We start from the raw sequence: 144,179 nt of genomic DNA on the forward strand, positions 1-144,179 counted from the left end.
TAAGGATTTTTTTTTGAATTTTTTCCTAAATATAATTAAATATTATAAAATTTCTTAATAGAGATAAATTAGATCTGATGCATTATCTACCTTTTAAGCTCAATATATAAACTCTTATTTGAGGACATATTAGAAAAATATAAATCTATTAATTTCTTATTCGTGTTTGAAACTCCGTACCAAAGAGACCCTAAATTTGGGGGTGTTTGGTTAGATTCTTAGGAAACTAAATATGATAATCTAAGTTACCCATGTTTCATAAAGAATTTCAAAAAATAATCTCGAGAATGTGATTTTTACGAGATTTTGTTTTGTAAGCAAAATTTAAGCAAGAATATAATCCAAAAATACCATCCAGAAGATGGTATTCTTGGATTTCTCAAAAAATGAAAATTTTATTATATTTCTAGCGATATTTGCAATCAACTAAGCTTAACATCAACAAAATTGAAGCAATATTTTTAGTAATATTTTGGTCAATCAAATAATTTTTTTATAATATTCCTAAAAAAGTAAATTTCCTATTATATTCTTCAAAATCATAATTATCGGATCAAATTTTTTTCTTCTTCCACCAAACACACCCTGAAGTAAAGTGTAGACAAGTTCTGGCAGTAGTGCCATACATAGGGAAATATTTAATATGGTCCAGGACCACTGAATATTTTGGTACTCCTTCTCACATTATTAATTTTTTCTTTTCCTTTTTATCCCTGTTATTTTCTCTCTTTTCCGATTTTACCCTTCTATTTACACTAAGAGACTACCTAAAAAATGGTGATCTCAGTTCACTCTAAATAATCTCCATACATAGATGACCACAATCCATAACCCAATGATTTTAGTAGACATCCTCTTGTATCGAAGAAGACAACCTTTTTTTTTTTTTAATACAGAAGAAGACAACTTATACACGCTCTTTATTAAAGAAAAAATATACTTCAAAATACACCTATCTGCCTGCACTATCATTGGATATATCAGGTGGACGCGATTTAAAATATACAACTTGCAAGCCAAGGTATATGTGCCAAAAATCAATATACATCATTACTTTATCTGAGAATCACCTAATAAAACCCCATCTTCATATGATCATAAAGTCTAAAGTAGGAATAATATGAATTATCAAGTTAAACAAGTTAAAAACTAGGGTTTTGATATAAAAATCATGAACATTATTAATTATGAATTAAATAAAATATATTTGCTAGTTTTGAAGAGATTTGATGATAAATGGAGTCAAAGATGAAGATTGGATAAATAAAGATCAAAACTAGAAGATATGAGAATTTATCTAAAGAAAATTAAAATTATAAGTTGTTGAAGAGGAGGCTTAAGCCCCCATTTTGAGGCTTAAGCCCCCTGAAATTCCAGAAAATCCAATCAAAAGAGCAATTATCCACTGTTTGAGGGCGCTTAAGCCCCCAATTTTGGGCTTAAGCGCGCTGCAAGAAGAAAGTTCTGATTCGAAGAGCGCGCTTAAGCGTGTCACGTTAAAATCCCATGCAAATATCAGCAGGCTTAAGCACGAAGATTCAGGCTTAAGCGCTCCGAAAGACCCAACTTAGGCCCACTTGAAGTATCCACCTAGGGCACGAATTATTTGCCCTTAAAAACACATTTGGGGTCAGAATTAATCAATTTTTCACATTCTAAGAGAGTTCTTAGTACTTGGAGGTAGACGGAACGTGGAGGATTCATTGGTTCGTTTTCGTGAGCGGCGAAGACGGATCAAAATCAAGCTTTTACTGGAGATATTGAAGATTCACCAATCAACTATGGAGTTTGGGGAAGCTTTTCTATTTTCTTTCGTTCTTGATCTTGCTATGTCCGGCTAATTCTTTAAGTAGTCAGGGTTAGATGGAATTTAATCAATTTATTATGTTTTGAACAATTCGCTATGTTAATTTTCCTTTTTATCGTGAATGAAATTATAATAACCCTAATTATATGACTTTTAAATTAGAGGGTTATAATGATGACCTTATAGTCATAAATGGAATGAGCATAAAATTATAAGAATTTTGATACCCATATTGAGGTATTATGCACAGATGAATTTTCATTTGTCAAATTTGACTGCTGACGTAATAACAGTTAGTAGAATAGCTCCAAGTTAGAAAATTATAGTTAGAGAGCTAATCTAATGATATAAACATCATGAATGAGGTTAGGATATGATTTGGTGAAGATTGATACCCATATTGGGGTATTTTTGAAAAGTCACTTCTGCCGGGTATTTTGTACTGCTGTAGCAGCATCCGGTAGAATCCCGGAACAGGAAAAAGATAAGAAAATAGAAATAAAGACCAATATATGCCTAACAAGTCATAATTAGACCAAAAATGTTAAAGTTAAGAAGATTATGAAATCCGGGTACAGTTAAAAACACCGGTAAAGACTACAGTGCAACTAAACAACTGTTAGTGGATCTGTGACCTACTAATCAAATTTTTAAGTTATGAACATGATAATTAGACAAAATTAATGTTAAGTACTTAAAGTTAGGGTCTTGAGAGTTTTCGGGTAAAAATTTGACGACGGATCAGTTAAAAATTACACCGGGTCTCACTAAAGGACGAATATCACTTAAGTGACATGGCACCCCTCATTAGGGCACCCTCCTCTCCTTCCCTTCCATTTCTGATCAGCAGCCCCTTCACCTCCTTCTCTCTCTAAGTTTCAAATTTTGAAAACTCTCTCATTTCTCTCTAAGATTTCTTCACCTAAATCTCTCTAAACCACCAAACTTCCTTCACAAAGATTGTTCCCCTCACTCTCCTCTTCACAACCATACCATTTTCATGGTGTGAATCAAAAATTTCGTGTCCCTTATCATCCCAAACAGCCATGGTTTTGTGGAGAGCAAAGGCTATGGAGTTGTGTTCTTGAGCTCTCTTGAAGAATCACACTTGCTTGCTTGTTTCCTTTGATTTTTGGGTAAGTGTTCTTAAATTTTTTTCATGAAAAATATCATCTTTTCTTCTTATGTTCTTGAGCCTAACTCATGAGCATGTTCATGAAGGTGTGTGCTTGCCTAAAGGTGTGTTCTTGGTGGAAAAAGGTGGAGACTTGAACTAAAGGAGAAACCTTGAAGATGTAAGCTCCCACTTGGGAAATATGAACCAAAAAGCCTCCCTTTTCTTGTTGAGTGCCTTGGTTTTGATATGTTCATGAGGAGAATGTTGTTTAAAATTTCGTAATGTCATGGTTTGATGATGATTCTTAAGTGTGTGTGTGTGTTTGGAACCATGGAATGATGGATTGGATGACTAAAGGTGCCACCTTTGGACCTTTGAGTGATGTTCATGTAAAAAGATGAATATGAACTCAAAAATGGACCATGAACATTTCAGCCATATCATGTAAGGATAGGGTTTGATGACAAAAAAATGTTATTAAGTTGTTAAGTGTGGAAAAATGATTAGAAAGATTAACTAGGTGGGTTAACTCTAAGTAAAACTCTCTAATCATGATTAATAATGGCTAAAAATCCTAATTAATATAGCTAATCAAATCTGCCCCATAAAGTACATAAGGGTTTAGTTATGTTAAAATTAAGGAGATGATGAATTAGGTGATTAATTAAGGGTAGAGATTAATTAACAAAAGTAATCAAGGATTTAACTCTAAAATTGGACTAAAGTAAGGTTTAGGTACACTAATTAAATAATTAGTAAAACTTAAGTATCATGACATAATGGGACTAAGGATATTTCATAATGTGACTTAATAATAGAAAAATCCAAGAATTAATGTGAATTAGGATTTATAATCAAAAGTAATTAAGGTTTGTTAAGTAAACACATTTAAGGCTAAGTAACCAGTTTTTAGGCAAAATTGGGGAGAGCATATCTTCCTCCACAGAGATCATATAGGGATGTGCCTTATATCAAATTGACGATTGAGATGTTATCTACGTGGTGTCAAAATTTGGTATCAATTGAAGATATATTCCATTCTGTATGTTCGTTTGAGTGAGGACTGCACAGGGAGGCATGTGCAGGGGCGCTGTACATGGCTGACACTTCCATGAATTTTTTCTCCCTCAATTATTACTCAAATTAGGCTCATAATATGTCTAATTAAAGATAAAGGTGTCTAGTTGTCTACATAAAAATTTTAGAGCAAATTATTTAGTATAATTTTCATAATCGCAGAAATGGTAAAGGATGTTTAGGGCCCTGTTCGGAGTTGGCAAACAGCTTTGTTTGTCCCACTTCAAACGGTGATAACCGGAGCTAGGAAACTTCAAATGAAGCATATGATACCTTTTTGGAAAGGTAATTGAGTCTAGATTAACATTCTAAAAGATGAGAATTTTATAACAAGTGAGTCACGCCCAGTAACTAGAAAACAGAAGCATGTACAGTTATGGAAAAACCGTAAAAGTGATATTTAAGCTAAGTGGGCTTATGGGAACCCTTAGTAACTTATAATAATCATAAATATGACTTGGATGAGTTGAAAATAATCTAAGTGAGCCTTGCATGTGATTCTAAGCTATGTAAGTAATTGAAGATTAAAGTGGCTTGTAATAATGCACTAAAATATGTAATAAGTTATAATTGGTCTAGGCTTGTAATGGGCATATTATTGGCATATGAGTATGAAAAGTGGAATCATTAAATGATTAAGTCGTGGATATGACTTGATTAATTAATATGTAATTAATGATGTGAATGGTTCCTACTCTAGGTGTGCCTAGAGAACCGTGCACTTGAGGATTTTGTTGGAGCATACGTATTATATTGGAGTGTGGGCTTGTGCTAAGCTCCCTAAGGTAAGCTCCTAGTTCTAGTTGACTCCTCTCTCTTGTGGCCCCACCATGATGGTGGGCATTATGGTTATATTGTATGAAAGTATATGGTATGATGTATATGTGCATTCATTCACATTCATATAGATGTTATATGATCTTGATGTTATGATGATGCACTGATGATATATGTTATGAGGATCCTGGCCAGTGATCATGGTATGTAGGCTGCCTATGACTTGACTCTGGGAGCTATTTCATATTGAGGTTGTGTTGACTGTCTATGGCTTGACCCTGGAAGTCACACATGTGTAACCGTCTATGGCTTTGACCCTAGGGTTACACAAGGATGATATGATGATGCTATGTTTATGCTGTATGTCTGTATTATATGCTTTATATCTGACTTGTTATGCAGGAAGTGGGCTCAGGGGTTAGAGGATCCTCTATGAACCTTGAGCTTACTGAGATGTTATCTTACCCCGTTTGGGGACATCATTTCAGGTACCCAGAGTAGTGGTGATGCTTCTAGGGGCAAGGCCCCCGCATTGGAGTAGTTGATGATGCAGCTGATGATTTTATATTATGTTTAGATTTGATGTTGGCATGTAGACTTGTTAACATGCTTAATTATTTTATGGAGATTATTGTATGTATTTATTTAGGCTCATGATAGTATTCTTAGAGCCATGGATTATTTACTGATACTTTTATACTTCGAATTAATATAGACTTGATGCATGTATTCAGTTAATTTGGGCATGGAGCCTTATTAGTTGTATTGACCCATTAAGGGGATTGCAGTCCGTGTGGGACTTGCAAGCTATCTGTTTAAATTGTTGTATTAATTAGGTTATCTGTATGTGTAGAATCATGTTTCTAGTTATCCGAAATACAGCCGTTATGCTGTCCGTGAGACTCCGTCAGGAATGACACTTGATGTCATATCTTGATGGTCAATGGCCACTAATACTGGCTCATGGGATTAATTAGTAGATGTATATTTAGATTTACGCTTTCGCAGTATCTGACGTGAACGTTTTTAGAAATGTTTTTATGAAATGTTTTGGAAAAAGTTTACTCGTATTTTTATAAGATGCTTTATTCCTTTTCAAATAAAGTCTTCCGCTGTGAATGTTAAATATCATGTATGTTAACAACCGGAGTACTACGGGGTGTTACAGAAATTATCCGTTTTTAATGCTTTATATGAGCTTGAATCTTATATATTGATCTTAGGTAAATGCATGACAATAGGAATGTTGGTGCGTGATCCATATCTGATAATTTCATTGTAAACTTTATGATTCTAGGGATAGACATAGGGTTTGCGTAATCTTTATGATTCTTGAATTTAATGCTTACTTTCTTTGGGAATAACCGGGAAACTAGGGTTCTTGCAAGATTGTAAAGGTTTAGGATAACAAGGGATTGAGCCCTAATTACATAAGAAGGAATTGATTAGATTAATATTAAGAACGATTAACGTAAAGAAGGAACTCAAACGTAATAGAGAGATTGAAGGAAATCGAAACCCTAGCTATACGTTTCTTTTACATTAGTTAATTCAAATCTTTAATTTCTTGCTTTTAATTCTTCCAATTAATTAGTTAATATTTTAAATTTCAAATTCAAATCTTGTTCTAAATTCAATTTTGATTGTCCAACTTAAGCTGAGATAGTGAATTAGTGTTTGATATATAATCTTCGTGGAAACGATCTCTTACTCGAACACTTTATTACTTGTACGACCGGTGTACTTGCCGTGAGGTCTTATCAGGAGTGCATACGGTTCTACACAAACAAAAAGATGTCAGATAAAATATGCTTAATCCAATGTATTTTGTATTAAAATTCCCCATTGCACTCATTCTCTCTAAAATATTATCGTTATTAAATCTTAAAAAAAATAATTTGTTTTTATAATGAAAAAGAGAGTATTTACTCTTAAATCTAAGTTGGTTGATATAGAATATAATTTGTTTTAACAAGGGTAATAGTTTTTTTATGCCGTAGGAAAAAATTATTATCTCCAACATATTCATTTGTGCAAATAGGGTCCTTCAGGAACAAGAAAAAATGAGACCGACTTTGAATTTGTGTGTGTAGAAGATAATTTCTTTTTTATATAACATGAGAATAAAATTCTTTAACAAAATACTGAATTGAATCTATCTATTCAAATCATGTCAAAAAATAACATTAATAAAAATATAATTAAATAATTTTTATTTTCATATATTTTAAAAGTATATTATGTCAAATTCGATGTATATTAATAACGTATTGATTAATTTTAAATTAATGAAATATGCATAAATATGATTTGTACCATAAGAAATGGGAATTGAGATAAAATTATTCAGTAAAATTACTTTTGAATAGTGTAAGAATAAATTTGACTTGCACTGGTGTAAACCAACTAATCCCTTATAATTAATATTCTCATATTATGATAAACTTTAAATTAAACCAACAATATTACACCCTTAATGGGTCACACTTTGAAGACATATTCATTGTCTTAATCTTGCCACGTGTATCCCCAAGCTCTTGTCATCTTTTTAACCTTTTCCTTATCCTTGCTGTAGCCTAGTTGGCGGGCAACTTGTTCTTCGGCTTTCCTCGATAGTAATGCAACTTTTAACATTTTTTTTTTTAAAGTATCTTTTAACATTCTTATTTAGGAGACGATTTTCGATACATCCGATATATTTACGATTTTCGTTCAAAAATTAAGATTTGGATGAAATTATTTTTCTTTTTTTAAGGGCGTTTGGTACAGAGTATTTTGTAGGATTTCAAAAAATTGAATTTTTTTAAATTTTTAATTTTTAGATATTATTGTAAACTGAATGTTTTCATCATATTTTTTAAAAATCGAGATATTTAGATAAATTTTTTTTTTTATATTTTCATCATAGAAAATATCTCATTTTGATTGGCACATTATACTAAATCAGTGGTACGATGAATGTACCTAAAATAAACGCTTATTTAGATCCCAGAAGTTTTATGTTTCTTCAAAAATCAACCGAAAAAAAAACTTGAGAAATTTGATAGATCATCTTTAGATTACCTTTCGCCTTTCGGTGTCTGTAACTTCAAGAACTGCTGATAGAATTGATATATTTTCTTCCGAGCTAATGTAACGTGGCAGAAGTTAAATGAATAGTGCATGTCTCTGCAGGAATTACAATATTCATTAATATACGCCAACAACACACCTTGCATTAAATCAGACTTCTCCGGTAATTGTAGCATGAATTCTTTTAAATGTTTGACATTGCATATATTTATATAAAAGATATACTTATACTACTTTCTCTTTTTTTTTTTAGTAAACTTATACTCATATACTACTTTCTCTTTCTTTGTATTATTCACTTTCTTTTTTTGGAATATTCTTAACTTTTTATTTTTTATTCACTTTTTTTAAACATATTTATTTGATTTCCCCGCACTACGCGAATTAAGATATCAAATGGAATTCTATTCCCAAAGGACAACTTTGCTTTCTCTTCTTTGGCAATAGCCTTTCACACTTATTCAAATGGCTTTCCAACCAAACACAATCATTCACAACAACATGAAATCATATATGGAACAGGTTAAGAGTACTATTATATCCAACAAAATCAGTATCCTTCATATAATATATTCGATGGCTAGGGATTCTCCCTAACCTGTTTAGTTTCGTAACAGCACCCTAGCCAGCTTGGTTTGTTTCTATTTAGTTATGTAAGTATATTAAAAAAAAAAAAACACACACACATATATATATATATATATATAAGGTTTACATTTCTACCGCTGCTGTACGTGCAGCAATCAAATACTTGTTATAGATATACTTGAAAGTATTAAATGCAGGGAATCATAACCATACAAAGGATAAAAACATTAAATGTGGAGAATCATAACCATACACATGTCTTTGCTGTACGTAAAGCGGCTGCAGAAATGATTTTACTATATATATATATATATATATATATATATATATATATATATATATATATAAGAAAAAATGTTTCTGCAGTTAATGCAGATAAGATATCTGCATTTATTCCCAAAACGGCGTCGTTTTGGTATTGAAATCTTAAAAAATTATAAATATAAAGACTATTATAACCCTGAAATAAACTAAAATTACAAAAATATCATGATTTCCGTCCCAAAACGACGTCGTATTGGCTTACTGCAGATAATTTATCTGCAGTAACTGCAGAAAAAGCGAACCCATATAAGAAAAAATGTTTCTGCAGTTAATGCAGATAAGATATCTGCATTTATTCCCAAAACGGCGTCGTTTTGGTATTGAAATCTTAAAAAATTATAAATATAAAGACTATTATAACCCTGAAATAAACTAAAATTACAAAAATATCATGATTTCCGTCCCAAAACGACGTCGTATTGGCTTACTGCAGATAATTTATCTGCAGTAACTGCAGAAAAAGCGAACCCATATATATATATAGGGTTTACATTTCTGCAGCGGCTGTACGTGCAGTAGTCAAATACTTGCCATACATATACATGAAATCATTAAATGCGGGGAATCATAATCATATACCTGACATTGCTGTATGTAAAACGGCTATAGAAATAATTTTACACACACACATATATATATATGATGAATATCACGATAAAAATATCTTACATAAAATTACATATAATTAATAATCTTATAATACAATTCGAGAAAAATTCAGTTATTATTCTAATTCTCACAGTAATATTTTACATCAACTTTAATACAAAAATTATTTTTATCCAAATAAAACCTAAAAATAGGAATTATTATAGTATTATTTTACATATGAATGAAAAGTGGCTCAACTAATATGATAAAAAAAATAGCATCGACAATAAATTTTGGGTTCAATTCTTGCTGATAATATTCATTATAGTTGATCAACTTTGTTTATAAAAACATTCAAATAATTAAGATAAAATGAGAAATTTATTGCAATGTTTATTAATTTATTCTTTTAGATACCGATACCTGAACATAAAAAGAAGTATATAACATGTAGCAGACACCATAAAAATAAAATACATACATGATTATTATTATTTTAAATATATTTTGAGGTGGTTGGGTTAAGTGATACATGATAATTTTGTTACAGAGAAATAAAAAAAATATTATATTTATAAATTTTTTATTTATAAATTATATTATGGATATTCTTAAGTCAATATATTTTTCAGAATACTTAATATAAATATATTATGTATATTCTTAAGTCTATAAATTTTTCAGAATACTTAATATAAATTATAAGAATTTATAAATAAAAAATTTATAAATATAACCTATCAAAAAATAATAGGATATTAACAGCTGGGGGTATCGCAACTTACAGCTATAAAGGTTTGCTTTAACAATTCTTTTCCAACTTTCTGCTAATAGTTCCTCTTCCTACTCCACTTAGTTATTGCATCCAATTCCATATATCACCATCTGCCAAAGCCAAAGTTGACAGATAGACATTTAAAATAATAATTCAGCGCCTGTAGTTTTCCGGGAACATAATTCCATGTAACAAACTGAGCGTATCCGTGTATTCATGCACTCTTTCTCCCCGTCCCAATAATTATATCCGCAATATGACCCTCCTTGTAAATAAAACTTCAATATTACCGTGTTGAGTATTTAGTATAAGGGTTTTATAATTCTTATTCAACATGAGAATTAAAATTTTCCTACACATTTTTCGATTTCCGTACTGACATGAGTCCTACATATAATTTTTTCTATCACATAGATCCCACATGTTTTTTATCTCTACAACATGATAGTTGAATTCTCATTCAATATGAGAAAATCAAACCCCTTAATATAACCATATAATTATAACTATGTATTTTGGAGAATATATAATGATAATATTAAATTTATATTTTTTTTTCTTTTTACGTTAACTGATAAGTTTTTGATTAAAGAAAAAAAATATAACTTTAATATTATAAATGATATGCTCTCTGAATTACATAATTATAATATCATCATGAAATTAAGTGTTCAGTACGACGGTAATACTAAAATTTTATTCTCTCCCTAGGTAGGCCACGAACAAATATATAAGTTATCTATATCAAGGATGCATGGGAATCCAACTGTACTAGGTAGCGCTGCCATTAATTCATATGATATATGAAAGACAAATTACGCTGGCAGATTACGCTAGTCTTTAAATGGCATAGACCATTCTCACCCGCACCAGTTACGTCCAAAACAATAGCACAAGACTGTCATATTGTCACCCTCGTAAAGCATCTTGGTTTTGCATATTTTTTAATTAATGGCCAACAGTGTTAGAAATCGACACATGAATCGAAAACAATAAAGAGAAAAAAAAAAGAGATTTGACATAGTAATTTATTTTATTTATCCAATATAAATTATATCCAACTTGTTTTTTGTATATTTATCTCACTGTTACTTATTACAAGTCACTTAATTTATAAAAAAATATAAATAGAATTTAGAAAATAATAATAATAACTATTCATGGCTCAAACTCAAATTAATAAAAAAAAAATTACAATATGTGAAGTATAAGAGTCGTGCCCAACAAACAGTTCAAGTAAATAACTTTTTTTATTGATGTTATCCTCATTTGACTCGTTATAATGGCCTTAAAAGATAAGCTTGGGTTTGCAACTATGTGTTCGACTCGAGTGTCAAATTAAGATAAGACTCGTGGGGTTGAGAGTCAAACCATGCGCTGCTTCTCCTTACTTACTTGTTCCTATAATTTATAAAATTCTACACGTACTAATTAAGGAGTTTCCAACTTGTGTCCATACTTCATAGAACTCTCATCGATCAACTATAAATAGGAGCTCTTCCTGTTTCTCATTACACGCACTTGGCTATCAACTTTTTCATTAAGAATACATCTATCTTAAAGCTCCCCTTTCCTATACACATGGCTCTCTCTAAGCTTCTAGTTGCTTCCCTTCTTGCATCACTTCTCCTTCTTCATCTTGTAGATGCTTATCAACCGGTATAATTCAATATTCTGCTTCTTCTTAATTTCTATATGTATTAGTCATTAGTCATTCATTACTTACCTGGCACCCGTTCTCTCTTTCTTGTTCTTTATGCATGGTTCACATGAACCGAGTTAGTGTTGATTTCTTTTTCTTTTTTTTCTTTTTTCAAACTAAACATCTATTTAATTAACTAATTTATTACATACTTTTGGGGAACCGCAGGCATTCGCGCCAACTCAGGGTACTGTGCTTCAGCAGATAGGTACTACTAAACTGCAAAGGCAATTTCATATATACAATTATTACATCAATTAATTTTGAATTACGAACATAAAGTATACAATTGCAGATTGCAATGGAGCATGTGCTGCGAGGTGCCGTTTATCATCTCGTCCAAATCTATGCCACAGAGCATGTGGGAGTTGTTGTAGAAGATGCAATTGCGTACCACCAGGCACTGCTGGAAACGAAGATGTGTGTCCCTGCTATGCCAACTTGACTACACATGGTGGTCAACACAAGTGCCCTTAGGCTTGCGCATGACATTGTATTATATTAATACCATTGGTTTGCAGTCAGCATAAAATGTTGGTCAATGTGCTCTGAAGAATAACGTCATCGGAAATAAAGCCCGTTTTCAATACGTGTTGAATAATTGGGTGAAAATTTGGGATGTATATTTTCAAAATTATATATTGTCAAGTTGTGATTCCTTTCTTTTTTTATATTGTATTTACATTGGTTGTACCTCGTATATCACTTATATCAATAAGAATTTCTTATTTAATCATATATATTTTTTATGGGTTCTATTTTTCTTATGGTGCAGGAGATACTTTTCTTCTGCAAAAAAAATAAAATAAAAATAAATAACTTTTGACACAAACACAATGTTCTTATTTTGCGAGTTAACACGATACAAATATGACACGAATAATCTCTAAGAAAACTAATGCTGGCTAATTTCGGGTTGGCTGGTTGACACACGACATGACACAATTATTTTTGGGTCAATTTTTGCAAACCCAAACAGGACGTGGATTTTAAAATGGGTCTACCCAAACATGAAATTTTAATGTCGTGTCAGCATGTTGTGTTAAAAATTGCCACCACCAGATCAAATCAATTTTTCCATTGACATAATTAATGTTCAAATGATACAATCACTGACATTTTGTTCTTCAAAGAATTAGACGAAATTGTGCAATGCTTTTTGAAGTTGTCCATATACCAGCAAATAATTTTTTGTATCAAGCGCTTACCACTAGGGCGAATTATATAGTTGTTAATCAGGGCATAGCTCTTCCTACTTACCCCTACCAGTCAAAGCACCTTGGTTTGATCTGACTCCGACCCCACACTAGGCCTTGCCAAGGCAGGATATTAGCATCTCTATCAATATCCCCACCAACATCTTCCTTTCGCAAAGTGTCATTGAACCCATGACCTCAGTTTTGATACCAAGTGCTGGTTTGAGCGCTTATCACTAAGACAAAAACTATAGCTATTAGTATAGGCGAAACTTTTTATACTTACCCCTACAAGCCTAAGCACCGTGGTTCGATCTAACTCCGACCTCACATTAGGCCTTGCTAAGGCAAGATGTTGACATCTCCAACATAATCATCTTCCTTCTTATCAACTTAAGGAATGTAATATCCACATTTATAATTTTCATTGACACTATTTAATTTTTCAATGCTAAATCTCAAGTGAATAGATGATACATCAAATCCGAAGAAGAAGAAGAAGAAAATTTTTTGAACAAAACAAATGGCTAAAGAAAGAAAGGACAACTTAAAAGGCCTTTCATAGTGCTCAAATTGTGATAATGACACACTTCTTACTTATAATTACAATTCTACTAAGGGTAATTGCCCCATTATTCAACATGGACAATACTAAGCCTATGTAACTTATTAACTAAACTTAAGCTATGATACTAACTTTGTCACGGCCCAAACCCGAGTTATGGCCAGCACACAGACTAAACTTAGACTTATCACTAATTAATCTGGCAAGCCTAATTACAACCCCACTACATTTCATTTTATCAAAAGTCTACATCAAACCTTGCTTGTAGAAAAGATAGAACAACTCTAGATAATAACAGCGAAAAATATATTAAATATCTTGGCTACACGAACAATGTGTCAGGCTCACCAATGACAACCAAAACAGACCCATTTAATCAAACCGAAGGAGTGGAATCAGAAGTTCATTTTTTAACTTTATTTGGCAACATATAAAATTAATAATTAATTCAAATGGTAAATATGAGAAATTCTAAAATCCCAAACCAATTTATATTTGTAACAAAAATCAACATTTTAACAAAATCATATGCCGATGAAATCAAATAACAAGCTTGAAAAGCCACATTTGAAATCAAAATCCTTCACCATGAAACAAACACCACCCGAGAAAACTTATTCAACAATAGCTACACTGGTTTGGTACCTCTGTAACTCCATCTCAAGCCACCTACACCTATGATCAAGGGAAAGATTTTGCTGTCTCACCCACTTGTTAGGTCTATTCACATGAACCTTAAAGCAAGTCATCCCCCTATTATGAATACAAGTGTTTCAAACACAAGGTACATCATCTTTCTCAACTAACTTACACCTGCTTGAACCATTACTGATATGCCCCCAACTTGTTCTATTGAAGAGGCATGAAGGAACTTCTTCATACCAAGATCAAAGGAGTGTCATTGATAATGTCATGCTCTGCCCAAAAAAAAAAGTTCTAATAAGTATATTGCATGATTCCCACCTTACTCTTAATCAGACTTATTCAATTTTTATATGAATTCCTTTTGTTAAATGAGAGGAAAAAGAGAAATGTAAGAACCCGCACCGCTAATTAAGGAAATTAATTAGATAATTATGAGATAATTCCATAATTGACCCTAATAATTATTATGAGGCTCTAATAATTATAGTAAGTGAGTAATAATGCTGAAAGTCGCTTTTCTGACGAAAAGTGCAGATACCGATTCTGCTAGTCGGTATAAATGCGTACTGGCGAAGTATACCAGAAAATTATGAATAAAAATATGATAAATCTTAAAAAAATGAGTAGGTTCAGAATCTAAAGTTTGAGATTAAAATGCTAAGCGTAGCTATTTTCGTTAATACTGTGTGTTTAATTTTAAGTGAGCTATAAATACTCACTTTGGCCCAAAACCCTAGGCCACATTTTATCCTACGTGAGTCACTTGCTGAAGCTCTCAATCAGCCACCCTCTCCTCCTTTCAAACTTGAGTTTTCTCTTTAGAATCTCCCCAAGGTCTCACCTTTCCTTTGATTCTTCCTCTTTGAAGTTGTAAACACTGTCTTGTTGGGCATTGTGAGGGAGTGTGGTGTAGCCTTTTGAGTGTTTGTTGCTGCCTTTGGGTGGTTGAGGGCTAAGTTGTTGAGTCTTGTGGAGGGAGCCTTGTTCTTGTTCTTTGAGGCTTCAAGAAGCCATTTTGATGGTGAAAGGTCAAAGCTTGTTGTTGATTTTCGTAGTCTTGGTGGGACAGAACCTATGTGTTGTGTAGAGGACCCCTTGTGTGCCTCACTTTCAGATTTGTGGTGCATTAGAGGTATACTTGATCATAACTCTTGTCATTTTGATGTTTTAAGCTGGTTTAAGCAATTAAAAATCGTAACTTGAACCATTTGATAAAAGAAATGTGTTTCTGGGTTCATAACATGTTAATAAACATCTGTTTAAGGAGTTCTTGGACTCCATATCGAGTTTGGATCATTGGAGATCGATTTTACCTTTAAAACTCAGTTTTCTGCATTCTGCCGAAGAAGTATTCAAATACTTTTCGGGAAGTATTCAAATACTTTTCTGGGAAAATGCAGTGATCGAATACTTCGCGAGACAGCAGCGACCTAGTTTAGTAAAATTGCGATATCTCGAGCTACAGAGCTCTAAATTGAGTGAGGTTTGGTCCTATGTGAAGCTAACACATAGGGCTACAACCCTGCTGTATGTTTGAAGTGGAGACCCTATTGCTGGAAATTCAGCTTGTTGTAGGAACTTTGCAAAAATCATAACCAGAGTTATACAACTCCGATTGAGGCATACGATATGTCGTTGGAAAGCTTGAGATGTCTAGTTTAACATAGTAAAATCTTAGAGTATTTGGTAAAGATTTGCAATGGTATTTTTAATCTGGTAGTCGAATACTCCTTGTAGGAGTATTGGAATACTTTTCTGAGAAGAAAAGTATTCGGATACCTTTGAAGAAGTATTCGAATACTGGAAAGTATTCGAATACAGTGGGGTTTGATATTCGAATACTGTGGTATTCGGATACTGGAGGGAAAAGTATTCAGATACTTTGTAGTATTCGAATACTTAAATGAAAGTAATCGAATACTTTCTAGAGAGCTGGAGTATTCGAATACTACTCCTCGAGTATACGAATACCTCATGCAGAAACAACATGTAATGATTTAAAATGAGTAAGAAAGACTTAATCACTTAGTGTAATCTGTGCTATGATTATTGATGATTAATTATGGTATGAGCAGATTATGATTGTGCTGTTTGTGGGCCTTGAGCTTGTGTGGACTCTTGGTTTGGATAGCTAGTTTACAAGGTAAGCTTTCGTGTCCTCGGTTTAGCAATGTTGTGGTTCCACCATGTCCCATGGGGGTATGGTTAAATGCTTGCTGTGTTACATGCTTTGGATATTTGAAATGCTGTTGAGCTTTATGTGTAATGGCTTTTAATATGCATGTGTTGTTCCATCTTGACGGTAAGCCTGAGTATGTGGCGTCATACAAGACGGTGATCCGGGGTGGTGCAAGTGGCGTCTTGCACTAGTGTGGGTATTTGGCGTATATAAATCCTGCATTTCTCTAGCCAGTAGAATAGAATTGACACACATGACATGATTATCTGCTGCACTGCATTATTTTAGAACTGATGATGATAAACTGCTTTTGAACTTATATTGTACATGTAAGTGAGCTTGGGGTGGAAGATCCTTGAGGACCCCTTGCCTTACTGAGATTTCTTGTTTAGAGATCTCACCCCACGTTTGGGGAATGCTTATTTCAGGTTCAGGTAGTATGGGGACTGATGCCTCTGGCGGCAAGAGGCCAGAGCTTAGCTGATTATGATATTTATGTTGTATTGCTGACATGACTGGATTTGGATGCTGTTTATGTTTTCCGCTATTTATGATTATGTTGTTGTTGAGACTAATGTTGGGCTTGTTGCCTTATTTGAGTGAGCATGGGGATTGTCCATGACACTTTCTGTTAGTACTTTTAGATTGGAGTTGTATAACCTTCTAGTTGGTCCGGCCTACTTGTGGTAGTCTCGTGATTTCTAGAGACACACTTATATTATCTATGTTATGAGGTATTTCAGTTAGCGGTTTTATTGCAATTACATATAGGCGCTGTTTTATTAATTGATTAATAAGCACGTTGGTAATGATAATGACATCATAATTGGAAAGAAAAAGATATTCCGCATTTTTAATTAAGCGCAGCTTAATACGATAGTATGATAACATTACCGGATATATACGGGGTGTTACAAGAAACATATGAGTAAACCACATGCTTTAGATAAGCAGCGGAGGCACTATAATATAACTAACAAAAGAGGATATACATAAGAATTAGACGATGTGGGACTTTGTTCCATACACTAGGCTACTCTATATACTATATATTCAACATTCCCCCTCAAACTAGAGCATATAAATCATAACCTCCAAACTTGTTACATATGTTAACTATTTGAGGATCCCTCAAAGACTTAATAAATATATATATTAGTTGATCATTTGAGTCGACAAACTATGTAACGATCTCCCCTGATAAGACCTTCTCCCTGATGGAATGACAATCTATCTTAATGTGCTTATTTTTTCATGAAATACTGGATTGAAGGCAATATGCAAGGCAAGTTGATTGTCGCAAATGAGAGTAGCTGCCTCAGTTTGACCAAACTTCAGCTCCTTAAGTAGTAGTTTTAGCCATATAAGTTAGCATGTGGTTGTGGCCATATAACGATACTCAGCTTAAGTACTCAATTTGGCAACCACGCTCTGCTTCTTACTTTTTCAAGAGACTAATTTATCTCCAATAAACACATAGTATCCAAAGGTGGATCTCCTATCAATAGGACAACCTGCCCAATCAGCATATGAGTATCTCACGACTTTAATATGACCTTTGTCCCCATAGAAGAGACCCTTCCCTAGAACTAACTTGATCTACCTGAGAATACGAATTACTGTATTTTAGTGATCTTCACAAGGAGAGTTAATAAAATAACTCACTACACTAATTGCAAATGAAATATCTGGTTTAGTGTCCGTGAGGTAGTTTAGTTTTCCAACTAATCTTCTAGACCTTTCTGGATTGGAAAATGACTCCCCCTGATTTGGTAGAAGCTTGACATTTGGATTCATCGAAGTGTCAATTGGCTTTGCATTCAATAGAGTTGTTTCGAATATTCATAGCATACTTCCTCTAGGATACCACAATGTTATCCTTAGACTAAGTGGTGATAGAATACTGAGTGGTCAGCTTCTCTATGAGTTAAACCAAATTGTTTAATAATAGTGCTATATCTCCCAAACCAAGAATGTGGAGATTATTTGAAACCATATAGAGATTTGCGGAAGCGACCAATCAAACCAGACTCCACATGAGCAACAAACCCTGGAGGTCGCTCCATCTAGAGTTCTTTCGCCATATTTCCAAGTATGAAGCATTTTTAATATTCAACTGATAGAGAGGCCAGTGACGGATAGCAGACATACTCAAAAAAAGGCAAACTGATGTCATTTTCGCAACAGGGAAGAATGTGTCCCCAAAATCCAGACCAAACACTTAAGTGTATCCTTTAGCCACTAGCTGAGACTTGAGACGATCTACCTGACCATCAGGACCAAGTTTGACAGTAAAAACTTATCTACAACCAACAACAGATTTTTCAGAGGGAAGAGAAACCAAATCCAAGGTACCACTGCTCTAAAGCGCACACATTCCATCAAACATAGCTTGTCTCCATCTGGGATCAGATAATGATTCGCCCGTTGTCTTATGAACAAATATAGAGGACAAATAGTATAAGCAAGCAAAATATGATGAAGAAAGACAATGATAACTCATATTTAGGGCTGGCAAAATGGGCTGAACCCGCCGGGCTGCCCCGCCTTGCCTGCCACACGGGGCGGGGTGGGTTGAGTTTTTCAACCCACCAGCCGGCCAAACCCGCCCCGCCAAACCCATCAGCCCGCCGGGTTCGGCCCGCCACGGGAGCGGGCTAGCCCGACAAACCTTTTTTTTTTATATTACCCAAATCAGATAAGATCAAATTATCAAAACATTTTCTTCACACACGCAAACAATCAGGCACCCACTGTCCACTGACCCACATGAAAGCGCTGTACACCAAAAAGTTTTTCTTTGATTCTAGAAGTCTTTGACATTATTTGCTAATTGCTATTGCTTTTTTCCAGCTGGATCACTATTCTTGTTTGACCGAAAAGCACCTCGTTACTTTTGCAAGGATGGTCACCGCTGAATGTAACTAATTTTTTTTTTTTTTTTTGGTATCCAACTAATTTTTATTATTCAAATAGAGTAATGTATTTGAGTTTGATTTTTATTTTGTTCATTATGGTTTCTCATATATACCCTTAGAATTTTTGTTGGACTTTCATATGCAGATTTTGTTATGCTGCAGATTTTTTTTATGAATTTTTTTATATTTTTAGGAATTTTTTATGCGGAATTTTATATATATTTTTTATTTTAGGCGGGTTGGCCCGTAGCCCGTCAGCTCACTCATAAAACGGGACGGGTTGCTCAATTCAGCCCATTTTGTCAAAACGGGTCGGGGCGGGTTGACCCATTTTCAGCGGGCCAGTGGCGGGCCGGGCCGGAGCGGGCCAGCCCATATTGCCAGCCCTGCTCATATTAACCAAGTACCTGGGTGGCGGACAAGAGTTACGAGTACCTTTACGAAGAGCAATGAGTACGTCAACGTTTGAGGGTTGGACCAAAGAATGCATATATTTATATAAAATATGTACTTTACAAACAATACTTTCTCTTTGTTATGTATTATTCACTTCTTAATTTTTTTGGGCATATTCTTTTAATTTTTATTCACTTCTTTAATTCCCATTTCCAATGACAACTTTGCTTTCTCTCCTTTGACCACAGCCTTTCACTTATTCAAATGGCTTTCCAACGAAACATACAACCATTCCCCGTAACATTAAATCATACAGGAAAAAGGTTGATACGGAATCATATTCAACAAAATCAATATCCTGCGCATAATAAACGTTGGCTGATTCTCTTAAACTTGTTTAGCTTCATACCAGCGCAGTATCCAGCTTGGGTTTTACTATTAAGTTATATAAATATAATACATACTTATAAGATCAATATCACATTAAAAATGTTATATAAATGACAAATAGTCATTATTCATATAATATACAATGGGTAGGTTCTACTTATCTCCTTTTTTTCTTACCACCAATATTGTTATTGTTGAATCAAAATCAAATCAATAAATGTCACTTAATGTCATTTTGTAACGGTTGATTTGATTTTGATTCAACAATAATAAGATTGGTGATAAGAAGTTATAAGAAGAAAAGATGATATGTATAACATCCTCTTAATACACTTGTTCTGGTCGGTCCACACAGATCCAATCAATGGGCCGATCATCCAAGGCCCATTAAGGGTCCAGCTCATCAGCACCTTACAAGTGAGCTCATAGACCTCATTGTAGGGGCTCTTCTCCTTATACAACTCACAATCGTATATGCACGATGCAGAGGCAATGCCTCACTGCAATAGCGAGGTCTTGGCTAATGGTTTTCTAGCTCATTCTTTCTCTTTCTCTTATCATTAGGGAATACTCTAATCTATATAAACCCATTTTCTCCCACGGAAAAGGCACCTAACATAACACACTATCATGTGTTGTTGTTCTGTCGGATTTTAGAGCCACCACTGCAGCCTTCTCACACACCTCCCCTATTTGCAGCTTCCTCTGTGACTGTTTATGTGAATCTCTCGAGCTTTGATCTATATCATTGCCTTCTTAAGCACCCATATATACATCAAGATACTATATTCCTTGAGAGATACAGACGTAGCTTTCTTTCAGCTACAGTTGAACACTATTCTGGTCACTAATTTTTTTTATTAGGAGAAATTTAGATCTTATAGTACTATTTTACAAGTCAATAAAATTTGGGAGAACTAATATGATCAAAGAGCATTGATAATAAAAAGTTGAGGATAATTCAGTGTTTATAGAAACATTCAGATAATTAATATAAAAAGGGAAATTTATTCCAGTATTTATTTATTCTTTTAGAAACCGATACTGTAACATAAAAATGAATCTATAACAAGTAGGAAAAACCATTAAAAAAATAGATACATGATGATTTATTTTATTTTATTTTTCGAGTAGATGGGGGTAAGTGATATATGATAATTTTTCAATAGAGAGAAATATTAAGCATGTTACAGCTGGGGTGCCGCAGCATACAGCTGTCAAGGTTGGCTCCAGCAATCCTTTTCTTACTTTCTGCTAATAGTTCCTCTTCCTACTCCTCACATATCACCATCTCCCAAAGCCAAAATTGATGGATATAGACTTAGGAAATTTTTGGCTGTTATAATAATATTCGACACTACTTGTAGTATTCCGTGTACATGAAAAATTCATGCACTCTTTCTCCCCGTTCCCAATAACGCAATATGACCCACCTTGAGTAGGCCGCGAACATATACATATATTATCCGATGCAATGATGCATGGGTATCCCACTGTATTAGGTGGCGCTGCCTTTAGCTCTTTTGATATGATAGACAACTTAGTTACGCCAGCAAATTAATTAAACGAGTCTTTCAACTGGCATAGATAGAGCATTCTTACCCGCACCAGTTACAGCCAAAACAATAGCACAACATATTGTCACACTCGTAAAGTATCTTGTTTTGTTATCAAAAAAAAAAAAAGTATCTTGTTTTGCATAATTTTAATTCATGGCCCACTGTTTGAGGAAATATTTTTTTTATTAACGCTATCCTCAATTGACTCGATATATTAATGGTCTTGAAATATGGGCTAGGGTTGGGAAATTATGTGTTCTGCTAAAAAATTAGTCAAATTAAGATAAGACTAGTGGGGTTGTGACTTGTGAATGAGGGTACCATTGTAATAAAAACAAAGAAAACCATGCGCTGTTTATCCTTAAAATTAAAGACGGCCATATGGATACTTCACCCACCAGCCACCAAGTAATAGCACTTTATCGCCACTGGTTCCCACGATGCTTCCAAGAACCCATTTCAGTTTTCATTACAAAATTTCCCTCCCCAGTGACTAATTAATACCAACTTTTATTTTCAGGTCTCTTCTGCGCATACACCACATCACAATGTCCCACTTACGCATTCCTATACTTTTTAAAAATCCAACCTTACTAAGTAGCTGCCAACTTGTGTCCATGACACTTCATTATAGAGTTCCCATCAACTATAAATATATACGAGTTCTTCCTGTTTCTCATTCCTCACAATTATCAATCAACTTTCCCATTAAGAATACCTATAGCCATGGCTCTCTCTAAGCTTCTAGTTTCTTCCCTTCTTGCATCACTTCTCCTTCTTCATCTTGTTGATGCTTATGATCAACCGGTATAATTCAATATTCTGCTTCTTCTTAATTTCTATATATTTATTTTAGAGATTAGTGATTCGTCACTTACCTGGCACCCGTACTCTGTTTCTTGTTCTTTATGGTTCCCACGAACCAAGTGACTATTAATTTCTTTCTTTTTTAACTAAGCATCTATTTAATTAACTAAATGCAGGCACTAGCACCAACTCAGGGTACTGTTCTTCAGCAGATAGGTACTAAACAGCAAAGACAATTTCATACATACAATTATTACTTCATTTAATTTTGAATTATGAACATAAAGTATAAAATTTCAGATTGCAATGGAGCATGTGCTGCGAGGTGCCGTTTATCATCTCGTCCAAATTTATGCCACAGAGCATGTGGGAGTTGTTGTAGACGCTGCAATTGCGTTCCACCAGGCACTGCTGGCAATGAAGAAATGTGTCCCTGTTATGCCAGTTTGACTACCCGTGATGGTCAACATAAATGCCCTTAGACTTGGAATTCGATACCACCATCTCATGCATGACATTATGTTATAATAATAGCGTTGGTTCTCAATAGCATTACAAGTTGGTCAATGTGCTCGATCTGAAAAATAACGTCATCGAATACAGAGGCCGTTTTCAATGCGTGTTTTGAATCATTGGGTTTTAATTTGGAAGTATATATTTGCAAAATTAACAATCATATTGTCAATTCCCTTCTCGTTTCTATTTCATTTAACTTGGTTGTACTGTTCTATATGATTTATATTAATAAGAATTTTTTATTTGATATCTTTTATTTAAAATATTTAATATTTTACTCTATTTTTTTGTGTAGTTATTTAATATTTTACAGTTGTCGCAATTGAAAAGAGATCAATGATAAATAATCGTTAGAATTAAACACTAAATATCATTATTCAAATTTAAATTAACTTACACTCAATATTGAAATTTGCTTTTAAGAATATATAAATGTTATAAATAGATTTTTTTTTCTTTGCAATTACCAGCGTATCGCAAGTTTTTACATGTAAAACCAGGAAGTCGAATGGACCAAAATTTGCTCTCAACTAACATCCGGGTCATGTATCTTTAAGGAGGAGGAATTCTCAGGCGTTTTTATTAAAATAAATTGTTATCATATATCATTAAATATACATCATTCAAATTTGTAAATTATTTTTTTTTAATAATAAAAGTGAAATGGTATGATTTGATAATATAATTCTGGTAGGAAGAAAAAAAAAGGGATCTAAAACTTTTCCCTTAAAATGAACGGAGTACACGTGACAAAGGAGAGTAGGGAACTTTACTATTTAGTAAGTAATTTTTTAATCAGTGTTATATTTTTTTAATATCCCTTTACCTCTTGAGTAGGGCTGTGCACGAGTCAGGTCGGGTCAGGTTTTTGTCCGACTCGACCCAACTTGGTTTTTATAGGTCAGGTATTTTGACCCGACCCGCTTTAATTTGATCCAAGTTAGGTCTGACCTGGATTGGATTTTGTTAAACTAGTTCAGAACCAGTTTGGATCTGACCTGACTTGGTTTTTGAAGTGAGTCTGACTTGGTTTCTGAACTGGGTCAAATCTGACCTGACCCGTTTTTGACTTGGTTTTCTCACAAAATTTTGTCGAAATTTTTACGTTGCAAAAGACGAAAATTTCGTCACAAAATTATATTTTCGTCGAAATTTTTACAAAAAAAAAAATTTCTATTGAAATTTTGTTTCCGTCAACAGTTTTGACGATAATGATTTCTTCCATCAAATGTTTTAAACGAAAAAAGAATTTTGTCAAAAATTTTGACGGAATGTTTTTTGTTCAAAACTTCGATGGGAATGTGTTCTGACGGAAATTATTTCGAGGGAAATGTTTCATTTGAAACTTTCGACGAAATTTAGATTCTCTAAACAATTTTGACAGAATATTTTTTTCGTCAAAATGTTTTTTTTGTAAAAAAAATTTACGGAATTTTTTTTATAGAAATGTGTTTTGTTGAAAATTTTGATGGAAATTTTTTATCAAAAAACTTGACGAAAAATATTTAGTTGAAAACTTTCGATGGAAATGTGTTTCGCTAAAAACTTCGACGAAATTTTTTTTTGTCAAAAAATTTAACGAAAATTTTTTCGTCGGAAACTTTCGCCAAAATTTGAAATCTGTAAAGAATTTTGATGAATTTTTTTGCCGTCAAAATTTTTTGATGACGAAAATGTTTCCTTCGAAAACTTTAGCCAAAATTTGAAATCTGTAAACGATTTTGATGAAATTTGTTGCCGTCAAAATTTTTTGATGACGAAAATATTTCCGTCGAAAACTTTCGCCGAAATTTGAAATCTGTAAAGAATTTTGATGAAATTTTTTGCCGTCAAAATTTTTTGATGACGAAAATATTTATGTTGAAAACTTTCGCCGAAATTTGAAATCTGTAAAGAATTTTAATGAAATTTTTGATGGAAATGTGTTTCATCGAAATATTCAATGGAAATTGTTTTGAGGAAAATGTTTCATTTGAAACTTTCGACGAAATTTAGATTCTCTAAAGAATTTAGACAAAATATTTTTTCTGTCAAAATTTCTTATCGAAATATTTTTGTCAAAAAATTTTACGAATTTTTTTTACATTTCTGTGTTCCGTTGAAAATTTTGATGGATATATTCTTTATCAAAAAACTTGACGAAAATATTTAGTCGAAATTTTTTGATAGAAATGTGTTTCGCTAAAAATTTCGACGAATTTTTTTTTTGTCAAAAAGTTTAACGAAAATGTTTCCGTCGAAAACTTTCGCCGAAATTTGGAATCTGTAAAGAATTTTGATGAAATTTTTTTCTGTCAAAGAATTTCGATGAAAATGTGTTTCGTCGAAACTTTTTATGAATATATTTTTTTGAGAAATATTTTAACGAAATTTAGGGTGTGTTTGATTGTGTTTTGATTTTTTTGTTCCTAAAACTGTTTTGTAGAATAATTATGGAAACAATTGTTTTCTATGTTTTTTTTTTTATTTTGAAAGTTAAAAACCAAAACAGAAAACAAAAACAACTCAGGCATGTTCTCTAAATTTGATTCTAAAAACAAAAAAACAGTTACAATTTTTAAAACCTTTTTTACAAAACAGGCCTTACCAAACGAGTTTTTTTTGTTTTTTTGTTCTGAAAACTAAAAAACTGTTTTTGAAAACAGTATTCAAACAGAGCCTTAGATTCCGTAAAAAAATTTGACAAAAAAAATATTTCGTCAAATTTTTTTACCGATATGTTTTTAGTCACAAATTTTGATGAAAATATTTTTCGTCAAAATATTTTGCGAAAATTTTTATGAAAATGTTTTCCATAAAAAATTTTGACGTAATTGTTTTACGTTAAAACTTTTCTTTTAATGTAATTGTGATTTTGTTTTTCACATAATGGGTATGGGTAAAGTTTTGGGTCAGTGGGTCAATATTAAAACGAGTCAGGTCTAAAACTGACCCAAATAAAAGTGGGTCAGTATTTAAACCAGTTCAAAAAATATGGGTATTTATGGGTCAGATCAAGGGCAGGGTAAGTGAACCAGTTTTTTTGCACACCCCTACTCTTGAGATAAAATTTAATATCACAATTTTTTTGAAAAAATACCAAAATAAACGCCACAATTAACCTCTGCGATAACTCGATTTCCGGTCGACAAAGCTTGGACGACCAATTGTTGCACTTGTGCAGTGAAAATGTATTGTTGTCTGTTCTTGTCCTTAGTAATGGACTAATTTAAGAGTATGGGAGATGTAAAAGTATGAATTTTTGGGCTTTTTGACCACTGGATGCCTATAATCAATCTACACACGAGGTCGGTGACACCATGCGAGTGGACTTAATCAATCATAAATGTCAGTGTGGTAGGTTCACGACAAGGAGGTATCCCTGCAGCCACGTATTAGCAGTTTGCAAGGCAGCTCGTTTGAACCATTATGATTATGTGGATCCTGTTTTCAAAATTCCAACCATTACTAAAGTATATGCTGCACACTGGTATCCTATTGGCAATGAAATGTTGATTCCATCAGTTTTTGGGCCTACTGTAATGCCGGATGTAAGGTTGGTACGCGCAAAAGGAAGACCAAAGTCTTCAAGAATTCAGAATGAGATGGATTGGGTTGAGTCTCAACCCTCGAGCAGTCAGAGCAGATGTAAGCATTGCAAGCAAGTTGGACATAACATTCGTACATGTCCATCGAGGCTAAGACAAGCATGACCCTTCGTTGTTACGTGTAATCATACATGACTTTGTTTTGTAATGACTATGCTTTTATGTATTGTTTTTCATAGTGAGAGGACATCCACTGTATTGTTGTGTAATGTAATGGTTATGGTAGACATTACCCTTTGCTTCATTTAAGTCTTTTGTTGTATGAAATGTACGGATGATATCAATCCCGCATACACGGGAAGTTAGCTCACCATGCACATAGCCCAGGTTCTGGTAGAATGCTCGCACCATGACCTCTGAGTATGGGCACCTCATCTCCGCAAGCACCAGCAAATGTGTTTGCTGAAGAAGTGGGACTATGTCGAACCGCTCCAAATTGAAGAACGCCGAATCCAGTGATTTCGGCTCACAAATTTTTCAGCTCATGAAAAACTTCACAAACCGCTCGTGTGCACCAGCGTCATCCTCAAATAAGTATCCGAACGGCAGGTCCGGAGCCTGATGCACAGCCTGGGGCTGAGAGGAGGAAGATACATCATGTCGGTGCTTGCTCCTCCCTTCAGTATTCACCGCTCTCTTCTTCCCAGCGCGTCTGTCCTCCATGCAATAACACTGTAAAACAAAATTAAAAAAAAAATTCAATTTCAGAGAATATGGATAAATAGGTTTAGGGTTAAGGTTAGGGTTTTTTATTAGCAACAAATCAGAATGCATTTTGAAAATGAAAATTAACAATACGCAAAGCAATAAATTAAAATGCATACATGATTACATCAAGGTCAGGCCGAATTTTATGATGAATCAGAAATTCAAACGAAAAAAAAATAACAAATCTTGAAATTTCAATCGGTAGAAGGAACCCATACCGTGCGCCAAGGATGATGACAAATTCTTGAGATGATCGATCAAACGTGCTCCCAGAATGGACGAAATCGCACTTCAACAGCTCTCTACCCGGGTACCCTTTGTGGGTTTTCCAAATGGGGGCTGCTGGGGCTTTTAAAAAACCCTATTCGCGAAATCTACCCGGGTACCCCATTTCCTACCCGGGTAAATAATTCAAAACATTTCCAGATTGAAGAACAATACCCGGGTACCCCCTACATACCCGGGTATGGTTGATTTTTTTAAAATATACCCGGGTATGGAGTGGGGTACCCGGGTATGTTTCGTGGTCAACGGTCAAATAGGGGCAGATTGGTGTTATGTTTGTTTGGAGGGTTAATTTTTCGTAATAGTTTCTAATCGAGGGCAATTTGGTAAATAATTATTAATAAAGGGCTACAGTGGTCAAAAAGCCTGAATTTTTGTGTTCAATGAATCATCACTAAGAGAACCAAATAGTGACTCAATCCATAGTGATCAGACTTAACAATGACAACCAAAACTCTAAGAACAAGCATTCAATTAAATAATTTTCAAAAGCAAGCAAGTCCTAAAATCGCGACAAGAGATTTATCATTAAAGCATAAAGAACTGAATCCTTACACATCCCTCACTAGGATTATCAGTCCACTCATCACTCAAGTGTCTAAGGGGTTAGTGTATTACTCAAATCTTCACTTAATTAATACTACTATAGACTTGGTCACGTTCTCACTCTCCACGACCAAATAACATGCACAGAAAATCAAGAGGTTTTTACTCAAAATGTAATGGGACTTAACTAAGAGAAGGATAAAAAAATAAGAAATATAGCTAAAGAACTAGAAAACAGATCAAGCAAGGTATAAGCACAAACACATTTTTCAGCATACAATATCCTTCACCCTTTCTTCCTCCTTTACAGCATGCATATACTTTATTTTTCTATATTTTCTTTTCTTTTTCAACCCCAGGACTTTTCTTTTCTTTTCTTTTTCATTTTCTTTTTCTCTTCTTTTTTTTTAATACTTTTATTTGCACAAAATTTAAAGGGGCAGAACAAAATATTATTATTTTTTATTATTCATTATTTTCAACCTTTGCTTTTGCTCTGCACCTTTTGACCATCTTTCACCCCCAAACTACACAAGTTAGAGTACTTATGCTCAGTTGCTCACACCTTACCATGATAAATCTGCAATCCAATCCTATTTCAGGTAGAGATGTGTGTATGAAGTGGCTAATCAAGACAACAGGTTATTCAGGAAAAAATAGGTCTAGGCTCAAAGAGGCTAAACAAAGGATACCATAATGGGTGGCTAGATGGCCAAATGGCTAAAAACAAGAAACAATGTGTCAATTATATCAATAGTGGATATCATTAACCATCTCAAGGAGAAACAAAGCAAGTTCTAGGGTATTGTCAACAGTGAAGTGCACACCAAAATGAGAATTTTCTATTTAAGCTCGAAACCTTATAGATATGGGTGCATGATTCAGCTAACTATACTCTCTCTTCATAACTCAAAATTGTAATCCTAATGTTCCTGTTGACTCTTAGACCTACTCAATCAGTTCTTATTCATAAAATCAAAACATGAATATAAGTCATCATATTATGAATCAAAATCACTGAGTGACTCCTATCTTAACTCTCCATTGTCACAATCCCAACTCATAACAACAAATCAACCAAAGGGAAAGAAAGAAGAATGCAAAGAAGGGTCGACGAAAACTTTCCTGAAAAATCTGCATTAAGCGCTCAACAGCTCTCATAAACTGCTATTATGTGGTGATGCGCCCCCATCCCCAGATTTAGGAATTTGTTGTCCTCAGCAATAAGTTGAAGCGAACAAAAATTGAAAAGTAAGAACTGTGCATCAATAGAAGGGGCACGTATTAACAATAATAATCAGAAGTAGCATTAGTGTCAAGCCCACTATAGGTTGGTAATATTGTCAGATATACAGTACCATGGAGATCTGAAAATGAAAGCAAAACAAAATAAAAAGGAAAATAAAATAAAAACAAAAGGAACAAAAGATAAAGCTAAACTAGCATCCTCATCAATCACTATAATCTGGGTCCCAATCACTAGAGAGATAAAACAAAGAAAATCATTCCCAAATTTAGCACTCTAACATGATCTAAACTAGAATCAACAACACATCACCTCCTAAAAGTCTCAACAACAAGTGAACAATTCCCAGATTTATCCACAGTTATATCCCAAGTCAGAATTATCAGTCCAATGATCCAAACAAGACTTGCGACCATCAGTAGTTGCAACATAGAAGCTTAACTCAGGCATAATTATCATGTTTAGATATTAAATTACATGAGAAATAACAGAAGATCTGGAAATCCCCAAATTTTCAAGTCAAGAACCCTAGGTTTTTGCATGTTCAATTTCAACCTTAAGGTATGAAACAGGGAAATGAATCAATCAATTAGACATGCCACAAGAGTTCAAACACCCAAATGACTCGAGATTAAGCGATGAGAAAAGAAGAAGGGCCATACATGTGGTTCCTCGTGCAAAAGAGTAGTGATACCAAAGGAGAGAGATGTCATCTAATTGGTAAGATGACCAATGGTGGTACTGCTATGAGGGTGTTGAAGAGTGCCTTAGTGGTGTGTGGGGTGATAATGAGTGAAATGAAATAAAAAGGGGAAGGGGAGGAAATGTGATTCAAGTGAAATCACGTGTTTGCTTGCAAGCTAGCGAGAATATCAAGCAAGCCTCATGATTTTTATATCTCGCTGAGTTACTCGCTATAGCAAGGAAACTCGATGAGCTTAACTGATTTTCCATGCTTTTGGCTAGAATGCTCGTTTAGGCGAGCAAGCCAGCAAGAAAAGGCTGAAAACTTAAAAAAATAGATGAAAATAATTACCTATACCTCAGCCTCTTGCCCTAAATCTATAACCTCTAAAGTGCTTCCTCCACTGTTGAGTGTGTCCTCTCGACAGTGCCTGCAATCCAAATGAGTAACGACCAGTGCTAATAAGACTAGTGATGAGTTCCAGAAAAACAAAAATAGAACAAAATCAAAAATATGAAAGAAAATAAATTCGTAGGGTTGCCTCCTAACAAGTGCTTGTCTAACGTCTCGAGCTTGATGTGGACGGTTGTCATTATTGTGGCTGGTAGCTTGAGCGCAATGATGTCACCATCCCTTTGCTCAAAAAGTATGCTCTGACATAGTGGTGCTCATATGCATATATATGAATGAGGAAGAGTGGCCTCAGGAACTATAAACTTTGCCTTTACATGCTTTCCTTTACTCTTAGATCTTTCCATCTTCACCTTCGGCTTGCATTTCCCATATGAATAATGATCATTCGTGTCTTTTTCCTCAACCTTCTTCTCATCAATAAAGGTCTCCTCTAGCTGAGTTATAGGTGGTGGAGAATCTTTTTCAAAGACTTTAAGGATAACTTTCTCTCTTACCACCTTTAAGATTAACTTACCTTTTGGCACATCGATCAACACTCTTGAGGTCGCTAAGAAGGGTCTCGCAAAGATCATGGGAACAGTAGCATCTTCCTCTATATCCAAGATAACAAAATCCATCGGAATGATGAACTTATCCACCTTGATGAGTATGTCCTCTATTACTCCATAAGGTTGCATGGTGGAGCGGACAGCTAGTTGCAAGATCATCTTGGTTGATGGCGTTGTGATCACATAAAACCTCTGCATCATAGATAACGACATGACATTGATGATGGCGTTGTGATCACATAAAACCTTATCCACTATCATTAAACCAATCATGCAAGAAATATTGAAGCTCCCCGGATCTTTTAATTTCAGAGGCAACTTTTTCTGTGTGATTGCATTGCACTCCTATGTCAAGAATGTGGGTCCTTCGGCTATGAGCTTCTGCTTCTTGGATAGGATCTCTTTCATAAACTTAGCATATTAAGGAATTTTCTCCAAAGCTTTTGCAACAGGAATATTGATCTGCAACTTCTTAAACATGTCCAGGAACTTAGAGTATTATTGCTTCTGAGCTTGTTGCTTAAGTCTTTGAGCATTGGGAGCTTTAGCATAAGGAGATGTCTCAAGTAAATTTTTCTTCTACTCCATAGAATTTTTCTTCACATTTTGCCTTGAGGTGTCAACCTTCTCATTTAGCTCCCCACCGATAATAATGACATCCTTATCCACTGCACCTTTTACCTTTCATCAGTAGGCTTTTCTTCTTCAGAATTACTATCATTGTTTTGAGCAGCTAAAATCTTCTCCACACGCTGAATCAATATCCCGTTCTTTGTAGTGATGGCATTTCAGTGCTTCTTGCAATTAATAATTATGTCACTAGGAAAGGTACTTGGAGTCCTGTCAACTAACTGCCTAAAAAGCTGACCAATCTGATTCTCCATATTTTTAATAGAAGCCTCCTGATTCTTGAAGGATGCTTTAGTATCTTCCATAGAACTTGGAGTCGAGAGAGTCAATTTCTCAAGAACTATCTCCAAACTAGAAGGTTGACTGGGCTACGCTAGCTTAATATTCAGATTAGTTTGTTGTGGTGCAGGCTTGAAGGAGAATGTTGGATGATTCCTTCAGCCAGGATTATAAGTATTACTACAAGGAATATTCTCCATTCGCTGGTTGTTCCAAATTGAATTCACCCGGGATGGGTCTACTATAACAGTCGAATCACAACTATCACTGTTATGATCTCCACCGCAAGTATCACAAACAACTGGGAACTGGGCATTAACAGCTGAAATTCGAGACTGAGTAAAAAGCTTTGTAAGTGTCTCTAACTGATGACCCATCTTCTACTGCTTGGCTAAAGTAGCATCATACCCTTTTAACTGTAGAATGTCTTTCTTGGGCTAAACTGGAGCAACCCCATTATTTTCAAAAGCCATATTCTCTATCAACTCCACGGCTTTGGCAGGTGTGATCTCTCCCATACTTCCTCCAGCTGCAGCATTAAGAAATGCCCTATAGGTTGCTGAAATCCCTTTATAGAAAATTCACACTTTTTCACCATTTGAGAGCATATATTATGGGCATCTTCTCATTAGCTCCTTGAACTTTCCTTATGCAATGCACAAGGACTCCCCCTCTAGCTGTTTAAGGTTGTCAATATATTATTTCAGCTCAGAGAATCTAGAAAATGAGAAGAATTTCTTCTGAAACTTGACAACAAGGTTATCCCACGAAGTGATACTTCCAGGACGTTACAGATCCAACCAACTCTTTATTTTTCCTTTCAGAGAGAACGAAAACAGCGTCAGGCAGGTTTCCTCAACAGGTACTCCATTAATTTTCATGAGGTCACACATATGAAGGAAGGTGGTAATATATTGGTTTGGATCCTTCGAAGGATTCTTCTCAAATTGGTTTTACTGAATTAGATTCAAAAAAGATGCCTTTGTCTCAAAATTGTTTGCCTAAATTTGAGGCTTCACAATACTCGCAACCAATTGGGAGTAGTTGGGATTTAACTACTGGTCATCAGCTCCTCAGGAGGATTTGCTTTATTCTCAACCATAGTTAACTTCTCTGTGAGCTCAAAACTTGATGCTTCTTGTGCCCTCCTTGCGTGAGCACGCTTTCTATTGGTCTTCTCAATTCTCCCTAACTCTGGCTCGTACTATAAGGCACTGGTGTCAACAGTACCTCAGTTTCATAAACAAAAGAACCAAAGAAAAGTGAGAATCAACACAATAAACAAAAATAAAAAGAAAAAAGATCTAATCTATGATGTAATAGATACTATTAATGTTGATAATGCTCAATCCATGACAACAGCCCAAAAACTTATTGCAATTACGGCAAGCATACCAGTTGTACAAGTAATACAGAGATGAGTAAGATATCGTTCCCACGAGGATTGATCTATCAAGCATTAATTTCACTACGCGATCAAAGTTGGATCGACTGTAAGGGTTTTTGTGAATATGGTTGAAATATAAAAAGGCAAACTATAACTACCAGTTAATTATAAAGAACAAGATTCAATAGCTCAAAATGAAAATTGGGATTAAAACTAATAATGCAAAGCATAGCTAGGGTTTTGATTTTCCTAATTTTATCCTATTGAATCTACGATTTCCCTTAATCAATATTCAACTCCTGTTATTGACAATTATTTATGATTAATTAAAACTCAATCCCTTGGTATTTCAATTCTTTACCATATTAAGAATCATAATCTCTTAGTGATCCCGCTTAGGGCAAGCATTAAGAACGAATAATCAAATAGTCATAGGTTCTATAAGTCTATCCTTATATCAAATAAAACCTAGCAATTAATCAAATAAGAGTTTAACACCAACATCCCTATTGTCATGAAAAACTCATATGTTCATCTAAGATTGGTCAGATCATAAATGAAACTAAGAATGAAGAATAGATTAATTGCATAACATAAAGATTGAATATCAAATTACAAGAAAAGTGTAAATAACATTAGGAATCCATTGATTCTATCTAACCCTAACCACATAAAAATCTAGCTTTACACAGCGCAAGAAACTAAAAAAATAGATGAAAGAACAAAGAAATTCATAAATAGAACTTGATAATCGGTCTCCACGGAGAAGCTTTGATCATTTCTTCGCCTTCTCCTCCAAGAATGATGCTTTCTTTCTCCCCAAGTTGTGCAAAAACTAATTAAATTTAACCCTTTTCATTGTTTCTTTAATAGAAAAATCCATGGGCCTTTTTAATAAGTTTCTCGCTGAAGTGAGCTGAACACTGAAAATAACATATGCTCACTAAGTTGCTCGCTAGCGAGGTGATATGTTTGTAGAGAGAAAACCAGCGAGTAAGGTTAAAAATCAGTATATTTTTATGTCTTCTCGCTGAGTTTTCTTGTTACAACGAGCAACTCAACGAGATACAGCGTGAAGTAACACTCCTTGGCTTCTGCTTGGCTTGAATCTTGTCTTCCTTCAGCTTCCTTGATCCATCAATACTCTGATTTAATAATTTTAACCTGAAATCGATACATTTTTCAATTAGTATCTTACAAAGCATGAAAACTAGAAAAGTCATTTGCATCTAACGATACACATCATGTCTTTAACCATATTCATCAATATTTAGCATACTTTCGGTCCTAAAGACATGATATAATTGACACTTAACAGCTATCTTGTTGGGGCAGCTCGATGGCAAGTAGGTCGCAAAGGATATACGTTTTTAGTTTGAACTTCAATAAGGGAATATTGTTGTTGGTTTCGAAGAGCCAGTTGACAGAGATCGATATTGAATCTCCCTTCTTATGTTGCCAATCATCACGCGAGTGGCTTTGTACAAAGCAGTGAGGTCGCTAGCGACTGCGCTAGCAATAACAAAAGCAAATTAAGCAACAGGTTGCACAACAACAAATCCAGCTCTTGGAGTTTGAATAAATGGAACAGAGTCATCGTAGAGAGTCTCTACTGACTGTCGGGAGTTGGAGCTCTGGTCATTGGATTCTCCTCTTTTGAGTCATTTTTGCTGAGGAGTTTGATGAGATCTAGGTTTTCTTGTGGTTGATTTAGCTTTGCAAGTATATAGATGGGAATCAGAGTGTGCCGTTTTTCATAAACGACACCAATGAACTATTTAGTAAAAGACTTAGGTTTGTTTCCTTTTGATAAAGTGAAGTAATTCAATGTAATAGTGCTCTCAGATGCAGTGGTATGGACTAAAATTCTATATAGAAGTTATTATCGATATTCTCAAGTAAGGATGGTGAAAGGGCACAGTTGTTCTAGAATTTGACAGAATAATAGTTCATAAAAGGAACAGTGACCAAAGTGCCACTGTTGGCCAAAAAAATTACCAGACTGCCACGCCAACAGTAAATTTTTCCAAAATGCCACGTGGCATATTTCGCTACACTGTGTAGCCAAATATGTGTGCAAATAATTCGCTACACAGTGTAGCGAAATATGCCACGTCAGACTGCTCAGAACCAAAAATGCCATGTGTCAAAATTGAAGAAATTCGCTACATAGGGTAGCGAATTTCTACAATTTTGACACGTGGCATTTTTGGTTCTGACGTGGCATATTTCGCTACACTGTGTAGTGAATTATTTGCACACATATTTCGCTACACAGTGTAGCGAAATATGTCACGTGGCATTTTGACAAAATTTATTGTTGGCGTTGCAGTCTAGTAATTTTTTTGGCCAACAATAACAAAATGGTCACTGTTCCTTCGTAAAATTGTGAATGCAATATGTCCCTTCAATTACTAAATATAAGGTATTTATAAATGGAAAAATATTCTCTAATCAGATAGAGCCCCTAACCTTTTTGTCTATTTGTCTATTGGGCCCCACAAAGGCAAGTGCACCTCAAGATATTTATTAAAGCAACTTGGTGCAGAGAGAGAAATCTTCTATTATAACTATAAGAGTCTAAAAATTTCACTTTAGGATAGTAGAAAAATAACCCCTATACGAGCCTTTAATGATTTGCCCATGAGATAGCGTCACTGAAGCCGGTCCAAAACTCTTACGTACTAATATAAAATTATAAATGTTGATTGAATAGATGTTATCCAAAGGGAGCTGTACGTAGTTAATAATTCGAAAATATAACCTTTTTTTTTGGAAAATATAACTTTCATAAGCTGGTGACATTTCCCTTCACACTACAAGAAAAAATCTTATTAGTGGCAAAATTTTATGAAATTTTGTCACAAATTTCTACGTCGCAAGTAAATTTCGTCACAAATTCCTGTGTCGCAATTTTATTTGTGACGAAATTTGATTATTTGTGTCGAAAATTGTCATTTGTGACAAAATTTATGACAAAAATTTTTCGTCACAAATAAACTTTTTTCTTGTAGTGTTCATGACCAGTGGCTTATACTTAAATAACAAGCGGTGGTGTGGATAGCCAACAAGGAGAAACGGTGACTACCTTCGTTTTGCAGGCAAAAAAATATTAAAATAATTCATTTAAATTAAATAATTACGCATTTAATGTTGTTTTGTAAAAAATTACACATCTACTGCACAATGTGACGTCATTTTTGGGCGTCACATGTGACGCCCAAAAGTGGCTTCACATGTGTGCTCTATATATTTCCCCACCCCCTCCATTCAATTCACACATCTTCTCTCACTCTTCGTATCTCTCTTCTCCACCAACATTCCTTTATCTTTAATTTAGTATTTGAATTTTATTTCTTATTCTATTTAAAAATGAGCTCAAATCCTGATTCTGTTCGTGTTGTGTTATATTACAATGGTAGGATGGTAGAAGGTCGACGAGGTGTCATCTTCGAAGGTGAAAAAAGGCCGACACGTATCCAACGCAACACAACCATTGGCAAACTGCATCAGAGAATTCGGCAGAAGTTAAGTCTTCCAGACAACCAATGTATCACTGAATCACGACAAGGGTGTGGCAAGGTGATAAATACATTAGTTTGAAAGTGCTTGACGATGAAGACTTGGAGATGACAATGGAAGAATTTTGCAACTAGTCAAGGACAGATTTTCTAGAGTTGTATGTCGACATCGCAGCAATCGAGAATGCTCCCTTACCGGTGAGGTCAGTTTATTTAAATTCTCCCTGTCTTCCAGCTTCTCCTGCCGCTCATGCGTCTCCAGTTGGTAACTTTTCTGAGGGAGATAAAAATGATCCGACTTGGGAAATGCACGACGAAGATGACGATGACGACGATGAAAATATGGCAATGGAAGAACGTCTTCTGGCGGAGGATGCTAGTGCTTCAGAAGGAGATGAATCCTGTGAGATGGGTGTGTCTCAAATCCCAATATTCCATCAACCAGTCGTCGCGCAAATGCCGCAGTTGAATGACGTTGCGTCTGCCTCGTTCGGTATTCACCATGAAGGTAATTGATCCCATTTGTATATAGCTGAATAGATAACTGATTTAATACCTGAATTAGTAAGTTTGTATAAGAAAATTATAATTCGCAATTGCAGGTGACACAGATGTTCTTCCTTTTTGGGAAGGAATTCCGCATTATTCCTACATTGATTGGAGTTATTAGGGCGAACAAGAATCATGTACTGATGGTTCGGTCTCTGGATCGGCTTCAATACAAGGTCTGTGGCAACTGGGTGACATGTTATTTGTCAATCAAGAATTTGCGACAAAAAAAGATGTCCAAATGGCACTTAAGCACAACCTCATTAGGGAGCATCAAGAAGCCATTGTAATTGAGAGCACGCCTGCAAAGTTGTCCATGAAATGTTGTGCGTATGATCCAGGTTGTCCGTGGCGCGTAAGGGCAATCAAACCGGTGTTTCGTGAAAATTGGAAGATTACGAGATGAGGTGGAAAACACGAATGTGTGAATAAGCACATTTCTCAGGGTCATAGACAGCTTGATGCGGATGTTATTGCAGATCTCGTCATAGGTACGTATTTATTTATCGTATTGACATGTCAATGTTTACGTATTGCCGTGCAATTAAATTCGTTCGATGTTATCGAGGCACTGACATCTTCAATGCAGGGATGATAAAGTCAGAACCATCTGTGTCAATCTCTTTGGTGCAAGAAAGGATAACTGCTAAATATGGCTTTCAAATTTCCTACAGAAAGGCATAGTATGCGAAGCAGAAAGCGATGGCAATTATGTACGGTGATTGGGAGGAATCGTATGCTTTTTTGCCAAGGTGGACGGTGGCTATCTTTGAGTGGTGGTGATTCAATAAAATAGTGTTTTTAAGCTGAAAATTTGAACAAAAGTTTCTTTTTTTAAGCTGAAAATTCGCTCAAGGTTTACGTTTTATTTGAAAAAATATGTTAAAGAGAATTTGCTTTTGGCTGGTTCTCTCCTGGCGGATTTCGTTGTTACAAGCTGGATGCGACTATGTGTATTGAAGTACTACTTTATCCTTATTTGTTTCGAGGCAGTGCCTTTAAATAGGTTACAATTATTTAATAATTTGCAATTAGCTAGTGCCTTTACAGTATTATTTAATAACTATTTAATACATTCTATTAACTAGTTAGTTGCACTTAATTTTTATATACATGAAGATCGTTTAACTATTAATACTCTAATTTATTAATACAATAATATTCAATTAACCAGTTCCTTTAAAATACTGTTTTAAGTACTATTTAATTTTAATGCTTTCTATATATTAATAATATTATTTAACAAATAAAGATATTGTGCCTACTTTCTTTTATGTTACTCTACTAACTATTCTTCAATATCATTATATCACAATCTCAACTGATTTTATCTTTTCTCTCTTTTTTGAGATTTTATATTTTTAATTAATTTTAAAATAAAGGAAAGGTTATATTTACTATCATTTTAACTTTATTACTCTTATTACCTGATTGGTTACTATTGAATCAATTTGAAATCAACAACAGCTAATTTTTCCCATTTTTTACTTAGACTTAAAACATTAAGTCCAAGTAAAGCACATTTAACAAATGGATTTTTAGACATATATGTATCAACCAAATTTGTTTGTAGCCTTTCACATTTCTTATATACTTGCAATGATATGCATTATGTCCTTTTTTTTTCATAATAGTTGCATTTAACAAATGCACATGTGAAGTTTTTTTAGCATGAGAATGATGTGCCTTAGACTTTTTATAACCTAAAACCATAAATAACATGTGAATTTTAATGTATAACATCAAAGTTTTTGACTATCAAGTATAACATCAAAGTTTTTCCCGGCAGATGTAAATTTCTCCAAATCATCATTCAATCTTTTAACTTTTTCTTTAAACTTTTCGCATGTGGTGCAAGATGTAAATAGGTAATAATCCAAAGAGATAATAATAATCATTCTTTTAATGTATCAAAGCATCAACTAAAAACAATATTCACTTAGACTTAAATCCAAAGAGATAATAATCATTCTTTTAATGTATCAAAGCATCAACTAAAAACATTATTTACTTTGACTTAAATCCAAAGAGATAATAATCAGTCTTTAATGTAAATAGGTAAGTGTGGTTTTGTGGACAGGTGGCATCCTCATTTTGCATCATATACGTAAAATGCAAAAAAACAAAAGTTAATCTAACTTTAATGAAATGAAAAAAGAAAACTCTTTAATTATATTTAATACTTCCGCGTGGACATAGCCTTTAAATTCAACAACATTCGTCACTTTGCAGTTACTAAGTCCTAAAGCATTCGTACCCGGGGAAAGAAACAAAACCCTTACCTTCAAGCCATGGCCATCTCCAAGACTCTGTTCGCTCCAATCGTCATTTCTCTAGTCATTCTGCACCTTGTTGAGTCAGATACAAGGGTAAAACCTATCAATTTTTCGTTCATTTATTCTTATTATATGCTTCTTCTTTTTTTATTGTGTGCCTCAAAATTTTTTTCCCCTAATCAACCTTCAAAATAAACTTTTGATGTGTTTTTAGGTGATCAGCAACATGGTGGAGAACGCAAGTCCAAGTCCCAGCCCTCTCTCACCAAAGATTGGTACAAAATCCTATATGTCTTAGCAACAATCTTTTCTTGAACAATCAATTGTGTTTGTTTTAGATTTTTAATTATAAATATTTAATTGAGTGTATTATTTTAAGATAATGTAGATTGTGATGGTGCTTGCGATGGGAGGTGCCAGTTATCATCAAGGCCGAATCTATGTAAAAGAGCATGTGGGACATGCTGTGAACGGTGCAATTGTGTGCCTTCGGGTACTTACGGTCATTACGAAGAGTGCCCATGCTATGCCAATATGACCACCCGCGGGGGAAAACACAAATGTCCTTAATTGAATTGTTATTTATATTGGTTTCGTTTGCTTATTTATGTATCCACCCTATGTGGTGGTTAATCAATAAAGTAAAATTCGTGACTTACTTAACAGTTCCTTAAGAAACGTTTCTGTTTTTTAACTTTTCGTCTTCTTCCTTTTGTGTCTTAAAGACACAGAATGATGGGTGACTGGATGATTTTGGTTTGACAGTATACTCCAAACTAGCGCGAGTTATAACAGCTGCTCTGCAGTGGCGGAGCCACATGTAGTGTGGGTATGACCTCGATCCGAGCTAAATTTTAATAAATTATACTTATTATATATAATTATATAATTAATTATAATTTAACCCGCATTAAAATTATAATTTAGTCCGAGCTACAATTTATAATTTGGCACTATGTAAAATTTAAAATATTTTTGATAAAAGATTTGGGTAAGTTGTATTAGGTTATGGGTGTGCATGGTAATCATTCTGTTCCACGGTACTGTTTCTGAAAAAAAAATTCTTTTTTATTTATGTGCGTTGGAACAATTTCTGAGAAAAAAATGTGTTTGATAACATGTTTTATTTTTATCTGAGAATGAGAATTGCGTTTGATAACACAACAAATAATAGAATAAAAAATCATTCCTATTAAGCATAATTTTTTTTCGGATTATCACTTTCATTTTCATATAGTGTGGTGGCGGTGACAGTAATGGTGACTGTAGTAGTGGCGTTGTGGTGGTAGTGGCAGTAGCAGTGGCGTGGTCAGTGGCGTGATGGTGGTGGTGGTGGAGGTGATGGCATGGTGGTGGTAATGGTGGTGGCGGCGGTGACAATAGTGGTGATGGCATGGTAGCGGCGATGGCGACGGTGGTAATGGTGGCGTGATGGTGGTGACGGTAATAGCTGCGACGATGGTGGTGGTGGAGGCGGCGGCGGCGATAGTGGTGGTTATAGTAGTGGCGTTGTGGTGGTGGTGGCAGTAGTAGTGGCGTCATAGTGGTGGTGGCAGTAGTAGTGGCGTCATGGTGGTGGTGGAGAAGTGATGGCATGGTGGTGGCAGCGGTGGCAATAATGGTGATGGCAGCGGCGGCGGGGCGGTAATGGTGGCATGGTGGTGGTAGTGGTGTGGTGCTGGTGACGATAATAGATGTGGCAATGGTGGTGGTGATGGTAGTGATAATGGTAGTGATGGTGATGGTAGTGGTGGTGGTGGTGGTTATGATGGTGATGGTGGCGGTGACGTATAGGTGGTGGTGATGACAGCAGTGGCCGCAACGGTGGTGGTGATAATGGTGGCGATAGTGGTAGTGGCAGTAGTGGTGGTGATAGTGACGACATGGTGGTGGTGGCAGTGGTGTAGTGGTGGTAATGGTGGCACAGAGGTGGCGGCGGCGGTAGTGGTGGTGGTGGTGACGGCAGTGGCTGCGACAATGGTGATGATGATGACATGGTGGAGGCAGTGGTGGTGGTGGTAGTGGCGGTGGCATGATAATGGTAGTGGTGGCGGCGGCAGCAATGGTGGTAATGGTGGTGGCGGTGGTGGTGACAGCAGTGTTTGCGACAATGGTGATAGATGACATGGTGGCGGCGATGGCGGCGGTGTAGTGGTGGCGGCGACGATAATGGCAATAGTAGTGGTGGTGGTGGTGGTGGTGGTAGTACAACGATGGTGGTGGTGGTCATGTTGGGATGGTGGTGGCGGTGGTGATGATGGTAGTGGTGGAGAGTAATTGAGAGAGATAAATATTTCTCATTTTGTGCCCGGGAAGAAAAAAACAGAATTTTTTTGATTCTTTTTTCTGTTCCTCTGCACAAAAATTAAACCGGTTCATCCGGGAACAAAAAAATAAACCGATTTTGCCAAACGAGTTTTCTATCCATTTTTGTTCCTGGGAACAGAAATTAAAAAAAAATTGATTCCGGGAAGGTTATCATGCACTATGTGTCTAATTTCCATTTGTATAAAAAATTAAATTATTTTTAGTAAAATTAAATTATTTTTAGTAAAATTAAAAAATATTTAATAAATTTATAACTCTTTTTAGTGCTGCTTGCTCAGATGTTCTGTATATAATATAATTTAAAAATACTATGATATGAACTAACTAAAATTAAAAGAAAATACACATATAATTTTTTGGTCAGGCCTCAAATTAGAGCCCGGCTCCGCCACTGCTGTTATGGATTAAGTCTTTTAAAAGAATCAAATCAAGAGAGACCCCTCGTTTGTAAAAAAATCTTGTGTTCATCATCATAATTATCAATAAAAAATGAATTCACTAAATTTGCATTACCTTCATCATCCATTGCTTTTAGCGGCAAGAATTCACAAAGTCAAAAAAAAGTTTTCACATAACTCAAATATCTCAGATAACTCAGATATCTTTTTTTTTTCTAACATAACCTTAAATATTTATCCATGACATTGAAATATTCAGTCAGCAACCATTGTGCTGCAACCTCTATATTTCATTTGTTCTAGTTCCAAAACACACTAGAAAAAAAAAAAACAGAGGAGAGGAAAGGCTACGTGCGCTAGTCTAATGGAGAAGAAGCAATATAAGGGAAAAAACATGAAAGCTGAGAAATAAAATGAATACTCACTAAAATAGAAACAAAACAATGTATCAGTGTTGGGAAAAACAATGTATCCAAAATATGAGGAATGATATTCTTACTACCAAAATTTTCTACTACTAACTTACTACCTATCTAATCACCATTGAATCAAAGAGAGAGAATGCTAAAAAGTTTTTGAAAAAAGAGAAAATGTTGATCCAATAGTGATTAGATAGGTAGTGAGTTGGTAGTAGAAAATTTTGGTAGTAGAAATATCTCTCTTCTCCATATATATATATATATATATATATATATATATATATATATATATATATATATATATATATAGGGATATGATCAACTTAGATCGGTGTAAGAATAATAAATCTTACACCAAATCTTAACCATTGATTTACGTGCATCCAATGGTTGAGATTTATTGGGAATTAAAATTTAATTAATGAGTGAGACCTAATAAATCTTAACTGTTAGATGCAGAAAATCAAAGGTTAAGATTTGATGTAAGACTTATTATTCTTACAAAGGTGTAAGATGATCCTACCCCATATATATATATATATATATATATATATATATATATATATATATATATATATATATATATATATATATATATAAACATTGGGGAAGAACTTATAAAAGATTAAGAGTGCAAGAAGATTGAGGTGTGTTGGTTCTAGCATACCAAAAAGAAGAGAAGAGGGGCTTAAGTCTGAACCCTTGATTGAGAAGAGAATTGGAAGGAAAAAAAGAATAACGTGTTTAAAAGAAAAAAAAGGCATAATAAACATTAACATCGTTAGTTAAATTTGGATGGAAAACAAGTAGAAGGAGGTAATTGATTATGAATCAAAGCACAAGGGGGTAGGTGGTAAAAAAAAGTACTTTAGGCTGGTAAATGATTTAGAAGCAAAATTCAAGGGGGTTTATGAAGTTTTCCTTTAAATTATTTACTAGTTGATATAAGTTAATTATTTTTTATCGTTTTTATTGTGTAGTTCCATAAACATGACATGTGTTAATCATATCATGGAAAAAAAATTTGGTGCTCCAGACCCCATGAGGTCCTTCTATTCAAGAGGTGACACTTAGACAAAAAGTTATTTTTTATTTCTTTTCTCTCTTCTCTTTCCTCATTAATTGTATGATTTTGATTGGTCTGGATCACTGAATAAATAATGGTTCAAAATCACTGAAATTCTTCTCCATATCATGATGACACATGTCACATCTGTAGGGTCTATTTAGTCAAAAGTAATTAGAGGAAATCAAACTATATCACATTGATAAATAATTTCTAAATACTTTTTTAATATGTCAATTTGTTTATCTACTCAGATTATATATTAATTACGAATTGGTCAATTTGTAATTAATTATTAAAAGTGTAATTGTATATTAATGACTAAATTATATATTTGGGCGTGAATGACTGCAATAAATCTTAAATTATATATCACTTTGTTTATCTACTCAAATTATATATTAATATGTCTTGTTTGATTAATATTTGACCGACACCATTTAACTTACCTGTTCATTTACTTGAGAAAGTGTCAATTAAATATTGTTTAAATAGATATAGATTAATATATAATTTAAAATAAGAAACAAATTAGTATATAATTTCAGGAGTAAAATAGTAAATTAATTTTTAACCAAAAAAATAGTAAATTAATTATAAAAGAGGGGGAAAATCTTCCATCAACCAAAACATGTAACCTAAGTTCTTATAATATGATATTAGATTAGAATATAAAATTAAATATAAACGGTTATAAAATTGCTCATAATAAAAATCTGATATTAGAATTTCTCCAATACCTGAGATACTGCGGTCGAAACGGAAAGAAAACAAGCAAACGTTGCTTTATTGGATTGTAGTAGTGATGTTTTCACACCAACATATTCCTTATATTCATTTTAAATTAATAACTAGATAACATTTAACTCATTTTTCAAAGGCTCAAAATTCAAATTATTCTAATCGCTGGCACCAGCTATGTTAAAAAGAAGGGTTATATTAGTATAATGTTACATGAAAAATAATGTTTGTTCCAACACAAACATAAAGGAAGAAAGAGAAAGTGAGTTTAGGAAAGAGAAAAGAAGAAATGGTGGGCCCCATAAGTTTTTGTTTGAGTAGGAAAACAAGTTTAAATCATGTTACATGATACATACATTTCCCTAAAAAGAAACCATCCCAAACAAGAATAATTACTTGATTTGCAGGTATCGCCGTCGGAGAATCCGAGATATCCAGAGTAACACAGTCAAACATGAAAAGGAACCAAACACTTCAAACATAAAAGATTAGGCCTACCTTCCAATATGCCATCGAAACGGAGCCCAAAATTTAGCACAGAAGTATTGGGCTGGGCTTGTGGGTTAACAGAGATATTCATATTGTGATAGTATTTTTCTTTAATATAAAAGGAGAGAAGCTACGTTGAAGATTCGTTTTTAAAATTTATAATTGGGGAAAATGTGTATCATTTTGAAGGATATAAAGTTGTATCATTTTAAGTGAGAGAAAGAGATAAATCATGGGAGAGATCATCTCTTTGTAAGAGTGAAAGGATATGAGGTGTGTCATTTAAAATGAAACACCTTTTCCCTTTATAATTATTTGAATAATACAAATTTTAACATATCCTTTTTTTTTTAACCAGTAGAAATTAAACATATAACATGGTTAATGGAAATAAGAGATTGGGTCAATAAAGAATGTCAGTGACTACAAATTAGCAGTGCATGGGTACACCGTACACAGTTCATAGAAAATAAGAGCAGAGGTTGCAGGTAAGAAAAGGAAGATATGGAAACGTGAAATAATAACAAATTTTTCATGCTGCACTAAAATATTCCACTTGTTACGCCTCATTTATTCACTCTAAAACCATTCTCTCTTCTTCTCATACCCTTGAGAAACATCACCTCTCCAAATTAAAGAGGGAGAGAGAGAATCAATGGCAATAGCAGCAGCACGCGATGCTTCGTCTGTCATCATCGTTCATCATTTAATGTGTATGTGGGTTAGAGTTTATAAATGTGATTATAGATGAATTTGATTTTACAAACTTGATCATATTTTAAAGGAGATTCGTAATGAAATCATTTATATTTACAAATTTGGGGTAGGATCACTACAACAAAAATGTTATTTAGCCACATTTAAAAATATGGCAAACATTGATAAAAATGTGGCTAATTAATTTTATCACATTTTAATTAAATACGGCTAATAGTGGTGTTGCAATAATTTAATCACATTGTTTTATTCACTTTGCCACATTTTGACAAAGCGTGATAGCCTTTTTTTAGCCACATTTATTGTTAATTTAGCGACTTTATAAATGTGGTTAAACTGTATAATTTGCCACAATAAGAAAAATGTGGCTATTTATGTCTGAAAAAATTTTAGCCACAAAAATTTTTTAGCGACATTCATCATGAATGTGGCTATATATATGAATTATTTTAATAAAAAATATTTCAAATTTAATAAAATTACATCAATAAAGAAAATAATATTAAACATAGCTCGTCAAAATAGTAAACACGATAAAACGTGAACTAAACTCCAAACCCTATATCCAATTTTGGATATGTAAAATTTTTTATAGATAATATTGAAGAATTTATACAAGACAATTATAAATGAAAACAGGACAATGTTAAGTCACATTATGATGGACGGTACTAGAACAAAAAAATCAGGGTCTCCAAATGAAAACATGGAGAAAAAATCAAAAGAAAAACTTATTCACCATCTAGTCCATGCCAGAAATAGATTTCGGCCCTAACTCTGGTCTTTCTTTTGCAAAATTGAACATAAATGTGTACATAATCACAGAAGGCTCTGCTACTCCCAAAATCAGCAAAGATTGACTGTCAATGATTGAGTGTATAATGCCACATGTAGAAGTGGATACCAAGGTTTGAACAGCTGTTAGAGCACCATCTACAAGTGCAAACAATAGGCATATGTTATAAAGCTCTTATAGTACGGTAATAATATTGTCCTATTTCCTAAGTTCTTTAAAAAAAATATATATAATCCAAAAAAGAAAAAGGGTTGCAATTGTGAAGACGAATAACGAGTGCAACATTGGGAGGACTTTATCTTTTAATACTTTTTCTCAGGAAAAAGAAGAATATATTGAAGCTAGAATATTCAGTACCTGTATTTCTCTCTAATTGTTCACCAAATGAAATGACAGGTATTGTTGAAGCAAAAAATACATATGTCGTTAGGGCCAAAATCTTGTAAAGGGAAGCAAAAATTGTTAAAAGTTATACGTAAACTGCCACTGGTTGAAGCCTAGAAACATTATAATCTTTCAGTACATAGACCACTAATGCCTAACATCAATTGACTATAGCATGACCCATCTTCCAAAGTGCTTGGGGAATCCAGAGATGAAGAGAGCAGATCACAAGTTCAAATGTTTTCGGTTCCAAAAGACATACTCTTGTCATCATAGTATCTACCATATGTAGTTAACAATTTTTTCTTCTTTCAACAATACCATGAAACCAAAATAATCTACCTTGCCATCATACTTTTGTCTAAGCAATACTTCTAGAGCAATATATGCAGGAGTTCCCACAGTTGACTTTGGTTAAGAATGAAGCACTGAAGACTGCAAATAACAACATCAATCAAATTTCCAAGGCACAACAAAACTAGGATCTAATGATGATCTAAATTTGTGAAGTCCCTCATTAGATTGAAAAATTAAATATTTAAGTGCTTACAATCCAGAAGAAAATTGAATCAATGAATTAGAAGGATGACAACAAAATACAAGTAAGTCATGGTGAATTTTAATTCCAGTGTACTCTGAAACAAAAGACACAGATACAAGTAGAATTAGCTTAACAACATCAAAAGGTGCAAAGGCCAAGCTATTGGATTTCTCAAGAAAATGGGAAACATTTTATAGTTATTTTCATGCACCATTGCACCTATAATGAGAACATAAATAGAGTAAGGGAATGCCACTATGTCAGTGCTCTGCAGAAGATCAAACAAGCGCATTAAAAAATTTAGATTATCAAAATTTACCGTAAACAGTCATGAAGAACAAAAGCAACTCACATAAGAAAACTAAAAAAGCACTCAGAAGCATAAAGTTATTGAAGGTAAACATCACTTAACCTAACATATCCCATTAAAATAGATAAGCAAGGAACTCACACCATGAAGAAATAGTTAGATAAAGATACCCTTTCCTTGGAGTACCCAAAATCACATATCTTCAAAGAGGCGCTGGGCTTCCATCTAACAAAAATATTAAGAAAAGAATACTTTATAAAAATATATAAAGAAATAATACTAATAGACAAATGATAAGCCATAGATGGTCTTCATTGTTTCAGAATTTTTATTATTATTTTTTCATTTATGGATTTTTTTATAATTATTTAGATTTGCTAGATGTTGTAGATGCAGTAAGAAAAAACAAAGGTCAATGTTATTTATAATTATATATATATTAGCTAGAGCTTATAGGAAATAATTCATTTATACCCAAGTAAAAGCATTATAAGCTTTAGACACAAGCTGTTTTAGATAACCTTGAGAGAAAGTTTACAACAATTCATACTACTGAAATTGACACTCCATTAGTAGAAAAGAGAACAAGGGAAGAGCTGTCCAAATGTTACCTTTAACTGATCCAAGGAGACTAACATGAGAACAGAACCATCCCGGTGCAGGATACCTCTATAATCCACCTCCTCACCCTGTATTCAGATGGAGAGTTCTATAATAAATGTATGTGTAGTGCCATAAAAGGAAAATGTGTAAATAATTTCAAAGTTTGTGTATGTGGTATATATTTGGTTACATATTTCTACAAAGTTTATAATTCAACCTCTTTTTGCACTGGCAATTGACTAGATCGTTTGCAAAGTTTGCTTTACAACTCTTTGAAATATTCTTAATATTAAATCATCATATTTTATATATTCTAGTCTTGTTTTCTCTATCTGAGGTTTAAAGATTTGCAGATTTGTCAGAGAAGAAATGAGAAAGCAATTTGGCATGAAAAAAAAACAAATGAGAGAAACCAAATATTCTTCTTACGTGCTAAATCAGTTAACATTATCATATAATAAAACATCATTAGTGCATACTTGCTACACTTTCCTTTAGGAAAATTATCATGTATACTACATAAATGATTGATAAGACTGCAACGACCTGAATTAATAATAAAGCAATAAATCAAATTAAAGAAGAATAGTGTATATAATAGAAATTTGTTAGAATCTTGAGAACTATTCCAAAAGAGAGTTGACATACAAATGCTTCACATGGTGTAACTTACCAGAGATGCTGCCACTAGATACTGGAATAAGCCCTTGAGCTGTTTATCAGCTAAATCTAATCGACAAAGTTTTGATAGATTACCAATAGAATGCGAAATTTTTCCACTAAAGCTATTTGAATTTAAAGATCTGCAATTCAAAGTAAATGATTTAGACTAGGATATAAGATATATAATTAAATTACAAAAACTAAAGACACATTAGTTATATAGCAGAATACTTCCCTAGAAAATACGAATAAACATGAAACCATTATTCAGTAAGTTTTCAGTTAGAGCAACTAAAAAACCAATTCAAATATTTGCACTAGATAACGGACTTAAAAATCCTTATAGGAAGAGGAGCTCTTGTAGATATCCTATTTTGTCTAGAATTGGACTATTGAAGCTACAACTAGAAGAATTCTGAATATAAATAAGAAAGCATCTGTTGTGTAAGGATTTTTTTTATCAAAACTAATTTAGATTTGTGTTACTAGTTTAACACTCAATACTGCCTTACAAGGTTGACAGCTTCTTCAACTATCCAATGGATTGTGGAAGTGGTCCTGTCAAGTCCTTGTTATAAGATAGGTCCCTAAAAGGAGAAAAATTAGTAATTAATCTACCAAAAAAAATTAGGAATTAAAGAAAGAGGGAAAATCATAAAAAATGATTTCTCTCTCAGGTTAAGGCTTTTGCTTGGACAAATATAACTAATGGGATTAATACTAGTGGCCTGCTGCAAGTACATAGTCCAGATAAAGCCTTGTCTCCATATGTCCGTGTTGTGCGTCATAGGAACTTGGAAATTGATAATCATCACAAGGATCAGAACCAACCCTATTCGGAGGGGTGTTCTTCCAGGTACTTTAGGGTGGCCACTGCTTTAGAAATTAAAGAGACAAATATTAAGAATATAATTTAACCACTGAAATCTTATATATAGAATTATCCAACTTTTGATTACTCTGAAGATGTGCAGAAGAAATGATTAATACTGACAAACTCTTGCTAAAACTTTAAGTTCTCTATGCTTTCTAGTTCTACCAACCAAAACAGGCCAGGTGATCCTAGTTTTGACCTTATTATAGCTTAATTTTAAGAACTATAATCATTTAATAGAAGAACATTACACAAAAGATGACACTCAGATGTCAAGAAAAGGATCTAATATATAGGATATAGCTTGAAAACTGAACTCACAATCCACATCAGTTGTTTCTCCCTCTGCAACCAACAAATAATTAAGAACAAGCAGAAGAACTACTAATATTCTTTCACTTATTATCAACTTAAAATAGCTCTCATAGCTTCTCCCCTCTGATTACTATGTTGGATAACAAGAATCCTTTCTTATACACTTTCCATCCAAATCCACTCACCACCTCATACGTTAATACAAGAATAGACAACAATTAGCTAAAAGAGTAAGAGGAAAAGTCAAGAAATGTTGTATGGACCTTAAAAAAAAAAATTCCTGTTTCTGACACATTACTAATGATTTTTGTGCTATGAAAGAATTTCTATTTCACAATTCCCCAAATTAATCTACGATTCTACTGAGGACCTGGGGGTTAACAAATAAAGGGTAATGGTCGATAATTTTACCAGACAACTTGTTATCGAGAAAGTCTGTTACTGCAGTTCTGGACAGGCTCTATAAAATTTCCTCCTCCAATCATAGCAGCTCTTCGTTCAAACTCTCTAAAAAATAGGATTATAGATAAAACACAGATACTGTCAAATTTAAAACATTAAGAAATCTGTTATACATTCATCGAGAACAAGAACAATATAGTTAAACAAAATTTCATCTGATGCAACATTGGTCTATTTCTTATATCACCACCTACGCGTACGTGATAATTATAAAAAATTATGATATGCAATCATAAAAAGAAAAAGGAAAAACTTGTTTGGTGAGTGAAAGAGCGTGATATTGCATTCGAGGGCTGCCACCAATGTCGCCCAAAACCACCACGTACATATTTCCTCTTCTTCCTTCCTAATTTTCTTCATTTTTCCTTCTATTTTCAAATTCCAGAGTAAAAATAAAATCAGGAAAATCCAATTTTCTCAATCGGAAAGATTTTCTGGGAAAATAGAAAAGGAAAGAAAATCTCACCAGCCATTTCGCGTATCATTTAGCAGAACTTCAAATAGAAGAGCAATGATATATTGTACCTGATTTGATTTGTCTTCAAATTGAACCATACCTAATTTTTCCTAGGGTTTATCAATCCTTCATCGAAGAATCTTTAAGGATGAAGCGAAGAAATGTTAACCTAGAATAAAAAGAAGACAAAAGCTATGAAGAAGTTATGGTTGCTGCGAACTTGAGATTTGAAGACACCGAAGAATGAAAAAAGTGAATGAGATGAGTTTTTGTTTTTCAAAATTTGACTGGGCAAAAGCATTTTTTTCTCAAATATTTTGGGACGTTAAAAAAACAGAGTAGTAAAATTAGGGGTATTTTTGTAGTTTTAAGATAATTTTACTAAATGTGGCAAAACACGTGTAGCTAACGGCCGCTTTTCTTGTAGTAGATATACTTACCACTAAAAAAGTTTACCGCCTTTACAACTAACCTAATCATCGTTGATTTTCATCAATCTAACGGTTATAATTTATTGGATTTATTGGAAATTAATAATTAATTAACAAATATGACCCAATAATTTCCAATAAATTATAACCGTTAGATTGACGAAAATCAACGGTGATTAGGTTGGTTGTAAATGTGATAAACTTTTTTTGTTGATAAGTATATCATTCCCCTACAAATTTATGCGTCAAAAGTGATTTTGGTCGGATAAATATTATTAATCAAAAATATTTTTGAAAATTGTAAAATAAAAGAGATATCAGTTTATTCCGAAAGATAATCCAAAGGTTTTAAAAATTATCGTAAGGTTTTAAAAGAAATATTTCGGATTACAAAAGAATTGATTATCGGAAAACTAAGGTTGAAAAACTATTTACTTATTATATTTTTAAATTAATTTACAGACGGTTATCCTATCTTGATCGTTGTTGTGAACTGAAGATGACAAGGGAGAATGATGGCCTTTTTGACCGTACCAGTGCAATTCCCAAAATATTTGACTTGATTAAGCATATGGTCAAACTATTAACCATTGTAATGCAAAAAGACGAACGTGCACATGACAATTGCGTGTTAAACGTCAGGACAAAGCCTAATGCAACCTTGCAACTCCGCATTATTGACAAGGGTCTCACACCCTGTACATACGTGTTTCGCTGCGTCAACAGTAACTGTGTGTTCTTGACAAAGTAAACAAATCAAAAACATAATTATTTAAATCATTGTTGGGCCTCATTGGGGTTCCTTTCCCTATAGTGGTGGTGGCGGTGATGGTGGTGGTGCTCATAATCTTCATCAAATTTCCGTTGTACTTCTTCGCATTCTCAAGGCTCACATCAATTTCGTCTTGATCCCCCTTTGAGGGCCAACCGGTTTCGAATATATGAACAGGTTACTTCGAGTACTCTAAGGAATCAAGTACGAAGTAAACAACATTGATCTGAATGAATAGCATGTCATCCTACTAAAGATTGGTCGTAGGGTCCACCATACCTTGGTTTGGTTGGAATAGAACGTAGTCGAACGAAACCTGCTTCAAATTGTCTTGTAGGCGAAGTAAGGGTATGTGTTGATGAGGAAAGGTGATCTCATTTTGGCTTGGAAGCTAAGGAGTGAGTGGTTATGACGGTTATTTGTTTGTCGAGGTTGAGGTTAATGAGTGAGGTTCGGACGCTATGCATAGCAGGGAAAAGGTTGGCGGTGAGAGGGATGTTGTTGAAGGTAAGAACCTCGTTGCCGATGAAGATGGATGTGACGTTTGTATGTGGGAGGTAAGGTTGGAGATTGGACTTAAGACAAGTACTCGTTACCAAGCCCAACCATGAATTCAACTACTTTGTAGTATGGTGCGACATCAATGAATGTGCATCTCTGTTAAACACGCCACATACAGGTGCGCGTCTTTAGGAGTCTGATGCGGCATAATAAAGTGCGCTTTTCTAACATTGACTTGCCTAACACAAGTGCGTGTTACGATGTGCGAAGGATGCAACATCTTATGCTGCACATTTGGTTTTTCCTCACATATTACGTGCATGGTGTCAGTGCGCGTCTTAACACGCGCCTCCAATAATGTGTCTTCCTGGATTACAAGAGTAATAGTTTTACCAAAAGCTCAATTAAGTTAAATGTTTTGAAAATTGCACTAGTACGATCAAAAAGTCGAGAATTATCAATATAGTACAGTTTTTTAAAAAATAATATAATATAAAAAATACTTATTTAAGCGATATAGTTTAATTTTTGATTAGTTTTTGGGAAAATATTTTCTCCAGTTACATAGGATAAGTCTCTCTCCTGTACTAACAAAATGGTGGGTCCTTTAGATTTTTTTCTTTTCTTCTTTTTTTTAATAAAAAAGGGTCCGACATCGTTTGTCTCAGCAACATAAGACAAGTTATCTTCTGTTGCATAAGAACAGTAAATCCCTTAGTTTTTAGGGATTATCTCCTATACACATAAAAATGTGTGTGCCCCATATGAGAAGATGAGAGAGACAGAGAAAATATGAACTCCACAAATTCTTGTATGTGTAGGAGATAAAATTATTTCTCATAATATGATAAACATTAATCCCTAATTTTTATCCCACAAATATAACATATGTCATAACCATATGAGTAATATGTGTCACGTTTATAGGACACATATTAATCATATAGTAAAAAACAGTCAAATTATATCCACCTTCATAAATAATTTTCAAATTAAATTATTTTAATAATTTATTTTTAAAACTGATAGTACATTGGTCGATTTGCCGATGGAAACAATAAACAGTATATTTGGGGCTTTTGCCCCTCTTTATTACAAAAAAATAAAAATAAACAGTATATTCTTGTCGACTAGGTATTTTGCTTGTCTACTAATTTGGTTGGTAATCCCACCACATAGAAACAACTTCAGCGGGAGAAACACTCAACACTCTATTCTTTTTTCTTTTCTTTTTTTTGTTGGGGCACTGTATTCTTGCGGTGCAAAACAATAAATGAAAATTCACGGTTCCATATTATTTTATCACTCTTTTTTGTTACATTATCTCTGTTTAGGGAAAAAAAAAATTTGAAAGTATATGTTGAAATATATGTTTCTTTTTTCTTATATTATCTCTGTTTTGGTTTTAGTACTTAAAAAAATTGTATTTGATATGTCTAACTTGGATATATATATATATATATATATATATATATATATATATATATATATATATATATATATATATATATTCTTTCTAGTAGTATATGTATTTTTATATTGATTAACAGTTTAAAGATTTAATAAAGAAATTTCATTTATGATTAGAATTTTATTAGTAATGTGTATTATTAAAATATTATGCACTAACAAGAATTTAGTTTAATATTAAACTAGCTGCACTTAAAAAAGAGATAATTCTATCAATTTTTTCTATTATTACTCTACTATCATTCTAATTATTATTGGATTTAAAAGTTTTTTTTTCTCTATTCATTTAACTTTTTCTCTAATGTAGTGGTAAATAGAGTGGTAGTAAAAAAAAAATTAGTTATATGAATATCATCCCTCTTTAAAAAAAAATATCAAATATCAAATACTATAAAGACAATTTTGATAGGACTTAGCTCCTAGCTAGCGAAAATATAAAGGACGCTTCGCTCTTTATGCATTCGATTTAAGCACCATTTCGTCAACCCAACCAAAGCCTCCTTACTTTTGCACCATTTTCAGAAAATCATCTCTTACACAGTCACACTTCAATATTTAGACCAATTTTTTATTTTGATCGTCCCTTTCTCTTTTCTTATTGTCAAATAAAATTTAAGTATTTTTTGCTATCTTAACTTAGTTCCATGCTCATCAAACCAAACCCAGCGCTTCAAATTCAATGCCCAAAATATTTGTAACTGATCATGTTTTTTATGTTATAGAAAATAAATTTATCTCTTACTTACAGATAAAAATTCCTGGGATTCATATAAATATTTGTAAGAAAAAAAAAGAAAAAAAAGTATGAATCTTCTTGCACATATATATATATATATATATATATAAGAAAAAAAAAGAAAAAAAAGTATGAATCTTCTTGCACATATATATATATATATATATATATATATATATATATATAATAAACATTAAAGCTCACAGTAAATAGTTCTACTAAATGATACCAAAAAAAATAAAAAAAATAGTTCTACTAATACGATTTCTCACGGGTTTATTTTATCTCTTGGGCTTTCCTTTATTGGGAGTTAGAGTTTTGGCACTGCACATTACCTCTCTCCTCTACTTTTTTATTTCACAAAGAACCTGATTCTCTGAACACGAGGCACCAATTACTTTTCCTTGCTTCTTTTCCACATAACTATGCTAGTACAAACACACTCAATTCTCATTTCATTGCCTTTTTGTCTCTCTCAAAATCTCTGAACTCTGCTCTTCCGGAGAGAGAGATCAACACAACAAAAAGCCACATTGATTGATTCACTCTTTGATGCTTACTTGTTATTGTTTATCATCTATGTTAAAGTTAAAAAGTCTTTCAACTCACACGCTGGTGGTATTGCTATTGTTAATATAACTTAATATCATTCTAGAAAGAAAGTAAATACAAATGGACAAGGCTCGAAACGTGAGGCGTGGAGCCAGTGGGCTCTCAAACACCAACAAGCGACGACACAAACTCTTCGGCGGTAAATTACTCAACACCAACTTATTCTGGTTTTTTCTGCGCTAAGAAACAAAATCCATTTTCTCCTTGTCGTTATTTGTGTCTATGCTTGTGTGTGTGTGTGTGTTTTTTTCTTTTCTTTTCTGATAACATGGTTTGCAGATAACGCTTCCCTTTTTTTCTCTTCTTCCCTTGTTATCCTCTTTCATTTTTGTTTATCCCTTTTTTTTTCTTTCTTTCTGAGTGATAGTTTTCACTGCTGCTATTCGTGGGGACCTTCAATTATCAGAGAAATCGAAGAAGGAAAAAGTGAGAAGCTTGAGTTCTGTGGGTAGAGCATTAACAAGCTCCCAACACTTCGAAATGGGTTGCCACGTATCTGAAAAACAAGCACTTGACCCTTCTTCCACTATCATTGCCTCCAACAAGAGATTTCAGATTCCCAAGAATAATGTATGTTATTATTATGCTACTCATTTTAATTTTTTAATTCGTGGACCATGTTATGCTTATGATTTACTTGTTTTACTTTTTTTGTGTTTGATTCTCATTTTAAATGATTTGGCAGTTTTTGAATGATTGCAATGGAGTTCATCATGCCTCTGTTCCAAGGAAGCTACGTTCAGGTGCGTGATTTTCAAATTCGAAATCAAACCTTTTTATTTCTCACTGAAAACGCTACTCCTTGTTGCTGGTTTTGGATTAGTGTTGAAGCAAAATCCCTGAAGCTTTTGCTTTTTCTTTATCATAATTGTTGGACTTCGAATTCGGTCTTTTTTCTTTGTTTATGAATTATTGTAAAGATATTTTATTCCACTGAGAAACTCTAGCTTTTGATTAACCAAGTCTTCTTCTGTATCCAATCATGTAGATGAAGAGGAAATTTTATTTTCTTTTTCTTTTTGCTAAACAAAAAGTGTGGAATTTTTTTATTTATTTTTTTGCTCTTTTTAATTACAGCCATGAAGAAGCGCAGTCGTGAATCCATCTTGCTTGATTCAGAAAAGGTGAACCATAAGATGAATGGAATAGAATCTCCCGAAAAGGGTAGTGTAAAGAAGTCCAAAGTGAGTATTGTAAGTAAGACATCTTTGGGATGTAGCTGCTACCTTCAAAACTTGACCTCTAGCTAAGTTTTCAAAGCATTTTTATTTCACTTTTTACTTGGAATTTTGCTTTTGTAGAAACAAGGAATTGGTGCAGACTGGTCCCCAAGAGAAGGTGTCTCTGGGCCCATCACAAAAGATGAGGAAGAAGTTGTGGAGACTCTGTATGCTTTGGCTGGAATGTTCCCTAACAAAGGGTCCAATCATAATAGTAGGGAACTACATGGCGAATCTTTACAAGAGAACTCTTCAGTTTTGCAGTACTTAGAGGAGAATCCTAATGCTGCTCTTGAAGGTTATTCTCACACTTATCCATTAAGAAATGATTATTCTCTCTCCTATAACACTTGTCTTAGTTATTATCTCACGCTTTTCCATTTTCTTTTGAATCTTTTTTCCTTTGGCATATATTCTAGCTTCAGCACCTACTCAGGATGTAAGTCCTTGTCCTGAAAGATCACCTAGAGAAGCTTCAAAAATAAGTTCTTCAAATGAAACTGCTGGTCAAGAACAGCCTGATTTGTCTGAGAGGGCAACGTTCTCGATGGCATCTCATAGCACTACTCCAACGATACATCTTCAGACCATGCCTATGATGGTTAAGTGTGAAAATAGCAACAAAGTTGCATTGCATGAGTTTGAGTTGTGTCTAGCAATGGGGTGGGTGTTTTTCGGTTGCATTCTGAAATTTCTATACTTTTCAAGTCCTTTGTATCTATTTTACATGTTTTCTCATCATATTGCGGATTAAATATTCCCAGACAATCACGGATTTCACAAATTGAGAGTAAACCAGATGTGGAGTTTGAGGCGGTAGGCATTTTAACATTTACAGTTTGTATGGTTATACCAAAATTTCTTATCTTGTGAGCTAGCTCTAGTATTATTGGTGTAATCGGTTTACATTTCAGGCCAGAGACGTTGATTGTATGCAAGAACAGAAAATAATCAAGAAACAAAAGGAAAATGGTATGTGTCCTCCAAGATCAAAATGTCCTTAATGAAAGCCAGTAGTATTGTTCTAGTGGTGAGGAAGTTCAAACTTCAGTGCCTCATTGCATAAAAAACAAAAATGTCCTTAGTGAATTCTTATTTTGGTGACTGTAGTATAGGCTAAAATATTTTACATCAATTTGTCTGATTCTTGGACTTCTTTTGTTTTTTGTTTTTTTTTATCAGAAGTTCTTGCATTGTGGCCAGGCTTGTCTCCAGTGGCATCTGCTGGCCAGGCTTTTTTGCAGTAAATTTCTTTCATTCTACTTCATTTTCACCTTCTTAAGCAGCTTGAATTTTCCCCTTCCTGTTCTTCTTGTCCAATTCTGATGGATTTTTCTTTCCAAGGTCTTCTTCTGCTAAAGCTCCTGATTGGATGGAAGCTGCTATCTGTGCCTCCAAACAGGATTTGATGAAAAGTTGTTCTTCTAGTGGAAAGGTAATTATGGTTATTGCTGTTTTACATGACTTACCTATATGTTAAAATTTCTAGGTCCTAAATGACGCACCCCACTCGTACACCTATTTGTTGTTGTTGCCAATAATAACTAACCTAGCAGAGTCGTAAAAGATCATGGAAGAGGTGTGCAGCTCATGTTCACATCAGTCATATCATCCGGAGTTTAGAGGTTCCAAAAAGGCACGTTATCAAAGAACCTGAGCTTTATGAATGTCATCAAATGAATGAAGGAACAAACTGTGGAGTTCTTTTGGAAGTACACAACTTGAACGGAATGAGAAATGGAGTTATTTCTGCTACTGTGAGGGATCCCCATGAAAGTAAGAATGGTATTCTTCAGCAGCAATGCCATTATCGTGACATATCACAGGCTGCTCCAATACATGGGGGATATGGCCCTCAAAAGCAAGTAAGCTTAATGTTACTTTTGGTAACGGTGCCTCCTCTTGCCACCTCTTCCTCATGCCCTGATGATTATCCTTATTATGCAGGGTTTCAACTTCTTGTCCTTGACAGCTGAAAGTAATGGGTTAAAGGTTGATAATAGTTATAATAAAATTGGAACTAGGTTGGAACAATGGTCGAAATTGCATGTGCCTTATCTTCAGTCATTAGCACAGCAGCATGAGCTCGTGCCAGTTCCCATGCCTCAGAGTCAGTATTCCTCGACTTCTTACCTTGATCAGCTTTCTGTTCCAGGACCACAGGTAATAAATCTTTCTTTGTTACAAGAGCACTATAAATCAAATAAAATGAACTGAGAAATCTTGGGCACAACTTTGATAATGTTATTATTTTTTAGCAATATGAAATGAGGTGGCTATAGTTTATTGCTAACGATGAATTGAATAAACTATTCTAACACCCAAAAAACAAAAACGAGCAATTTATATTCTCAAAAGTATGCCACCCTTGTTCTTATTGTCATACTAATATTGTTTCATATGCTTCAATTGGCTGCAGGCTCGGTTGCAGCAACCTAATTATTATGGTAGCCCGTTATGTGGAACTCATTATAACTCAACGGTCTCAAACAAACAACAATTCCAAAGCTTTTCGGGGGTGCTTCAAGCATGTCAAGGTGCTGTAAATTGCAAAATTATGAGGAGCCAATATCCTGATTGGCAAAGTGGAAGGCATGACTCTTTTGCAGTGAGTCCGTGCGCCCAAGCTATCCTTCCCCGTTCCCTTGCATCGCAAGAGATATTTGGATCCATGATAACTTCAATCTCTGGGCAACAGCAACAGCAACAGCAACAGCTCATTAACCCCGTCAAGTACAAATGGGCTAGACCTTCATCTCCCTTCTGTATGTGAAGAAATTTGAGACAGGCTCCCCAGTACTGGTGGTACAACATCGATGCAAGTGCAATCTGAATGTAATTCATTGTTTTATTTCTACATGCCCAGGTTCTGGTGCTATTACACCTGTCACGTTCATTAACTTGCATATATTGGAAGTGGCACAAAACTTGCGAGCTGATCTAGTGGATTTAATTAGTGGAAACGCGAGGAAACACAAATGTTGATACCTTGCAGTAAGATCTGAAAGGATCACACTCAAATCTTCTCATTTACCTGGACACCTAAAGCTCGTCTAACTGACAATAAAACATATACAACGATTGTTCACGGGTAGTTCTTCTGTACCATCCAAATTAATCGTTTTGGATTGCTTATTATAATGAGAAAACTATTGTACCCGGTTATATTTCTTTAGAGTGTAACTAACTACCAAGAACAAAGTTTTATTTTTTTTTGAAAAAAATAATGAAACAAAACAAATATATAGAGACAATGAAATGAAAGAAAGGTTACTAAATAACCTGATCTTACGAATGTCTTCATTATATAAACACAAGCCAAGGGAGAAACCTAGGTGAAAGGTACTGAATACATGACTGAGGTAAAAGATTTTCAAAATTCTGTATCACAATTGAATTACAAGAATTATGCCAAGTGCATGAACAAATTATCAGAGTCTCCAAACCGCTGACTCTGCCGTTATGTAATGTTTCACTCTAGTTTTTCCAATTCCCCCATTCTCTCAATGATTGCCTGCGAGCACAAAAATCGGTATGTTATGGAAAAGGGGTTTTCAATTTCAAAGAATTTAGTTTGTCAATAAAAAGTACACCCAGGCCACAATTGTCATAAGCAGAGGAAAAAGCTACGCAAGTGGGCAACTAGGCCTGGAATCATAGGGTAACCTTACGCTAGCAACCACAAGTCAAGAAGCTTAGAAACTCCAAAGAACTCATACCTTCTTGCTTGTTTCTTGTAGTTCACCCGCTAGAATGAATTCATCAAGTATAAGATAGACCTTCATGAAAGATGGGTGAACTACATGAGTAAGAAACAATAAATAATAATAGTAATCTTAAGGAACAATACGATCAATAATGTGATCAATGACCACTCCAATCCCAACCCTCAGCAATCATGAAATTTATTTAGAAAGAAAACAAAACATAGAGTGTACAGTAAAACTCATGTTATAAACATATAAATCCACCCGTGGATGTTAATGTAAACAGTGGATAAAGTTGCATTTGAGGCATGCTCAATTACAAAACTAAATAACACAGTTCATATAGAAAAAATTGATGGGAAATAAACGAAACTGGAATTTTGCACCAAAGTAAATAATGTATATTGCTTAGTGCAGGCTATGGTTACCAATATTCTAATACACGCGCTCAAGTGTAAATGCAGCAGAAACCAAAATTAAGAGCACTAGTGTAACTAGAAACATGGGCAGATACACATCTATATCAACAATCACTGAATCACACACAGGATAGGAATTTTCCGTCCCTGATTTTGGTTTTGAGGGTGGGGGCAATCTTAAAATGGAACATATTAATGCAAATATGCGAGGGAAAAGACCAAAAAATTAGTCAATTAATAACCAAACACCAATATAGTAACATCTTTATGTCTTCATAATAAAGATAGAGAATTGGTCCCAGACTCCAAGAAGAACGCAACTGTACAATAAAGATATGATAAATAACAAACCTTGTGAAAGTTGAAAACCAAATCAAGTTCACACACATTGCTGAAGAAGTGATCCAATATTTCCACAAATAAATGGATGCACTCTAAGTACGCCAACTCATTATCAGTGATGTCAACACAGAGTGAGAAAAACAAGCCAGCGTATCGCCTGTATATTATCTTATGGGTACGAAACTGCAATACATGTTATCATCAAAGGGTTACAACATAAAGAAGTGGACATTAATTTAGAACTAGTTTCAAACAGATTAAAAAGTCAGCCACATAATCTAAGAAAATAAAGAAAGACACAGCATAATGTTTTGGCACAGGGACAACAAACAACAATCAGAACCAGCATCAAATTTAGAACATTCATCACATAATTATTGCATTCATGGAAAGCCATAAAGTCCTCATCTATGTCAAAGCAAGAAACTTAAAAATTGCAGATCATGAGGAGAAAAGTTTTGACCTCAACGAAATTTGTATATTTGGGGTCTCTGTTTACCACTAGGCGATGAACCTGCAAAATGACGAAATTGAAGAGAATTAGGTTAATTAAAGAAAATTAGGTTAAGAGAAGAGAAACAAAACATGATATGTTACCTCGTATTCGACCTTGTGTTTCTCGGAATCCTCGAGAGGAACATAGTATTTGGCTAGACGGGTCTTCCCCTGCCTGTTCTGCAACAGAATGAACCGGATCTGCTAACGCCAAAAGGAAGAAAAAAAATTAAAAAAAAAAAATCAAAATAAAAATTTGGAACCAAACAGATCATTATGAAGTAAAATGAAATTGAATTATCACCATTTCAAATGATGTCGAAATCGATTTGCAATTTAGGGATTGAGGAACTGTGCAGATGAATTTTCCAAACTCAGCTTCAACGGCAACTTCAAGAGATGATGAACGAGTTTACTTTCCAGCTCTTTTTGTTTTTTGTTTTTTTTTTCGTTAAATTAATGATGGGGTGCAGCAGCTACCGTGTAATGACGCAGACGAGGTTATTGACTTTCAAATTAGAAAAATACTATTTCCATTTTATAATTATGTTATCTCACTTTAAAAATCTTATTCACTTTTTTTTTCTTTTTTATTCTTTAGTTGTGGATCTCAGGTGACTTTTTTCTGTAACATAAAAGAACTACTCTCACGTAAAATGAGAGTAGCATTTTTCCTTCAAATTACGCTGAAAACAAAATGACGAAATAGACTTACTAACACTAATTTATTAAATCCGGCCCGGCTCATTGATGGATTAATTGGTTTACTGCTTCAATAAGTGGGTAATTGATTTAATCGTATAACTTTGTAAGTGTATATAAATTTATAATTTATATTAAGAAAATATAAATATATTCAAAAATATATATCAAATAATATTAATTTCAAATATTTTAAAATCAAAAATAAATCACAGATCATTATTAAAAAAAAATCAAATAAATATATAATGCATGTGATATTGATACTTCAGTTTCAGTAGATGATAATTTTAACTATAAACTAAATTAAAATTTCTTGCAAAATTCGTCAATAAGATAATATAAGTGTTGTAAGTACATAAACAACAAATTATTTGTGAATAAGCAACAAATCACTTAAATATTTAAAAAAAAAATCATTTTTAAATTTAAAAAATATATCCTTTATGAATTTTATTTTTGAAAATAAGCAGTAAGCAACAAATTATTTGTGAATTTAAAAAGAAAACACCTATATAAGTCAATAATCACCAAATTATTCAAATATTTCAAAAGAAAATAAATTATTTGTGAATTTAAAAATATGATATCCTTTATCAAATTTTTTTTGGAAATACATTCTTTTATGAATCAGGTCAGGACACCAATTGAACCAATCGGGTCATCGATTTTTAATAAAATCGACCGGTTCACATCAATTTCAATGCATGGTCAATCTGCTATTTCATCCGGACCAATTTTATGACCAATTTATCAATTTTTTGGTCAACCCAGCCGATGGATCCGAGTTTACCATTACTGATTTAAATAATACAATCTGATTTCATGGTAATTTTCTATTCTTTATTGAAGGTTCATTGAATGCTCAAGGTAAAGTCCTATCTATGCTCTAATTTTTTGTAATTTTTTTTTTAAAGGTATTACCTTAAGATCACTCGATTAGAATTTAGTATCACTCAATAATAATACGAGATATCTATTGTTAAGATTTTAGTCATATAAGTCTAATACATTTAAATCTTTCCATTTATGGATTTCGTTTCTAAAGTAGAAAGTATATTTTAAATAAAAAATAAAAAATTATAATTATTGATTGAAAAATTAATAAAATATATCTTAACTTCATATTTTGTAATATATATATATATATATATATATATATATATATATATATATATATATATATATATATACATATAGAGGTAGGATCCTTTGACATCAGTGTCAAATTTAAAATTTGATATCTCATCTGAGAACCGTTAGATCAAAAAAGATCAATGGTATCACATGCTTACAAATCAGAGTCGTTAATTTTTTTTGATCTAATGACTCTCAGATGAGGTGTCAAATTTCAAATTTGACACTGGTGTCAAATGATCCTACCTCATATATATAATCTTTTTTTTATCTAACGACTCTCAGATGAGGTGTCAAATTTCAAATTTGACACTGGTGTCAAAGGATCCTACCTCAAATTTGAAATTTGACACCTCATCTGAGAGTCATTAGATCAAAAAAGATTAACGACTCTGATTTGTAAGCATGTGACATCATTGATCTTTTTTATCTAACGGCTCTCAGATGATATGTCAAATTTTAAATTTGACACTGGTGCCAAAGGATCCTCCCTCTATATATATATGGGGCAGGATACTTTGACATCGATGTCAAATTCATCTGAGAGTCATTAGATAAAAAAAATCCATGGTGCCATATGCTTATAAATGAGAGTCGTTGATTTTTTTGGGATTAAAGTATCTACTGTAACTTCAAGTAAGGATCTCTGCTGTTCAATTAAACGACGACGTTTTGGTCCTTTTTTTTAAATCAAATTTCTTATTGTTCGCCTACCTTTTCTGTTTCGTCTTTCCGAACTATTTGTGCTTCCTTAGTGATAAACGATAGTCGTCTTCGTCTCTCACATCACTGTTTCTTTTTGCACTTCCTTATTCAAGCATAGGGTTTTTGTTTGAATCATCTTCATCTTCGTCTCACTGGTACGTGAAATATGTTGCTGCTCCGTACCTGAATTTCAATTATTTCGATATGTATAATCTTTTGCGCAAATTTGTGATTTGGGTGGTTGCTATAATATATAATGTTTTTATTGTCTTCTACATTCATGCGCATCTAGGTTGATTAAGTTGATATTGGACCATAGATGTAAATGCATAGTAATTTAGATATGTCGTGTCATGTGAATGATGATCTTCTGATATGTAACTGAATTCTAAGCGACAAGTGCAGTGTCCACTAGGCAACCTCTGTTTCAAAATAGCATGATGTGAGACTGAAAAAAAAACTCCTTGAATGTTCGCATTATTTTACTTTGTCTTGTTTTGCCATTGAAGTGTTATTGTGGTACTGCTACACCTACCTAGTATTAGTTAATCATTTCATAAATAGAAAGAAAAAGTGTAAGAACCTGCACCGTTAATTAAGGTATTTAATTAATTAATTATGAAAAATTAGGAAATGATTCCATAATTGACTCTAGTAATTATTAAGAGGCTTTAATAATTATAGTAAGTGAGTAATAATGCTGAAAGTCGCTTTTCGGAAGAAAAGTGCAGATACCGGTTCTGCTAGTCGGTATAAATGCATACCGAAAAAGTATCCCAGAAAATTATAATAAGTGGATGATAATTACTAGAATGATATGTAGGACTTGTAAAACGAGTTTCAAGTCCAGATAATGAGAACTGGTGCTGGAAACCGGTACTGGCTTTGAAAAGCGCCTACCGAAAAAGTGCTCAGAAAATTATAAGAAAAATATGTTAATTCTTGGAAAAATGTGTAGTTTCAGATTCTAAAGTTTGGGATTAAAATGCTAAGTGTAGCAATTAAAGTTAATACTGTGTGTTTAAGTGCGTTTGGGCTATAAATAGGCACACTTGGGCACAAAACCCTAAATAACTACTGCATGTGGCTTGGGTGAGGGTGGCTGACCAGAATAGTGTCCAAAGGCCTTCTTCTCCATTTCTTGGCCAAGTAATCACCTTTTGTTTGGTTTCTTCACCTCCAAACACTTGAGCCTTGTGTGAGTGGCCTTGTGAGTGTGTAGAGAGCTTGTGTTCTGAGTTGAGAGGCTGTTGGAAGTCAGCTTTGAGGGCTGAGTTGGAGAGTTGAGTTGTGGGAACCTTGGAGTTGGCTTGTTAAGCTTCAAGGTGTGTTCTTTGTGGAGAAAGGACCAACCTTCAACTTACATTTTCGTGTGCAGAGAAAGACAGAACCTTGGAGTGACCTTTTGAGCTCCAAGAGCACCTCTTGTTGGCTGATTGAGCTTTGGTAAGCCTTGTCACCTTTGGTCTTGAGTCTTTGAACTTAAAAATGAAAGCTTGATGCATGTTAAGGCTTAAAGATGATAACTTGTTGTTGGGTAATGTTGAACACACCTAGAAATGCATGTTTAGGTGCTTTAAATCGTTAAAAACCCAACCTTGGAAGGATATCTTCACGAAATGCATTTTCTGCATTCTGTCGTGAAATATTTGGATATGTGCCCGATGAATATCCGGATATGTGATATCCGGATATGGGTTTTGAGTATCCGGATATTAGATATCCGGATATGGGATTCCGGATATCCGGATATTGCATATCCGGATATGGCCCCGAAGAATATCCGAATATTCTGGGATTTCGAAGAACAGTAGCTGTGCTGTGAGGACAGTAGGCTATTGGGGGTTTGGGGACCCTAGATTGATGAAGTTGAACTTCTGTTTTAATTAAACTAAGGCAGAATCAAGTGATTAAGGACTTATGGCTTGGTATGGAGCCTTAAGACGTTAAACGTATGGAAAGGCGTTGTCCTAATATTGTATGCTTGTGGTGCATGTTGTTGATGTATTGTTGGTCCATAACAGATTATGAATCTGCTGTGTTTGGACTTTGAGCTGTGGACTCTTGGCTTTTGGAGTTAGCTTGCAAGGTAAGCTTTTGTGTCCTCGGTTTAGCCATGTTGTGGTTCCACCATGTCCCATGGGGGTATGGTTTATGCATGTTGTGTACATGCTTTTGGATATTTGATATGTTGATTGAACTTTACATGTAATGGCTTTTAATATGCATGTGTTTTTTCATCTTGACGGGAAGCCTGAGTATGTAGCGCCATACAAGACGGTGTACCGGGGTGAATGCAAGTGGTACTTGCACAGTGTGTAGGTGATAGACGTATACCTGCACTGTCTCTGGCCAGTAGATTAGTATTGACACACATGGCATGATTATCTGCTGCATTGCATTGTTTTAGAAATGATAAATGATAAACTGCTTTTGAACTTATATTGCACATGTAAGTGAGCTTGGGGTGGAAGATCCTTGAGGACTCACTGACTTACTGAGATTTCTATATTAGAGATCTTACCCCACGTTTGGGGAATGCTTATTTCAGGATCAGGTAGTATGAGTACTGATGCCTCAGGCGGCAGGAGGCCAGAGCTTAGCTGATTATGTTTTACTGCTTTATGTTAGCATGGCTGGATTTGGATGCTGTTTATGTTTTCCGTTATTTACGATATGTTGTTGTTGAGACTGATGTTGGGCATGTTGCCTTATTGGAGTGAGCATGGGGATTGTCCATGACACTTTCTGTTAGTACATTTTAGATGGGAGTTGTATAAACTGTTAGATGGTCCGGTCTACATTGTTGTAGTTCCGTGACTAGAGCCACATTCCTATTATCTATGTTATGAGGTATTTCAGTTAGCTGTTTCATTGCAATTACATACAGGCGATGTTTTATTAATTGATTATTAAGCAAGTTGGTAATGTTAATGGCATCATAATTGAAAAGAAAAAGTAATTCCGCATTTTTAATTAAGCGCAGCTTAATACGATATTATGATAACATTACCGGATATATACGGGGTGTTACAAAAAGCAATCTCATCCACATGCCCCCAACTCTCTCAAATTTAATTATTTTTGTAAGAAATAAAAAAAAAATGAGTGAAGCTATTCTTGTTGTCGTTGTTGTTGCAATTGGTAACTTGCTGCAAGGATGGGATAATACTATAATTGCAGGCCATTTTCTATTTTCCTATTTTGTGAGATTTTGCATTTGGTTAGCCAAGTTAACGTTGCATATTTATCATTGATCTTGCTTTATTTTTTGTATGCAGGATCCATTTTGTACATAGAGGGAATTTAAATTAGAAAGTGAACCAACATTAGAAGGTCTAATTGTGGCTATGTCACTTATTGGAGCCACTATGGTTACTAGATAAGCTTTGAACCGTTGAGCATTATTCCTTCTTGTTCTCCACTCTATTCCTCTCTTGTTTGAATTCACAAACAAGAAACTGAATATACAGACTCATGCTTTTGTTCTTCTTTCTCTCTATCTGTGTTCAGATGACGATTTTTTCCAGTTTCTTACTCTCTCTCTTTTTGTAGAGTAGTTTCTTGCTTTTTGATCACAAACAACAAGTATATTCTCAATTTTTTCTATTCTGTTCTTAATACAAACAAGAAACTAAATATATAGACTCATGATTCCGTTCTTTTTTCGTCCTTACAGGCTATTGATGGAACACTCCCAAATAACAACTGTTAGCACCTATTTTTGTCCTATATTTTGTGGTTTATAACGAAGAGAATAAAGGGAAGACGAAAAGGAAGAGAGGCATTTTTGGAAAGATTTGCAACATGAATTGGAAATGAGTAGGGCTAGCTTCGACTGCGATATCTCATTCATCCACCGTCCGATCAAGCTGAAATTTTTTAGTAAGATCTTGACTCATTGCACATCATATTCAACGGTGGATTTGTTGATTGGATGCCTGTACCATTCCCAAAAAATTCAAAACCGCAACAGGTTTCCCAGGTAATTTCTACTACAAGCAGCCATATTGTGAAGACCATTTCTCTCAAATGAACTGTCCGATCTTCTTCAAATTTGGTCGGCATGTTCCTTGCATATGATACTTCAATATGACCGCAGGGATTTTCAATCTATCCCTCCGGTGTAAGATATGGTGGTCGTAAAATGGCTGTTCAAAATGAGAAAAAACCACTATTCCATAAAAATACCACATCATTTATCTCTCATCTCTCCCTCTTCCCTTCCCCCTATATAAACACCTATACCCCTTCCCTTAGAAAAAAAAATTGGAGAAAACCAAATTAAAAACACCAAATTGGAGAAAACCAAATTAAAAACACAAGACACTTGGGCTTGGTTCAAAACTAAGCTAGTGTCATAGTAAAAAATTTTAGTTACTAATTTTCCTTTTGTAGGAAAATTGGGGTGTTTCTCCACAACTTGGCTCTATACACCAAGTTTTGGTCATCTTTGAGGATAATTGGGGTGGTTCTTCATAACTTGGCTCCATGCACCAAGTTTTGGTTATCTTTGAGGTAAGTCTATTTACTTCCTCCTTTAGTTAATAATTTCCTTTGCAGACTTCTATGTTCTTGATTTTATTTTTTTAGGAATTTTCTTATGCTTTTCATGTTTTATTAGAAATTTTCTTATATAGCTTAGAATTTATATTGGGAATTAATTTAAGTGTGACGCTTTGTTAATCTCATAATCTTTTGATTTATTATAGCCACTATAAAATATATCTTTTTTGGTGAATTATAAAATATTTATTTTAAATTAAAATCAATCAACACACAAATATTTTTTACAGAACGACGTAGCTTTGATTTCCCTATTGCACCGAGGGATACGTCGGAGCGGGACCCACCCGTCAATTTAATCAATGTAGTTCAATTCTTTGGGGTGAAATAAATATTTAAAATCTTATCAATAATTTGCACATTTAGTATAAGGTAACCGTTTTTTAAACGGACGGTGTAGGGTGCTAATACTTTCCCTACTCGTAATCGACTCCTGAATCCAATTCTGATTTCAAAGACCAGTTTTCTCAAACAAAAGGGTTTTTCCAATGTTTTCCCAAATAAACCTTGGTGGCGACTCCATTGTTTTTAATCGTTCAAATCTTTCGCCATCACGTCGCGATTCGGTCGCGACAACAACTATTGAAGACATGAGTGAAAGTGTAGTATCTTTAGATGACATTGTTGAATTGGAGAAAGAGAGTGATGAGATAAGCGGAGATTGTCAGTGTGAAATTAGGAATCAAGACAAAGATGATGATTGTACGCAAGACAATTGCCAAGAAATTATGGGAGATGATAGTGAGTTTAATGAGCCTCCTATATTGGGTATAGTTTTTGAGACATCAGAAGAAGCCTACGAGTTTTATAATGATTTTGCAAAAGTTAAAAGGTTCAGAATATGTAAGCGTTACTTTAGCAGGAGTAGAAGAACACAACAACCATGTTTGTGGAATTATGTGTGCTCAAGGCAAGGTGTCAAGAATCTAAATGATAAAAGAGTTGATATTAGTAATATCAAAAGGCAAAGGGACACAAGGACTGATTGTTTGGCGATGTTCCAATTAAAGTTGGTGAATGGATTATGGAAAGTAGAGAAGTTCAATGATTCACATAATCATCCATTGATTAACACTCCGTCAAAGGTGAACAAGTTTCCTTCTCATAATGATTTATGTCGCTCTAATTTTACTAGATCCATTGTTTCTAAACTTTATGAGGAGGGTTTAACTTCTTCAAAAATCTCAAAGGTGGTGAATGCTATGAACAAAGAAGTTAACATCACTCCGGGTCAAATTAGCACTATTATATCAAGCCAGCGTAAGAATAATGTAGGACAAGAATGTCAGGGCATCATTAAACACTTCCAAAAGAAGTCTATTCACGATGGATGTTTTTATTTCGATATGCAGTTGGCAGAAGATGGTACATTAAGAAGTGTCTTTTGGGCGGATAGTAAGTCGAGAGCTTCCTATGGTCAATTTGGGAAGTCCTTGTCTTTGATGTGACTTACAAAACAAACAAGTTCAAGTTTCCTTTTTCCCCTTTTGTTGGGGTTAATCACCATGGGCAATCAATTTTATTTGATGCTGCTTTGTTAGAGGATGAAACAGAGGCAACCTTTACTTGGTTGTTTGAACAGTTTCGGATATGCATGTTTGATAAGTCTCCAGTTGCGATTATTACTGATCAAGATAAAGCAATGGGGAAAGCAATTGCTAAGATATTTCCAAAAGCACGACATCGTTTTTGTGCATGGCACATCAAAAAACATGTTTTAGAGCATAGTCAAGCATTACGTGCACAATTCAAAGATAGTTTTGATGTTGACTTTGTATAAAAGTCAGAGCATAGATGAATTTGAAGACAAATAGGAAGCATTAAGACCTAAATATGATATTAAAGCAAGTAGTTGGTTGGCTAACATGGATGCTTCACGTAACCATTGGGCAAAGGCATACTTGAAAGATACTTTTTTTGCTGGAATGACTACGAGTGGCCGAAGTGAGAGCATCAATGCATTTTTTGATGGATATATCAACTCCAACACAATGTTAAATGACTTTGTTACCCAATATGATAAAGCAATTAAGTCTAGAAGAGATGCAGAAGAAGATGAAGATTTTAAAACTAGAAATACAAAAGCAAATTTGGAGAGTGATCATCCAATTGAAGCAATAGCTGGAGAGCATTACACAAGAAAACTATTTGAAAGTTTTAAAAAAGAGTGGAGGGCTACCACACAAGATTATTTTCTTGAAAAGATTTCAACAGACGAGCATAATATTAGGTATCGTGTGGGGTCTCCCAAAGTTAATAAAGAGTTGTGGGCAATTGTTTATTACAATTTGATAGAAAGTTCCACTGCTTATTGTTCTTGTGCAAAGTTTGAGACTATGGGGATTTTACGCAAACATATTTTGTACATCTTCAAGAAGAAACAAATGATGGCCCTTCCTGGAAAGTATATTTTGGCTAGATGGACCATGAATACAAGTTATAAGGCTGAAAACCTTTTGTATGTTCATTCTGAAACAACTAGCAGTGAAGTAAGTGAATTGTCTTTGTCGTCAACTTAATCGAAGTGCAATTTGGCTATTTCTGAAGCAAAAGATTGTTTACATGAAATTAGAAGATTTGATGCTATTGTTGATGAATTTATTCAACAACAATTAGAAAGGAAAAGAAAAAGAACCGAAGAAGAAACCATAAGCTCATTTTCACCTTCACAAAGTGGTTTAATTCCTTCTCAAGTTTCACTTAATTATGTTCGAGACCCCACTTAAGCAGTCAAAACTAAGGGGCGTCCAAAAGTTGCTTCACGAATAAAATCAAGCATTGAGTTAGCAGCCAAACAACAAAAGACTTGCTGTTATTGTCGAGAGAAGGGTCATAATAAGACCAGTTGTAAGAAGCAATTGGTATTTCTAGTCTATTTTTCCTATTTATGCTTATGTCTTTCCTCTCAGAACTTGATAACAAAATTGTGATTTTTCATTTGTAGATGGATGTTGCAAGAGAGAAGCAAAATGAATAATAGTTTCATTTCAAAGCTATCCATGATGACATTGTAGTTTTTTCAATGAAGATAAAGCTTTGACATGGCTGAATTGTTTTGACATAAATGAATTATTTTGTGCATAAGTTGAGTTGTAGATGTCTTTTTTGAATGTAAGCAATTGCATTGCAAAAAAATCTTGATATAGTTTATTTATGGAAAGTTTCAAATTATTTTGATGTAAGTACAGTTCCAGTAGTTTCGTGAAGCAAACTGTTTTGCTGAAAATCTGACAGCAAAACAACAAACTTCCCATTTCGCTAAAAATCTAACAGCAAACTTTCAATGCATTTCGAGTTCTATTTGGAAGTTCAATGGTTTAGGATGGGTTCTTTACTATTGTTAAAGCGTAACACAAAATATAAATTTGACAAAACTGATGAATAACTCACATTGAATAATTATGTACATGGATTTACATTACATCGACATCGATATCCTATAATGGCTACTAAAATCAAGTTACAACTCATACATAATATCCTATAATGACTATTCCTAGTCATAATATTCCTTGAAGTCTGTGTAAAAGTCTTTTTTTAAAGCAACTTCCATGTTGATTACTTTCATGTCTTTCCTTCTGTCCTATGCATAATGTTTAAGGACTTCCAAATTCATCCGAACATCATCTAGGCTCCTACTTTTGTTGTCCCAGTTCAAAATAACCCGCACATAAATAATAGTAGTTAACAATGCATACAAAGTTTATATATTTTATACGAGTTCAGAATGGAATACTTCTTTCCCTTCATGATAATTACAAACAAAAATTTATTAAACATATAATCAGGGTTGTCTGTCACCTCCAACCTAAGTTATATGGTAACAAGGTGAAGCATACCTGGAAATTTTGTTCATGGTATAGTACTAGGATAAATATAGGTGTAAATGCCTATGTAGAAATGGAAACCTCTCTACTTAATTTTTGATCAATTTTGGCAAGGTTATAAATTCCTATGTGTCTTATCTGAGATAGAGAGGGGGAATCAGTCACATTTAATGTTGCTTAAATGTATTCGGCACTGTTTTAAACTTGTTTGTAAGCAATAAAGAGTTAGCAAACTCCAAAAGAATATTTCACTATTTTCACTGTTAAGAGTGTGAGAAGATTTAGAAGCTAAAGCAAAGAGAATTTCACTATTTTCACTGTTCGGTGGTGATCAAAGAATGCTTTTTTCCTTTACATAATCTTTTTATGCAAAATAACATTTAGTGTTATTTCAATTCACAGTAAGTCTCCCACCAACCTCAGAATTTTTATCTAAGCTAAAATGTCCACATGCAACTAAGCAAGGAAATAGTAAAGCTTACTTTATGAAATTTTGACAATAAAACAATAGTTGGTGGTTTAACTTCCTTTGTAATATTCTTAATTTTTAACTCCAAGTGTTTGAATTTATTTTTATGTCAAGTGGAGCCAACTTAACAAAGTCGAGTTTGATTTGATGAACCCAGTTAAATAATCAAACTTGATCGGATACTTGAGGTGAGCATGCCTTTTTTCCCTCCTTCATTGAGTTGAATTGAACCTAAGTCTGCCTGTGTCACGGTTTGTTGCCAATAATTGCTCCCAAGCCTGAGTTTAAGAGAAGAGTTATGTTATGCAATTGATAGCCAATGTAAAACTAAACAATATCAGGAATGAATGTATTAGAGATAAAGCAAGAGTAACATTTGTGGAGGAAAAGATGACAGAATCTCACCTAAGATGATTTGGCCATGTGTGGAGAAGACTAATTAATAAATGCCAAGCCAGATGGAGGATAGCCCAATAAATAAGGTAGAGGAAGACCAAGGAAAACTCTAAGAGAAACCATGAAAAAAACTTAACCTATATGCCTTTTAGAAAACTTAATTTTGACAGAACACAAGTCACAAGGGTATTGTTATGTAGCTAATCGCTCCTAAGGGGAAAAAGCTTTTATTTTTGTTGTAGTTGTTGCTGATGTCTGCACTAAGGTGAGCCTAAAATGCTTTTAGCTTGACTCAGCTGTCATTTCTAGTTCTAGGTAGACCCATGTGCTCTCTAAGGAATTGTTTGGTTCATCATATAAGAAGGACCAGATACTATAAGCTGATACTATTACTATCCAGTGATATCAAATTTTATCTTCATGTGCACCTTAGTACAATACCATAACTCTTTTATATTGAGGTTTGTTCGATAAGACCAGATAGCAACTGTAATGCATGAGCATGAGTCCCCTGTTGGCTAGGTGTGAGAAATGAAACTCCTCCGATTTATAGTGGAGGGTATTTTCTCTTGTCATCCTGGCTTTTAGAAATGGGGTTTCCTCTGCTCCAAGGGGTATTAGAACCTGGTTTGTTACTTCGTTTACCCCCTGGTGTGAATGGGACATTCTTTCCAACTTGATGGGGTGACCACATTTGAATAATATACTTTTGACTAACAGAAAACTTGAAATAATATACTTTTGAATAACCTAAAAAAATTACTTACTGCTTGATATTTTCTTGATGAAGCTAATACATAAAGATTCAAATGATATAAGAAGCTAGTGATCTCTTATAGCCATGAGAAATTGGACAACTACTAATCTAAAGCATATGTGAAATTGGCTAAACAAAATTAAAGATTCAAAGTAACGGAGTTTAAAAAAAAAAAATATTCAAAGTAGGTGGCTTGGTTCTACAATGTATTGCAAAATTTAATTGAGTTTGGATTATTCCAACCTCAAAAACTTCACAAGTCCCTTTTCAGCATCTCGTGCTTGTTTATTTTCATCTTAAATTTACTTTTTTGGTGAAATTTTCTTCTTAAATTTTCAGAATGATATGCATCCTAGAGTGTTACCTGGATTCATAATTTCTGCACTTACAGATTTAGCTGACCCTGACAACTAAAATTGTTCATCACATTTGGCAGTCTCATTTTCATTGAATTTCTTTTTTGTTTTCGTTGGCCATTTTAACACTAATTGCAATGTTGATTACAATAGCGGTGGTGCCACGCTATTGAGGCAGAACCTATTATCTACCAACACTCACTAATTCTTAGTAGTCTAAGCCTGCCAAAGTTTCTCTTTCCTGCTGTTTCCAAAAGGAAAGTTAAAAAATTTGTAGGAACAAAAAATAAGAGAAGAAAAGCCTAAAATAATGCTAATTAATACATACCAAACCATAGCAATGAAGTCATCGAAAGTCATCCCTTGTTTTTATGAGTGTCTTGCATCCAATTTCATGAACCTAAACATATAATACAACCTAGTTTGGGTGAAACTCTCAAGTTCATCATCGACCCACAATAGTAGCGCAAGAACTGGAATTTGGGTACGGATAATAGTTGCGAAGACGGTTATCATTTACGAAAGACGAAACCGAAAAGGCAAGCGAATGATAAGAAATTTGATTTAAAAAAAAAAGTACCAAAATGTCGTCGTTTAATTGAACAACAGATATCCTTACCTGAAGTTACAGTAGATACTTTAATCCCTTTTTTTATCTAATTGCTCTCAGATAAAGTGTCAAACTTGAAATTTGATACCGGTGTCAAATGATCCTATCTCTGTAAATATATCCCTCCTCAAGTTATATATATATATATATATATATATATATATATATATATATATATATATATATATATATATATATATATAGGCAAAATGATTTGTAATGTGACTGCATATAAGCATTGGTGCAGTCACCTAAAAACTACGTCGTTTTGGTTGGGATAAAGGAAGTTCGCGTTCAAAAATAATTGTAAAAAATAGAAATATTATTTATTTCTAACTTTGTATGGTTATGATTTCTCATATTTAATGCTTTATATTTATTTTCGTCTTTGTATGGTTATGATTATCCATATTTAATGTTTTCACACTATAAAACTACGTAGTTTTATATGACTGCACCAATCCTTAGGTGCAGTCACTTTACATCCACTAAACCCATATATATATATATATATAGAGAGAGAGAGAGAGAGAGAGTTTACATTTCTGCAGATACTGTACGTGCAGCAATCAAATACTTGTCATATATATATATATATATATATATATATATATATATATATATATTTGAAAGCATTAAATGCGAGAAATCATAACCATACAAAGGATGAAAGCATTAAATGTGGAGAATTGTAACCATGCACATGTCGTTGCTATATGTAAAGCGGCTGCGGAAATAATTTTACCTATATATATATTATTAATTCGCAATAAAAGATAACCGTTGATTAGCGAAAATTAAGAGTTAAGATTTGGTGTCAAATTTCAAAGTTTGATATCGGTGTCAAAGAATCATGCCCCATATTTACAACATAAAAGTTTTACAACCTCTTACCATCAAATTTTAACGTTGATTTCCGTCAATCTAACAGTTATAATTTATTGGATCACACTTATTAATTAATTATTAATTTTCAATAAATTTAGATTAACGAAAATTAACGATTAAGATTTGATAGTAAAAAATTGTAAAAATTTTAGGTTGTGAGTATATACTCCCTTGTATAACTTTGTAGTATATTTATTATAATCTGAATCATTGATTACTCAACCGTAGTAATTTTATTTTATTTTTCTCTCTAAAATGTAGTGTTCAATTTAGAATAAACAAAATCTCCATTTATATATAGAATTATCGCATGCAGATTTGCTTTTATTTTCAAGAACTATTCTCTAACAATTTGCTTCTAAGGTTAATTAATTGGTTTTAGTTAATACCTCAAGAAATTCATATGTAACTTAGAGTACTATACTTAATAGGGATTATTTTTCTTATATTACATGAGATAAAACGATTTTCTTACACACAAATCTTATGTGAAATTCACTTTAAATTTTTCCTCTGATCCCTATTTTCTCTCATCTTTCTTCTTTTTGTGAGCTCAAGAAGATTGTTTTTATCTTATCCAACATAAGAAAAACAATCCCCGTACTTATATTATATCTTTGAATTAAATTTAGAATATTAAATAATGAAATTTAGATTATATCTCACTCGTCAGGTGTATTACTAAGAGAAAATTAGAATTTCTCCATGGATTAGGTTAATAAGAAATTTAAATAATTTGCATGAAGATATAGGATAAAATTTCAATTTCTTATTCTTAACTCATTATTACAAAAGGAAAAATCAACCTCAATCAAGTCATCTTTTCTTCTCCCATACACCTCCGATGTTACAAAAGGGAAAATCTTTCTTCAATTTCTTATTCTTAACCCAATGCTTAATCAAAGGGTTCCAAATATAATTAAATACTACTTGAACTACTCAAACTTTGTCCATGATGATGGTAAATGCCCTAAAAGCCTTGCTTGTACATGGAGTTTGAAGCTGCCAAAAGAGCAGCCCCTATGCCAGATCCATCTTTTGAATGCTCTATCATCACATTGTTTGACTTTTCTGTTCCTAGAAGCTCCTTGACTGAATCTAGTAAGTAACCCCTATATTGAGGATAATTTTCGTATAAGCCCCCATCAATGGCCACAACAGTTCTGTTCCCAAAGATGAGACCTTTCGAGTCCTCTTCCATTTTTTGTAGAATCCCCACAATTCCTGCACCAGCTAAGCTTCCACCTCGCTTTACAATGATGTCACAAACCTCTAAAACTGTTTTTCTTTCACTTAAACTGGATTCAACCTGAAGAGAACGAGCCCATATATGACAACAAAACAGAAAATGAAAATTAATGATAAAGTAATATATAGGGGCACGTTATTACATCCGTCTGAAAATAACAAGTTTTGTACTCATTTTTAGTCATTAATCTTGTTATATCTAATAACAATTATAAGTGAAATCCATGATCATGATTGAAAGTGTAACTTCTACTAATATATAATATATTGTATATTTGGAAGAATTAATTTTTTAAAACTAACTGTTGAAAGACTGAGTTTTATATTTGGGAATATTAAGTAAATTAAAATAACAGATCTCTAGGGAAATAACTTCATATTTTTTTCTTTTGGCCGTGGAAAAAAACTATAACATGGTATTGTGAATATATTTAACGTTGCCATCAGTATAGTTTAGGACAAGAAGATTACCCCTGCTTTATCATAGAGGAGGGACCCAACACCTTGTAAATCGCCAGAATTGTCTTGCTGAATGGCACATATATCTGGGGTCCTATTAAATTTATTTAAAACTATAGTTCAGTATCAATAAAGCCCAAAAGAGGTAAACTGAAGATATACCCTAACAAAAGTAATGTGTTGTGAAAATGAAGAGATTATTAACTGAGTATGTATAGAAAAATTGTTATATTACCAAATTTTATGAGCTGTAGATTTTAACCGAGTTAAAATTTACCCGAGTATGAAGGGCATAGAGATTTTTTGTGGTACAGATTTTCCAAACAAATCACCCTCTTCAGTCATTTTCAGTAGCACTCGTCTCACAATTTCACCTAGATACATTCCTGAGATTGTCTTTTCAAAGATCTGCGCAGTAATATGAAGAGATTAACTTTTCTGCTTGCTGCTACTTTGTTAAGAACAACAAAATTACAACAAAGATGTTACCAAAACTTACCTGCTCACCAGGATTGATGCTAGCAGCATCCATTTCTCTATCAAACTCAGTTAAAGGGAGACCATTTGAGAAAGACCCCCACTCAGTACTAATGATCTGAATCAAGGAATTTTTTTTCCTTAGCTTAATAAGATAAGCTAATTCATCTATAGTAACAAGATGTGAAGAAATGAAGGATAGTATACAACTCTTACTAACCATTTTCCCAGAAGAAGAGACATGTCCCTGTAACTTAGGAATGGCACTCATCTGCTCAACATAGCAAGCATTGGTTCCAGTACCCAAAATGACAGCAACCATGACATCATTGTCATAGTATTCTGCTCCAGCTAATGTTCCCACAGTATCATTCACCTATTTGGTAGGCATTTAATTACTAGAATCATACTACCATTTATGTTAAACTTATACAAATCTATGACATTAAAATAGCATACCAGAGCAGAAACTCGCATATCTAGTCTTTGCCTTTCCAATGCCTCATTCAGACAAGCAACCACATCTCTTCCTGCCTGTGTAAAGATATTTTTAAGTTTCCCATGATGCTAATATTGGGTTCATATATTTCTGCTACTATTTAACCATACCAAAATATAAAATTCTATTTAACGAAAATGATTAATGAAACAAGTGCAAACAAGCTCAACCCATTGCACAAACCTCAGAACATTTATGTAAAAATTGATAAAAGCATGCATTGAATCCAATATAGCACCTCAGCAGTAAGTGAGATAATTCATCAATTGAGGTTAAGTCAGGTGTTAATTTTCTGCTCTAATTTCTTGTTAGGCCTCGTGGTACAATTTACATATCCTAGTTTTAATGAATAACAATTACAAATTTACAACCTTTAACTAGTTAGGGACACCCCATGACTATTGGTTATTATCAAATGACAATATTGATCAAATTAAACAATGCACCACTAAAATAAAAAAATAAAAATAGTGAGTAGCACGTATAAAATACAGAGGTAGAGAAATACATACAGTTCCGGATACTGAAAAACCCTTGGTCCACTTGATTAGTATGCCAGAATCAATAGATGTCTGTTTCACAGGAAATGAGAACGTGAACCCAATCTCTCTTTTTCTTCCCGGTGAGAAATGAAATCTACCATCCTCCTTAGCCACAAATTTTGCTAGCCCAAGAGCAATGAAGTCAAACAAGTCCTGTAGTACACCAAGATGAACGTGAACATGAACATGTTCATCCCAATTAAGAAAGTAATAAAGCAAATATAAAAACTTATTTCAGAAAAATAAAATAAAACAAAAAAAAAGACCAAACCTCAGATGTACCAGACATAAGCTCCTGAGGTATGGTTACTTGGTCAAACTCAGTGGCAATCACGCGCTCATGTTCCCCACCTAACTGCACCCTTAGCACACGGAAGTTTGTTCCACCAAGATCCAAAGCATAAAACAGCCCTTTCTCATTTCTGATATGTTAATGAAAGATAAAGAACCAGAAAAGTTTGAAAGTCAATAACTTTGTGGAAAATGAAGTAAAATAAGCCAAGTGAGGAACATCACATTAAATTAACATACCCAGTGGGAAGATTGTCAACATAGGTGGGTATCATGGGAAGGCCAGGTCCACCGTCGGCGGCGAGGCCAGCTCTCATTCCGGCGGACATGGCGTCGGCCACGTGGTGAAGAAGAGGCAGAGGAGTGGCACACTCGTGTTTCAGTTTGGTCAACATTTTTAACGGGGCAACGTCAGATCGGAGGGCCACCGTCAACCGACGCCGCGGGGATCGTGAAAGAAAGGATCCCACGGCGGCGGAAGTGGCGGCAGTAACAGTAACGGACATGTTTGTTTGCCGTGGTCGACGATATCTATGATTTTTTTTAACTAATGTATTGTGACAATTAACCAACACTTAGGTAGCAATAACTATGAAAGGGGCTTGTTGGTGATTGTATATAGTCACTTATTTTTCGCTCTTTGCTTTTTTAGCTTTCTGTACACTTGACTTCATGATTGCCGTTTTCAGTACCAGAACAGAACTGTTGAGTTTCAAAGTTACTTTATTTATTGTTTATTATTGTGGTATTAGTGTTTGAAATAATTTTTATTTCCAATATATGTCTAAAAATATATTTTATTTTTATTTATGTATAAAAAAATAAAATTATTTTTTTTTTTGGTACATATAAAATTATTTTTTATAATATAAGAAATACCGATCCCTAATATTATTGCATGAACCAAAATTCAGGTAGACTTATAGCTGAAATTTTTTGAAAATGTTTTTTTCGTTGCAAAAGGATCAGCGTAGCCTTGAAAGTTTAATGATCCCTTCAAAACAAAAAGAAAAAAACTTTATAAATAACATATGAACTAGAGATCTTTTTAAAAAATTCAGACCAGGAGATCTTGAAATTTAAACTCAAATGAACATTAACAATATATATATATATATATATATATATATATATATATATATATATATGCAAAAATATTTCTACGGCTACTTTAGATGAGGTTGTACACAACTACCCTTTTTAACTAAGTATAACCGATCATATATAAAAATTGTATTTTTCTCTCCGCCATGTCGGCCAACAGTGTTTGAGAAGAGAAAAAAAAACAGCTTTATTGTGGTCATACTTAATTAAAAAGAATAACGGTAAATAATCTTATCTAAATTGATTATAAAAATACTTTCTCATATATATATATGGAAAAATATTTCTGCAGCTAATGCAGATAAGTTGTCTGCATTTATTCCCAAAACAACGTCGTTTTGGTATTGAAATCTTAAAAATTTATAAATATAAAGACTATTATAACCCTGAAATAAATTAAAATTACAAAACACCATGATTTCCGCTCAAAACGGCGTCGTATTGGACTTACTGCAGATAACTTTTCTGCAGTAACTGTAGAAAAAGTGAACCTATATATATATAGGGAAAAATATTTCTACAGTTAATGCAGATAAGTTATCTGCATTTATTTCTAAAACGACGTCGTTTTGGTATTGAAATCTTAAAAAATTATAAATATAAAGACTATTATAACCCTGAAATAAATTAAAATAACAAAAACACCATGATTTCCGTCCCAAAACGACGTCGTATTGGACTTACTGCAGATAACTTATATGCAGTAATTGCAGAAAAAGCGAACCCATATATATATATATATATATATAGAGGAAGGTTATACTTACAACTTTTTTTTTTTACAACCTCTTACAACCATATCTTAACACCGTTGATTTTCGCCAATCAACGGTTATGATTTTAACAAATTAAACTCATTAATTAATTACTAATTTACAATAAATGATAACCGTTGATTAGCGGAAATCAACGATATTAAGATATGGTTGTAAAAAAAAATTATAAGTATAACATTTCTCATATATATATATATATATATATATATATATATATATATATATATATATATATATTACGCGATTAATTTAAACACAAAAATTTATGTATGAAGAAAGGGTAACGACCTAACCGCTCAGGTCAGCACCTAACTCGTAAGTTTTGGCGTCATTATTATTTTTTTATGAAATTCTTGTTTTATAGATGAGGAATTAATTTTTCTTAATATACAATAAAGTACCAAAGATAAAAAAAAAACCTTCTCAATAATTTTTTTTCATATAAATAAATATTAAAATTAAACTCAAAATCACATATTTAAAAAAATTAAACCTTTTTCTGCTCGCACCAACACATTTTGAATGATTTGGGACTGGGACGGACCTTACGATGCAAATGCAATATCTGTGCTTTGTACTCTTCGTTCAAAATCAAATCCAATCTTTTCACACCTATTTGGGAATATTATAATCTCCAGACTTTGCTGCTCTCTTTAGAAAAGAAAATAAAAACAAATAAGAAACATGGCATTTTTAAATGAGTAATCTACATATCATTGATTTCCACGATGCCGCAAGCGAGGACAATGGCAAACAACTTATCTCAAGATAACAATAATTAATTAAGTAACTGTTATATTGATTGTTTTAATTTAAAATAAATTCAATAACAACTGTTTATTTATTTATAAATAAGTTATTAGATTGATACGTTGACTCGACTTTTTAGTTATTTATTTAATTAAATTTAAAAATATTTATTTAATTAATTTTTACTAAAACTTATTATATTAAAAGATTTAAAATAAAATATTGCTTAAAAAGATTAATGTAATGTTTCTTTTGTTAAAGAAATAAAGTTATTTTCATTAATTCCAAAATGGCAATGTTTTGGGAGTTGAAAAAAAAATGATACTAAGTATTCTAGTAAAATTTATTATACAACAAGAAAGTAAAAAATTTTATACAGTGTTCCGCTTTGAAGCTAAAATTTGGAGTGTGCTCAGAGGTTTGGAACTAGCCTGGGAAGGTGGCTGGAAACATATCATCTTTAAAAGTGATTCAAGCTCTTTAATTACTCTGCTCACCAAAGATGGAGGAGGAGCTCGAAAGCCTCAATTAGTGACTCGCATTCGAGCATGACTATTGAAGGACTTAGAGGTTCAACTTGTTCATTCCTACAAAGAGAATAATGGTTGTGTAGTCTAAGTATCCTGTGGACAATTCAATGGAGAATAATTTAAGTTTTTTTTTCTCCCCCTGGTATCTTGCCATTTTATTTAGTGGACCTTTCTAATGTGTGTTCTTTTCGAAAGGTTTCTATGATTTAATTTCTATGGGGCTGTCTTAGGCCCTTCAGATTACCCAAAAAAAAATTATTTAACAAGAAAAAAGTAAATTTTTTAAAATATCATGTTTTTTTTTTTAATAAAATTAAAAATGATATCATTTTGAAATTGTTGGATATAACTTTTCTCATGTGACTAGAAAAACATTTTTTCCTTGCCTAAAATAAATAAATACTAAGTTTAATTTTTTTTGAATAATATAATGATTTTAAAGTGACTCATTTTATTGTGGGTTGGCCCTGCTTTGAGTTGAGTTTAATCAGATTGATTTTTTATTTCCAATTTTTTAACCCAATTCATACACCTTTTTTTGGTATGAGTACACTTTATTATATGGGGAAGGATTTGATTACAATTTTTTTTTACAAATTACACTAAGTATAACCGGTCATACACTCTTGATTGAAAGATAATTGGTTATACTTAGTGTAGTTTGTAATAGTTTGTAAACAAAAAGTTTGTAAATATAATCTTCCCCTTATTATATTGTTTAAATTAGTGTAGCAAACTTGGTTAATTTTGATACTTCTATCGTTAATGAAATAAAGGATAGATGGAAAAAGAAAACAATGTGATTGATGAGTCTTATTGTCTTAAGCATGTGCAAAGAAGTGGAAAGTTATCAATCTACTAATATTCAAACTACAAAGTATATCTTTTTATGAAATGTATATTAAACATTCTAGAAGCTGTAATTTTTGGTATTCTAGTCTTGCTCGCTGGCTTTGCTTGCTACAACAAGCATTGCAATGAGAGAATAAGGGAAAAAGTCATCCTCTGGACTTGCTCACTGGTGGAGCTCGCTCCAGCGAGTAGAGTCAGGAACAACACTTGTTCCAAGGTTGCTCGCTCGTTCGATCTACTCGCTACAACGAGTGTTTTTAGCGAGCAGATACATAGCACAGTAAAATGTGCATATTTTAAGATAGAGAGCTCCAAATTGAGTGAAACTTGAACCTATGTAAAATTTACTCAAAGACCTATAACTATATAAAATCTTAGGACTTTTAGATAAATGAATAAATTCGGGTTCAATTTAGAAGTTGCTACCCTATTTATAGAAGTCTGATTTTGAAAAGTTATTTTGTGAGTTGCATAACTCTTGCTATACCCAACCAAATGAATCTCATGATATATCTTGTTGCAAAGCTTGAGATGTGTAATTTAACATAGTAAAATATGGGATTTGATGGTAGAGCCATGAAATCTTGGTTTTTGAAATAGTAAATTAGAGAGCTCTAAATTGAATGAAACTTGAACCTATGTAAAATTTACTCAAAGACCTATAACTATATAAAATCTTAGGACCTTTAGATAAATGAATAATTTTGGGTTCAATTTTGCAATTGTTACCTTATTTATAGAAGTCCAATTTTGAACAGTTATTTTGTGAGTTGCATAACTCTAGCTATACCCAACCAAATCACTCATGACATACCTTGTTGGAAAGCTTGAGATATGTAGTTTAACATAGTAAAATATGGGATTTGATGGTAGAGCCTTGAAATCTTGGTTTTTGAAATAGTAATGGTTGTTTATAGCTTAATATGACATTCAAATTCGTTTCTTTGTCCTTCAATGGAAGGACTTTAAGGACTTTGTTGCACTATTAGTAGAGTTTAATATCATATTAAGGAAACAAAAATTTAACTTAAAATTCTAAAGTGAATAATTGCTTAAGTTATTGGTATAAGTAACGAAGTAAGGTAATTTTATTATTGATTCTTAATTATTCTTGCTGCGCTTAATACCATAAGAAATTAATACACTAGGAACACATGGGGTGTTATATTTACATATTTGTAAATTTCCTTTTAATACCCTTTTGCTTGCAAAATGAAAGAAATTCACCATTGTATATCCTCTTCAGTTATTTGTCCTTAAGCACTTGATCTTTTTCCAAGATTCAAGTTCTACTTGTGCTTTGAAAGTTTGAAACCCATTTGACATCTTCTTTAATGGTACATCGATAATTTTCTAAAATAATCACTAATAAATGATACAAAATATTTTGCTCCTCCTAGGGACATTTCTGGTGACTCCTACACATCACAATGAATCAAGCCTAATATATGTTTTCTCCCAATTGTTGATGTAGCAAATTTCAATCTACCTTGCTTGCTTATAACACAATGCTCATAGAAAGCTAAGTTTATCAATTTGAACCCGTGAAGAAAATGACATTCTACGAGAATCTTCAAGCCTCTGTTTGACATGTTGACTAATTTGAGATGCCACATAGTTGTTGATTTTTCTTGACTGGCTAAATCTACTAATGCATCTTCTCACAAAGTGTTTACCATAAGCATGTAGATATTCGATGCAATTTTCTCTACTTTCATCACTATAAGAGCCTTTTTCACAACCCTTGAAATCCCTCTTTCAATATGTCTTGCACTCGAGGTCATCTAATTGTTCAATATACATTAGATTCTTCTTTAAGCTTTTCACATGTTGCATCCCTTGAATTATATGAACAATATCATCACACATTTTTATCTTGATAATACTAATTCCAGCAATCTCTAAGGCATGGTCATTTTCCATGAACACGGATCTTTTTGAGATAGTCTCGTCATGTGTCATGTTTCTCCCAAATCCATTATCTAAACATTAGTGACTTATTTTTTGCCTTCAGAAATGATTGCTACTTTGCTGCATAATATTTCTCCTTCACTAAAGGTACTAGCAACACATCATCGAGAAGCACTTGCTTCATAAGTTTTCTTTGTATTCATCTTATTATTCCAACAATCTTTCTAGAGTGCCATTTCTTTCCACATTAGTGGCATTTTTCATTCTTCCTTTTTCTTGACTTTGATTTACTCAGATTTTGACTCCTACTCGAGCCACTTTCTATTGATCTTTCTCTTGTCATCAACAAAGTGTCTGCTTGCTTTGATTTTCCAATTTGTGCTTTTTATTCTTTTGTCTAGATTCTTCTTTGAGAATCGCAACAGTAGTATTGTTGAAAGACAGGTTGTCTGATAACCTTTTATTTGTTATGTTGATGATAAGTTGATCATATGAATCGGGTAGACTTTGGAGTAGAAGCTCAACACGTTCACTTTCTTCTACATTGTAATGCAATTATGTAAGTTGAGAAAACAATGTATCCAGATTGTTGATGTCATCTGTTATCATTGTGGACTTACTCATTCGAAGAGTATAAAGTCTCCTCTTTGAGAATATCTTATTGTGAAGAGATTTGACATTGTATAATTTGGCGAGCACATCCCAACTTTCATTTATCGTCTTCTTTAAAGCAACACTTAACAAGATTGGATCTGTCATTGTTAGGTGCAGATTGGAAACAACGTTGTTATTCATTTCTTTCCATTTTTCTTTTGTTCTACCTTTCAGCTAAGCAATTGTCCTTCCTCAAGATTGCCTTCATCTTCAACTTCCATATGGGGAAATTACTTCCATTGAACTTCTCAATTCAAATTTTGTCGCAATATTGTTGACAGTACTCTGTTTATTAACAGTACTGGGTTACATTATTTCATCGTGAATAGTACCATATATGTGAATAGTATCGCACATACAAATAGTAATGTATACTATAACAAATCCAGTGTACATTAACAATATTGTAAAAGTTTACAACTACACATGTGAATAGTAATTGAGAATAGAACCGCAGCGTGAATGGTAACTAGTAATAGGTGAGCTCTGATACCACTGTTAGGTAACATAGTATCATACATGTAAACTAAAGTTAAGAGAAATAGGAATTTCAAGACACTGTTAACCACACCAATTGGCAAGGTAAGTGTAAATGGGAGTCTCTCTATGCAATTGTAACAGTGACTAATTAAATAACCACTCTAAAGTTGAACCACTTTACTGGACATTAACGGTATGGATTAACTTTATCTTAATTCCACCGGTCAAGAAGTCAACACGTACAAATACACCAATTAAAGTGACACACAAGATACACGTGGAAAACCCACTCGGGAAAAACCACGGGCAAAAGTATAGAAAATTTTCACTAAGTGAAAAAAATTACAACCTCTCTTTAAATATAAAGAGCGAACAATATCATTTTCTCTTATATTAGGAGAATACACCTTACTTGAAATAATACTCAGGGAACATTCTTTATACTTTTTTTGAGTTATGGAATGTAATTAAAACACTATGAGTATTTACCAATGAACTTGGGATGATCATAATTGAAGAAAATGATCTCTATTTATAGGCGAATTCCTTCTGCATTCAATCTGTGTGTGTTCAACTCCATCTGCAATTTTTTTAAGGTAAACAATGGCTTGCCTTTTTTTTTTCTAACTTTAGCCAAAAGTGGCTTTAAATTTCGTCAATAAGGAAATTTCTACTTAAGAAGTTTTGTTTATAATAAAATAAACTAAAATATAATATATATTGATTTTTGAAAAATGAGTATAATTTTTTAAAATAAAGAATATAATATAGAACCTTTTCAATACAAAGAGATTGTAATTTATTTATTTTAAAATTATGGATGACTCTTGTATGTCTTTTTAAAAGAATTACGAGGACAAGATATGATAGGCTATCATATCCTACTTTTATTCATTGTTTGGTGAACCAATAAGATATGATAAGTTTATCATGTTCGCTCATTTTATCCTGTCCGCAACAAGATAATCTATCTTAAGAGGGGATCAGGTTATGAATGGACATAATAGGATAGAAAATGTCACATCCATCTCATTTCAAATATAGCTTATTGTCTTCTCCTATGAACTTTGCTTGGCATGTGAAGGTCAGCCTTTACCACCAATCAATTGTTGCCGCCCATCCACTACCGCTACCACCACCCATAATCCAACCACCAATATTGCCACCGACCATCACCATGAGTTATCAGCCACCACCACCACTTCCATTTGCCATCATCGCACTAACCACCACCATCAATGTTTTCGTCACCATTGGCCACCGCCACCTCTGCCATCAATCAACCACCACAATGGCCATCGATCATCATCGTCGCAACCACCACTTCCACTAACCACCCCCACCTGCCACCACCATTACCAGTCAGGCACAACCTCAAGCCACTACCACCCCCAACCATCAGACACCAACCATTAGAGCCACGACATGCCACCGTCTCCACATGCATCAGTCAACCACCACAATTACCACCGACCATTTTCAATGTCGTCACCACCACCCAGTGCCCCTATCCCCCACAACTGCCACCAACACCACCCGTTATTATTAGTCATCGACCACCATTATTGACAAACAATTTAAAACTCAATTTTTAAAAATAGGACACGATCTTCTTACACTAGTAATAATAAATCTTATACTCAATCTTAATCGTTATTTTTTGTACATCCGATAGTTATAATTTATTGGGAATTAATAATTAATTAATGATATAACCTAATCAATTATAATCGTTTGATAGACGAAAATCAATGGCTAAGATTGAGTGTAAAATTTATTATTCTTACACCAGTGTAAATTGATCATGTCCTTTTAAAATTTATCTGGTGAGGGTATAATTTATTATTTTGTAAGTTATTTATGCATTTTAATATATTTAATTTAGAATTATTACTTTTAAATTTTTTTAATAATTTAAAATAAGAACTAATTTGTAAATAAATAAAAAATATTTAAAAAAAATAAAAAATCTTATAAAATTATGTTAAAAGGGTATTTTTGTCTATTTATATCATATCATGATACTATATGATTCGTCTCAAACACTAGATATGATAATATTATCTTATTAGACAACTTATCTGGTTCACATCAAACACAAAATAAGATATCAGGTTATCAGTTCCATATCCTATCATACTCTTATCCGACCTTCTTATCCTATATATTTCTATCATATCTTCTCCACCAAACCACCTTATGATTCTTACTTGTTAAGGGGCTACTCGGAAATAGGGGTGTTCAACAACCGATCCAAACCAATTCCAACAGCGGTTACCGAACTGAAAATCGAAATAACCGAAAACCGAAAAACCAAAAACCAAAAAAAAAAATCGCAAATTTTAATTGGATTGGATCTGTTTTCGTTTTTGTTGGAGAAAACTGATCCAATCTAAGCTGATCCAATATTTTAATAACATCTACCTATACTTTGGCTTGTTCCTAGATCATAACTCAAAACTAAGACCTAGTGGCTCGTTAACCCGTCAGCTCCTAATATGCAAACGCGACCTAGCCACCCTAAATCCCTAATCGGCTAATCTCTAACAAGTAACAACTTCAAACCATCAAAAATACGAAGAGCAAGCTCGGCTGGGGAGAAAAAAAACTGATTTCGAAGAGCAAGATCAGGGTCTTGCAGTCTTGCTCTCTCTGTTATCTTTCAAAGAAGAATAAAATTGGTCACTGACTCACTGTGTAGTCTATACTCAATCATCCACTTGGAAAAGCCACTACTAGGTAATCCTTAATTTAATTTATTTATTTTATATTATCTCTGCCTTTTTGCGCTAAACACTTTGAGATTATGCCTATTCTTCTCACAACAATCTCTGTAAGTATCTCACCAACCAAAAACACATTTTTTTATTCTTCTCTTTGCCATTTTGTTCTCAAAAGTCAAAACCATCCAAGCTTAGACATACACTCAACAACGCGCAAATATAGATCTAACAAGTAGTTGTTTGTTGTTTCTCAAAAGGAACCCTCAAACTCCCCTCTTCAGTTTTCTTGTGTTAATGTTCTTATTAGTCTTAATTTTTAATTTTTAATTTTTTTACTTATATTATTCACCTATTTATTTTTTACACTTTTGGTGAAATTTCAGTGTTGGGGTGAAGATAAAACAGGAACCGAACCAAGAAGATGATGATGTACGAGACCCGGGTTTGAAAGCTGCATCTCTCCATCCGTGCACGCTTCTCCTTCTTCGGGTTATTCTCATTTAACTTAATGGTTAATTTTTCTTGTTACTACTTACTAGCTTTTTTTTAATGACCTCTATTTCTGGCATGCACTGTGATGTTTTCACTACTATTATCATGCACCAATACTTTTTTTAATGGTTTTTGAAAGAGATCTTTTCACTAATGTTATCATGCAATCTGATATTGGGTCATTCTTGAAACATGTTGGGTGGGTGAGTTGGGTTACAAATGTGGAACCTAAAGATAATTTTTCTTGTTTTATCACACTCTTGTAACTTGTATTACACGTATTTTTTTACCTCATTTTGAATGGTTTGTAAAATTCTTCCGTCTAATGCAGTTTGAAAAGATATTTCAAATTTTCAAATGCAAGTTAAACATATTGACTACTAAAGGAAAGCTACTGACTGAATTTGCTGCCATCTGCACAAATAATCATATGTTAAATATTTTATTCAACAATCAACTTGTGTAAAATAAATATATTCATATTTTATTCTGATTGAATGGAATTGTATTTCATTTTTCTCCTATCTATAGTTGTGTTGCTCATCTGATTATGTCTCACACTTAACAAATTATTTGTGCATTGAATTTCTTAATATGCCACTTTTTTGGTAATTATATGCCATTTAATTGATTGATATAGAATCATGGTTGTTTGTATTTATAGTGGTGGACTAGAAAGTTGTGTTTGTGCCATCATTTATATTTATTCGTTTACCCATCTATCCATTGTCAAAACACCAAAGTGTTATGTTGTTCTTTTTGAACTATTCCTTTTGAAATTATATTTATTTATTTACTCGTCCTCGTGTTGTCATTTCTAGTCCTAGTATATATCTTTTTTATCCATTTTTTGTTTAATTATATTTATTTATTTACCCGTTGCTTTTTGCAATTTTTAATATTTGGATTTCTGTCTGAAGTTGGTTACGTAAATCATAAATATTGCAATATGGGTACTAAACTAGTAGAAAAAGATACACATCATATTATACTGAAGTCAACATAAATGTTGCATGCCACCATTTCTGAACTGGTTTGTCTCCTATGACATTGACATGTTTTGACCTCCTTATCAATTATTATGCAGGTATTTGACAACATTGAGTCATTTACGTCACTGTCACAAGCTATTTCGTTGAGTAGGCAGCAACTTAATAGTAACAACGTCTGAAGTAAGTTTTAATTACTTATAAAGCATAAGTTTATCTTTCAATTCTAGTGTAATCCTGTTTATTAATTATCTTATTTTATATAGGTACATGCATAAAACAACATAATGATTAGTGAAATGTTGATTCTGAGTACATAAATAGGACATCGTCTGAAACTAATGAGCCTCAAAGTCAAACCATTTCAGTTCCAGTTTCAGAGAAGCCAAAAAGGACAAGAATGGCAAAAAAAAGAAAGAGCAAAGAATCTAGAGAAGCTTAAGCTGAAAAAGATGATTCGGGTAAGAGAAAACTTACCAGACCAAAGTCTTGGACTTGGGATCATTTTGATAAATAAATTAATCCAAAAACATTAAACCCAAGAGCTAAATGTAAATGGTGTGGGGCTACTTATGCATTTGATACACATAAAAATGGCACAAGTAATTTGAAACATCATTTGTTGGCTCATTGTAAAAAGTTTCCAAGAGATTCAAATGATTCTAGTCAATCAATTCTTAGTCTCCAACAATTTAAAAAAGAAGATGGGAAAGGAATTGGTAAAGCTTTTGTTGGTGTATCTTTTGATGTTGAAGTTTGTAGGTAGGGGTGCTAAACGAACCAAGGGCCTTTGGCTCGTCTCGTGAAGGCCTGAGCTTATATGTCTAAAATTGGTTGTTGGCACCAGTCTTGAACTTGTATAAAAGCTCGCTTAATAAAAAAGGTCTCAGTCTCCAATTCAAAAGCTCGGCCTTAGAGCCTTTCAGACTTGTCTAGTATATTATTTTATTTTTTATATTACTTGTAATAGCCCTCTCTTTCTCCTCGATCCATTTCACCCCATTTTATTGGTTAAACATACTTTTTAAATGATTTTTTCTATATTATATTGTTTGGATAACATTGAATTTATGAATATTTATGGAATTACTAGTGTTATTGATTGTATATTTTGTTTGAATAAATTTTTGTTATCTTATTTTTTTTAAACAGGTTAACAGACTAAATCAGGTTTTTATCTTTTGTAAATAAGCCAGGCCACAGGCCGATAATTATATTCATAACAGGTAACATGCTTGGTCAGGTTGACACATTTAAACACAGGCTTAGCCTTTTAAGACCAAAGCTCGGCTCGACTCGGCCCGTTAACACCCCTACTTGTAGGCAAACTCTTGCTAGAATGATCATTGTTGATGAGTTGCCATTTAAGTTTGTGAAGGGGGAGGGATTCTGACATTTTGTAAGTGTTGTGCAACCTAAGTTGTATATTCCTAGAAGGATTACTGTTGCTAGATATTGTTGGAATCTCTATTTAAACGAAAAGAAAAAATTGAAATCTATATTTAGTGTTCGAATCAAAGTGTGTGTCTTACAACTGATTGTTGGAGTTCTGTGCAAAATCTCAATTATTTGTGTCTTACTGCTCATTTCATTGATAATGATTGGAAATTGCATAAAAGAATATTAAATTTTTGTCTGATCAAGAATCATAAGGGTGAGACTATTGGAAGAAAAATTGAGAAGTGTCTTCTAGGTTGGGGAATTTTGAAAGTTTTCACCATTATTGTTGACAATGCGAGCTCAAACGATCTTGTTATTGCTTACTTGAAATCTAGAATGGAGAATTGAAATGCACATCCATTCAAAGGTGAATATTTGCATGTTAGATATTTTGCTCATATTTTAAATCTTTTTGTCAATGATGGGTTGAAAGAGTTGCATGCTTCAATTACTAAAATAAAAAATACTGTTAGATTTGTGCGTGCTTCCCCTAGTTGTATGTATAGATTCAAGACTTGTATAAAAGATTGTAGGATACAAGAGGGTGGCATAGTACAATTAGATGCTCATACTAGATGGAACTCTACTTATATTATGCTTGAAAGTGCATTAAAGTTTCAAAAGGCATTTAAAAGGTTAGGATATTGTGTTGCTGAATATGCAATGATGCAAGGTGGAATTCCAAATACTGAGGATTGGGATAATGCACAAGTGTTTATGAGATTTTTGAAAAAAATTCATGATGTCACTGAAAGTGTCTGGTTCTTTATGTGACTTCTTCTCAATATTTTCATGAGTTTTGCATGATATTGAATAACTTAAAGACATGGCATAAGAGTATGGATCTATTACTTGGGCCCATGGCTGAAAAAATGAAAGCTAAGCATGACAAATATTGGGGAAACATTAGAAATATCAACATGATGACTTTTATTGTTGTGATACTTGATCCCCGATATAAATTACGATTTATGGAATGGAGTTTTGAGAAGCTTTATGAAAGGAAGAATGCAGAATTTTTAAGTGTTCTAGTTAAGGAGACTTTAAACAAGATATTCCATAGTTATAAAGATTTTCATGGAAATAATCTTTCTTGATTGTCCACCAAAGATCAGCATGAGGTAGAAGACACTGTTTTGGCAGCATTTGATAACTCTTCGTTTGCTAGTGAATTTGAGAGGGACATAACTGTGAGTGAGAGCTTGAATAAAAATGAGGTGGACCTGTAACTCATGGAACCACTAGATAAAGGAACTCAAAAATTTGATATCTTCAATTGGTGGAAGGTGAATTCTAGCAAATATCCTACTCTTGGTCTAGTAGCTAACGATGTACTGGCTATACCAGTATTTACAGTTGCTTCAGACTCGGCATTCAGCACTGGGGGTAGAGTTCTTAACAACTACAGGAGTAGTCTTACTCCAAAGACAGTTGAAGCATTAATTTGTGCACAAAATTGGTTCCGGTCCACTCTTTTTTTCAATGATGTAGAAGAACTTATAGAAGAATTTATAAAGATGGAGATAGGTAATTAATTTTATTCTACTTGTATAACTTTTTAGTTTTATATCATCTTTTTATTTTTTTAATTGTTAAGTTACTAACAATATTTTATTATAATTATTTTAGATATTTCTCCAAATACAGAAGTTGATGATGATTCTGGTGAGGATTCTGATTAAAAATTGATGATGTAAGTTGATGAGGTTATAAGTCATTATAATCTGCCATTTATGACTTGTCTTACAAGTTAACAGTAACAGAAGCTAGATATCAGTTTCTGTAATAGAGATTGCTGAGCTACACTACACAGTACACACGAGCACATCTCTAACAATCTGCCATTTAGGACTATTTTTAATGTTCTTTTAATGGAAGGTTTTTTTATATGAGCTTCTGATATAATATTTTATTAAAATAAAAAAAAAATGAAATGTTCTGATGAAATATTGAAGTGCTTTTGTTGTGTTGGAATAGCCTCTCTGTATGCTCAAAATTAGCTTGGGATGGTACCTCACTACCTTATGGATTGCAAAGGACATTCATAGATCTTATTTTAGATTAGAGACTTTATGTGCTAGTTCTATTGGATTTTTGATTAATTGATTTTCGCTTGAGCATTATTTTTGCATTCATGACTCTGTCTTCATTGGTCATAATTTAGAAACTTCATTTTAAAGTCTCTAATTTCTTTTTGTCTTCTTTTTTTCCCAAGGGTGAGAGCATTCTAGCAGATTCTGGAACTGAACAACTAGAATTTATTGCTCATTCTCAAAGGAATGGGGACCCCAAGTATCAGACGAAGGTTTTTAATTGTCATTCTATATGTTAAATTTTGTTAAGAGTAAAAAGGGCATTTACTTTTTTGTTGGTCAAAATCAGATGTATTTATATGCAGACTTTGTCATTCCCTTTACTTGTTAAAATATTTTTAGTTGATGTCAGGTTTTGAAATTGTGCCATGGGCCTTCTTTGTACTTACATGGAGCCTGACTGGTATATTTAAGCACATAGCTAAGGCATCAGTTAACTATTTATGCTCTGTGATTTATATATTACATGTGGAGGCAATTTTTCTAGTAATTCACTTATTGGTTTGCACCCTGCTATGTCAGTGGAGAATGTAATAACGCAGCTTAATAAAGCATTTCCTGACGATGGATTACTTCCTATTTGATACGTTTCTGTCATCCTATGTTATGGTACAATCAGCTCTCTTTTTTGGTTAATAAGGGCCTTGATAAAATTGTGTTTTTGGTATAAATAATTTTTATAAATAATTTTTAGGCTTTTCAAAAAATCGAAAACCGATCACATCCAAACCGAGTAAAATTGGATTGGATCGGATCGGATTTGAAAAAAATCCAAACTGAATGGATGATTAAATGATCAAGCCGATAGGATTGGATCAGATGATTTTTTGCTTCAAAACGGATTCAATCTAGACCGCGAACACCCTTACTTAGGGATGTTCATCAACCGATCCAAACCAATTAAAATCGCGGTGACCGAACCGAAAAACCGATAACCGAATAAACCGAAAACCGAAAAATTAAAAACCGAAAAAAAATCGCAAATTTTAATTGGATTGGATCGATTTTCGGATTGGTTGATGAAAACCGATCCAATATATTAATTTCCCTTTACCTACTTGGGCCTTTCCCCAATCATAGCCCAAAAATTTATAAACTCAAGACCCATTAGCCCATTAACTAAACCTAATAAAAAATCTAGTCACATCTCATTAACAAAATTTTATCTGTGTAAAGCTTCGTATCTTATTGTCCCCGAAAAAAAAAATTATATTATCGTTTAATGATGCTTTTGCATTTCAAAAAATAATAATTTACAAAGCCAATATATACAAAAGATGTTATTTGCACAATAATTATGAAACAAATTTAAGGATTTTGAAAAACCGAAAACCAATTCAATGCAAAAAAAAAAAAAAAGTTGGATTGGATTGGATCGGATTTGAAAAAAAGTCCAAACCGAATGGATGATTATATGTTCAAATCGAAGGGATTGGATCAGATGATTTTTGCTTCCAAAATTGATCCAATCCAGACCGCGAATACTCCTACCCCTACTCAGAAGGGTGGTCTCATGTGAATTTGATCTTACTTGAATGCTCCATTGTTCAGTCAAATTCAGTAGTAATGACGTTTACAAAAGGCAATCTAACAATCAAGTTAACAAGTGAACAATATAAGTTGAACTGGAAGTATATAAAATAGAATCAAAACATACGATATTTTTTTTATGGGATATGTTATTCTGTCTACCCTTATTTTGCCTACCTTTGCCTACCCCTTTTAATACCGTTTGATTACAAGCCCATCCTACGGTCGATATTTGTGATATATATAAAAAAAAAAAAAAAAATCCTTTCTTTCTCCTCACTTCCTCCCACACCCTTTCTCTCTCGTGTTTTCTGTTCCTCTTCCCACTAATCCTCTTTACCTTTCAAAACTTCCGCTACCAATTTCACGAAATTGCACTATCTATTTTAAATTTATTCAAAATACTTTGTACGCACATGTACTTCGCCTCGAAGCCCTAAACAAATTTTCACTTGATTTTTGTGAAATGCGAACTCTTAATGTAGGAAATCAAAAAGTTTGTTGCTCAGTTTCATTAACTTGGAAAGCAATAGAAACTCATTTTTAAGCATCGTAATAGACTAATAGGTATTCACTGTGAATCGTGTTCACATCTATTGCTGGTATCAAAAAAATAAATTAAAATAGATATAGAGAGATTAGAAGGATGTGGATAGATAATTTAAAATAGGTATAAGTATTTGTGGCAGAGAAAGAGAGAAGGGATGTGGGAGGAAGTGAGAAGAAAGAATGAGAAAAAAAAGATTTTTTTATATCCCAAATATCGACCGTTGGATAGATTATAACCGAACAGTATTAAAAAAGATAGGCAAAAGTAGACAAAATAAGAATAAACAGAATAACCTATCTTTTTTTTTATGGGTTTTATTAGTGTTATGTAACATAATGTAAGTGTTGTTTCCAACTCTCACATCAAAAGGGAGAGAGAAAGTGGAATGGTGAAAGAGAAAGAAAAACATGTGGACCCCACTTCTTTAATGTGTGTGTAGGAAAGTGAAGTTATATTATGTTAAATGATAAACATAAAACCCTTTTTTTATGGGTTTTCATTTTATTCTTTAACATAACACAACAAACTTTCCTACACTCACAACATTTTGTGGGGCCTACACTTTTTAAAACAAAAAAATAAATAAAAAATTAAGGCACACAAAACGAATCTCTATAACATTACACAATCACTTTTCTTACAATATAACTCGTATAAAACCCTTTTTTTATACCCTTGTTTATATGTGTTCAAAATGACTCTTTGTCGGAGGGATTCTGTTATTTCACCTTTTACCTTATGCCACTAGATTGGTTCATCGGTTTGGGTAGACCCATTCAGATTCAGGCGGAGTATATTGATTTATTCGGGTTTATCCTGAAGCGTCCTTAAAAACTTGCACTTGGGCCAATCAACCAAGCCCAACCTGGTCTCTAGAGTCATGGGCCTAGCCCAATTTTCCTGGTACGGTCCATGTATATTAAAATTGAAACTCAAAGTTAAAATTTCATTTCATAATTTCATATAAAGCTCAAACATTAAACTTAAAGTTTTGATTTGATTCCAATTCTCATAAATTTAGAATTGTATATCTCTGAATTTTGATCTCAATTCTAAACACGAAACAGAGTCTTAAAAAACAAATCTAAATTTTTTATGACAGCAAACGTAGTGTTCTATATTTAAGATATTCCTTTTATACGTTTAACTAAGCAGCATTAACAGGGAATTGTTACCTTGCAAATTTACAATCCAACAAAAATGCACCTTCAAGCTTAATTACAAGTAACTAAAGGAAACTCTTTCCAAATGGTTCTCTTTAAGATTAGTCCTAGACCCAGTGGTGAAACATTACAAGGACTTTAGGAGAAGTGGGTGAAGAGTCATTTTCCGTTTTGCTAAGTGCATAAACCATGGGCCACTCAAACATAACCGAATTTTAGTGAAGTGAACGCGAAGAAACGAAGCTTCCCTATTCATGTGATGTTTGTACCCCTTACTTCTCTGTCCATTCCTAGTAATAAGACCTACTTCCACTTGTAACTTTGTAACCAACTCATTTCAATACTATCCTTTTCTCTCTCTTCCCCTGTTCCTCTCTCCCACATATCCAAACTAATATAAAAAAACATCTTAGTTTCCATTCTATCCCTTCAAAACTACATATCGTTTTCTTTCTTTTTGTTTCAGAGAGGGAAAGGAACGACAATAACATCAACATGAGAAATGAAAATGGTGTGATGCATGCCAGAAAGACAGAGATAGATACAAGGGCACCTTTCCGGTCCGTCAAAGAGGCTGTCTCATTATTCGGTGAGAAAGTGCTAGCTGGAGAGGTCTATGCAACCAAGCTGAAACAGGTTATACACATATAATATATACATAACTTTCATTCATTTATTACTTAAATTATATACATGTTATTTATTAGAATATTTGTATAATATGGCTTTCATTTGTTTGGTTTTCTGGTGACCCTTACATTCCTCGATGTATAAGCCAGAGCCGTATGTACCCTTTGCACTGCATATTTGAGAACTACTGTTCATTTCTCAAATAATAAAAGTTGGTGAAACAGTCCAAAAAATCTACTTCCACTGCCTTGATCTTTTGAAGAATAGAAGCTAAAACATACATTTTGGACTTCAACTAGATGATTGAGTTGCTCATGTTCATTCATATGCAACATGCATCAATTGTATTGTACAGTCTCATATTTGAAAATCACAAGTCTTAAAAATTTCTGTTGCCGATCTGCTATATTGAGTCAGTTATTTGTTCAATAAAAATGTCATACATAGAGTCATGATACCGAAGTGTACACAGAATGCAAATGGGAAAACTATTTCTGATGTCAGACTAGTTATCTCTTATAACTCTAAAACAATATCATTTTAGGATTTGAAAAAAAAAAAAATTACAGGATATTTTGAATATTTTACTTCTCTCTTATTATATACATTTTCTTAAAATATTTTGATTTTTTCTCAAACCTTAAAATAATATCGTTTTGGTTTGCAAGATACCTTTTCATAACTTTATCTTAAAAATTCATGGGATCAAGAGCATTTTTCTAGATAATTCACAAATCAATAAAAAGCTCTAATCTTAATTTCACCCAAAAAAAAGAGGCTCTAATCTTATGCTTGCTTGCAAGAGGGTGCAAACTTCAAGCGGTTATCAAGCTGTATTGCTTGTATTTGTGTGTTTTGCTTTCTTACATGCCATGGAATAAAGGCAGCAAAAATATATATTTGATTTTACGTTATTTTTGTACGTATAATACCTCAATATTAGTTAAATATACGTTAACAATACATTTAAAAGTTACACACACAAAATAATAATTTATTAGCAAGCAATAAGTTACTAACAAACAACAAATAGACCATATAAAAAAGTAGGGTACAATTAACTTTTTGGGGTGTATCCTCTTTGGCTCCGCTTTTAAACATTTTTGGGTATCAAAGCTTCTTTTGGCTCTGCTTATTAATAACCTCCAACTGCAGTGCTGTTAGCCTCACATGATTGAAGTTTGTGACTCATTTAGTTCACTCTAGGACATTTAAATACTACAGTACATATAGATGTTAATTTTACTAATTGTATTAGTGTATACATCAACATCAACATCAACTACACCTTCATCCCAAATTAATTGGGATCGGTGATTGATGAAAGCAAATAAAAAATACAAAAATGTTGAAAAAAGATAAAAAAATACACTAATTGTATTAGTGTATAAATAATTAATAAAAAAAAATTCTAAAACTAATTGCTTGTGTATGGATATATATAGATACACAGTGGAGAAAATGAAAATGGCCTTGAGTCTTCTGAACAAGGAGCCGTTACAGCTGAACTAGAAGAAACACGACAAAACCTTCAGAAGGCTAAGGAAGAAAGCATGTCAATGGCGCATTGCTTGTCTTCTCTGCAGGAAGAGCTCGAACATACAAAACAAGAGCTCCAACAATTGAAGCAACGTGAAACCGAGAAATACCCATTGGAACCAGAGATTGAAGATGTCAAGATCATAGAAAACTTAACCAAATTTGCAACCAAGAGTTTCACATCTGAGGAAGAAATGATGGAGTTTCAAAACAAAAGGTTCGTGACTTTTGCGAATCCGCCCTCAGTAACTCATGTTACGCTACCACAGAATGTTGACAAGTTTGAAAGGCACCCTTCAATCGGGAATAAGCAGAAGAAGAAGAAACCATTGATTCCTCTTATTGGAGGTATCTTTTCTAGGAAAAAGGGAAACCAATAAGTTCCGTGAGCCAAGTTCTAATCCTAGAAAGTTATTTTCCACTTACATTACAAATAATAATTACAAATCACATTATATGAATGCAGACTATGCAATGCATTGAGTATATACAAGAGTCATGTAATAAAGCACCTTAGTTATAATTTCAACTTGGTTTTGTTTAAACATCAACCCCACATAATCAATATTTTGAGTGATTATTATGCCACTTTAAATAAAAATCAGAATAAGACTCGTGGTTTATAAATTGGTAAACTGCATATTCGCTTCATATAATCATCAATACCGTAAAGGCTGAATTATGATAAGCAAACGGTGGTAGCTCAGTTGGCGCATAGGAGTTAAGCAGGTGGGGGTGAGAACATGTGTTCGAATCTCTCCAGTACCACCTTTAGGAGGGGTTTAAAGCCTTAATCCTGGATTCGTCCCGAATCGGATTAATTGCGAAGCAATGAACCGATTGAAATATTTCTAAAAAAAAAATATAATTAATGATAGTCGCTAGACCACATATTCACAAATTACAAGGCACTTGAAAAAAAAAAAAAAAGGAAAAGGAAAAGAAAACACAAGAAACACTTGATATTATTCTCCCTCAACATTGTTCAATGGTTGAAGCATAAAAAAAAATGAAGAATAACAATGATAATAACAAAATAACCAATGATGTGATGTATGGCTTAACTAGGAAATGCTCACATATACATTCGATCAGCATATCATGCATGCGGCTAAAGAAAAATGGAATGAATGAAGCATATCGCTTTGAATGAAAGAAAGGATGAAATACTCGGAATGTATTTTCTCATGTCACATGACTTGGTGTGAGATAATTTCAATCATCCACATACTAATAAACTGTTAATTTTTTTTCTCACTCTGTAGCTCTTGTCTCTGTTTATATTTGATTATCACACGAGTTCACGTGACATGAGAGTATCCATTCCCGAGTCTCTTAGACAACATCTGATTTTCGACCATCTAAAATCCCATCTTGTGCGGACTTATTGAAGAACTCAATGCAATCTGCAATGGCCTCATTGTAATGTGAGTAAGAGGAGTAGTATGAGCTGCATGAAGTCTTCGGTGGCTCAAACCGGTCAGAGTTTTTGTGCCTTGAATCTGATGACTTACGAGAAGAAGGTGCAAAAAACACGAGGCGCATGAGGACCTTACGGAAACGGTGAAAGAGCTTCATGGCTGAGAAGTTGAACTTGATAGAGTGAATTATTCTTGTTTGAGGTTGATCTTCGGTATCACTACTAATGTCTCTTACTTGTATTACAAAGCTCTCTGCTTCTAGTCTTAGTCCTCTTTGTGGGTTGTGCATTTTCAACCTTTGACGCCCCCGGGAAGTGTAATGCTATGATGGGTGTCGTTTGGTTTCTTGAGGGTATATATAAAAAACTGTGACCATTTCAAAGGTTCAAAAGATTATATATTGATTATATTCCATTTTGGAAAGGCCAAACGAGAAAGTCCCATGTGCCCAAATCATTGGCATGGCCTTCTCCTGTCCTCTAAAATTGGTTTGTTTGCTAAGGTTTCTTGATTACCATCAATTAATATCACTTTTAATCACATTTATTGGTAGCATTAGTATGCTTAATGTCCAACGGAAGATTATTTTTCTCGTATAACCATGGGTCCAAAGTCCTAACGGTCCTACTAATTCGGTTTTGGATTTGAATCTCTCCACCCTTTTATGAATTGAAACTATCAGAAATTGAACCCTCCTAACGGATTTTACTAATCCAGTTATAAATTGAGACTATCAGAAATTGAACCCTCCTAACAAATTTTACTAATCCAGTTTTGAATTTGAATCTCTCCACGCTCTCATGAATTGGGACTCTCAGAAATCGAACTCGCTACGTCACTAGATCAAGAACTCTTTGGTCCATGGCAGATTATTGATTAGCGTTTAAATAGAACTAAAATTTGATCATCATTTCGAGTTTACTAGCTAGATAATTAAAAGTGGGACTGAATGATGACCAATTCACTTTGCTCCATATATAAAACCTTGACGGATCTCGTACTATAATCATTTGTAACCTATGTGGAACCCCATATAACATGTCCAACGTTAAAGCAAATGATTTTGCCCCAATTCTTCTTTCAAGAATTTTCGTTTTATATGCAAATTCCTTATCCTGTAGGGATTCTCTGTTCCCTGTTTAAGTTATAATAATATGGCTTAGAAGAAGAAATAATTATTTAGTAATTAAGCAGCATAAAAAACCAAAGCTTATAATGATTGCCATTTTTTTTGGAGGGGCAAGTTTTAGCGTTAAGAATGGAATTCATCAGTGGAAGTTAGTAGCCGCATTTTAACACGCAGTGTGCTCCGAACGAAACGAAATGATTTTGAAGTGTGTACGTCAAAGTAAATTTACATGTGAACATATGCTGATGGTGTTGGTTATATGAGTTAGAATGCAAGTGAGCCATTCCTTATTCCTAAGACCTCTCTTTTGGAGTCAATCTTTATGCTCCGTGTTACCTACTGTAAAGTAAAAAATAGAATTATTGCAAAAATAAAAATAAATAGAATAAATGTAATTATAACAGAGTCAGTATGATTTGGTGGGTAACTTTTTTTTTTTTTTTTTTAACTTTAATAGATTATATATTAATCCCAAGAGTTAGATCAAGTAGGAGCTTTAATTTTGTGCTCTTGGTGCATATTTCAACGAGTGGGCCGGAAGAGAGAGAAGGAGAGAGAAGAGTGAGGAGAGAGGAGAGAGAAAAATATTTTTTTTCCATCAAATGTCACATTTTTAGTGGAAGGACCATCACGGAGCATAACCACATTAAATTTTTCTTTCAAGTAATCTCAAGACAGACGAACTATTAGAAAAATAAATGTTTGAATCCGAATAATTGTCGTGACTCAGGATTGGTCTAATACCATATATGTGCAGATGCAGATGCTTTTTCTCGTTTGAATCGTGGGAATAATAAGGATATAATTTGTCTCAAAGAGATAATTAAATAGTCTAAATATTAAAAAATAGATTGAATCTGATGAGTCAATCCGCCAAAATGGGACGAGTTGAGCTGTGTATTTCAACCCATCAAGCCAAATAACTCGTCTATATACAAGGCGAGTCAGGTCAACCTGTAGATCAATTCACATGTAATTTTTTAAAAAAAAAATATTAAATATTAAATTATGTTTTAATTGGTATATGTGAATGTCTATTATGTGAAACAATCTTTTCTTTTTTAGGACCATAATATTATTATTTTATTGCGAGGTTTTATTTACTTTTGATCTGCAGAAAAAGAGATTAACACAAAAAAACAAAAAAACTTAAGCTTGTTTTTGGATTTAGATGCTAGTATCTATATAAACCAAACTACAACATATGAAATTCTAGTTATAGGATGCAATGAATGATGTGTTTATTTGCCAATATTTACATGTTTGATGTAATTATTTTTTTACACAATAATATTGAAATTATTAATTAATCTTAAGATATGATTTGTATATTTATGTTAAATGTTAGAAAAATTATTAGCATTAACTTGTTTAGATTTTTTTAATATTTTATTTTTTTGAGAGGTTGATTTGTCAATTTATCTCAACACACAATGGATTGATATTTTTAACTCACTCACTAATTGCGGATCAACCAACCTCGCTTCATTTTGATAGGTTGAAGGGGACAGATCGGTCCATTTTTTCATATCTTTAAAGTCATAAAATCCAAAAATAAATAAATGATATATTGAACTGAGGGTCAAAAAAAAGAAAAACTCTCTTATTAGTGAAAAGCTCGGAGGGGCTGTAAAACGTGACGATTGAAACGAGAATCATTCAGTATTCTGTCCGAGAATTTTATCATTAGGGCGAAGGTCTGGGGTCATCATGATTGACTTGTAAGCATTATGATATGTCCCGTTGTTAAATCTCATAGATACAAGAGGAAATGATAGTAATCTTTGTTGTATTAAACTACACAACATTGGTGCTATTATATAGCAAACCAATTGAAAAATACAAAGAGACACACTCAATGTGGGACTTCTACACTATTAACACTAACACTCTTAACACTCCCCCTCAAGCTGTAGCATATAGATCATATGCTACAAGCTTGATACATAAATAATACTCCCATTAGGAACCAAAAACAACAATGTTACATCAACGAAATGAAATGACTAAGTACAACAAATCAACTGGAATGACCATTAGTCTGAAGAGCTGATAAAGAGACAGTGCTGGAATGGACATCAGAGCATGGATGGTGTCGGAATTATCATCGGCAAAGACAACTGAGCTGATCAGGACATCAGCATCAAGATCCCTCTCAGACATTTCATTTAACAGTTGGTGAGAAGCCGTGGTTTCCCCTTGACTATGCTACAAGCTTATTACAAGAAAGACCAAGTAACATAACATCAAAATAAATCTCCTAAATGAGAAACCAAAAATCAACAATGTGCTAAAAATGGCGTCGAAATGAACATCAACATGGAAGATGCCGGAATGATCATCGGCAAAGACAATCGTGCTGGAATGACCATCAGCAACATGGACGGTGCTCCCCCTCTAGAGGAACTTCTAAACAGTGCCGGAATTATCATCGGCAAAGACAATTGTGCTGGAATGACCATCAGCAACATGGACAGTGCTCCCCCTCAAGAGGAACTTCTAAACAGTGCCGGAATTATCATCGCCAAAGACAATTTGTGCTGGAATAACCATCAGCAACATGGACAGTGCTCCCCCTCAAGAGGAACTTCTAAACAGTGCCGAAATTATCATCGGCAAAGACAATTGTGCTGGAATGACCATCAGCAACATGGACAGTGCTCCCCCTCAAGAGGAACTTCTAAACAGTGCCGGAATTATCATCGGCAAAGACAATTTGTGCTGGAATGACCATCAGCAACATGGACAGTGCTCCCCCTCAAGAGGAACTTCTAAACAGTGCCGGAATTATCATCGGCAAAGACAATTGTGCTGGAATGACCATCAGCAACATGGACAGTGCTCCCCCTCAAGAGGAACTTCTAAACAGTGTCGGAATTATCATCGGCAAAGACAATTGTGCTGGAATGATCATCAGAAACATGGACAGTGCTCCCCCTCAAGATGGATGATGAATAGTATAAATACTCCATCTTGGGAAGAAAGAAGATTAAAGAAAAACAAAGCTTCGCGGAATCGAAAAAGTCGCCGGAGACGGCGGTGGGTCGTCGAAAAAGTCGTCAGAGACGGTGGTGGATCGCCGAAAAAATCGCCGGAAAGTCATCGGAAAAGTCGCCGGAGACGGTTGTCAACGGTGGACGACGCGGTCAACGGTGGTCGGTCAACGACAACGGTGGTCAACCCAACAACTTCCCAAGGATCATTCTTTTCTGATGTGACAGATCAGTCTAAGCTGCAGTCACAGAGCATACTAAGAAAAACCCGAAAAAGAAATAACAACGGGAATCCCTCAAGGAGGGTGATATCTCTCTATAACCATATTGAAATTATGGAAAATAGAACTAAGTTAAATGGATTAAGATTCCTCTTGTTAGGCTCTAGATACCATGTTAAATCTCATAGATACAAGAGGAAATGATAGTAATCTTTGTTGTATTAAACTACACAACATTGGTGCTATTATATAGCAAACCAATTGAAAAATACAAAGAGACACACTCAATGTGGGACTTCTACACTATTAACACTAACACTCTTAACACCCGTACTTGTTTCCTTCGAAGTTTAAACTATACAAGAAGAAAAAAATGTGTGTTATTTTAAATGATATAAGTTGTGTCATTTTATGAGAGAGAAAGAAATAGATAAAGAAGAAGAGAGAGTTGAAAATAAAATATAAAGAGGTGGATCTCACCTCTTTGTGAGAGTGAAAAGATGTAAGTTGTGTCATTTAAAAAAATAAACAATTTTTCCATACAAAAATACGATATATATGAGGTCATTTTCTGCGCTTAAACACATTCAATTTAAATAAACTTTTTGATCAATGATTAGGAGCGAAAATGTAGTGCTCCGGGAGCATTTTTGATTGGGTGAAACTGAAGAGAGAGAAAGAAAGAAAAAGTTGGAGAGAGAAAAAAGGAATAAAAGGAAAATAAAAATTTAATACAAGTGTTGAATTCTTATTGGAAGGACTACAAATATCGGGATCATAATAAATTTTTCCAATGATTAAGGAAGAAAATTAAACAAATTCAATTCAATTTTTTACAGGTATTTATTTTTTTGTTGTATAAAAAAAGTAAACCAAGTATTTAACTGAATAAAGTGTTTTGTAAACAAAAATTAATATTACAATTTTCACCACTCATTTATGTTTTATTGGTCTGATATCAACCCTTATTTTTGCATCACCAACACCAAACATGAAATGTGAATAAAATTTTTTAAAAAATTGACATGGAGAAATTAAGAAAGAACGTAAAAAAAAGATAATTAACATTTCTTCTGTTATATGAGATAATTTTATCACATATAATATGTATAAAAGTGTGAGGAGTTTATTTTTTTTCTTCTTTTCTTGTTCTTGTTATATACACTTTACTGTATATATAGGAGATTACAATATTTCTTTTAATATAAAAAATATTTATCCCAAAAAAATCGCAAACTAGATACTTAAAATAGCTTGCTTTTATATTATTTTAACTATTCAATTACATTTACAATATCATCCTTTTATCACTTTTTTTAGAGAAAATATTAAATAAAAAAGAATTAGATGAAGATTGAAAACTTCAGTCATATTCTTAAGAATGCAGTAATTTTTATCATTATCAGCCCTCAGCTGATTGGGCTCAACAAAGTATCAACACGGGAGCATGATGGGCTATATGTTCAATCTATGTGTAAACACCCGATTGATTACCAAAAAAAGAAAAGAAAGTAAACACCCCATTGGGCCAAGTTTCGTTACTAGCATACGTCGAGCCTAGAAAATCATAGTCTCAAGTGTTTAAAAAAGAAAAGAAAATCATAGTCTCATTTTTCTTTTTCTTTTTATATAAGTGGAAATTGAACACACAACCTAATACAATATACACAAACCAGTTACCACTAGACCAATCTTAGTGACTTATAGTCTCATTTTTCTTTTTCATGCTTTTTCTCCATTTTTTTCAAGAATTTGATGTTCTCATATTATAGAAGAAAAAAATTATTTTCTACACACATAAAAGTATGTGGGACCCATGTGAAAAGAAGAGAGAGAAAAAAAATGGATCTCATATCAGTGTTTAAAAACCCGGCCCGGCCATCGACCCGGCCGAGGTCAAGGGTCACGGGTTCAACCGGGGGGTCACGGGGTCACTACGCTGACCCGATTTTATATATTAAAAAAATATAAATATATATATCCTATATGAAAATATTAAAAAGCAAATCACCAATTATTAAAGATTCAAAATATCCTTAACATAATTCACTAATTATAACCACAAGTCAATATTACACAACGTAATTAAAGTATCAAGATACCAAAGTACAAAACTCATATTCTAATGATACCAAATTATCAAGATACCACAAGTCTAGGTCATTTGGAGAGTAGAGAACGATTAGATTTAGGTTTGCAAGCATTTTTATTTTTATTTTTTAATAAAATGACGTTGTTTCATGGAATTTTCTTTAAAAAAAACATGCAGTGACCCCCTTTGACCCCTTTGATCCGGGAGTCACTCAAACCCGGCCGAATTTTGGGAGTTGGAGGGGTCGATGTGCATATAGGGTCCAACTTGTGACCCCAACCCTCCAAGGAAAAAGGTACCAAGCTGCCCAATTCATTAATAGTTGGGGTACCTAGTTGTTCTGACCAACTACTTTCATACACTATCCAACAAGGTTCCATAGGTACAAGAAACTTACAATACAAACTATTTTAATTACACTTCCAAAGATCAACATATAACAAACAAGCATGACATCATCCATGATGAGTATTCCTAAGAGTTATTGGGCTTGCTATTTTCCTTCGTTTGACTTGAAATGTGTCCCAAGGAGTGAGATGCTAATCTCAATAAGTTATAAAGCAACCAATCAAATCCTATCATAATTCTAAAAGTATGGCTTGATTGACATTTTGTTTTCAACATACAGCCCTTCAGTAGAATCCATGAAAGGAAATATATATATATATATATATATATATATATATATATATATATATATATATATATATATATATATATCTGGTTACTAAATCATAATCGTACAAAGATGGATCAATAGTGATAAGAAAAAGATAGGAAATGAAAATCATAACCATTCAAAGGTGAATCAATTAATATAAAGAAATAAATAAATAAAATGACATAGTTTTGGACTGACTAGAGATAAATATATCTCAAGTAACTTCATAAATATTTCTATATATATATATATATATATATATATATATATATATATTATTTACAATCTGCTTACAACCTCTTACAATCAAATCTTAACCATTAATTTCCATCAATCTAACTGTTATAATTTATTGGGTCATATTCATTAATTAATTATTAATTTTTAATAAATTATAACTGTCAGATTGGCAGAAATCAACGATTAAGATTTGGTTGTAAGATGTTGTAAGCAAAAATAGATTGTAAATATAATCTTTCTCATATATATAGGGCTTATCATTTCTCAAGTTGTTTGAGATAACTTTATCTTCGGCTACTAAATCATAACTGTACAAAGATGGATCAATGGTGATAAAAAAAAGAGAAAAAGAAAATCATAATTATTTAAAGGTGAATCAATTAATATAAGTAAATATATAAACAAAATGAAGTAATTTTTGGGTACACGGAGATAAACATATTTCAAGCTGCTTGAGAAATATTTTTCTCATATAGATAATTAGGAGATAAATATGGAGATAAGAGAGCAACAAGAGGAATATATTCTTGTTGTACTATCGTACCATTTGATGCTTTGTACATTGCCTCTATTTATAGGCTCATAAGACAAGAACGGTTACAATATGATAATTGACCACAATTACTTCTTTAATGGTTACAAAACATTCAACGATCGTAACAGTCATGAACAGCCAACAATCATATTATTTATAACACTCTCCCTGGATGTCCAATGATTCTATTGAAAAGAAATACGTATTGGGGGTTGCCTCATTAAAAATCTTACCAGGAAAACTCAATGACACAATACCATGGTTAAGGAAAAAAGAGTGCAACATGTATTTCACTCCCCTGATGATAACAATATTTAATATCTCTGATTTGTGCATCTCGATTATGTATAAAAGCTTCTCAAAACTTGAAGTAGGTAATGTCTTGGTATATAAACCTGCCAAATTATCACTTGAACGAGTTTGTTATGTTGGACAGGTGGCTTCAATACTCAAGAGGGGGGTGAATTGAGTTTTACAAAATCTTTTCGCAAAGTACCTCATTTGATGTTTTAAAGACTATTTCTTCAATAAAGTGATTTAATAAGGAAATGTCTAATTGTAAAAGCAAGTGTAGTGATCAACAAAGTAAGCAAGCGAATATATAAAGACAATCTAAGATGCAATTTTAATACTTAAATAAAGAGATTAAGGTTTAGAAAATTGCAAACTAGATGTATCCTGGTTCGATCACCACCACCGTGACCTACGTCCAGACTGAAGTCGCTCGATCAATTCTTTTCACCAACTATCAAGATTGAGGGTGCTTGACAAACCACTACAATTTTTCAAGACTTCGGGCTCTTGATGCCTTACATTTTTTCACTCCAAATTTTCTTAGGAATTTGGTGACCTTTCAAGTGTGTAGGGTTCACTCCCCTAACTACTTAAGTAATCAAGGAAGGTGTTTAATAATGGCTAAGTACTCTCAAAGTACAAATAACACAAGTTGAAGAACAATGGTATATAATAAAGCTCAAATAGAATTTATGATCAAGAAGACAAGAATAATGCAAATAGGATGAGAATTAATGAGTACTGATGATCAATAATTGTGTCCCATCAATGGGAACAGTAATCTCTATTTATAGAGGGCCCCCATGGCCTTTTTCATACTCATTTTCGCAAACTAGCCGTTTTATAACCGTTATTTTTGTCTCTGTACAGTAGGTAATCGATTACCATTGAGTGGGTGATCGATTACCATGAAGGGTAATCGATTACCATTGTTTGGTAATCGATTACCAACCTGTTGAAATGTTGGTTTTCACCCTAAAATGGTTTTCTCTTGATTCACATCATTTTCAAATATTGTTTAAACATTTTATGAACATTGAAAAGTATGTTTTCATGTTAAGAATGTATTTGAATGTCAAACGATGATTTAATGCATGTATTTTAAAAAAATACTTTGAGCTTCGTTCTTGTAAAGAATCAATTTACAAATACTCCTAAGTCCTACAGTATATTACTCTGAGTTTGGACTTAGAGACTTCTCTTGAAGCTTGAGTCTTGATCTTGTTTAGACTTCTTTTTTATGGTTGCACCTTGAAGCTTTCTTTCCATGCTTGTTTGTTATCATCGAAATCGTTGAACCTTTATATTCTTTTCATAGAGTGCATTGGTTCCACATGTTAAACGTAATGAAATAATTGTGCTTCTACTTGTGAGCTAAATCTTGTTTGGGATATGCCTTTATGTGGTTTAGGTAAAATTAACTTGCATTATAATTATTCTAGTATCTTCGTGTTGGATAAAAGTATGATCCTGCTAATAGACTTACAAACAAGAAAGTAAAAATGTGAGGATAAAAGGAGAGAAGATTTGGGGTTAGAAAATTGAACATCCACTTTATTAATATTTGAATAACTCTCCCTTGGATGTTCACCCTTAATTATACACTAATAGATTGCCTCATTAAAAATCTTCCCAAGAAAAATCCAGTGTGATAAAGCCTTGGTGAAGGGAAAAGAAGTGCAATTCTTATAACTCTCCCTCTGAATATTTATTGTAGTTATCATATGAGTACATATCCTCATAATATATCCTCAATTGAGTCATATAATTAATCTCCTTTATCATGCAATATATTATGACCTGCTTGAATTGAGATATGGTATTTCATGACCAAGAAATTTTATATTATTTTTCATGGGGTTAAAATGGATATTTTATTTATGTCAAGCAATCTCATAACCATTGGCATACTCAATGGATTTGCTTTATCCATGCAAAATCTCTTTAAATAATAAGTCAACTGATAGATAAATATTTTATTGAGTCGATTATATCACACACGCCTTGATTTCTTTAATCTATATAATGATATTTGAAACTTCATTCAACAAATTTCTTGGGAGTTTTTATATGCTTCAAGCATTTTGGATCCTTTTAGGATTTTCATATAAATTCCACCATCGATTAAATAAGCCATATAAATAGGCTATAATAACATCTATTAGAGAATGTCAACCTTTTCATGTGCTGTCATATTTTTAAAATATTCGAAGGTGATCGCATCCACCACAAGAGAATATATTTTCATATAATAGATGCCAAGCTTTTGCAAAATTCTTATACTACAACAACTTCATTATAATTTTTGTATATTTGTACCCCACTGGCATTAACCTTCGTGTTTGGACTATATGTCCAAAAACTTTAAATTTGAATTTCGTCTTTATATTTTGGCCAATCATCATCAACAATTTAGCTTCAACATCCTCGTCTTGTTTCATCATTTTATTTTATGCAAAATCTGTCAACAACTATATCTTTACGATTCCAACTTTTTCCTGTAATGAAATAACTAATAGAGATCTCTTTATTTTCATTATTTTTAGGTACCTGAACGTACCTCGAGGTTTAATCAAAGTTATGTTTTTATGATTAAAAATTGTCTCCATATTATGACCATCTTAATCATTTGCTCCTTTATTATTTTTGAGGATTTTTATCTTTGGAACCGATCATTTTCCATGTTTTAAGTGTAGTTTATCAATATGAATTGGAGCATATACAGTTGGAATATTGGAGCATATACAGTTGGAATATTAGACTTATTGGTCAGTGAAATTATCTGACAATCGATGTATAATATCTATTTCTCACACTTGCTTTGTGTGAGGATCTATATGAGATAATGAAAATGCATTCTATATTTTCCAACTGTTTATTCTCTCCCCCTCATGTTGGAAAGACTGATAACAATAATAAAATATTAATTTAATTTAATCTCCATTCATTATATAAGGAGATTATTATCCAACATATATTCCCTATATTTAGGAATTCATTTTTTTGCGTTGTGGTAGAGTAATTAGAACATAAACCGCACATCCAAAAATTATAAAATTATAAATATTTGGCTCTAACCATAAGCCAATTGTGATGGAGAGAATTTATGATAAATTATTGGCATGATGCATACAAGTAATGTGGCATGTAGAATAACATATCCCTTCGCCGAAATGGGAATTTTGTTCTCAAATGCAATGATCTAGCTATTAATTGGAGACATTTAATAAATAATTTGCTCAACTATTTTGGGTATGATCATTAGCAACATGTTCTAGTTTCATATAATAATTATTAAAATCCTAATATGTAAAATCACCAGCATTATCAAGACAACTTGTCTTTATATATAATATAGGAATTGTTCTTTTAATATTGTCATGTGAGCAAACAATCTCACAAATGTCAAGATATGAGTTGATAATAGACATAAATATGGCATCTTATAGATGCATCTATTAAATATTTGAAAGTTCCACATGATGGGTGAATGTGCCCATATATTTCAACTTGTATGCATTTAAAAAATGCAAGAAATTGAATCTCAACTTTAGTTGGTGATAATTTCTCTTGAGAACTAGAAGCACAAGAAAATTTAATAAATTGAAGATTCTTCTATTTCTTCAATGCATGATCATACAAATTTTTAATAATTTTTCACATCATATTTGATCTGGGATGGTCCAACCGGTCATGCCAAATAATAAAGCTATTATAATCAATATCATTTTGATTTACCAAGGCATGTTTTTCAATCATGCGAATATTAGCGTAGTACAAATCAGAAGAAAAGCAGGTAAATTTTCCCTTTTGATACACATTTTTTACTTGCAATATTTTTAATAATAGTCCATTTTACCATATTTATGGTCTTAATGTGATATGATTTATAGCCAATTTGGTCCCTTAGGTAATCACAAATTAGCTCTTCTAAAGCTTGCAATTAATTTTATATTGCCAATTATTGTATTAAAATTGGCTTCCTCTATATCAATATATGTGATTACATGCATCATATATGGAGGCATTAAAATTATTTTGTACATAAGCAAAAATAATTCAGATTTTGGTACTTCAAGAGAAATAATCAACAAAGATATTGTTGCCTCAACAGTGGGATTAATTTCAATGGTATGATATTCATATCACTTGCCCTTATTTTAATGTCATATTCATTTCATTAGCCAATTTCATTTGGCTTCTTTCATGATTTGACCAAATGTTGGATTTTCTATCATCCCTTTAGGGATTATATCATTACATGTGCTCATAGCCCTCAAAATAGCTAGAGTCTTTTCATATATTTGGCATTTATTTCAAGCAATGCTTTTTAAACCAACGAGTCTAAAATTATAATTATTTTCACTTATTCGGATATCGAAAAACACTAGAATAACTATATATTGAATAAATATTAATAATGATTCAAAATAGATAATTCATATTATAAATTGAGTATTAAAAGACATTCAAGGTCTAATTAAGGTGATGCCTTAGAGCACCATAATAATTGAAAATAAAACAACAATTTTAATATTTATGATGGTTTCAAGACTCATGCTATATATAGAGCATGTAACAACAATTATAGCAAAAATGGTAGAGATTCAAATGACCAATTCGAATGTTATATGTATAACCAATGTTATTAAAATCGGTCCCGTCATATACCTGGTCGAGGTACTGGGTCACTGGTTTAACCGCATGACCCGGTATTTATAGGAAATTTTATTATTTATATTAAAAAATTATAAACATACTCAAATATCTAAAAAAATGATAAAAAATTCAAATTTTTTACTAGACCAGGAATCATACTTTGACCCATCCAATTTATCGACACTCAGCGGAGCAATGATATAATTGGAAAAAATAGTAGACTCCGACTTGGGGGTATCCGGAGACCCAAAAATAGAAGAGATAGGGGAGTTCATAATCAATATAAAAAAAAATTAGAAAGACAGATCACACAACTAACTGGTAGAAAAGGGATTTGTGCGTCAACAAAAAATGATGTCAAAACACCAAACAAGACCAAATCTACGTGGTGAGATGATAAGAACGTAATAGGTGACGGCCAGAACAGAGCCTCCACGCGCCGCCTGACCGGAGAGGAGGACTTACCTTGCACGCGCGCGTGAAAGTGCATGGGGAGGCCTTTGGTGACGTGACCGCGCTGTCGAGACGAGCACGTCGGTAGGTGGATCGCCAGAAACGGCCACTAGGAGATGGTGGTTGACGACATAGTTGTGTCTTCAATGGGGTTCTGACGTCTAAGCGCGAAGAGAAAGGTTCAGCAATGATGAAAATACGATAGAAGAAGAAAAGAAATGTCTAGAAACTGACAATGTGATAGTATCCCATTTTTTTTGAAAAGATGATGAACAGTGGGTTCACCGAAAAAAGAAACGGATCAAGGTTTCTTGCGTTAGGATCTTGATACCATATTGAATAACAAGAGATAAAAGGAATTGTGGAATATTTAGTAGTATTGAATTGATTGACGACATAGTTGTGTCTTCAATGGGGTTCTGACATCTAAGTGCGAAGAGAAAGGTTCAGCAACGATGAAAATACGATAGAAGAAGAAAAGAAATGTCTAGAAACTGACAATGTGATAGTATCCAATTTTTTTTAAAAGACGATGAGTAGTGGGTTCACCGAAAAAAGAAACGGATCAAGGTTTCTTGCGTTAGGATCTTGATACCATATTGAATAACAAGAGATAAAAGGAATTGTGGAATATTTAGTAGTATTGAATTGATACAAGAGGTACAATATATATAGATACACTAATAGGTTTAGCCTAGACCAAACTCAAATCCTAATGAAATAAGAAATTAGATATTTACAGATGTACTAAAGATATTCTTTATAACATGATGCTTTGTACATGCCTTTATTTATAAGCTCATAAGACAATGACAGTTACAATACGATAAATGACGACAATTAATTTAACGATCATAATGGTCATGGAAAGTAACAGTCATATTATTTATAACACTCCTCCTTGGATGTCCAATTATTCTATTGAAAAGAAATACATATTGGAGGCTGCCTCATTAAAAACCTTACCAGAAAAATCCAATAGGACAAAATCATGGTTAAGGAAAAAGAGTGCAACACGTATTTCACTCCCTTGATGATAAAAAATTTAAAATTTATACATACATGAATTCACCCCAAATTTATGCTCATTTTTTAAAGAAAGATAAAAAGTAAAAGTTCAATGATTCGTGGTTTTATAACAATTCTATAATATAATTTGGACATGGTAAATGATAACATATAAATGAGATATTTATTAATAAATTCAAGTTTAATAGTCAATTTCATCTTTTTAATTTATTTTTAGCCTTAAATTAATTTTTATTTGGGATAATTTCTTTGTAGCCCCTTGTTCATATATACATAAGATTTCAGACTTTTCACTTAGATCCATATAACACCTCACATTTCTAAATCAAATATTAAAATATTAAGTGAGTAATTAAGTGGAGGATTAGTGAAAAATCCTGAAGATTAGACTAAAATACAAAGAAAGGGCAAACCGGTAATTAGCCAACACGCAACCCTAGAAAGATAAAAAAATTGAGTAGAAGGTCTCAGATGATAAAAATAACCCTGGAAATGGATTCAGAACGAAAAATTGAGTGGACAGGCAAGTTTCAGAAAAATCAGTGAATAGTGTTTTTCGCGGGTAAAAATATCGCGGTACGATTGCACCGTAAAACGTGCCAGTTGAATTTTGAGCTCTAGGTTTTCAAATATGATTTATAAATGGTTTGATGAGTTAGGAAATATGATTTTGATAAAATTTGATGGAATAAAGTCATTTTGGGAAAAAAAATTGATGAATAGTGATTTTCTGGTGTAAAAATACTGCGGTATAATTGTACCGATAAGCGTGAAAATTTTATCAATATTTTTAGGAAACAAAAATATGACATGAACAAGAAAAATATGTAGGTCATGAATTTGTGGTTGAAATTAGATGATTGATTAAAGTTAAAACGCGTGTGGGACCTGCCTGTGACTTAAGTGAGTCAAACTCACCTTTTCTTCACACACACTCTCTCCTCCCCCTCCTTCTTCTTCACGCTGGACCAGCCTCCCCCATGGCCATTTCTTCTTGATTTTCTTTTCTTCACAAATCACTCATTTCTCCACCAAATCCAACAAAATTTGTGTTGAAATTTGTTGGAAAAGACCTTCTAAACACATTGGTACCACTCTTAAGCCTTGAAATCGCCTCTTTGTGGAGCATTTGGCAAAAATCAGATCCGAAAATTTGAAGAAAATTGGATGTTCATGGAGCTTTTTGATCTTCCATTGCTTGGAGGAGTCTTGGGTTAGCTTCTAGCCTTTGTTGTGAGTATGTTTCCATCCCATTTCCATGGTTTAATTGTGATTGAATTTTTGAAAACCTAAAGCTTTGAATTGATGAATTGTGATGTTAGAGAGCTCAATTTGAAAATGTGTATTAGATGATAATGTGTTAGATGATGTATTAAAGCTAGAAATGCGATGAAATTTATTGGTGAAAATTGATGAATTTAACTTAGAAAATTTGGTGATCATGACTTTGGACTTGTGAATTTTGGTGTTGAGACTTTGCTTGATGAATTGTGGTATGATTATATGATGATATAATGTGGTTGTGTGAGACGTGGAGAGAGTAAAAGTGAATGGAAATCCTAGAATTGTCATAGGTTGCAACTTGGCCTTTAAAGGAAAATTATAGAATTTATGTTGTGGGAAATTGTTTGAGTGATGAATTATATGTTAAAAAGGTAATTAGATGGGTTGTGTGGTGATTGGCAAGTATTAGAATCAATGGAAAAATAATAAGTGGCTTAGTTGGCATAAAGAACCTAGAGTGAAATATTTCGCAAAACGATGCGTAAATGTCGTAAAACGGAAAAATGACGATTGAACTTGCCTCTAAGCAACCCAAGGATGGGTACTAAAATGAGAAAGAAAATTTAGAAAAATAAATCCCCAAATAACACATAGATGGCCGAACCTTCAAGGAGAAAAGGGGGGATTTTGCGGTTTTCGCGTTCTGATGTAATTCGACGCGAAAATGATGAAACGACACTTGAATTGGCCTCTTGACAACCTAATGAGGCGTAACAAAATGAGAAAGAAAATTTAGAAAAATAAATCTCAAGTTAACACTAGTTGGGCCGAACCTTCAAGGAGGAAGGGGAAGATTTTTGTGATTTTTGTGTTTTGATGCTATTTGACGCGTACTGATGGATGTACGTGATTGTATAGGTTGCCGTACGTTGACTTGAATCCCGAAACTTGAATCTGGGAGTTGCCCTTGGTCCTGGACCAAGTGGATTGAGGTATGTAATTGGTTCAATGCATGTATAATTGTAAATTAGCATGTATTGTTTGAATTATAAGAGATTGGGAATGTCCTCTGTGTAGGCATTCTGTTGTGTACCAAGTTGAAAGATAAGCTGCTGCGGAGCTTATGAAAACAATACTTAAGGTAACCTCTTGGTACTGGGGCTTGTTCCCCTTTTCTGTTCCACCTTGCCAGTTGATGACAACGGTAGGAAGTGTGTATGAGTAGTATAGAACACATGAGCATGCATGCATTATTACTATGGGTACTTATGTACCAAGTCTCTGGCCAGTAGACTAGTTTAGCCTGCGGGCAGTTTCGGACTTCCGCTGGATAAGTCTCCGAGAGGGAGTTCCAGTTGACCGTGGGTCATAGTGTGTGATCCGGATAGGAGCACACTAGGAATGTCTCAGGTGTTATGGATGGTATGGGTACCTTGGCGGTAGTGATCTGATCACACCTTGGATTATACCCGATGGAATGGGTACCTTGGTGGTAGTGATTTAATCACACCTTGGGTGGACCCGATGGAATGGGTACCAGGGTGGTAGTGATTTGATCACACCTCGGGTGGACCCATAGGCTTATATATGCCAGGGCGTGTGTGGTATGGGTAGCTACCATCCCGCAGCGTTGTATTTTGTATTCAGATATTTCCTCAGTTTCTCTAAATCCCTTGCTTTATCCCGTTTTCAAAGTAGTTATTTTATTCTATTGATATGCATCGAAGTGAACCATTGGGTGGGGTTTTCTCCAGAACCTCTTGGTTACTTAGATATATTCGTATATCTCACCCCGTCTCGGGGCATTTATTTCAGGAGGTAGCAGTGGTGCCGAAGCAGCGGGCAAGAGGCCCGCAGAGTGAGCAGTGGAGTGCTTCATATTTTGCATTTTGTTGGCCGTGTGGCCTAGGCTAGACTTAGGGCATGAACATCTCATATGTATGTGGTATGAGCTTCATTAGCATATTTGTTCATGCCATTTTGCCTAAGTCTAGTAGTTATGTATTTTGTTATGTTGTCATTTGAATTTAAGTGGTAATATTGGAAGAATGTAAGTTAAAGTTTAAGTTTCAAGTTGTAAGTTGTAAAGCAATATTGTAATCGTATTTGATGCTTGTCTATTTATGATGGAAGGGCCTTAGGCCTATTTTAGGGTATGATTACATGTATGATGAAAATATGCATGAAAAAGGTGTTAGTGATTGCAACTACTTAAGAATGATTAATATGAACTATATGCCTAATAACTATAAACTGGATTGGGTTGTAAGTGCCCCAAGGCGTTCTTGGTCCTTGTGTGTGCCACCCATTGGATTATTACTGTATTATCATGTGATTATTAGGTACATTGAGGCTTAAATGATCTTTTACAAATTTGGGATTATTGGAAAAACAAAGGAAATTCTGGTGAATTTTCTGTAGAATTGGCAGATTTTAGGCGAACTTCGGAAGAGTATATCTCCCTCCATAGAGGTCCAATAGGGACGTTCCATACGCCATTTTGAAGGTTGAGATGTCCTATATCTTGTGTCAAAGATTGGGAAAAATCTGGGTTGATCTTTGGCCTGAAAAAAATGGAGAAACGCAGACTGCTCATGTGCCACTGCATCTGAGGCAGTTCTGGACCTGATTTGGGAAATTAATTCCCGCTTCGTTTCTCAGTCAAATTAAGCGTGTGATATATCAAAATGAAGTTTGAGATGTCTAGTTTATAAGAAAAAAATTGAGAGCAAATGGATGAGTGGATTGAGTGCAGTAATTCGAGTAATGTGAGTGGTTTGGAGCTGTTTTGGGGTTGGTTGGCTATTTGCTTATCTAACTTCAAACGGCGATAACCGGAGCAAATGAGCTCCGAATTGAGCGTATGATAACTTGTTAAAAAGGTAATTAAGTATGATAAAGATATAATCTTAGAAGAAGGTTTGGTTGCGAGCGGTGTGGTCGCAGAAAAATTAAGAGTGAAACATGTCCGAATAGGTAAAAACGTAAAGTTTGGAAATTGGCTAAGTGGGTTTATGGGAACTCCTTAGTAACTTATAATAAATAAAGTAAGTTATAAAAATAGTTTAAATAAGTCTTCCGCAAGAGTTTACGGTTACGGTCACAACTTTTAATTATTACGCTTTTTATGTTTTAAATGCTCGCGTAATAATCGCAAAAAGTTTATTCGCATTTTTATAAATGAATTGCTGTGATTGTAACTGCGCTTAATATCATAATTAATGTTAACAATACCGGTGTACAACGGGCTATTACATTTTATGGTATCAGAGCAGTTTTGTTAGGGAACTCTGATAATGTATAGTTGTGTTATGTGTTGCATAGTTGTATGTAGATTCTTATTGATTACTGCATATGTGATTCCTTAGTGTGGGTCTGATCAACCCATTCCTTTGTGTTACATGCATAGTCATCGTAAGAAGCCTGCATGGCAACCCTGAAGCACCGAAGGTAAGTCCTTAGCCTGATGTTATAGCTGCAGTGCTGACTGCTCCATGGACAAGAGATGGCAGTAAGTAAAATATGAATATTAGAGGACTTAAGGGAAAACAGACTTAAATATTTTGTCTGACTTTTGATGAAAGTTAGAAAATTGTATTATAAGTGAAAGTTGTAAACAAATCTATGATATGTACGTTATTAGCATGGGTGAACCTTGTAGTACTATGAACAATAAAGATATATAATTGAGATGAATCCATAGTATGGAAATGGTATTGGTGAAACTTGCAAGTATATGTGTAGTAAAGTAAAAACAATTATGTCCAGGTGGACGTGGTGAAGGGACTTCATTAAGGTGAGTGACTTAGAACCTGATGGGTTGTTGAAAAAATGGGAACAGATATGCTTAGGCATGAGCTTGAATATTTTATGTTGATTAGAAGTTATAAGTCCCCGATAGATGATGTACACTTGAATGAACTGGATGGTTAATATAGAGAAACAAATGGAATGTTGATGTCAGATCCTAAGGGATTGGAAATTTAAAAAGAATTTGTCATGTTAGTGAAGTGTTAAATTGAGAGATATTGAAATATGGCATTGAAATCCATAAGGAGTAGTACTGAGTAAACATAGATGAGATGAAATAATTATGAAGTATAAGTAGAAGGAAGAAATTGAGAAAATCGCCATGGATGGCATAAGGTAAATGTACTATGAAGGAACTAATGTGGTTAATGAACGTTGATTCAAATTGAAAGACTTATCAGTGATAAATGAATAGTATGGTTGAATTGTATAGTTAAGTGTAAGACAATAAGGAAAATTGTAAAGAATTATAATCTTGTGGTCTATATGTAGGTACTACTAATAATAGTGTGCTTGTGAAATCGTTGGTATTTAATATGGATTGATAGACAGTGTGGAGGTATTTTCAATGTAAGGAATAATCTACAACCACCAAGGGTGGAAGTGATCAGGAAAATTGATGGGTTGATTTATAATATTGAGTATAGGCTTATGTGAGCTGTAGCAAACAATGGATTAGAACAGAGACAGGAGTTTATGAGTTATTGTTGTACTATCACAAAGTGAGAGAGTATGATCGGAGAATGAGCTAATGTATAACCTAAGGTGAAATCATGTGATTACTGTATGAACTAGGTTGCAATAAAGTGCGAAATTAAGTGGTTAGTAAGAGAACTGAATTGCCAAAGGTGCATAGAGTGTGGAATTATGTGTTTAGCAAAAGAGCTAATGTGTAATGTCAAAACAAAAATAATAAGATTAGTTAATGAGTTGAGGTATACGTGTTAGTGCAAGGATTGATATAATTTTCCAATGCACGGATCGAGGTGAAATTAGTCCTCTGTGATAGGACGAATATGTTTAGAAGATCCCTGTGTGATGGGAAGTATATGTGAGATGTGTATAGAACTTTGAGAAAATTCTGGATTCACGGAATAGAGATTATGTTACGAACTATGTCAATTGAATAGTCAAAGTAAGAGAGAAAACAATCTGTGAGAAGAATAAGCAAGGAAGAGATAATGGACTATGGATTTGAACGGTAACATGACAGAAAGAACTATTAAAAGTTAGAAAACGTGTACGAAATTACGAAGAGAATGTGAATTATTATAATAGTGACTTATGTGTAAACTATCAGTGAGAAGAATGAAAGGAGAGAGTAAGATGAATTGACTTATATGTAATAGGTGTATATTATACCACCACTACTATGATTAGGGGGATAGCCCCATGTGAATATACAAAACATTTTGCCGTTATATACGGGTATGATACAGACACTAAATGGACAGGGTCCAAGTGTGATCTGGTGTGTACTGGGTACACGTTGGTTGTGATATACAAATATATTGTGAATATAAATTTCTCTATGCACTGGGTACATGTGGTACGACATGAGGTTATGGATATCTCTGTGTGGCTTATGTGCCCGGAGGGTATGGTTATCTCCGTGTAGATTACGTTCCCGGAGACAATTGTTATCTTATATGAGTAATGGGTGACGAGGAAGTGTTCCGCATTGATGTGACTGTTGGTATAGTTGAGTTGATTTATATAAATGCCCAAATAAGTTACGTTGGGGATTGCTAATAGAACAGGGTCAGCTGGTGGTAGGTTATCATTACTGCATGGATCATATGGGTGGATTCTCTGATCGGTGGGTCATTACATCTGGGGCCCTGAGGACAGCAAGAGCTCGAGCGGTTAAAACCTGAGAATGTTGTTACCCACTGTATTGAGAGAGTTCTTCCATGTGATTAACGCAAAATGTGAGGTCAGATGTTTGTAAATGAACAACGATATGACAGATTTGGATATAAGAGGTGAGGTATATTGTGTAAAAAATTTTGAAGTTGATAATGAAGCACTATTGTGGGTGTAAAGTAAGTTCGATGAAATAATTTCGGCTCCAAGCGAGGTAATAAGTTTGTTGGAATTCTCGCCTTATGATAAAAGAGATAATAGTATGAGTTAATGTTGACAGATGAAGTAAGTGTCCTTCTAGGAAGACTGGTGATGATCAAGAGTTCAGGTTAAAATGGTGAATTATTAGCCCTTATAAAAAGGTAAATTGCGATGGAATCAAGCACGAATGTGTAAATATAGTTGGAAACTGGAATTGTAATTGGTTCCCTAAAAGTTGTTAGCCTGACTTTACTGGTGGAGTAGATTGAGGAGTGTTATATATAACTGCATATGCCACATATAGTGGAAAGTGGGTGGAAAATGCACAATGCTGACGTTGTTTTGGTTAGGTACTAATGACATATGGTCGAGTGCTTGTGGTAACTTCGAATATTCCGAGAGACTGATATATCAACCAATGGGGAATTGCATAAGTAGTGGCAAGGATAGATTTAGTTTTATGTGACTTGATAATGAAGTTTCAAAGATTCCTATAGGATGAGACTTGCATGTGAGAGACATGACATTTTTAGTGGTCCATCAGTTAATAACGAAATGGGCATGGAAATTGATTCGCCAATGTGTTTGGTAGAAGCTAGTAAAGCTGTAAGGTAATAGTGCTTTGAGTTTGACATCCAGGATTAAATGACGATGATTACGAAAAAGTGGTGTAGATAAGTGGAACATGTGGTTAAATTGCAACGTCGGAGTGGAATAAAAGTTGAAAAGAATTAGTGGAAAAAAAAAATATTAAGCATGAGGCCTTGATGTGGAGGTCATTGATGAGTGTTGTGTTTAGAATGAGAGGTCTAAGTGTGGAGTTGAGCTGACTGAGTTGGTAAAGTTGAGATGGTTAAGCTAATAAAGAGTTTAACAATGAGTGCAAATTATGAATATGAGTTTGTAGATGGAAAAATTTCATGAGTAATTGTGGTCGAAAGACCTTATAGGGCTAATCGAAAATATAAACTATTAGGAGTATTGTTAGTTTCGTATCACAAAGAGAAAGATATAGTTGTGAGTACCTAAAAAGAGGTGAAGACACGTGACAAGGAAAAATAAAGTATATGAGTATAGAATTTAATGTGAGTCGGAATTGTAGGACACGACAAAGTGCCTTTGAAACTAGAAAGTATGTGCTTGGGTGGAAGCCAAGAAAACAACGAAATGATAAGAGTAGTAACAGTAATGGAAAGAAATGGTTGTTGGAGTATTGTCAAAACAGTGAGGACAACGAAAAAAGTTAAGTACTAAAGAACGTGTGAGTTGGAAATACTCCAGGAATAACCAGTGAATGTGCATGAAAATGATTAGATTCTTTTGAGAACGACCATGGGTCAAAAAGATGGATAAAGATGAGAATGAGGTAAATTGATACCGATAAATCTGTAATATGGTTATGTTATTACCTAAAAATCAGCGAAAGTGAAACGGTAAACCAGAGAAAGTTTAAAGTATTGTGAATTAAAAGGGTCACAGAACCATGAGAGACGAGTAAGTGTGAAGGGTCAAAGGATAATGAGTATCACGAAAAGGAGACTATGTTTATGATAAAAGTAAAATGGTAAAGATACACACTGAGGTTGCTACTTGGGAACGGAAGGATGAGGTTCTCCGGCTGTATCCTGAGTTAGCGGATGAGTATGAGTTAATTTTGCGGATAAAATTCTAAAAGGTGGGATGAATATAACACCTCACATTTCTAAATCAAATATTAAAATATTAGGTGAGTAATTAAGTGGAGGATTAATGAAAAATCCTGAAGATTAGACTAAAATACAAAGAAAGGGCAAAACGGTAATTAGCCAACACGCAACCCTAGGAAGATAAAAAATTGAGTAGAAGGTCTCAGATGATAAAAATAACCCTGGAAATGGATTCAGAACGAAACATTGAGTGGACAGGCAAGTTTCAGAAAAATCAGTGAATAGTGTTTTTCGCAGGTAAAAATATCGCGGTACGATTGCACCGTAAAACGTACCAGTTGAATTTTGAGCTCTAGGTTTCAAATATGATTTATAAATGGTTTGTTGAGTTAGGAAATATGATTTTGATAAAATTTGATGGAATAAAGTCATTTTGGGAAAAAAAATTGATGAATAGTGATTTTCCGGTGTAAAAATACTGCGGTATAATTGTACCGATAAACGTCAAAATTTTATCAGTATTTTTAGGAAACAAAAATATGACATGAACAAGAAAAATATGTAGGTCATGAATTTGTGGTTGAATTTAGATGATTGATTAAAGTTAAAACGCGGGAGGGGGCTCAAAGAGTCGAAGCTCGTGGAGATACCGGAGGGAGCCAACTCGTCTCAAAGAGATAATTAGGGTTGGGTAACTCCAAAAAAAAAAAAATTAAAGTTAAAACGCGTGTGGGACCTGCCTGTGACTTAAGTGAGTCAAACTCATCTTTTCTTCACACTCTCTCTCTCCTCCCCTCCTTCTTCTTCACGCTGGAACAGCCTCCCCCATGGCCATTTCTTCTTGATTTTCTTTTCTTCACAAATCACTCATTTCTCCACCAAATCCAACAAAATTTGTGTTGAAATTTGTTGAAAAAGACCTTCTAAACACATTGGTACCACTCTTAAGCCTTGAAATCGCCTCTTTGTGGAGCATTTGGCAAAAATCAGATCCGAAAATTTGAAGAAAATTGGATGTTCATGGAGCTTTTTGATCTTCCATTGCTTGGAGGAGTCTTGGGTTAGCTTCTAGCCTTTGTTGTGAGTGTGTTTCCATCCCATTTCCATGGTTTAATTGTGATTGAATTTTTGAAAACCTAAAGCTTTGAATTGATGAATTGTGATGTTAGAGAGCTCAATTTGAAAATGTGTATTAGATGATAATGTGTTAGAATGATGTATTAAAGCTAGAAATGCGATGAAATTTATTGGTGAAAATTGATGAATTTAACTTAGAAAATTTGGTTATCATGACTTTGGACTTGTGAATTTTGGTGTTGAGACTTTGCTTGATGAATTGTGGTATGATTATATGATGATATAATGTGGTTGTGTGAGATGTGGAGTGAGTAAAAGTGAATGGAAATCCTAGAATTGTCATAGGTTGCAACTTGGCCTTTAAAGGAAAATTATGGAATTTATGTTGTGGGAAATTGTTTGAGTGATGAATTATGTGTTAAAAAGGTAATTAGATGGGTTGTGTGGTGATTGACAAGTATTAGAATCAATGGAAAAATAATAAGTGGCTTAGTTGGCATAAAGAACCTAGAGTGAAATATTTCGCAAAACGATGCGTAAATGTCGTAAAACGGAAAAATGACGATTGAACTTGCCTCTAAGCAACCCAAGGATGGGTACTAAAATGAGAAAGAAAATTTAGAAAAATAAATCCCCAAATAACACATAGATGGCCGAACCTTCAAGGAGAAAGGGGGGATTTTGCGGTTTTCGCGTTCTGATGTAATTCGACGCGAAAATGACGAAACGGCACTTGAATTGGCCTCTTGACAACCTAATGAAGCGTAACAAAATGAGAAAGAAAATTTAGAAAAATAAATCTCAAATTAACACTAGTTCCGAACCTTCAAGGAGGAAGGGGAGGATTTATGTGATTTTTGCGTTTTGATGCTATTTGACGCGTACTGATGGATGTACGTGATTGTATAGGTTGCCGTACGTTGACTTGAATCCCGAAACTTGAATCTGGGAGTTGCCCTTGGTCCTGGACCAAGTGGATTGAGATATGTAATTGGTTCAATGCATGTATAATTGTAAATTAGCATGTATTGTTTGTATTGTTTGTATTATAAGAGATAAGGAATGTCCTCTGTGTAGGCATTCTGTTGTGTACCAAGTTGAGGGATAAGCTGCTGCGGAGCTTGTGAAAACAATACTTAAGGTAACCTCTTGGTACTGGGGCTTGTTCCCCTTTTCTGTTCCACCTTGCCAGTTGATGGCAACGGTAGGAAGTGTGTATAAGTAGTATAGAACACATGAGCATGCATGCATTATTACTATGGGTACTTATGTACCGAGTCTCTGGCCAGTAGACTAGTTTAGCCTGCGGGCAGTTTCGGACTTCCGCTGGATAGGTTTCTGAGAGGGAGTTCCAGTTGACCGTGGGTCATAGTGTGTGATTCGGATAGGAGCACACTAGGAATGTCTCAGGTGTTATGGATGGTATGGGTAACTTGGTGGTAGTGATCTGATCACACCTTGGATTATACCTGATGGAATGGGTACCTTGATGGTAGTGATCTGATCACACCTTGGATTATACCCGATGGAATGGGTACCGGGGTGGTAGTGATTTGATCACACCTTGGGTGGACCCGATGGAATGGGTAACAGGGTGGTAGTGATTTGATCACACCTCGGGTGGACCCATAGGCTTATATATGCCAGGGCATGTGTGGTATGGGTAGCTACCATCCCGCAGCGTCGTATTTTGTATTCAGATATTTCCCCAGTTTCTCTAAATCCCTTGCTTTATCCCGTTTTCAAAGTAGTTGTTTTATTCTATTGAAATGCATCGAAGTGAACCATTGGGTGGAGTTTTCTCCAGAACCTCTTGGTTACTGAGATATATTCGTATATCTCACCCCGTCTCGGAGCATTTATTTCAGGAGGTAGCAGTGGTGCCGGAGCAGCGGGCAAGAGGCCCACAGAGTGAGCAGTGGAGTGCTTCATATTTTGCATTTTGTTGGCTGTGTGGCCTAGGCTAGACTTAGGGCATGAACATCTCATATGTATGTGGTATGAGCTTCATTAGCATATTTGTTCATGCCATTTTGCCTAAGTTTAGTAGTTATGTATTTGGTTATGTTGTCATTTATTGGAAGAATGTAAGTTAAAGTTTAAGTTTCAAGTTGTAAGTTGTAAAGCAATATTGTAATTGTATTTGATGCATGTCTATTTATGATGGAAGGGCCTTAGGCCTATTTTAGGGTATGATTACATGTATGATGAAAATATGCATGAAAAAGGTGTTAGTGATTGCAACTACTTAAGAATGATTAATATGAACTATATGCCTAATAACTATAAACGGATTGGGTTGTAAGTGCCCCAAGGCGTTCTTGGTCCTTGTGTGTGCCACTCATTGGATTATTACTGTATTATCATGTATTTATTAGGTACATTGAGGCTTAAATGATCTTTTACAATTTTGGGATTATTGGAAAAACATAGGAAACTCTGGTGAATTTTCTGTAGAATTGGTAGATTTTAGGCGAACTTCGGGAGAGCATATCTCCCTCCATAGAGGTCCAATAGGGACGTGCCATACGCCATTTTGAAGGTTTAGATGTCCTCTATCTTGTTTCAAAAATTGGGAAAAATCTGGGTTGATCTTCGGCCTGAAAAAAATGGAGAAACGCGGACTGCTCATGTGCCACTGCATCTGAGGCAGTTCTGAACCTGATTTGGGAAATTAATTCCCGCTTCGTTTCTCAGTCAAATTAAGCGTGTGATATATCAAAATGAAGTTTGAGATGTCTAGTTTGTAGGATAAAAATTTGAGAGCAAATGGATGAGTGGATTGAGTGCAGTAATTCGAGTAATGTGAGTGGTTTGGAGTTGTTTTGGGGTTGAGATTTGAGGACTTAGATTTAAATGTGAAGGTAATTGACATCTTGCATGAATAAGCTCACAGGATTTTTTTAAAACACATGCATTAAATCATCATTTAATTTTGAAAATCATTGCTAGCATCTCACATTCATGAAAACATGTTTCTAAGTATTTATCAAATGTTTAAAAGTGATTGAAATACATTTGAAATGAAGAAAACCATTTTTGAATGATTTTCCAACCTTTCAGTAGGTTGGTAATCGAATACCCTTTGAGGCAATCGATTACCCACATTGTGGTAATCCATTACCTATTGTTGTAGAGGACAAAAATAACGACTCTTTTAACGGCTAGTTTTTGAAAAATGGATGATTATACTCACGTGTGAGGCTTTTAAATATAAGGAATCACTGTTACTTTGAACCTAGAACACTTCTTGATCATATTCTTGATTTGAAACAGATTATTTGCTCATTTTCATTCATCTTGATCATACATACTCTTTGAGCTTTATTATTGTGAGAGTATCAATATCCATAGTTCTTCAACTTGTATAATCTGTACTTTGAGAGTACTTAGTCATTCTTAAACACCTTCATTTGAATTTTGAATTTTGAGGGTAGTGAATCCCTTTGTATTTGAGAGGTTACCAAATTTCTAAGTAAATTTGGATTTAAGTGTAAAGGCATCCAAGAGTCCAAAGTATTAGAAAGATTTTAGTGATTTGTCAAGCACCCTTGAAACTTGATAGCTAGTGAAAAAGATTGATCGAGAAACTTCAGTTTGGATATAGGTCACGGTGGAGGTGATCGAACCAAAATACATCTAGTTTATAATTTCTCTAACCTTGAACTCTTTATGTTTATCTTGAAATTGCATTATTAGATTATGTTTATTTGTTCATTAGCTTATATTTATTATTCACACACTAGTAACTTCACTTAAAATTGCTCTTGTTAAATCAATTGATTGAAGAAATATTCTTTAAAATATCAAAGGAGACCTTTTGCAAAAAGATTTTATAAAATTCAATTCATCCCCCTTCTTGAGTATTGAAGCCACTTGTCTAACATTAATAATACTAACAACAATGATCCATAGCAATAACCAAGAAGTTGGATCTCCTGAAACAAATATGGGAAAAATAAGTTTAAAGGAGAAAGGTCTACCTAAATCTGTGTTGTTGGTGTTGGATTGATTGGATGGTCCACAGCCTACAATTCCAGATTAGGAGTTACCATTGGTGGAATTCGAATGATTTTCTCCTTCAAAGAGACGTTGTAATGCTTGCTCGATTTGAGCTTGTGACCCTTAGAGTTGAGAATTAGACTCTTGGAGTCCCAAATATTAATGTTCCCTCATAAGTTTTGCTGATCACAGTTGTTGTTCCAATAAATCTAAGCAGCGAGTCTATTGTTCCAATGTTTTCAATTGCCAAGATAAGTTTCTCAAACATGTAGGTTTTTTCCGCACAAGATGGTAACCCCTGAGTATGGGTGTTCTCACACAAGATGGTAATACCTGAGTATGAGGTATGAGGTGATTCCTTCTACTTGATATGTTACAAGACATTGCGTAATTCATACATTATTCTCTGACTAGTAGGATTTATGTTTTGCACACATACATGATACATGATATATATATATATATATTCTATTGCATATATTGATTTTATATTGTGGTTATACCTGAAGTGAACTTAGGGGTGGAAGAGCCCTCCATGGACCCCCTGATTTACTAATATGTTGATCTCATCCCGTATGGGGACCATATTTCAGGTACAGATACTGATAGTATCGGAGCAACATGTGGTAGGATGCCAAGATGGAGTCTATTTGCATGGCATAAGACTAATGATGCTTGTTTATGTATATGTTTACATGATTACATGTATTGGAAGAGAGCATAGAGAGTGTCTATGTATATTTTGTATATCCCTTGTATATTTGTTAGAAGAACATGTATAAGGTTTATATGTTGTAAACATTTAAATGTCATGGTGCACTGATGTAATCATGTAAATAATTATGATGGTATATTATTTTGAAACATGATATGTATGAAAAATAGTCGAAGGAAAGTATCAAGCTAAGGGGCCACTCATGATGAAATATCTCCAACAAGTTAAGGAACTGCTGGCCGAATTTGAAGAGGCGGTGGTCCAGTAGATACCCCGAAATGAAAAAAACAGAGCAGACATTTTGTCAAAGCTCACTAGCTTGAAGGGAGCGGGGAATCATCGAACGGTGATACAGCAAAGCATCATGGAGCCGACTTGCGTCATGGTTATAACTGAGAATGGAGACTGGAGAAGGCCAATAGTGGCTTACTTGGAAAAAGGAATTCTGCTCGACGAGGCCCAAGAAGCCAGAAAGCTCGTGAGGAACTCGACTTGTTTCACTATCGTGGAAGGGCAGCTCTACAAAAAAGGTTTCTATACACCTATGCTTAAATGCCTAAGTCAGAGTGAGGCAGAGTACACCCAGACCGAGATCCATGAGGGCATCAACGGGCATCACATGGGAGAAAAGCCCTAGCAAGAAAAGTACTCAGGGCAGGATATTACTGGCCTACCATGGAAGCTGATGCAAAGGAGCATGTGAAAAGATGTGAACAATGTCAGAAACATGCACTCATCCTTCACGCACCCCCTGAGGAGTTGCAAACCATTACAACACCTTAGCCATTTTACAAGTGGGGGATGGACTTGCTAGGCCCTTTCACCGCGGTTGAAGGACAACTCAAATGGCTAATAGTAGCAATAGACTACTTCACTAAGTGGATCGAGGCCGAACCCCTCACCACCATAATGTCGGCAAGGATTCAAAGATTCTTTGAAAGAAACCTCATAAACCGATTTGGAATCCCAGCCGAGATGATCACAAATAACGGAACACAATTCGCTGATAAGAAGTTCCAAGAGTTAATGGCTGACTTCAAGATCAAACATCGGTTCGCATCAGTAGAGCATCCTCAGACAAATGGACAAGCCGAGTCAGCTAATAAGGTGATTATCAACGGCCTCAAGAAGAGGCTATTTGACGCCAAGGGAAATTGGTTGCAACAGTTGCACCTCGTCTTATGGGGATATAGAACAAGTGCCCAATCTACGACAGAAGAAACTCCTTTCAAGCTGACATATGGGTGTGAGGCCATGATTCCAGTAGAGATCGGAGAACCGTCCTGGAGGAGGAAGCAAAGACTGCTAGGGACTGAGGAGTAGAACAACGAAGCATTGACTGTAGAGCTCGACCAACTAGATGAAAGTAGGGAGAATGCCAGATATAGGAACATGATGACAAAACGTCTAGTGGTGGCCAGGTTTAACAAAAAGCTCAGACCTCGGTCATTCTAGAATGACGACTTGGTATTGAGGAGAACAGACATCGGCAAAAAAATGCCAGAGATGGAAAGCTCGCCGCGAACTGGGAAGGGCCCTACAGAGTTAAGGAAAACTTGGGAAGAGGAGCCTACACTTTGGAAACTATATCCAAGAAGCCAGTGAAGAGAACTTGGAACGCGAAAGGGCTGAAGGCCTACTACAACTAGGCCTGGAGTCTGACTTCCGAGAATTTGTGAATAGATTTTAATTTTATGCAAATAAGACGAGCTCCTAAGCTCAGTCAGTAGGTAGATTTATCTCTACGCAAATAAAACGAGCTCTTAAGCTCAGTCAGTAGGTAGATTTATTTCTAAGCAAATAATACGAGTTTTTAAGCTCAGTCATGTAAATAGATCTCATTCAAATGCAAATAAAATGAGCTTTGACCTCAATCTTAATGCATATCGATTTCTATTCAACCGATAAAAGCCCTCGTGCTTAACGATCTAAGAAAGGAATAAAAATTTTGTTGACGAACAAAAAATTATCCTAGATCGATCAAAACAACCTCAGCAAATCATAAGCCGAAATATAATAGAACGAGATCAAAATTAAACCTCAATATGCGATTAAAAGGAAAAGTAAATCAAAGCAACGATCTAAGAGAATTGAACGGCAAATCAAAATTGCAAGTCGTAAAGCCAACCTACAGCGGCAAAGATGTTCATACAAAAATTAAAAAAGGGATCAAAAGCCCCATAATAAGAAGGTACATTATAAAGATCGGCATTCCAACCCCTTCACTATGCACCACGTGGAGAAACGACTGTTGTGCAATTGTGTACCCCATTTATCAATCACACATTACGCAAGTGCACGTGTCAACATATAATAAAGTGGATGTGTGAGTCCATATATCGTTCCCACGAAAAAAACTATAAAATTAGGATCAATGTGAAGCAATAAAAGTAACAATATTTATGAAAGTTTTATGAACTAAGAGCTAAGACTAAAGTAATACTAACTACTGATTAATAACTAAAAGCAAAGTAAAAATAAACTAAGAATGCACTCAAGAACAAAGAAGTCAAGTAACAAAGTAGATTGGGATCAGTTTCCCCAATATTGCAATTTCACCAGAATGCAGTAACAATGATATACCAATTATCCAACTAGTAATCAGAACACTAATGTATGCAAGGGCTCTCACCAACAATACATGTATACTAAGTCCCACATCTCTATGGCCAACATAGTTATAAATCATTAAGTGCAAGTTCCATTTGATTTTATGGTGTGAATGATCTCTCTACTCACAACTAACCAATTAAATTAGTTAAACCACAATGCTTAATAACTTTTTGAGTTCACCTATATCTCTATAGCCCAAACCCTAAGTATCTTGCAGCTCTCTCTCGATAAGTCAACAAGGATAGAGACAATATCACACTTTATTAAGCAACTGAAAGGAAAATCATGCAACAAAGTTTAGGCAATACTGTTTACATCACAATAAGGGTACTCTATCACCCAATCCTAACAATTTAGCTCATACTTGGGTGGAAAGAGACAACAAAGAGAGATAAAGATTCCATAAAACTAAAATAAAACAAACAGGGGCGTTGCAGTAGCACTGCTCTCGCAGCAACTATGGGCTCCACCACCATCCACCGTATCTCAGCCGCCGGAATAGTGCAGGGATCCACCGTATTCAATGATCTCTCTATCAAACCCTAGCCTCACCCTTTGATCTGTTGGATCTCTCTCAACAAACCCTCAAAATCTATTCCAAGTGTTTCACCCACTTTTTCTCTCTAAAAGAGAGGTTGTCCAGCTTCCAAGAGAGACTCTCCAACCTGTTTGATGTGTGTAGGCTTCCTCTTTTTATAGACTTTGATGAATTAGGCTCCAATTAGCTCTTCAAATCCATTACAAATCATGTTCAAATCTGCTCTATTTTGCTGCAGCTCTGATTAAAAATACAACTCTATTTTGCTACAGCGCTGATTGGAGATTCTTTCCTTATTTGCTGCAGCTATGATTGAAGATACAACTCTGTTTTACTGCAACACTGATTGGAGATTCTTTCCTTATTTGCTGCAGCGCTGATCAGGGACAGCACATAATGCTGTTGCATATCTTCTCCAAATCTTTCCAAATATACTTCAGATTTGCTTTGGATTTGTGCGCATTGATTTGTGAGATATTTGATTAGGATTCTTGAAGATCCTTGAGTGATTATTCAGATCCGAATATCTATTTTTGTGCTCAGAAGCTTCCCTCCATTAATTTGGGCTTGGGTCCATAGCTTGTTGGTGATGATGTCAACCAGACATGTTGTTGACCTCATCTTCGATGCTACAACACTGCTTTCCGATGCTACAACACTGACCTGTAATAAAATAAAAAATGAAATAAATGGTTCTTACACTCAAATTATCTTCAAATATCAACACTTAGCATATTTCTCATTCAAATCATGAAAATATAAAATTCATGCAATAATCATGTAAAATTAAGAGAATTATGCACAAGTATGGCACCGAATCATCACATATAAGTCTAAAAATAACTCTATTTTATAGAGTTATCACACTCCAAACTCAAAACGTTTCTCGTCCTCGAGCAACAAGACACTTCTCAGGCTTAACAAACATCAAATCAGTAACTTCTGTATCAGAGACTATTGTTGAGATTTTCCATATTGCAGCAACATTGCTACAGCAGAGTGCAGTTGATTGTTGATCTTCAGCCATCATCCTTACTTCAACTTCAGTATTCCTTGTTAGCTTAATCTTCTCAAGGTTTCATAGCTTTTGGAAAGATTAGTGTGTGTGTGCTAGGAACTTCCTTCTCGGGTTGATCCACCTTGGAGCTTCAAACTAAGAGTCCTAAGGCCTAGTTGCTTGACTCATGCTTTGCCAGACCTGAATCTACACCCATATGTACAAGACTTGAAGGAACGAGTGTCCGCTTTGCCTTCCTCTTTTGTCTTGTGCTTTTGTACTTATTCCATTTTTTGGGGTTTTCACCTCTTTTCTTTTTCTTTTTACTTTTCTTTTGATTCCATTTTTTTTCTGAGGAAGAACACCTTGTGCATTGACACTTTGTTGCTTGGCTTCTTTCACCCTTATAGCCTTTAAATCGGTCTCATGTGATATGATTCAAACCCAACAAATTGTTGAATCCTAAACCCTCTTCCGCAATTCACTCATTGGTTTCTCTTGCCTCCAAGTGGTTCCTTGTGCTTAGATGATCCATCCATTGGCCTTTCACCTTAATTGGTTTCTTCTTGCAAGTCCTACTTTAGTATCCATTTAGACTTTGGCCTAAGATCACTAACTTTCACTCTTAAGCATCTGTTGTAGCAATCCTGTAACAGTACAGATCATAACAGAATAGACAGAGATACAACAATACTTCATCAATGCTTCTTAGCATTCTTAACTCAACATCAGTATTGAGTTTCCTTCTTATTTTTAACTCAGCATCAGTACTGAGTTTCCTTCTTGAGTTCCTTATTTTCTTTTCATGTTTTGCCTAACTTCTTTTATAAAAAATAGCAATTAAAAATAAACAAAAATTAAACCTACGTAGCATACATATTCCATACTAATATTAATTTTCAGTAGGTACAAAAAGATATAGACAAGAAAAGAACAAGACAACCTGAGTTATCATTGAATTTTCAGAATGGTGGAGTCCCTTTGTTGTTGGGACTCCAAATTCAATTTCTTGAATAGGGTTCTTCTGAAAATGCTTTGGGGGACTCCAAACTCAGCTTTTTGCTGAGTGCTTTCAGGATTTCATTCAAGAATTACACTTGACTTTCTTCCCCTTAGCACCTTATTCCTTCTGCTACAGCTATGATGTAGCAGTGGAGTAGCAATGTTGTAGCAGTGTTGTAGCAATGTTGTAGCAGTGGAACTTTAATTGCCCATGAATTGCACCTGCATCAACAAAAATAATGAGTATAGAATCTTTTTGCTAATTTATCCTAATCTAAAAATTGAAATTCAGAAATTTAAATGCAATAAAACTAAAGAAAAGAATAGAAATATCCTAATTGATTTGGGTTGCCTCCCAAAAGCGCTTGTTTTATAGTCTTCAGCCTGACTTTGATGGAAGATCAAGGTGGCTTGAAACAAAGGAAGAAGAACAATTTTGAATCCTTGGTCAAATTCTTCTCGCATGTCGGCTCTTCCTTCATCTTGACCTTTGGAAGAATTAGCTCATTCTTCCACATATCTTCCATAACATTTCGGGTATCAAGGCATGAATCTTCAAGATATTGAGAAATAACTGGGTCCTTCTTCATGTCAAGGACTGCAAAATCTAATGGTTGTGCAGAGTTTCCTATCATCACATTTTCAACAACATCAATTGATATTTTCATGACTTGACTAGGCACTTGCAAAGTCATCTTTGTAGACCTTATGCTCTTTATTCCCATCTTTTCAAGTAGATTCATGGGCATCAAATTTGCATTAGCCTCAATATCACATAAGGTGATATTCTCTTGCACATCATCTTGTTGCTTCAGAAGTCTTTGAGGGAGGGGAGGTGGTGATCTAATTTGCTGACAGTGTTGTTGCTTTGCTGTAGCATTATGTTCTGCGTTAGCAACTTCAGATGCAACAGATTTTTCTTCTATTTCATCTTCCACAGCAACCTTGTCTCCTTCCTTCTGAATTTCAGCTTCCTCCTTCTGCTTGTGGTAGTTCCCTATGGCTTCTGGTCTATCTACTGCCTTCTCATTCTTTAATGCTACAACTTTGATTTGCTCATATCCAATGCTCCTTGGATCTTCAATATTGTTGGGCAATGTTTCATATGATATATCTCTCACTACTTCTACCAACTGACCCATTTGAGTCTCCAAGTTCTTGATTGATGCAGTTTGGTCTTGGATAAGAGCATCACTTCTTGCCATAAAGTCCTTCAGCATACTCTCCAGCGCATCAGAGTTGTCAGCTTGCTGTTTAGGCTGCTAGTAATATTGTTGTTGTTGCTACTGCTGAAATGGTGGTCTGTGATCTTGCAGCGCTGTAGCATACGCTGACCCTTGTTGTGGCCCTTCAAAATAGGAAAAATTTGGATGATTCCACGAATATGAGTTGTAGGTGTTTGAATATGGATCATTCATGTTATAATTTCCTACAAAACAAGCAGATTGAGAATTTTGGGGACAATCATCATAAACATGTGGGTCATTACAGAAAACACAAGATACAACATTACAAATTAAATGTGCTTGTTGTGCTCTAGCATTGACAGTAATATTGAGATTCTCTATTGTATTATTCAGACAGGATATATGTGCTGCTAATGAAGACATAGCATCGAGCTCCAGCAATCCTGCAGCATCATTCTGTGCAATTGACCTCTCTGTCGGCCATTGGTAATTATTGTATGGTATCCTCTCTAGGATTTCATATGCTTCAGTGTAAGTTTTGTCCAAGAGGGCTCCTCCAGATGATGCATCTACTATATCTCTAGTTTTCCCCTTTAACCCATAGTAGAAAGTTTCCATCTGGATCCAATCTGGTATGCCATGATTGGGGCATCTCCATAGTAATTCCTTGAATCTGTCCCAGCTTTCATATAGTGATTCTCCATCAAATTGCTAGAACATTGCTATATTATTCCTTAATTGAGCTGCCTTGGTGGGAGGAAAGAATTTGATCAAGAACTTTTCAGCAAGGTCCTCCCATCTTTTGATTGAATTAGGTGGTAGAGTATTGAGCCATATCTTAGCTTTGTTGGAGAGAGAGTAAGGAAACAGCTTCAGTCTCAGTGCATCATATGTAACTCCTTGCATCTTAAAGCTGTATGCCATGTCCATGAAGTTCTTCAAGTGTAGATGTGGGTCTTCACTTGGCAACCCATTGAACTGGCCAATAGTTTGCAGCATGTCAAACATCATAGGTCTAAAGTACAACATCAGGTTGCACAATGGTAGAATGAAGATTGTTAAGTGCTAGTATTCCATGTGCCCTGATTGAGATTTCATCCTAGTTTGGACCTCGTCCATTAACACCAGAACCTGTTATTCTTGCTGCCATGTCAGGTAATGCTGTAGCAATGCTCTGTCACTGCTGCCTCTCCCTAGCTTGAAGTGTTCCTTCAATATTTGAATCAAAGTATACTTCTGTTAAGAGAGTAGAACTGTTCATGCACTACCTGCAAAACCTGAAAAGAGAAAGAAAAGGGATCACGTATCACTTCAAAAAGAAACTAACTTTATAAGTTTTTCCTCGGCAACGGCGCCAAAAACTTGTTCTGCAATTGTGTACCCCTTTTATCAATCACACATTACGCAAGTGCACGTGTCAACAAGTAATAAAGTGGATGTGTGAGTCCAGATATCGTTCCCACGAAGAAAATTATAAAATTAGGATCAATGTCAAGCAATAAAAGTAACAATATTTATGAAAGTTTTATGAACTAAGAGCTAAAGAATAAAGTAATACTAACTACTGACTAATAACTAAAAGCAAAGTAAAAATAAACTAAGAGTGCACTCAAGAACAAAGAAGTCAAGTAACAAAGTAGATTGGGATCAGTTTCCCCAATATTGCAATTTCACTAGAATGCAGTAACAATGCTATAGCAATTATCCAACCAGTAATCAGAACACTAATGCATGCAAGGGCTTTCACCAACAATACATGTATACTAAGTTCCACATCTCTATGGCCAACATAGTTATAAATCATTAAGTGCAAGTTCCATTTGATTTTATGGTGTGAATGATCTCTCTACTCACAATTAACCAATTTAATTAGTTAAACCACAATGCTTAATAACTTTCTGAGTTCACTATATCTCTATAGCCCAAACCCTAAGTATCTTGCAGCTCTCTCTCGATAAGTCAACAAGAATAGAGACAATATCACACTTTATTAAGCAACTGAAAGGAAAATCATGCAACAAAATTTAGGCAATACTGTTTACATCACAATAAGGGTACTCTATCACTCAATCCTAACAATTTAGTTCATACTTGGGTGGAAAGAAACAACAAAGAGGGATAAAGATTCCATAAAACTAAAATAAAACAAACAGGGGCGTTGTTGTAGCACTGCTCTCGCAGCAACCATGGGCTCCACCACCATCCACCGTATCTCAGCCGCCGGAATAGTGCAGGGATCCACCGTATTCAATGATCTTTCTATCAAACCTTAGCCTCACCCTTTGATCTGTTGGATCTCTCTTAACAAACCCTCAAAATCTCTTCCAAGTGTTTCACCCATTTTCTCTCTCTAAAAGAGCCAAGAGAGACTCTCCAACCTGTTTGATGTGTGTAAGCTTCCTCTTTTTATAGACTTTGATTAATTAGGCTCCAATTAGCTCTTCAAATCCATTACAAATCATGTTCAAATCTGCTCTGTTTTGCTGCAGCTCTGATTGAAGATACAGCTCTATTTTGCTACAGCGCTGATTGGACATTCTTTCCTTATTTGTTGCAGCTATGATTGAAGATACAGCTCTGTTTTTCTGCAGCATTGATTGGAGATTCTTTCCTTATTTGCTGCAGCGCTGATCAGGGACAACACATAATGCTGCTGCATATCTTCTCTAAATCTTTCCAAATATACTTCAGATTTGATTTGGATTTGTGTGCGTTGATTTGTGGGATATTTGATTAGGATTCTTGAAGATCCTTGAGTGATTATTCAGATCTGAATATCTATTTTCATTCTCAGAAGCTTCTCTCCATTAATTTGGGCTTGGGTCTATAGCTTGTTGGTGATGATGGGGCTTCAAAACGGCTCTAAGTCGGTCCGAAACTCCGACCTTCCACAATTCCCCAGGTTCCAAGACAATCATGTCCCCTTGAGGAGCGATGAGGGGAAGGGGAGTTCAGATGATGAAGGAGTAAAAGGAGGAGCAGAAACATCGGTTGAGATCACCTCATCACCCACCGAACTACCGCCAAATACGACGTCGAGCCGTCGTTTCTTTGAGACCCCAGCCTCGAAAGAGGGGACTTCTTTGGCCTTTCCCTTAGAAGTCTTCATAGGCTTTGGCAAGAATTTTTTATACTCAGAGCTCGTCATACTAACTGCAAAAAAGAGCCAAAGATCAGAATACGAGTTATAAGTTATATCAAAAATAAACCGTGAAGATAAATCACATACCGAGTGTTGGGTGGTTTGCTGATGGTGGAAAAATATAAGTTCTGATAGGGGACGTTCCTCTGTTCTTGCAAAACACAGATTCGTCCCTTAGTTCCAACCCAAGTGCGCAAGTGCACGCATCAAGTAATTAAGGGAGTATTAATGCCCAAATTATCGTTCCCAGGAGGATAGAGTGCTAATTATTGTTTTATCACTGTTTATAAAGAGTGAAAATGAGAAAAAAAAGTTAGTAAATGAACTGTCTGGTCAAACGTTCCCTACTGTCTTGACAACGTTCCTCAGGAACAGTAGGTTCAATCTGATGGCAAACAGTTGCTTGCTGCGTTATGTATGTGATCCTTCCTGTTTAGAAGAAGGTGAGATAATAATCATTGGAGTTTTTATAAGTACTAAATAAAATAAAAACTACTAAAACAGAAATAACTATAATCAAGAGACAACAGGGTGGTGGTTAAAACAGTTTAACAGAAGGAACGTATTTACTGCTTCACTCTTAAAGGGGTTGTTTTCTCTACTCAAGACTTAGCACCTTTTAGCTTTGTCCCAGTTTCTTTGCCTGCCAACTCTGATTCCTCAGCTCATGGTCTAGATGGCTCTTAAGTTTCCATATTCCTATGGCTTCCTTAACTCCAACAGGTACTTAGTTCAGAACCTTAAAATGGACGAGTTGACCCCTTATTCCTAAGGTGACCAGTAGTGTTTTTGCCATGACATCTACCTTCCCCCAATGGCTAAGTTGTCTGAAATCCCTTCCTCATGGAAGTTCCTTTCTCAGTATGTACCCAATTTCCATTGGCGAACAATGAATATAGCTTACTTAGCCAAAGAGATACAAAAAGCTTCGGTCAAGAGTTTTGAAAACAGTTCTTTAAGAGTTTCACAGTTTACCCGTTCCACAGATAGTTCAGCTCATGGCTGATAGTTTAAACATAATTATTCTTAACTGAGATCACATAGATCCGAGATTCAGTCAAGAGATAACGATTGGAACGAAGAGAAAAACACTTATATTAATTTAAAAGACAGTTTACAAAAAGAAACAGAAAATGGAGAAAGATGGGTATTTGCTCGTGAGGAGTCTTGATGGTTGTTTACTGAGAAGAGAAGAGGGGTTATCACTTGACTACAGTTACAACTTAAAATTAAACTAAGTTACTAACTACTACTAAGTGATCTCTTCCTTTCGGACTACAAACCCTCCAGGATTCGATGATGTTTTTGTGTGAGGGTGGTTCTATTTATAGCTGGAAGAGGAGTGGCAAGACTGTAATTCCTTTGGAGCTAGTTGCTTGAATGAGGGGACGAGACTGTGGCAGCAGAGTGTGAAGCTTGCGTGAATTGCTGAATGGAACAGGATTTGGTGATGATTAGCCGTTGTTTGCAGACCTTCCCATGTTTTTCTTCTGTTTTCAGCCAATGAGAACTCTTGATTCTCTACTCTTCACGTTTTCAGCTGCTCAGTTGGTGCACTGCCTTGCTTTATAGAAGTCTTTAACTCTACGTTACATGCAAAGTGTACAGAAGCATTAAATGAATGGAACAGGTGCATTAAATGCGTCTCAGTCCGTTCCCCTTTTAATATTTTTAAAGGAATACGTTATCATCTGTTCCCCCACTGTGTTTTTGTCACAAATATGTAAAACAAGTGATTTTCATGCTGAAGTTGCTCATCAGATGAGGGAACGTATGGTATTTTGCCATCAAAATGGGCTTAGATGGGAACGAATTTACGTCCCATCAAACACCTCAAAACTAAACTGTTGGTTGTCCTCAAACAAATCACAAATATTGTATTGGTCTGCCCAATTTAAAAGAATAGCATAAAAGAAAGGAACTTGAGCCAGTGAGCAACCATTAACTTTTCAGAAAATGAACTACTCTCCATAGTAAACAGTAAGAGGATTCTGTCCCCAGATAAGAGAAGGTTGTTGATCTTTTGTCTCACTATCACTCATGGTTTGGTGTTTGCTCTGTCCATTCCTGGATGTGATTCTTCAGAACTTGCCTTTTTGCTGCGTTCCTATGAAGTACAGCTGTCTTCCGTTCCAAGGATTCTTTGATGGGTAAGTGTATGGAAATGTGGAAGAAGTGGTGGTCTAATTTGTGGGATCAAGGAACGTTTAGCGTTTGTGACTTTGAACTTGGACTTTTTCTGTTTTGAGGGAATACCTTTTCTTGAACCTTTTTCCCCCTTTGGAGGAAGGTTTTCTGGTTTTTCTTGAATTCTTTTGAATGGTTGTTCCCCTTTTTTCTTTGTTTTTCTTTTGTCCCTTTTTTGTTCATTGTTGAGTACGTTCTTGTTCTTTCTGATTGACCAGATGGTGTATGATGGAGGTGAGGTGAGTCTGTGATTCTGTTTTGATCCTTGACAGCAGAATTCATCTGTCTTCAGCAGTACTTACAGCATTAAGGCAAGCTGAGAAGTTTCATTGTGGTTACACCTCAGGAACGCTCTTAGAAGTAGGTGTTTGGCTTTTTTCCGTTCCTTACTAGTTTGAGTTCACACAGATCAGCTTCTTTCAAAAATATGAGGATTAAATTCCCTGCACTGTTTCTATTTTCAAGTACTCAGAGAAAGAACAAGCATGATTAGTCAGTGACTTTGTGTTTCATGTATGTTAGTTAATCCAAAAGAATTGGGCAGTCTTAATACTATAACTGAAATGCATGCATATACCAAACAGTTTGATCAAAAAAAGTCTTTTCTATTTCAAAAAGATTAATTACAAGGGAACGAAAAAAAAACTAAATTAAAAACGGAATTGAAAACAACTAAGCTAAGATAAATAAGAGGGTTTCTCCTTTTCATTGTGGAGGTCTCCTGTCCCAAGGGTTCTTCTTTGCAGCTTCTGCTTCTTTGGCTTCATCAATCTTCTCCTGGGTTAATGGTCTCCTCATGAGCAGGTCTTGCAATCTTTGGACTTCATTTACAGGGAGCCATTTTTCAGCATCCTTCAGTAGATCGCTGATGATTGCAACCAGGGAGTTGATGGTGGAACTCATCATGGTTCTGCCAGTGCGAAAATGGATGACTTGTTTTTCAACATCCAGCAATCTTGTTTCCAACTCATAAATTCTCCTCTCCAGATATGTTCCAAAGGCCCTGATGGCTTCTTTGGTTTCATTACGTTCTTCAGCTTGTTTGGAGACGAGCCTGTTGAGTAAGAGCTCTGCTGTGTGGTTGCGCAATGAGTTGGAAAGGATTAGGGAGTTAGCTGCTTTAGCAATTTCTCCTTGGACTGCTTGGAGTGTTGATTCATAGGATACAGCACTGGCTTCCTTGATGGCTGCTTTTATGGTGCTGAGTTGTTGTTCTCTCTCCTCCCTCTGCTGTTCCTGAAGGGTGTTGAAGGAATAGGAGAGTTGTGCCAGTCCGTCCCTTAGAGCCTGCAGCTCTGCATTGGTGCTTGTCATGTCAAGTTAGGGAACAGACTTCTTGGCTGGCAACTATTTTTCTAATTTCTCCCCCAGCATTTCAAAGATTTCAGCAATCCCAATTTGTGATTTTCTTCTAGCTGCGATGGGGATTGCTGCAGTAGGGGAGGAAGTAGGTTGCTTCTTCTGCTGGCTATTGCCAACAGCAGAAGGCACAACGGGTGCTGTGCTGGGTTCATCCACTTGTGGTCTGGATGATGAGGGCATGGTCGCAGCTTGTTCCTTCATCAGTGGAGGAATTGCCATCCCTTTTTCTTCTGCCAAAGCTCTGGCAAGAGCTTCATCCTCAGATGTATCGGGACGGATGACAGGAAATGACAGAGGACCTCCCAGATTGATCTGCCTGGGGCCTGTTGTCTTTGCTTTCTTCTTAGGGGGTTCTATGAGAATCCCCTTTCCTTTGTCATTTTTCTTCTGTGGCTGAGCCTCTTGCTCAGCCACTGATGTCTCTGTAGCAGATGCTGCTTCTTTGTCTTTCTGTCCCTCTCCTTGTTGTTTCCTAGGAGAGGGTTGTGGGGTGATTTGTTGTGGTGGAGAGTGAGCAGGTGGTGGGGACGGAATGTCAGAAAATGTAGAGTCTGAGCTGCTTGGGGACATCTCCTTGGCAGCTGGTTTGGTTGCTGACATTCTGCCAGCCTTCAGCCTTTTTGCTAAAGGCTCATTGTCTTCACTCTCCTCCTCCTTGTCAGTAAGGGTGATAGGCTTTGCAGAGGATGCTCTTTCTGGCCTATTGCTGTTGAGGACCCTCTTTATCCTCTGACTTGAACGTTTCCCCTTTCTTGGGGGAGGTTTGGCAGGAGATTTCTTCTTTCCCTGTTTGCCATTAGTAGCAACCGGAGCATCCT

General features: G+C 34.3%; 10 protein-coding genes and 1 long non-coding RNA gene across 12 annotated transcripts; 8 read left to right on the forward strand and 3 right to left on the reverse strand.

The window, feature by feature from the left end:
* Window positions 1-2,659: 2,659 nt before the first annotated feature.
* LOC133300330 (uncharacterized) lies at window positions 2,660-5,489 on the forward strand. The gene is made up of 4 exons (XR_009750054.1): window positions 2,660-2,943; window positions 3,029-3,102; window positions 4,702-4,786; window positions 5,267-5,489. It is a non-coding gene; the product is annotated as an uncharacterized LOC133300330 (long non-coding RNA).
* A 6,097-nt stretch (window positions 5,490-11,586) lies between these two features.
* LOC133300324 (gibberellin-regulated protein 1-like) lies at window positions 11,587-12,554 on the forward strand. The gene is made up of 3 exons (XM_061499844.1): window positions 11,587-11,787; window positions 11,999-12,038; window positions 12,126-12,554. The coding sequence occupies exons 1-3, from the start codon at window positions 11,710-11,712 to the stop codon at window positions 12,305-12,307; spliced, it is 300 nt and encodes a 99-aa protein (XP_061355828.1). The 5' UTR covers window positions 11,587-11,709; the 3' UTR covers window positions 12,308-12,554.
* A 9,850-nt stretch (window positions 12,555-22,404) lies between these two features.
* On the forward strand, window positions 22,405-22,995 carry LOC133300328 (snakin-2-like). The gene is made up of 3 exons (XM_061499850.1): window positions 22,405-22,485; window positions 22,662-22,701; window positions 22,786-22,995. The coding sequence occupies exons 1-3, from the start codon at window positions 22,405-22,407 to the stop codon at window positions 22,965-22,967; spliced, it is 303 nt and encodes a 100-aa protein (XP_061355834.1). The 3' UTR covers window positions 22,968-22,995.
* A 16,682-nt stretch (window positions 22,996-39,677) lies between these two features.
* Window positions 39,678-40,232, forward strand: LOC133300329 (gibberellin-regulated protein 1-like). Its single transcript, XM_061499851.1, has 3 exons — window positions 39,678-39,755; window positions 39,877-39,937; window positions 40,042-40,232. The coding sequence occupies exons 1-3, from the start codon at window positions 39,678-39,680 to the stop codon at window positions 40,230-40,232; spliced, it is 330 nt and encodes a 109-aa protein (XP_061355835.1).
* Window positions 40,233-55,568: 15,336 nt separating this feature from the next.
* LOC133300326 (uncharacterized) lies at window positions 55,569-60,075 on the forward strand. Of its 2 annotated transcripts, none has more exons than XM_061499846.1 (13): window positions 55,569-55,886; window positions 56,115-56,317; window positions 56,433-56,490; window positions 56,825-56,940; window positions 57,049-57,265; window positions 57,387-57,630; window positions 57,732-57,783; window positions 57,882-57,939; window positions 58,150-58,210; window positions 58,312-58,402; window positions 58,524-58,832; window positions 58,915-59,130; window positions 59,387-60,075. In XM_061499846.1, the coding sequence occupies exons 1-13, from the start codon at window positions 55,808-55,810 to the stop codon at window positions 59,738-59,740; spliced, it is 2,058 nt and encodes a 685-aa protein (XP_061355830.1). In that variant the 5' UTR covers window positions 55,569-55,807; the 3' UTR covers window positions 59,741-60,075. The 2 variants fall into 2 exon arrangements, with proteins under 2 accessions (XP_061355830.1, XP_061355831.1); XM_061499847.1 differs by having other exon boundaries at window positions 56,825-56,931.
* Window positions 60,076-60,253: 178 nt separating this feature from the next.
* On the reverse strand, window positions 60,254-62,385 carry LOC133300325 (AP-2 complex subunit sigma). The gene is made up of 6 exons (XM_061499845.1): window positions 62,235-62,385; window positions 62,033-62,131; window positions 61,899-61,949; window positions 61,445-61,618; window positions 60,687-60,746; window positions 60,254-60,481 (listed from the first exon to the last, which is right to left on the reverse strand). Exons 1-6 carry the CDS (start codon window positions 62,235-62,237, stop codon window positions 60,440-60,442), a joined length of 429 nt encoding a protein of 142 aa, XP_061355829.1. The 5' UTR covers window positions 62,238-62,385; the 3' UTR covers window positions 60,254-60,439.
* Window positions 62,386-69,630: 7,245 nt separating this feature from the next.
* LOC133300319 (protein FAR1-RELATED SEQUENCE 5-like) lies at window positions 69,631-70,820 on the forward strand. The gene is made up of 2 exons (XM_061499840.1): window positions 69,631-70,435; window positions 70,582-70,820. The coding sequence occupies exons 1-2, from the start codon at window positions 69,631-69,633 to the stop codon at window positions 70,818-70,820; spliced, it is 1,044 nt and encodes a 347-aa protein (XP_061355824.1).
* An 85-nt stretch (window positions 70,821-70,905) lies between these two features.
* Window positions 70,906-72,017, forward strand: LOC133300320 (protein FAR1-RELATED SEQUENCE 5-like). Its single transcript, XM_061499841.1, has 2 exons — window positions 70,906-71,529; window positions 71,985-72,017. Exons 1-2 carry the CDS (start codon window positions 70,906-70,908, stop codon window positions 72,015-72,017), a joined length of 657 nt encoding a protein of 218 aa, XP_061355825.1.
* Window positions 72,018-77,148: 5,131 nt separating this feature from the next.
* On the reverse strand, window positions 77,149-80,510 carry LOC133300318 (hexokinase-2, chloroplastic). Its single transcript, XM_061499839.1, has 9 exons — window positions 80,100-80,510; window positions 79,840-79,990; window positions 79,539-79,721; window positions 78,987-79,061; window positions 78,748-78,903; window positions 78,550-78,645; window positions 78,328-78,458; window positions 78,063-78,144; window positions 77,149-77,652 (listed from the first exon to the last, which is right to left on the reverse strand). The coding sequence occupies exons 1-9, from the start codon at window positions 80,363-80,365 to the stop codon at window positions 77,314-77,316; spliced, it is 1,479 nt and encodes a 492-aa protein (XP_061355823.1). The 5' UTR covers window positions 80,366-80,510; the 3' UTR covers window positions 77,149-77,313.
* Window positions 80,511-98,155: 17,645 nt separating this feature from the next.
* On the forward strand, window positions 98,156-100,571 carry LOC133300321 (WEB family protein At1g75720-like). Its single transcript, XM_061499842.1, has 3 exons — window positions 98,156-98,211; window positions 98,310-98,532; window positions 99,972-100,571. Exons 1-3 carry the CDS (start codon window positions 98,156-98,158, stop codon window positions 100,443-100,445), a joined length of 753 nt encoding a protein of 250 aa, XP_061355826.1. The 3' UTR covers window positions 100,446-100,571.
* Window positions 100,572-143,346: 42,775 nt separating this feature from the next.
* Window positions 143,347-144,141, reverse strand: LOC133300322 (uncharacterized; the record flags this gene model as incomplete). The annotated part of the gene is made up of 2 exons (XM_061499843.1): window positions 143,347-143,619; window positions 143,761-144,141. Coding segments are annotated over 2 exons (654 nt in total), but the record flags the coding sequence as incomplete, so codon positions are not given.
* Between the last annotated feature and the right edge of the window lie 38 nt (window positions 144,142-144,179).

This window comes from Gastrolobium bilobum, unplaced genomic scaffold, assembly GCF_033153095.1.
Source record: "Gastrolobium bilobum isolate Gb01-03AN ecotype WA unplaced genomic scaffold, APGP_CSIRO_Gbil_v1 utg54108, whole genome shotgun sequence".
In the NCBI taxonomy this organism is placed as follows: Eukaryota; Viridiplantae; Streptophyta; class Magnoliopsida; order Fabales; family Fabaceae; genus Gastrolobium; species Gastrolobium bilobum.

Coding starts and splice junctions, on each gene's coding strand:
- LOC133300324 (XM_061499844.1), top strand. CDS start 11,710: ATGGCTCTCTCTAAGCTTCTAGTTGCTTCCCTTCTTGCATCACTTCTC. Junction 11,788..11,998: donor TTGTAGATGCTTATCAACCG/GTATAATTCAAT, acceptor GGGGAACCGCAG/GCATTCGCGCCAACTCAGGG. Junction 12,039..12,125: donor TACTGTGCTTCAGCAGATAG/GTACTACTAAAC, acceptor ATACAATTGCAG/ATTGCAATGGAGCATGTGCT.
- LOC133300329 (XM_061499851.1), top strand. CDS start 39,678: ATGGCCATCTCCAAGACTCTGTTCGCTCCAATCGTCATTTCTCTAGTC. Junction 39,756..39,876: donor TTGTTGAGTCAGATACAAGG/GTAAAACCTATC, acceptor ATGTGTTTTTAG/GTGATCAGCAACATGGTGGA. Junction 39,938..40,041: donor CCCTCTCTCACCAAAGATTG/GTACAAAATCCT, acceptor TATTATTTTAAG/ATAATGTAGATTGTGATGGT.
- LOC133300328 (XM_061499850.1), top strand. CDS start 22,405: ATGGCTCTCTCTAAGCTTCTAGTTTCTTCCCTTCTTGCATCACTTCTC. Junction 22,486..22,661: donor TTGATGCTTATGATCAACCG/GTATAATTCAAT, acceptor AACTAAATGCAG/GCACTAGCACCAACTCAGGG. Junction 22,702..22,785: donor TACTGTTCTTCAGCAGATAG/GTACTAAACAGC, acceptor ATAAAATTTCAG/ATTGCAATGGAGCATGTGCT.
- LOC133300326 (XM_061499846.1), top strand. CDS start 55,808: ATGGACAAGGCTCGAAACGTGAGGCGTGGAGCCAGTGGGCTCTCAAAC. Junction 56,491..56,824: donor TCCAAGGAAGCTACGTTCAG/GTGCGTGATTTT, acceptor TTTTAATTACAG/CCATGAAGAAGCGCAGTCGT. Junction 58,833..58,914: donor GATATGGCCCTCAAAAGCAA/GTAAGCTTAATG, acceptor CTTATTATGCAG/GGTTTCAACTTCTTGTCCTT.
- LOC133300318 (XM_061499839.1), bottom strand. CDS start 80,365: ATGTCCGTTACTGTTACTGCCGCCACTTCCGCCGCCGTGGGATCCTTT. Junction 78,646..78,747: donor TCTCTTCTTCTGGGAAAATG/GTTAGTAAGAGT, acceptor TCCTTGATTCAG/ATCATTAGTACTGAGTGGGG. Junction 78,459..78,549: donor GCATCAATCCTGGTGAGCAG/GTAAGTTTTGGT, acceptor ATTACTGCGCAG/ATCTTTGAAAAGACAATCTC.
- LOC133300325 (XM_061499845.1), bottom strand. Junction 61,950..62,032: donor AACACAAGGTCGAATACGAG/GTAACATATCAT, acceptor GTCATTTTGCAG/GTTCATCGCCTAGTGGTAAA. Junction 60,482..60,686: donor TACAAGAAACAAGCAAGAAG/GTATGAGTTCTT, acceptor TTGTGCTCGCAG/GCAATCATTGAGAGAATGGG.
- LOC133300319 (XM_061499840.1), top strand. CDS start 69,631: ATGAGTGAAAGTGTAGTATCTTTAGATGACATTGTTGAATTGGAGAAA. Junction 70,436..70,581: donor AAGTGTCTTTTGGGCGGATA/GTAAGTCGAGAG, acceptor CTGCTTTGTTAG/AGGATGAAACAGAGGCAACC.
- LOC133300320 (XM_061499841.1), top strand. CDS start 70,906: ATGGATGCTTCACGTAACCATTGGGCAAAGGCATACTTGAAAGATACT. Junction 71,530..71,984: donor CTGAAACAACTAGCAGTGAA/GTAAGTGAATTG, acceptor TTTCATTTGTAG/ATGGATGTTGCAAGAGAGAA.
- LOC133300321 (XM_061499842.1), top strand. CDS start 98,156: ATGTTTGTACCCCTTACTTCTCTGTCCATTCCTAGTAATAAGACCTAC. Junction 98,212..98,309: donor AATAAGACCTACTTCCACTT/GTAACTTTGTAA, acceptor AAAACATCTTAG/TTTCCATTCTATCCCTTCAA. Junction 98,533..99,971: donor ATGCAACCAAGCTGAAACAG/GTTATACACATA, acceptor GGATATATATAG/ATACACAGTGGAGAAAATGA.